The sequence below is a fragment of the Phyllobates terribilis genome, unplaced genomic scaffold (genome assembly GCF_046119375.1).
Source record: "Phyllobates terribilis strain yellow unplaced genomic scaffold, ASM4611937v1 Scaffold_388__1_contigs__length_1821495, whole genome shotgun sequence".
Classification (NCBI taxonomy): Eukaryota; Metazoa; Chordata; class Amphibia; order Anura; family Dendrobatidae; genus Phyllobates; species Phyllobates terribilis.
The window spans coordinates 675,401-818,140 of record NW_027363148.1 but is presented as its reverse complement, the minus strand read 5'-3'; positions in this window follow the sequence as shown (position 1 = coordinate 818,140).

Below are 142,740 nucleotides of genomic sequence, written 5' to 3'. Positions count from 1 at the left end.
GTTGTCCTGGCGCTAACCCTAGTTGTAATGGCGCTAACCCAAGTTGTCCTGGTGCTAACCCTAGTTGTCCTGGCACTAACCCTAGTTGTCCTGGCGCTAACCCTAGTTGTCCTGGCGCTAACCCTAGTTGTAATGGCGCTAACCCTAGTTGTAATGGCGCTAACCCTAGTTGTAATGGCGCTAACCCTAGTTGTCCTGGCGCTAACCTTAGATGTCCTGGCGCTAACCCTAGTTGTCCTGGCGCTAACCCTAGTTGTCCTGGCGCAAACCCTAGTTGTCCTGGCGCTAACCCTAGTTGTCCTGACGCTAACCCTAGTTGTCCTGACGCTAACCCTAGTTGTCGTGACGCTAACCCTAGTTGTTCTGACGCTAACCCTAGTTGTCCTGACGCTAACCCTAGTTGTCCTGATGCTAACCCTAGTTGTTCTGACGCTAACCCTAGTTGTCCTGACGCTAACCCTAGTTGTCCTGACGCTAACCCTAGTTGTCCTGGCGCTAACCCTAGTTGTCGTGACGCTAACCCTAGTTGTCCTGACGCTAACCCTAGTTGTCCTGACGCTAACCCTAGTTGTCCTGACGCTTACCCTAGTTGTCGTGACGCTAACCCTAGTTGTCCTGACGCTAACCCTAGTTGTGACGCTAACCCTAGTTGTCCTGACGCTAACCCTAGTTGTCCTGACGCTAACCCTAGTTGTCGTGATGCTAACCCTAGTTGTCCTGACGCTAACCCTAGTTGTCCTGACTCTAACCCTAGTTGTCCTGACGCTAACTCTAGTTGTCCTGAAGCTAACCCTAGTTGTCCTGACGCTAACCCTAGTTGTCCTGATGCTAACCCTAGTTGTCCTGACGCTAACCCTAGTTGTCCTGATGCTAACCCTAGTTGTCCTGGCGCTAACCCTAGTTGTCCTGGCGCTAACCCTAGTTGTCCTGACGCTAACCCTAGTTGTCCTGACGCTAACCCTAGTTGTCCTGACGCTAAACCTAGTTGTCCTGACGCTAACCCTAGTTGTCCTGACGCTAACCCTAGTTGTCCTGACTCTAACCCTAGTTGTCCTGACGCTAAACCTAGTTGTCCTGATGCTAACCCTAGTTGTCCTGACGCTAACCCTAGTTGTCCTGACGCTAACCCTAGTTGTCCTGACGCTAACCCTAGTTGTCCTGGCGCTAACCCTAGTTGTCCTGACGCTAACCCTAGTTGTCCTGACGCTAACCCTAGTTGTCCTGGCGCTAACCCTAGTTGTCGTGACGCTAACCCTAGTTGTCCTGACGCTAACCCTAGTTGTCCTGACGCTAACCCTAGTTGTCGTGACGCTAACCCTAGTTGTCCTGACGCTAACCCTAGTTGTGACGCTAACCCTAGTTGTCCTGACGCTAACCCTAGTTGTCCTGACGCTAACCCTAGTTGTCCTGACGCTAACCCTAGTTGTCGTGATGCTAACCCTAGTTGTCCTGACGCTAACCCTAGTTGTCCTGACGCTAACCCTAGTTGTCCTGAAGCTAACCCTAGTTGTCCTGACGCTAACCCTAGTTGTCCTGATGCTAACCCTAGTTGTCCTGACGCTAACCCTAGTTGTCCTGATGCTAACCCTAGTTGTCCTGGCGCTAACCCTAGTTGTCCTGGCGCTAACCCTAGTTGTCCTGGCGCTAACCCTAGTTGTCCTGGCGCTAACCCTAGTTGTCCTGCCGCTAACCCTAGTTGTCCTGGCGCTAACCCTAGTTGTCCTGGCGCTAACCCTAGTTGTAATGGCGCTAACCCAAGTTGTCCTGGTGCTAACCCTAGTTGTCCTGGCACTAACCCTAGTTGTCCTGGCGCTAACCCTAGTTGTCCTGGCGCTAACCCTAGTTGTCCTGGCGCTAACCCTAGTTGTAATGGCGCTAACCCTAGTTGTAATGGCGCTAACCCTAGTTGTCCTGGCGCTAACCTTAGTTGTCCTGGCGCTAACCCTAGTTGTCGTGGCGCTAACCCTGGTTGTCCTGGCGCAAACCCTAGTTGTCCTGGCGCTAACCCTAGTTGTCCTGAAGCTAACCCTAGTTGTCCTGACGCTAACCCTAGTTGTCGTGACGCTAACCCTAGTTGTCGTGACGCTAACCCTAGTTGTCCTGACGCTAACCCTAGTTGTCCTGATGCTAACCCTAGTTGTCCTGACGCTAACCCTAGTTGTCCTGACGCTAACCCTAGTTGTCCTGACGCTAACCCAAGTTGTCCTGACGCTAACCCTAGTTGTCCTGGCGCTAACCCTAGTTGTCCTGACGCTAACCCTAGTTGTCCTGACGCTAACCCTAGTTGTCCTGACGCTTACCCTAGTTGTCGTGACGCTAACCCTAGTTGTCCTGACGCTAACCCTAGTTGTGACGCTAACCCTAGTTGTCCTGACGCTAACCCTAGTTGTCCTGACGCTAACCCTAGTTGTCGTGATGCTAACCCTAGTTGTCCTGACGCTAACCCTAGTTGTCCTGACTCTAACCCTAGTTGTCCTGACGCTAACCCTAGTTGTCCTGAAGCTAACCCTAGTTGTCCTGACGCTAACCCTAGTTGTCCTGATGCTAACCCTAGTTGTCCTGACGCTAACCCTAGTTGTCCTGATGCTAACCCTAGTTGTCCTGGCGCTAACCCTAGTTGTCCTGGCGCTAACCCTAGTTGTCCTGGCGCTAACCCTAGTTGTCCTGGCGCTAACCCTAGTTGTCCTGGCGCTAACCCTAGTTGTAATGGCGCTAACCCTAGTTGTCCTGGTGCTAACCCTAGTTGTCCTGGCGCTAACCCTAGTTGTCCTGGCGCTAGCCCTAGTTGTAATGGCGCTAACCCTAGTTGTAATGGCGCTAACCCTAGTTGTCCTGGCGCTAACCTTAGTTGTCCTGGCCCTAACCCTAGTTGTCCTGATGCTAACCCTAGTTGTCCTGGCGCTAACCCTAGTTGTCCTGACGCTAACCCTAGTTGTCCTGACGCTAAACCTAGTTGTCCTGACGCTAACCCTAGTTGTCCTGACGCTAACCCTAGTTGTCCTGACTCTAACCCTAGTTGTCCTGACGCTAAACCTAGTTGTCCTGATGCTAACCCTAGTTGTCCTGACGCTAACCCTAGTTGTCCTGACGCTAACCCTAGTTGTCCTGACGCTAACCCTAGTTGTCCTGGCGCTAACCCTAGTTGTCCTGACGCTAACCCTAGTTGTCCTGACGCTAACCCTAGTTGTCCTGGCGCTAACCCTAGTTGTCGTGACGCTAACCCTAGTTGTCCTGACGCTAACCCTAGTTGTCCTGACGCTAACCCTAGTTGTCGTGACGCTAACCCTAGTTGTCCTGACGCTAACCCTAGTTGTGACGCTAACCCTAGTTGTCCTGACGCTAACCCTAGTTGTCCTGACGCTAACCCTAGTTGTCCTGACGCTAACCCTAGTTGTCGTGATGCTAACCCTAGTTGTCCTGACGCTAACCCTAGTTGTCCTGACGCTAACCCTAGTTGTCCTGAAGCTAACCCTAGTTGTCCTGACGCTAACCCTAGTTGTCCTGATGCTAACCCTAGTTGTCCTGACGCTAACCCTAGTTGTCCTGATGCTAACCCTAGTTGTCCTGGCGCTAACCCTAGTTGTCCTGGCGCTAACCCTAGTTGTCCTGGCGCTAACCCTAGTTTTCCTGGCGCTAACCCTAGTTGTCCTGCCGCTAACCCTAGTTGTCCTGGCGCTAACCCTAGTTGTCCTGGCGCTAACCCTAGTTGTAATGGCGCTAACCCAAGTTGTCCTGGTGCTAACCCTAGTTGTCCTGGCACTAACCCTAGATGTCCTGGCGCTAACCCTAGTTGTCCTGGCGCTAACCCTAGTTGTAATGGCGCTAACCCTAGTTGTAATGGCGCTAACCCTAGTTGTCCTGGCGCTAACCTTAGTTGTCCTGGCGCTAACCCTAGTTGTCGTGGCGCTAACCCTAGTTGTCCTGGCGCAAACCCTAGTTGTCCTGGCGCTAACCCTAGTTGTCCTGAAGCTAACCCTAGTTGTCCTGACGCTAACCCTAGTTGTCCTGACGCTAACCCTAGTTGTCCTGACGCTTACCCTAGTTGTCGTGACGCTAACCCTAGTTGTCCTGACGCTAACCCTAGTTGTGACGCTAACCCTAGTTGTCCTGACGCTAACCCTAGTTGTCCTGACGCTAACCCTAGTTGTCGTGATGCTAACCCTAGTTGTCCTGACGCTAACCCTAGTTGTCCTGACTCTAACCCTAGTTGTCCTGACGCTAACCCTAGTTGTCCTGAAGCTAACCCTAGTTGTCCTGACGCTAACCCTAGTTGTCCTGGCGCTAACCCTAGTTGTCCTGACGCTAACCCTAGTTGTCCTGACGCTAACCCTAGTTGTCGTGACGCTAACCCTAGTTGTCCTGACGCTAACCCTAGTTGTCCTGATGCTAACCCTAGTTGTCCTGACGCTAACCCTAGTTGTCCTGGCGCTAACCCTAGTTGTCGTGACGCTAACCCTAGTTGTCCTGACGCTAACCCTAGTTGTCCTGACGCTAACCCTAGTTGTCCTGACGCTTACCCTAGTTGTCGTGACGCTAACCCTAGTTGTCCTGACGCTAACCCTAGTTGTGACGCTAACTCTAGTTGTCCTGACGCTAACCCTAGTTGTCCTGACGCTAACCCTAGTTGTCGTGATGCTAACCCTAGTTGTCCTGACGCTAACCCTAGTTGTCCTGACTCTAACCCTAGTTGTCCTGAAGCAAACCCTAGTTGTCCTGACGCTAACCCTAGTTGTCCTGACGCTAACCCTAGTTGTCCTGACGCTAACCCTAGTTGTCCTGACTCTAACCCTAGTTGTCCTGACGCTAACCCTAGTTGTCCTGATGCTAACCCTAGTTGTCCTGACGCTAACCCTAGTTGTTCTGACGCTAACCCTAGATGTCCTGACGCTAACCCTACTTGTCCTGACGCTAACCCTACTTGTCCTGACGCTAACCCTAGTTGTAATGGCGCTAACCCTAGTTGTCCTGGCGCTAACCTTAGTTGTCCTGGCCCTAAACCTAATTGTCCTGGCGCTAACCCTAGTTGTCCTGGCGCTAACCCTAGTTGTCCTGGCGCTAACCCTAGTTGTCCTGACGCTAACCCTAGTTGTCCTGACGCTAACCCTAGTTGTCGTGACGCTAACCCTAGTTGTCCTGACGCTAACCCTAGTTGTCCTGACGCTAACCCTAGTTGTCCTGGCGCTAACCCTAGTTGTCGTGACGCTAACCCTAGTTGTCGTGACGCTAACCCTAGTTGTCCTGACGCTAACCCTAGTTGTCCTGACGCTAACCCTAGTTGTCGTGACGCTAACCCTAGTTGTCCTGACGCTAACCCTAGTTGTGACGCTAACCCTAGTTGTCCTGACGCTAACCCTAGTTGTCCTGACGCTAACCCTAGTTGTCCTGACGCTAACCCTAGTTGTCGTGATGCTAACCCTAGTTGTCCTGACGCTAACCCTAGTTGTCCTGACGCTAACCCTAGTTGTCCTGAAGTTAACCCTAGTTGTCCTGACGCTAACCCTAGTTGTCCTGATGCTAACCCTAGTTGTCCTGACGCTAACCCTAGTTGTCCTGATGCTAACCCTAGTTGTCCTGGCGCTAACCCTAGTTGTCCTGGCGCTAACCCTAGTTGTCCTGGCGCTAACCCTAGTTGTCCTGGCGCTAACCCTAGTTGTCCTGGCGCTAACCCCAGTTGTCCTGGCGCTAACCCTAGTTGTCCTGCCGCTAACCCTAGTTGTCCTGGCGCTAACCCTAGTTGTCCTGGCGCTAACCCTAGTTGTCCTGGCGCTAACCCTAGTTGTAATGGCGCTAACCCTAGTTGTCCTGGTGCTAACCCTAGTTGTCCTGGCGCTAACCCTAGTTGTCCTGGCGCTAACCCTAGTTGTACTGGCGCTAACCCTAGTTGTCCTGACGCTAACCCTAGTTGTCCTGACGCTAACCCTAGTTGTCGTGAAGCTAACCCTAGTTGTCCTGACGCTAACCCTAGTTGTCCTGACGCTAACCCTAGTTGTCCTGACGCTAACCCTAGTTGTCCTGACGCTAACCCTAGTTGTCCTGGCGCTAACCCTAGTTGTCGTGACGCTAACCCTAGTTATCCTGACGCTAACCCTAGTTGTCCTGACGCTAACCCTAGTTGTCCTGACGCTTACCCTAGTTGTCGTGACGCTAACCCTAGTTGTCCTGACGCTAACCCTAGTTGTGACGCTAACCCTAGTTGTCCTGACGCTAACCCTAGTTGTCCTGACGCTATCCCTAGTTGTCCTGGCGCTAACCCTAGTTGTCCTGACGCTAACCCTAGTTGTCCTGGTGCTAACCCTAGTTGTCGTGACGCTAACCCTAGTTGTCCTGACGCTAACCCTAGTTGTCCTGACGCTAACCCTAGTTGTGACGCTAACCCTAGTTGTCCTGACGCTAACCCTAGTTGTCCTGACGATAACCCTAGTTGTCGTGACGCTAACCCTAGTTGTCCTGACGCTAACCCTAGTTGTCCTGATGCTAACCCTAGTTGTCCTGGCGCTAACCCTAGTTGTCCTGGCGCTAACCCTAGTTGTCCTGGCGCTAACCCTAGTTGTAATGGCGCTAACCCTAGTTGTCCTGGCGCTAACCCTAGTTGTCCTGGCGCTAACCCTAGTTGTCCTGATGCTAACCCTAGTTGTCCTGACGCTAACCCTAGTTGTCCTGACGCTAACCCTAGTTGTCCTGACGCTAACCCTAGTTGTCCTGACGCTAACCCTAGTTGTCCTGACTCTAACCCTAGTTGTCCTGACGCTAAACCTAGTTGTCCTGATGCTAACCCTAGTTGTCCTGGCGCTAACCCTAGTTGTCCTGGCGCTAACCCTAGTTGTCCTGGCGCTAACCCTAGTTGTCCTGGCGCTAACCCTAGTTGTCCTGACGCTAACCCTAGTTGTCCTGACGCTAACCCTAGTTGTCGTGACGCTAACCCTAGTTGTCCTGACGCTAACCCTAGTTGTCCTGACGCTAACCCTAGTTGTCCTGACGCTAACCCTAGTTGTCCTGACGCTAACCCTAGTTGTCCTGGCGCTAACCCTAGTTGTCGTGACGCTAACCCTAGTTGTCCTGACGCTAACCCTAGTTGTCCTGACGCTAACCCTAGTTGTCCTGACGCTTACCCTAGTTGTCGTGACGCTAACCCTAGTTGTCCTGACGCTAACCCTAGTTGTGACGCTAACCCTAGTTGTCCTGACGCTAACCCTAGTTGTCCTGGCGCTAACCCTAGTTGTCCTGACGCTAACCCTAGTTGTCCTGGTGCTAACCCTAGTTGTCGTGACGCTAACCCTAGTTGTCCTGACGCTAACCCTAGTTGTCCTGACGCTAACCCTAGTTGTGACGCTAACCCTAGTTGTCCTGACGCTAACCCTAGTTGTCCTGACGCTAACCCTAGTTGTCGTGACGCTAACCCTAGTTGTCCTGATGCTAACCCTAGTTGTCCTGATGCTAACCCTAGTTGTCCTGGCGCTAACCCTAGTTGTCCTGGCGCTAACCCTAGTTGTCCTGGCGCTAACCCTAGTTGTAATGGCGCTAACCCTAGTTGTCCTGGCGCTAACCCTAGTTGTCCTGGCGCTAACCCTAGTTATCCTGGCGCTAACCCTAGTTGTCCTGATGCTAACCCTAGTTGTCCTGACGCTAACCCTAGTTGTCCTGACGCTAACCCTAGTTGTCCTGACGCTAACCCTAGTTGTCCTGACGCTAACCCTAGTTGTCGTGAAGCTAACCCTAGTTGTCCTGACGCTAACCCTAGTTGTCCTGACGCTAACCCTAGTTGTCCTGACGCTAACCCTAGTTGTCCTGACGCTAACCCTAGTTGTCCTGGCGCTAACCCTAGTTGTCGTGACGCTAACCCTAGTTGTCCTGACGCTAACCCTAGTTGTCCTGACGCTAACCCTAGTTGTCCTGACGCTTACCCTAGTTGTCGTGACGCTAACCCTAGTTGTCCTGACGCTAACCCTAGTTGTGACGCTAACCCTAGTTGTCCTGACGCTAACCCTAGTTGTCCTGACGCTAACCCTAGTTGTCCTGGCGCTAACCCTAGTTGTCCTGACGCTAACCCTAGTTGTCCTGGTGCTAACCCTAGTTGTCGTGACGCTAACCCTAGTTGTCCTGACGCTAACCCTAGTTGTCCTGACGCTAACCCTAGTTGTGACGCTAACCCTAGTTGTCCTGACGCTAACCCTAGTTGTCCTGACGCTAACCCTAGTTGTCGTGACGCTAACCCTAGTTGTCCTGACGCTAACCCTAGTTGTCCTGATGCTAACCCTAGTTGTCCTGGCGCTAACCCTAGTTGTCCTGGCGCTAACCCTAGTTGTCCTGGCGCTAACCCTAGTTGTAATGACGCTAACCCTAGTTGTCCTGGCGCTAACCCTAGTTGTCCTGGCGCTAACCCTAGTTGTCCTGATGCTAACCCTAGTTGTCCTGACGCTAACCCTAGTTGTCCTGACGCTAACCCTAGTTGTCCTGACGCTAACCCTAGTTGTCCTGACTCTAACCCTAGTTGTCCTGACGCTAAACCTAGTTGTCCTGATGCTAACCCTAGTTGTCCTGGCGCTAACCCTAGTTGTCCTGGCGCTAACCCTAGTTGTCCTGGCGCTAACCCTAGTTGTCCTGGCGCTAACCCTAGTTGTCCTGACGCTAACCCTAGTTGTCCTGACGCTAACCCTAGTTGTCATGACGCTAACCCTAGTTGTCCTGACGCTAACCCTAGTTGTCCTGACGCTAACCCTAGTTGTCCTGACGCTAACCCTAGTTGTCCTGACGCTAACCCTAGTTGTCCTGACGCTAACCCTAGTTGTCCTGGCGCTAACCCTAGTTGTCATGACGCTAACCCTAGTTGTCCTGACGCTAACCCTAGTTGTCCTGACGTTAACCCTAGTTGTCCTGACGCTTACCCTAGTTGTCGTGACGCTAACCCTAGTTGTCCTGACGCTAACCCTAGTTGTGACGCTAACCCTAGTTGTCCTGACGCTAACCCTAGTTGTCCTGACGCTAACCCTAGTTGTCCTGGCGCTAACCCTAGTTGTCCTGACGCTAACCCTAGTTGTCCTGGTGCTAACCCTAGTTGTCCTGCCGCTAACCCTAGTTGTCCTGGCGCTAACCCTAGTTGTCCTGGCGCTAACCCTAGTTGTAATGGCGCTAACCCAAGTTGTCCTGCCGCTAACCCTAGTTGTCCTGGCGCTAACCCTAGTTGTCCTGGCGCTAACCCTAGTTGTAATGGCGCTAACCCAAGTTGTCCTGGTGCTAACCCTAGTTGTCCTGGCACTAACCCTAGTTGTCCTGGCGCTAACCCTAGTTGTCCTGGCGCTAACCCTAGTTGTAATGGCGCTAACCCTAGTTGTAATGGCGCTAACCCTAGTTGTCCTGGCGCTAACCTTAGTTGTCCTGGCGCTAACCCTAGTTGTCCTGGCGCTAACCCTAGTTGTCCTGGCGCAAACCCTAGTTGTCCTGGCGCTAACCCTAGTTGTCCTGACGCTAACCCTAGTTGTCCTGACGCTAACCCTAGTTGTCGTGACGCTAACCCTAGTTGTCCTGACGCTAACCCTAGTTGTCCTGACGCTAACCCTAGTTGTCCTGATGCTAACCCTAGTTGTCCTGACGCTAACCCTAGTTGTCCTGACGCTAACCCTAGTTGTCCTGACGCTAACCCAAGTTGTCCTGACGCTAACCCTAGTTGTCCTGGCGCTAACCCTAGTTGTCGTGACGCTAACCCTAGTTGTCCTGACGCTAACCCTAGTTGTCCTGACGCTAACCCTAGTTGTCCTGACGCTTACCCTAGTTGTCGTGACGCTAACCCTAGTTGTCCTGACGCTAACCCTAGTTGTGACGCTAACCCTAGTTGTCCTGACGCTAACCCTAGTTGTCCTGACGCTAACCCTAGTTGTCGTGATGCTAACCCTAGTTGTCCTGACGCTAACCCTAGTTGTCCTGACTCTAACCCTAGTTGTCCTGACGCTAACCCTAGTTGTCCTGAAGCTAACCCTAGTTGTTATGACGCTAACCCTAGTTGTCCTGATGCTAACCCTAGTTGTCCTGACGCTAACCCTAGTTGTCCTGATGCTAACCCTAGTTGTCCTGGCGCTAACCCTAGTTGTCCTGGCGCTAACCCTAGTTGTCCTGGCGCTAACCCTAGTTGTCCTGGCGCTAACCCTAGTTGTCCTGGCGCTAACCCTAGTTGTAATGGCGCTAACCCTAGTTGTCCTGGTGCTAACCCTAGTTGTCCTGGCGCTAACCCTAGTTGTCCTGGCGCTAACCCTAGTTGTCCTGGCGCTAGCCCTAGTTGTAATGGCGCTAACCCTAGTTGTAATGGCGCTAACCCTAGTTGTCCTGGCGCTAACCTTAGTTGTCCTGGCCCTAACCCTAGTTGTCCTGGCGCTAACCCTAGTTGTCCTGATGCTAACCCTAGTTGTCCTGGCGCTAACCCTAGTTGTCCTGACGCTAACCCTAGTTGTCCTGACGCTAACCCTAGTTGTCGTGACGCTAACCCTAGTTGTCCTGACGCTAACCCTAGTTGTCCTGATGCTAACCCTAGTTGTCCTGACGCTAACCCTAGTTGTCCTGGCGCTAACCCTAGTTGTCGTGACGCTAACCCTAGTTGTCCTGACGCTAACCCTAGTTGTCCTGACGCTAACCCTAGTTGTCCTGACGCTTACCCTAGTTGTTGTGACGCTAACCCTAGTTGTCCTGACGCTAACCCTAGTTGTGACGCTAACTCTAGTTGTCCTGACGCTAACCCTAGTTGTCCTGACGCTAACCCTAGTTGTCGTGATGCTAACCCTAGTTGTCCTGACGCTAACCCTAGTTGTCCTGACTCTAACCCTAGTTGTCCTGAAGCAAACCCTAGTTGTCCTGGCGCTAACCCTAGTTGTCCTGGCGCTAACCCTAGTTGTAATGGCGCTAACCCAAGTTGTCCTGGTGCTAACCCTAGTTGTCCTGGCACTAACCCTAGTTGTCCTGGCGCTAACCCTAGTTGTCCTGGCGCTAACCCTAGTTGTAATGGCGCTAACCCTAGTTGTAATGGCGCTAACCCTAGTTGTCCTGGCGCTAACCTTAGTTGTCCTGGCGCTAACCCTAGTTGTCCTGGCGCTAACCCTAGTTGTCCTGGCGCAAACCCTAGTTGTCCTGGCGCTAACCCTAGTTGTCCTGACGCTAACCCTAGTTGTCCTGACGCTAACCCTAGTTGTCGTGACGCTAACCCTAGTTGTCCTGACGCTAACCCTAGTTGTCCTGACGCTAACCCTAGTTGTCCTGATGCTAACCCTAGTTGTCCTGACGCTAACCCTAGTTGTCCTGACGCTAACCCTAGTTGTCCTGACGCTAACCCAAGTTGTCCTGACGCTAACCCTAGTTGTCCTGGCGCTAACCCTAGTTGTCGTGACGCTAACCCTAGTTGTCCTGACGCTAACCCTAGTTGTCCTGACGCTAACCCTAGTTGTCCTGACGCTTACCCTAGTTGTCGTGACGCTAACCCTAGTTGTCCTGACGCTAACCCTAGTTGTGACGCTAACCCTAGTTGTCCTGACGCTAACCCTAGTTGTCCTGACGCTAACCCTAGTTGTCGTGATGCTAACCCTAGTTGTCCTGACGCTAACCCTAGTTGTCCTGACTCTAACCCTAGTTGTCCTGACGCTAACCCTAGTTGTCCTGAAGCTAACCCTAGTTGTCCTGACGCTAACCCTAGTTGTCCTGATGCTAACCCTAGTTGTCCTGACGCTAACCCTAGTTGTCCTGATGCTAACCCTAGTTGTCCTGGCGCTAACCCTAGTTGTCCTGGCGCTAACCCTAGTTGTCCTGGCGCTAACCCTAGTTGTCCTGGCGCTAACCCTAGTTGTCCTGGCGCTAACCCTAGTTGTAATGGCGCTAACCCTAGTTGTCCTGGTGCTAACCCTAGTTGTCCTGGCGCTAACCCTAGTTGTACTGGCGCTAACCCTAGTTGTCCTGGCGCTAGCCCTAGTTGTAATGGCGCTAACCATAGTTGTAATGGCGCTAACCCTAGTTGTCCTGGCGCTAGCCCTAGTTGTAATGGCGCTAACCCTAGTTGTAATGGCGCTAACCCTAGTTGTCCTGGCGCTAACCTTAGTTGTCCTGGCCCTAACCCTAGTTGTCCTGGCGCTAACCCTAGTTGTCCTGACGCTAACCCTAGTTGTCCTGACGCTAACCCTAGTTGTCCTGACGCTAACCCTAGTTGTCGTGACGCTAACCCTAGTTGTCCTGACGCTAACCCTAGTTGTCCTGAGGCTAACCCTAGTTGTCCTGACGCTAACCCTAGTTGTCCTGGCGCTAACCCTAGTTGTCGTGACGCTAACCCTAGTTGTCCTGACGCTAACCCTAGTTGTCCTGACGCTTACCCTAGTTGTCGTGACGCTAACCCTAGTTGTCCTGACGCTAACCCTAGTTGTGACGCTAACTCTAGTTGTCCTGACGCTAACCCTAGTTGTCCTGACGCTAACCCTAGTTGTCGTGATGCTAACCCTAGTTGTCCTGACGCTAACCCTAGTTGTCCTGACTCTAACCCTAGTTGTCCTGAAGCAAACCCTAGTTGTCCTGACGCTAACCCTAGTTGTCCTGACGCTAACCCTAGTTGTCCTGACGCTAACCCTAGTTGTCCTGACTCTAACCCTAGTTGTCCTGACGCTAACCGTAGTTGTCCTGATGCTAACCCTAGTTGTCCTGACGCTAACCCTAGTTGTTCTGACGCTAACCCTAGATGTCCTGACGCTAACCCTACTTGTCCTGACGCTAACCCTACTTGTCCTGACGCTAACCCTAGTTGTAATGGCGCTAACCCTAGTTGTCCTGGCGCTAACCTTAGTTGTCCTGGCCCTAACCCTAATTGTCCTGGCGCTAACCCTTGTTGTCCTGGCGCTAACCCTAGTTGTCCTGGCGCTAACCCTAGTTGTCCTGACGCTAACCCTAGTTGTCCTGACGCTAACCCTAGTTGTCGTGACGCTAACCCTAGTTGTCCTGACGCTAACCCTAGTTGTCCTGACGCTAACCCTAGTTGTCCTGGCGCTAACCCTAGTTGTCGTGACGCTAACCCTAGTTGTCGTGACGCTAACCCTAGTTGTCCTGACGCTAACCCTAGTTGTCCTGACGCTAACCCTAGTTGTCGTGACGCTAACCCTAGTTGTCCTGACGCTAACCCTAGTTGTGACGCTAACCCTAGTTGTCCTGACGCTAACCCTAGTTGTCCTGACGCTAACCCTAGTTGTCCTGACGCTAACCCTAGTTGTCGTGATGCTAACCCTAGTTGTCCTGACGCTAACCCTAGTTGTCCTGACGCTAACCCTAGTTGTCCTGAAGCTAACCCTAGTTGTCCTGACGCTAACCCTAGTTGTCCTGATGCTAACCCTAGTTGTCCTGACGCTAACCCTAGTTGTCCTGATGCTAACCCTAGTTGTCCTGGCGCTAACCCTAGTTGTCCTGGCGCTAACCCTAGTTGTCCTGGCGCTAACCCTAGTTGTCCTGGCGCTAACCCCAGTTGTCCTGGCGCTAACCCTAGTTGTCCTGCCGCTAACCCTAGTTGTCCTGGCGCTAACCCTAGTTGTCCTGGTGCTAACCCTAGTTGTCCTGGCGCTAACCCTAGTTGTAATGGCGCTAACCCTAGTTGTCCTGGTGCTAACCCTAGTTGTCCTGGCGCTAACCCTAGTTGTCCTGGCGCTAACCCTAGTTGTACTGGCGCTAACCCTAGTTGTCCTGGCGCTAACCCTAGTTGTACTGGCGCTAACCCTAGTTGTCCTGACGCTAACCCTAGTTGTCCTGATGCTAACCCTAGTTGTCGTGAAGCTAACCCTAGTTGTCCTGACGCTAACCCTAGTTGTCCTGACGCTAACCCTAGTTGTGACGCTAACCCTAGTTGTCCTGACGCTAACCCTAGTTGTCCTGACGCTAACCCTAGTTGTCGTGATGCTAACCCTAGTTGTCCTGACGCTAACCCTAGTTGTCCTGACTCTAACCCTAGTTGTCCTGACGCTAACCCTAGTTGTCCTGAAGCTAACCCTAGTTGTCCTGACGCTAACCCTAGTTGTCCTGATGCTAACCCTAGTTGTCCTGACGCTAACCCTAGTTGTCCTGATGCTAACCCTAGTTGTCCTGGCGCTAACCCTAGTTGTCCTGGCGCTAACCCTAGTTGTCCTGGCGCTAACCCTAGTTGTCCTGGCGCTAACCCTAGTTGTCCTGGCGCTAACCCTAGTTGTAATGGCGCTAACCCTAGTTGTCCTGGTGCTAACCCTAGTTGTCCTGGCGCTAACCCTAGTTGTACTGGCGCTAACCCTAGTTGTCCTGGCGCTAGCCCTAGTTGTAATGGCGCTAACCATAGTTGTAATGGCGCTAACCCTAGTTGTCCTGGCGCTAGCCCTAGTTGTAATGGCGCTAACCCTAGTTGTAATGGCGCTAACCCTAGTTGTCCTGGCGCTAACCTTAGTTGTCCTGGCCCTAACCCTAGTTGTCCTGGCGCTAACCCTAGTTGTCCTGACGCTAACCCTAGTTGTCCTGACGCTAACCCTAGTTGTCCTGACGCTAACCCTAGTTGTCGTGACGCTAACCCTAGTTGTCCTGACGCTAACCCTAGTTGTCCTGAGGCTAACCCTAGTTGTCCTGACGCTAACCCTAGTTGTCCTGGCGCTAACCCTAGTTGTCGTGACGCTAACCCTAGTTGTCCTGACGCTAACCCTAGTTGTCCTGACGCTTACCCTAGTTGTCGTGACGCTAACCCTAGTTGTCCTGACGCTAACCCTAGTTGTGACGCTAACTCTAGTTGTCCTGACGCTAACCCTAGTTGTCCTGACGCTAACCCTAGTTGTCGTGATGCTAACCCTAGTTGTCCTGACGCTAACCCTAGTTGTCCTGACTCTAACCCTAGTTGTCCTGAAGCAAACCCTAGTTGTCCTGACGCTAACCCTAGTTGTCCTGACGCTAACCCTAGCTGTCCTGACGCTAACCCTAGTTGTCCTGACTCTAACCCTAGTTGTCCTGACGCTAACCGTAGTTGTCCTGATGCTAACCCTAGTTGTCCTGACGCTAACCCTAGTTGTTCTGACGCTAACCCTAGATGTCCTGACGCTAACCCTACTTGTCCTGACGCTAACCCTACTTGTCCTGACGCTAACCCTAGTTGTAATGGCGCTAACCCTAGTTGTCCTGGCGCTAACCTTAGTTGTCCTGGCCCTAACCCTAATTGTCCTGGCGCTAACCCTTGTTGTCCTGGCGCTAACCCTAGTTGTCCTGGCGCTAACCCTAGTTGTCCTGACGCTAACCCTAGTTGTCCTGACGCTAACCCTAGTTGTCGTGACGCTAACCCTAGTTGTCCTGACGCTAACCCTAGTTGTCCTGACGCTAACCCTAGTTGTCCTGGCGCTAACCCTAGTTGTCGTGACGCTAACCCTAGTTGTCGTGACGCTAACCCTAGTTGTCCTGACGCTAACCCTAGTTGTCCTGACGCTAACCCTAGTTGTCGTGACGCTAACCCTAGTTGTCCTGACGCTAACCCTAGTTGTGACGCTAACCCTAGTTGTCCTGACGCTAACCCTAGTTGTCCTGACGCTAACCCTAGTTGTCCTGACGCTAACCCTAGTTGTCGTGATGCTAACCCTAGTTGTCCTGACGCTAACCCTAGTTGTCCTGACGCTAACCCTAGTTGTCCTGAAGCTAACCCTAGTTGTCCTGACGCTAACCCTAGTTGTCCTGATGCTAACCCTAGTTGTCCTGACGCTAACCCTAGTTGTCCTGATGCTAACCCTAGTTGTCCTGGCGCTAACCCTAGTTGTCCTGGCGCTAACCCTAGTTGTCCTGGCGCTAACCCTAGTTGTCCTGGCGCTAACCCCAGTTGTCCTGGCGCTAACCCTAGTTGTCCTGCCGCTAACCCTAGTTGTCCTGGCGCTAACCCTAGTTGTCCTGGCGCTAACCCTAGTTGTCCTGGCGCTAACCCTAGTTGTAATGGCGCTAACCCTAGTTGTCCTGGTGCTAACCCTAGTTGTCCTGGCGCTAACCCTAGTTGTCCTGGCGCTAACCCTAGTTGTACTGGCGCTAACCCTAGTTGTCCTGACGCTAACCCTAGTTGTCCTGATGCTAACCCTAGTTGTCGTGAAGCTAACCCTAGTTGTCCTGACGCTAACCCTAGTTGTCCTGACGCTAACCCTAGTTGTCCTGACGCTAACCCTAGTTGTCCTGACGCTAACCCTAGTTGTCCTGGCGCTAACCCTAGTTGTCGTGACGCTAACCCTAGTTGTCCTGACGCTAACCCTAGTTGTCCTGACGCTAACCCTAGTTGTCCTGACGCTTACCCTAGTTGTCGTGACGCTAACCCTAGTTGTCCTGACGCTAACCCTAGTTGTGACGCTAACCCTAGTTGTCCTGACGCTAACCCTAGTTGTCCTGACGCTATCCCTAGTTGTCCTGGCGCTAACCCTAGTTGTCCTGACGCTAACCCTAGTTGTCCTGGTGCTAACCCTAGTTGTCGTGACGCTAACCCTAGTTGTCCTGACGCTAACCCTAGTTGTCCTGACGCTAACCCTAGTTGTGACGCTAACCCTAGTTGTCCTGACGCTAACCCTAGTTGTCCTGACGATAACCCTAGTTGTCGTGACGCTAACCCTAGTTGTCCTGACGCTAACCCTAGTTGTCCTGATGCTAACCCTAGTTGTCCTGGCGCTAACCCTAGTTGTCCTGGTGCTAACCCTAGTTGTCCTGGCGCTAACCCTAGTTGTAATGGCGCTAACCCTAGTTGTCCTGGCGCTAACCCTAGTTGTCCTGGCGCTAACCCTAGTTGTCCTGATGCTAACCCTAGTTGTCCTGACGCTAACCCTAGTTGTCCTGACGCTAACCCTAGTTGTCCTGACGCTAACCCTAGTTGTCCTGACTCTAACCCTAGTTGTCCTGACGCTAAACCTAGTTGTCCTGATGCTAACCCTAGTTGTCCTGGCGCTAACCCTAGTTGTCCTGGCGCTAACCCTAGTTGTCCTGGCGCTAACCCTAGTTGTCCTGGCGCTAACTCTAGTTGTCCTGACGCTAACCCTAGTTGTCCTGACGCTAACCCTAGTTGTCGTGACGCTAACCCTAGTTGTCCTGACGCTAACCCTAGTTGTCCTGACGCTAACCCTAGTTGTCCTGACGCTAACCCTAGTTGTCCTGACGCTAACCCTAGTTGTCCTGGCGCTAACCCTAGTTGTCGTGACGCTAACCCTAGTTGTCCTGACGCTAACCCTAGTTGTCCTGACGCTAACCCTAGTTGTCCTGACGCTTACCCTAGTTGTCGTGACGCTAACCCTAGTTGTCCTTACGCTAACCCTAGTTGTGACGCTAACCCTAGTTGTCCTGACGCTAACCCTAGTTGTCCTGGCGCTAACCCTAGTTGTCCTGACGCTAACCCTAGTTGTCCTGGTGCTAACCCTAGTTGTCGTGACGCTAACCCTAGTTGTCCTGACGCTAACCCTAGTTGTCCTGACGCTAACCCTAGTTGTGACGCTAACCCTAGTTGTCCTGACGCTAACCCTAGTTGTCCTGACGCTAACCCTAGATGTCGTGACGCTAACCCTAGTTGTCCTGATGCTAACCCTAGTTGTCCTGATGCTAACCCTAGTTGTCCTGGCGCTAACCCTAGTTGTCCTGGCGCTAACCCTAGTTGTCCTGGCGCTAACCCTAGTTGTAATGGCGCTAACCCTAGTTGTCCTGGCGCTAACCCTAGTTGTCCTGGCGCTAACCCTAGTTATCCTGGCGCTAACCCTAGTTGTCCTGATGCTAACCCTAGTTGTCCTGACCCTAACCCTAGTTGTCCTGACGCTAACCCTAGTTGTCTTGACGCTAACCCTAGTTGTCCTGACGCTAACCCTAGTTGTCGTGAAGCTAACCCTAGTTGTCCTGACGCTAACCCTAGTTGTCCTGACGCTAACCCTAGTTGTCCTGACGCTAACCCTAGTTGTCCTGACGCTAACCCTAGTTGTCCTGGCGCTAACCCTAGTTGTCGTGACGCTAACCCTAGTTGTCCTGACGCTAACCCTAGTTGTCCTGACGCTAACCCTAGTTGTCCTGACGCTTACCCTAGTTGTCGTGACGCTAACCCTAGTTGTCCTGACGCTAACCCTAGTTGTGACGCTAACCCTAGTTGTCCTGACGCTAACCCTAGTTGTCCTGACGCTAACCCTAGTTGTCCTGGCGCTAACCCTAGTTGTCCTGACGCTAACCCTAGTTGTCCTGGTGCTAACCCTAGTTGTCGTGACGCTAACCCTAGTTGTCCTGACGCTAACCCTAGTTGTCCTGACGCTAACCCTAGTTGTCCTGACGCTAACCCTAGTTGTCCTGACGCTAACCCTAGTTGTCCTGTCTCTAACCCTAGTTGTCCTGACGCTAAACCTAGTTGTCCTGATGCTAACCCTAGTTGTCCTGGCGCTAACCCTAGTTGTCCTGGCGCTAACCCTAGTTGTCCTGGCACTAACCCTAGTTGTCCTGGCGCTAACCCTAGTTGTCCTGACGCTAACCCTAGTTGTCCTGACGCTAACCCTAGTTGTCGTGACGCTAACCATAGTTGTCCTGACGCTAACCCTAGTTGTCCTGACGCTAACCCTAGTTGTCCTGACGCTAACCCTAGTTGTCCTGACGCTAACCCTAGTTGTCCTGGCGCTAACCCTAGTTGTCATGACGCTAACCCTAGTTGTCCTGACGCTAACCCTAGTTGTCCTGACGCTAACCCTAGTTGTCCTGACGCTTACCCTAGTTGTCGTGACGCTAACCCTAGTTGTCCTGACGCTAACCCTAGTTGTGACGCTAACCCTAGTTGTCCTGACGCTAACCCTAGTTGTCCTGACGCTAACCCTAGTTGTCCTGGCGCTAACCCTAGTTGTCCTGACGCTAACCCTAGTTGTCCTGGTGCTAACCCTAGTTGTTGTGACGCTAACCCTAGTTGTCCTGACGCTAACCCTAGTTGTCCTGACGCTAACCCTAGTTGTGACGCTAACCCTAGTTGTCCTGACGCTAACCCTAGTTGTCCTGACGCTAACCCTAGTTGTCGTGACGCTAACCCTAGTTGTCCTGACGCTAACCCTAGTTGTCCTGATGCTAACCCTAGTTGTCCTGGCGCTAACCCTAGTTGTCCTGGCGCTAACCCTAGTTGTCCTGGCGCTAACCCTAGTTGTAATGGCGCTAACCCTAGTTGTCCTGGCGCTAACCCTAGTTGTCCTGGCGCTAACCCTAGTTATCCTGGCGCTAACCCTAGTTCTCCTGATGCTAACCCTAGTTGTCCTGACGCTAACCCTAGTTGTCCTGACGCTAACCCTAGTTGTCCTGACTCTAACCCTAGTTGTCCTGACGCTAAACCTAGTTGTCCTGATGCTAACCCTAGTTGTCCTGACGCTAACCCTAGTTGTCCTGACGCTAACCCTAGTTGTCCTGACGCTAACCCTAGTTGTCCTGGCGCTAACCCTAGTTGTCCTGACGCTAACCCTAGTTGTCCTGACGCTAACCCTAGTTGTACTGGTGCTAACCCTAGTTGTCGTGACGCTAACCCTAGTTGTCCTGACGCTAACCATAGTTGTCCTGACGCTAACCCTAGTTGTGACGCTAACCCTAGTTGTCCTGACGCTAACCCTAGTTGTCCTGACGCTAACCCTAGTTGTCGTGACGCTAACCCTAGTTGTCCTGACGCTAACCCTAGTTGTCCTGATGCTAACCCTAGTTGTCCTGACGCTAACCCTAGTTGTCCTGACGCTAACCCTAGTTGTCCTGACGCTAACCCTAGTTGTCCTGACGCTAAACCTAGTTGTCCTGACGCTAACCCTAGTTGTCCTGACGCTAACCCTAGTTGTCCTGACTCTAACCCTAGTTGTCCTGACGCTAAACCTAGTTGTCCTGATGCTAACCCTAGTTGTCCTGACGCTAACCCTAGTTGTCCTGAAGCTAACCCTAGTTGTCCTAACGCTAACCCTAGTTGTCCTGATGCTAACCCTAGTTGTCCTGACGCTAACCCTCGTTGTCCTGATGCTAACCCTAGTTGTCCTGGCGCTAACCCTAGTTGTCCTGGCGCTAACCCTAGTTGTCCTGGCGCTAACCCTAGTTGTCCTGGCGCTAACCCTAGTTGTCCTGGCGCTAACCCTAGTTGTCCTGCCGCTAACCCTAGTTGTCCTGGAGCTAACCCTAGTTGTCCTGGCGCTAACCCTAGTTGTCCTGGCGCTAACCCTAGTTGTAATGGCGCTAACCCTAGTTGTCCTGGTGCTAACCCTAGTTGTCATGGCGCTAACCCTAGTTGTCCTGGCGCTAACCCTAGTTGTCCTGGCGCTAACCCTAGTTGAAATGGCGCTAACCCTAGTTGTAATGGCGCTAACCCTAGTTTTCCTGGCGCTAACCTTAGTTGTCCTTGCGCTAACCCTAGTTGTCCTGGCGCTAACCCTAGTTGTCCTGGCGCAAACCCTAGTTGTCCTGGCGCTAACCCTAGTTGTCCTGACGCTAACCCTAGTTGTCCTGACGCTAAGCCTAGTTGTCGTGACGCTAACCCTAGTTGTCCTGACGCTAACCCTAGTTGTCCTGACGCTAACCCTAGTTGTCCTGATGCTAACCCTAGTTGTCCTGACGCTAACCCTAGTTGTCCTGACGCTAACCCTAGTTGTCCTGACGCTAACCCTAGTTGTCCTGGCGCTAACCCTAGTTGTCGTGACGCTAACCCTAGTTGTCCTGACGCTAACCCTAGTTGTCCTGACGCTAACCCTAGTTGTCCTGACGCTTACCCTAGTTGTCGTGACGCTAACCCTAGTTGTCCTGACGCTAACCCTAGTTGTGACGCTAACCCTAGTTGTACTGACGCTAACCCTAGTTGTCCTGACGCTAACCCTAGTTGTCGTGATGCTAACCCTAGTTGTCCTGACGCTAACCCTAGTTGTCCTGACGCTTACCCTAGTTGTCGTGACGCTAACCCTAGTTGTCCTGACGCTAACCCTAGTTGTGACGCTAACCCTAGTTGTCCTGACGCTAACCCTAGTTGTCCTGACGCTAACCCTAGTTGTCCTGGCGCTAACCCTAGTTGTCCTGACGCTAACCCTAGTTGTCCTGGTGCTAACCCTAGTTGTTGTGACGCTAACCCTAGTTGTCCTGACGCTAACCCTAGTTGTCCTGACGCTAACCCTAGTTGTGACGCTAACCCTAGTTGTCCTGACGCTAACCCTAGTTGTCCTGACGCTAACCCTAGTTGTCGTGACGCTAACCCTAGTTGTCCTGACGCTAACCCTAGTTGTCCTGATGCTAACCCTAGTTGTCCTGGCGCTAACCCTAGTTGTCCTGGCGCTAACCCTAGTTGTCCTGGCGCTAACCCTAGTTGTAATGGCGCTAACCCTAGTTGTCCTGGCGCTAACCCTAGTTGTCCTGGCGCTAACCCTAGTTATCCTGGCGCTAACCCTAGTTCTCCTGATGCTAACCCTAGTTGTCCTGACGCTAACCCTAGTTGTCCTGACGCTAACCCTAGTTGTCCTGACGCTAACCCTAGTTGTCCTGACTCTAACCCTAGTTGTCCTGACGCTAAACCTAGTTGTCCTGATGCTAACCCTAGTTGTCCTGACGCTAACCCTAGTTGTCCTGACGCTAACCCTAGTTGTCCTGACGCTAACCCTAGTTGTCCTGGCGCTAACCCTAGTTGTCCTGACGCTAACCCTAGTTGTCCTGACGCTAACCCTAGTTGTACTGGTGCTAACCCTAGTTGTCGTGACGCTAACCCTAGTTGTCCTGACGCTAACCATAGTTGTCCTGACGCTAACCCTAGTTGTGACGCTAACCCTAGTTGTCCTGACGCTAACCCTAGTTGTCCTGACGCTAACCCTAGTTGTCGTGACGCTAACCCTAGTTGTCCTGACGCTAACCCTAGTTGTCCTGATGCTAACCCTAGTTGTCCTGACGCTAACCCTAGTTGTCCTGACGCTAACCCTAGTTGTCCTGACGCTAACCCTAGTTGTCCTGACGCTAAACCTAGTTGTCCTGACGCTAACCCTAGTTGTCCTGACGCTAACCCTAGTTGTCCTGACTCTAACCCTAGTTGTCCTGACGCTAAACCTAGTTGTCCTGATGCTAACCCTAGTTGTCCTGACGCTAACCCTAGTTGTCCTGAAGCTAACCCTAGTTGTCCTAACGCTAACCCTAGTTGTCCTGATGCTAACCCTAGTTGTCCTGACGCTAACCCTCGTTGTCCTGATGCTAACCCTAGTTGTCCTGGCGCTAACCCTAGTTGTCCTGGCGCTAACCCTAGTTGTCCTGGCGCTAACCCTAGTTGTCCTGGCGCTAACCCTAGTTGTCCTGGCGCTAACCCTAGTTGTCCTGCCGCTAACCCTAGTTGTCCTGGAGCTAACCCTAGTTGTCCTGGCGCTAACCCTAGTTGTCCTGGCGCTAACCCTAGTTGTAATGGCGCTAACCCTAGTTGTCCTGGTGCTAACCCTAGTTGTCCTGGCGCTAACCCTAGTTGTCCTGGCGCTAACCCTAGTTGTCCTGGCGCTAACCCTAGTTGAAATGGCGCTAACCCTAGTTGTAATGGCGCTAACCCTAGTTTTCCTGGCGCTAACCTTAGTTGTCCTTGCGCTAACCCTAGTTGTCCTGGCGCTAACCCTAGTTGTCCTGGCGCAAACCCTAGTTGTCCTGGCGCTAACCCTAGTTGTCCTGACGCTAACCCTAGTTGTCCTGACGCTAAGCCTAGTTGTCGTGACGCTAACCCTAGTTGTCCTGACGCTAACCCTAGTTGTCCTGACGCTAACCCTAGTTGTCCTGATGCTAACCCTAGTTGTCCTGACGCTAACCCTAGTTGTCCTGACGCTAACCCTAGTTGTCCTGACGCTAACCCTAGTTGTCCTGGCGCTAACCCTAGTTGTCGTGACGCTAACCCTAGTTGTCCTGACGCTAACCCTAGTTGTCCTGACGCTAACCCTAGTTGTCCTGACGCTTACCCTAGTTGTCGTGACGCTAACCCTAGTTGTCCTGACGCTAACCCTAGTTGTGACGCTAACCCTAGTTGTACTGACGCTAACCCTAGTTGTCCTGACGCTAACCCTAGTTGTCGTGATGCTAACCCTAGTTGTCCTGACGCTAACCCTAGTTGTCCTGACTCTAACCCTAGTTGTCCTGACGCTAACCCTAGTTGTCCTGAAGCTAACCCTAGTTGTCCTGACGCTAACCCTAGTTGTCCTGATGCTAACCCTAGTTGTCCTGACGCTAACCCTAGTTGTCCTGATGCTAACCCTAGTTGTCCTGGCGCTAACCCTAGTTGTCCTGGCGATAACCCTAGTTGTCCTGGCGCTAACCCTAGTTGTCCTGGCGCTAACCCTAGTGGTAATGGCGCTAACCCTAGTTGTCCTGGTGCTAACCCTAGTTGTCCTGGCGCTAACCCTAGTTGTCCTGGCGCTAACCCTAGTTGTCCTGGCGCTAGCCCTAGTTGTAATGGCGCTAACCCTAGTTGTAATGGCGCTAACCCTAGTTGTCCTGGCGCTAACCTTAGTTGTCCTGGCGCTAACCCTAGTTGTCCTGGCGCTAACCCTAGTTGTCCTGGCGCTAACCCTAGTTGTCCTGACGCTAACCCTAGTTGTCCTGACGCTAACCCTAGTTGTCGTGACGCTAACCCTAGTTGTCCTGACGATAACCCTAGTTGTCCTGATGCTAACCCTAGTTGTCCTGACGCTAACCCTAGATGTCATGACGCTAACCCTAGTTGTCCTGACGCTAACCCTAGTTGTCCTGGCGCTAACCCTAGTTGTCGTGACGCTAACCCTAGTTGTCCTGACGCTAACCCTAGTTGTCCTGACGCTAACCCTAGTTGTCCTGACGCTTACCCTAGTTGTCGTGACGCTAACCCTAGTTGTCCTGACGCTAACCCTAGTTGTGACGCTAACCCTAGTTGTCCTGACGCTAACCCTAGTTGTCCTGACGCTAACCCTAGTTGTCGTGATGCTAACCCTAGTTGTCCTGACGCTAACCCTAGTTGTCCTGACTCTAACCCTAGTTGTCCTGAAGCTAACCCTAGTTGTCCTGACGCTAACCCTAGTTGTCCTGACGCTAACCCTAGTTGTCCTGACTCTAACCCTAGTTGTCCTGACGCTAACCCTAGTTGTCCTGATGCTAACCCTAGTTGTCCTGACGCTAACCCTAGTTGTTCTGACGCTAACCCTAGATGTCCTGACGCTAACCCTACTTGTCCTGACGCTAACCCTACTTGTCCTGACGCTAACCCTAGTTGTAATGGCGCTAACCCTAGTTGTCCTGGCGCTAACCTTAGTTGTCCTGGCGCTAACCCTAGTTGTCCTGGCGCTAACCCTAGTTGTCCTGACGCTAACCCGAGTTGTCCTGACGCTAACCCTAGTTGTCCTGGCGCTAACCCTAGTTGTCGTGACGCTAACCCTAGTTGTCCTGACGCTAACCCTAGTTGTCCTGACGCTAACCCTAGTTGTCCTGACGCTTACCCTAGTTGTCGTGACGCTAACCCTAGTTGTCCTGACGCTAACCCTAGTTGTGACGCTAACCCTAGTTGTACTGACGCTAACCCTAGTTGTCCTGACGCTAACCCTAGTTGTCGTGATGCTAACCCTAGTTGTCCTGACGCTAACCCTAGTTGTCCTGACTCTAACCCTAGTTGTCCTGACGCTAACCCTAGTTGTCCTGAAGCTAACCCTAGTTGTCCTGACGCTAACCCTAGTTGTCCTGATGCTAACCCTAGTTGTCCTGACGCTAACCCTAGTTGTCCTGATGCTAACCCTAGTTGTCCTGGCGCTAACCCTAGTTGTCCTGGCGATAACCCTAGTTGTCCTGGCGCTAACCCTAGTTGTCCTGGCGCTAACCCTAGTGGTAATGGCGCTAACCCTAGTTGTCCTGGTGCTAACCCTAGTTGTCCTGGCGCTAACCCTAGTTGTCCTGGCGCTAACCCTAGTTGTCCTGGCGCTAGCCCTAGTTGTAATGGCGCTAACCCTAGTTGTAATGGCGCTAACCCTAGTTGTCCTGGCGCTAACCTTAGTTGTCCTGGCGCTAACCCTAGTTGTCCTGGCGCTAACCCTAGTTGTCCTGGCGCTAACCCTAGTTGTCCTGACGCTAACCCTAGTTGTCCTGACGCTAACCCTAGTTGTCGTGACGCTAACCCTAGTTGTCCTGACGATAACCCTAGTTGTCCTGATGCTAACCCTAGTTGTCCTGACGCTAACCCTAGATGTCATGACGCTAACCCTAGTTGTCCTGACGCTAACCCTAGTTGTCCTGGCGCTAACCCTAGTTGTCGTGACGCTAACCCTAGTTGTCCTGACGCTAACCCTAGTTGTCCTGACGCTAACCCTAGTTGTCCTGACGCTTACCCTAGTTGTCGTGACGCTAACCCTAGTTGTCCTGACGCTAACCCTAGTTGTGACGCTAACCCTAGTTGTCCTGACGCTAACCCTAGTTGTCCTGACGCTAACCCTAGTTGTCGTGATGCTAACCCTAGTTGTCCTGACGCTAACCCTAGTTGTCCTGACTCTAACCCTAGTTGTCCTGAAGCTAACCCTAGTTGTCCTGACGCTAACCCTAGTTGTCCTGACGCTAACCCTAGTTGTCCTGACGCTAACCCTAGTTGTCCTGACTCTAACCCTAGTTGTCCTGACGCTAACCCTAGTTGTCCTGATGCTAACCCTAGTTGTCCTGACGCTAACCCTAGTTGTTCTGACGCTAACCCTAGATGTCCTGACGCTAACCCTACTTGTCCTGACGCTAACCCTACTTGTCCTGACGCTAACCCTAGTTGTAATGGCGCTAACCCTAGTTGTCCTGGCGCTAACCTTAGTTGTCCTGGCGCTAACCCTAGTTGTCCTGGCGCTAACCCTAGTTGTCCTGGCGCTAACCCTAGTTGTCCTGGCGCTAACCCTAGTTGTCCTGACGCTAACCCTAGTTGTCCTGACGCTAACCCTAGTTGTCGTGACGCTAACCCTAGTTGTCCTGACGCTAACCCTAGTTGTCCTGACGCTAACCCTAGTTGTCCTGGCGCTAACCCTAGTTGTCGTGACGCTAACCCTAGTTGTCGTGACGCTAACCCTAGTTGTCCTGACGCTAACCCTAGTTGTCCTGACGCTAACCCTAGTTGTCGTGACGCTAACCCTAGTTGTCCTGACGCTAACCCTAGTTGTCCTGACGCTAACCCTAGTTGTGCTGACGCTAACCCTAGTTGTCCTGACGCTAACCCTAGTTGTCCTGGCGCTAACCCTAGTTGTCGTGACGCTAACCCTAGTTGTCCTGACGCTAACCCTAGTTGTCCTGACGCTAACCCTAGTTGTCCTGACGCTTACCCTAGTTGTCGTGACGCTAACCCTAGTTGTCCTGACGCTAACCCTAGTTGTGACGCTAACCCTAGTTGTCCTGACGCTAACCCTAGTTGTCCTGACGCTATCCCTAGTTGTCGTGATGCTAACCCTAGTTGTCCTGACGCTAACCCTAGTTGTCCTGACTCTAACCCTAGTTGTCCTGACGCTAACCCTAGTTGTCCTGAAGCTAACCCTAGTTGTCCTGACGCTAACCCTAGTTGTCCTGATGCTAACCCTAGTTGTCCTGACGCTAACCCTAGTTGTCCTGGCGCTAACCCTAGTTGTCCTGGCGCTAACCCTAGTTGTCCTGGCGCTAACCCTAGTTGTCCTGCCGCTAACCCTAGTTGTCCTGCCGCTAACCCTAGTTGTCCTGGCGCTAAACCTAGTTGTCCTGGCGCTAACCCTAGTTGTCCTGGCGCTAACCCTAGTTGTAATGGCGCTAACCCTAGTTGTCCTGGTGCTAACCCTAGTTGTCCTGGCGCTAACCCTAGTTGTCCTGGCGCTAACCCTAGTTGTCCTGGCGCTAACCCTAGTTGTAATGGCGCTAACCCTAGTTGTAATGGCGCTAACCCTAGTTGTCCTGGCGCTAACCCTAGTTGTCCTGGCGCTAACCCTAATTGTCCTGGCGCTAACCCTAGTTGTAATGGCGCTAACCCTAGTTGTAATGGCGCTAACCCTAGTTGTCCTGGCGCTAACCTTAGTTGTCCTGGCGCTAACCCTAGTTGTCCTGGCGCTAACCCTAGTTGTCCTGGCTCTAACCCTAGTTGTCCTGACGCTAACCCTAGTTGTCCTGACGCTAACCCTAGTTGTCGTGACGCTAACACTAGTTGTCCTGACGCTAACCCTAGTTGTCCTGACGCTAACCCTAGTTGTCCTGACGCTAACCCTAGTTGTCCTGGCGCTAACCCTAGTTGTCGTGACGCTAACCCTAGTTGTCCTGACGCTAACCCTAGTTGTCCTGACGCTAACCCTAGTTGTCCTGACGCTTACCCTAGTTGTCGTGACGCTAACCCTAGTTGTCCTGACGCTAACCCTAGTTGTCGTGATGCTAACCCTAGTTGTCCTGACGCTAACCCTAGTTGTCCTGACGCTAACCCTAGTTGTCCTGAAGCTAACCCTAGTTGTCCTGACGCTAACCCTAGTTGTCCTGATGCTAACCCTAGTTGTCCTGACGCTAACCCTAGTTGTCCTGATGCTAACCCTAGTTGTCCTGGCGCTAACCCTAGTTGTCCTGGCGCTAACCCTAGTTGTCCTGGCGCTAACCCTAGTTGTCCTGGCGCTAACCCTAGTTGTCCTGGCGCTAACCCTAGTTGTCCTGCCGCTAACCCTAGTTGTCCTGGCGCTAACCCTAGTTGTCCTGGCGCTAACCCTAGTTGTAATGGCGCTAATTCTAGTTGTCCTGGTGCTAACCCTAGTTGTCCTGGTGCTAACCCTAGTTGTCCTGGCGCTAACCCTAGTTGTCCTGGCGCTAACCCTAGTTGTAATGGCGCTAACCCTAGTTGTAATGGCGCTAACCCTAGTTGTCCTGGTGCTAACCCTAGTTGTCCTGGCGCTAACCCTAGTTGTCCTGGCGCTAACCCTAGTTGTCCTGACGCTAACCCTAGTTGTCCTGGCGCTAACCCTAGTTGTCGTGACGCTAACCCTAGTTGTCCTGACGCTAACCCTAGTTGTCCTGACGCTAACCCTAGTTGTCCTGACGCTTACCCTAGTTGTCGTGACACTAACCCTAGTTGTCCTGACGCTAACCCTAGTTGTGACGCTAACCCTAGTTGTCCTGACGCTAACCCTAGTTGTCCTGACGCTAACCCTAGTTGTCCTGGCGCTAACCCTAGTTGTCCTGACGCTAACCCTAGTTGTCCTGGTGCTAACCCTAGTTGTCGTGACGCTAACCCTAGTTGTCCTGACGCTAACCCTAGTTGTCCTGGCGCTAACCCTAGTTGTCGTGACGCTAACCCTAGTTGTCCTGACGCTAACCCTAGTTGTCCTGACGCTAACCCTAGTTGTCCTGACGCTTACCCTAGTTGTCGTGACGCTAACCCTAGTTGTCCTGACGCTAACCCTAGTTGTGACGCTAACCCTAGTTGTCCTGACGCTAACCCTAGTTGTCCTGACGCTAACCCTAGTTGTCCTGGCGCTAACCCTAGTTGTCCTGACGCTAACCCTAGTTGTCCTGGTGCTAACCCTAGTTGTCGTGACGCTAACCCTAGTTGTCCTGACGCTAACCCTAGTTGTCCTGACGCTAACCCTAGTTGTGACGCTAACCCTAGTTGTCCTGACGCTAACCCTAGTTGTCCTGACGCTAACCCTAGTTGTCGTGACGCTAACCCTAGTTGTCCTGACGCTAACCCTAGTTGTCCTGATGCTAACCCTAGTTGTCCTGGCGCTAACCCTAGTTGTCCTGGCGCTAACCCTAGTTGTCCTGGCGCTAACCCTAGTTGTAATGACGCTAACCCTAGTTGTCCTGGCGCTAACCCTAGTTGTCCTGGCGCTAACCCTAGTTGTCCTGATGCTAACCCTAGTTGTCCTGACGCTAACCCTAGTTGTCCTGACGCTAACCCTAGTTGTCCTGACTCTAACCCTAGTTGTCCTGACGCTAAACCTTGTTGTCCTGATGCTAACCCTAGTTGTCCTGGCGCTAACCCTAGTTGTCCTGGCGCTAACCCTAGTTGTCCTGGCGCTAACCCTAGTTGTCCTGGCGCTAACCCTAGTTGTCCTGACGCTAACCCTAGTTGTCCTGACGCTAACCCTAGTTGTCGTGACGCTAACCCTAGTTGTCCTGACGCTAACCCTAGTTGTCCTGACGCTAACCCTAGTTGTCCTGACGCTAACCCTAGTTGTCCTGACGCTAACCCTAGTTGTCCTGGCGCTAACCCTAGTTGTCATGACGCTAACCCTAGTTGTCCTGACGCTAACCCTAGTTGTCCTGACGCTAACCCTAGTTGTCCTGACGCTTACCCTAGTTGTCGTGACGCTAACCCTAGTTGTCCTGACGCTAACCCTAGTTGTGACGCTAACCCTAGTTGTCCTGACGCTAACCCTAGTTGTCCTGGCGCTAACCCTAGTTGTCCTGACGCTAACCCTAGTTGTCCTGACGCTAACCCTAGTTGTCCTGGCGCTAACCCTAGTTGTCCTGACGCTAACCCTAGTTGTCCTGGTGCTAACCCTAGTTGTCGTGACGCTAACCCTAGTTGTCCTGACGCTAACCCTAGTTGTCCTGACGCTAACCCTAGTTGTCCTGACGCTAACCCTAGTTGTCCTGGTGCTAACCCTAGTTGTCGTGACGCTAACCCTAGTTGTCCTGACGCTAACCCTAGTTGTCCTGGCGCTAACCCTAGTTGTCCTGACGCTAACCCTAGTTGTCCTGGTGCTAACCCTAGTTGTCGTGACGCTAACCCTAGTTGTCCTGACGCTAACCCTAGTTGTCCTGACGCTAACCCTAGTTGTGACGCTAACCCTAGTTGTCCTGACGCTAACCCTAGTTGTCCTGACGCTAACCCTAGTTGTCGTGACGCTAACCCTAGTTGTCCTGACGCTAACCCTAGTTGTCCTGATGCTAACCCTAGTTGTCCTGGCGCTAACCCTAGTTGTCCTGGCGCTAACCCTAGTTGTCCTGGCGCTAACCCTAGTTGTAATGACGCTAACCCTAGTTGTCCTGGCGCTAACCCTAGTTGTCCTGGCGCTAACCCTAGTTGTCCTGATGCTAACCCTAGTTGTCCTGACGCTAACCCTAGTTGTCCTGACGCTAACCCTAGTTGTCCTGACGCTAACCCTAGTTGTCCTGACTCTAACCCTAGTTGTCCTGACGCTAAACCTAGTTGTCCTGATGCTAACCCTAGTTGTCCTGGCGCTAACCCTAGTTGTCCTGGCGCTAACCCTAGTTGTCCTGGCGCTAACCCTAGTTGTCCTGACGCTAACCCTAGTTGTCCTGACGCTAACCCTAGTTGTCGTGACGCTAACCCTAGTTGTCCTGACGCTAACCCTAGTTGTCCTGACGCTAACCCTAGTTGTCCTGACGCTAACCCTAGTTGTCCTGACGCTAACCCTAGTTGTCCTGGCGGTAACCCTAGTTGTCATGACGCTAACCCTAGTTGTCCTGACGCTAACCCTAGTTGTCCTGACGCTAACCCTAGTTGTCCTGACGCTTACCCTAGTTGTCGTGACGCTAACCCTAGTTGTCCTGACGCTAACCCTAGTTGTGACGCTAACCCTAGTTGTCCTGACGCTAACCCTAGTTGTCCTGACGCTAACCCTAGTTGTCCTGGCGCTAACCCTAGTTGTCCTGACGCTAACCCTAGTTGTCCTGGTGCTAACCCTAGTTGTCGTGACGCTAACCCTAGTTGTCCTGACGCTAACCCTAGTTGTCCTGACGCTAACCCTAGTTGTGACGCTAACCCTAGTTGTCCTGACGCTAACCCTAGTTGTCCTGACGCTAACCCTAGTTGTCGTGACGCTAACCCTAGTTGTCCTGACGCTAACCCTAGTTGTCCTGATGCTAACCCTAGTTGTCCTGGCGCTAACCCTAGTTGTCCTGGCGCTAACCCTAGTTGTCCTGGCGCTAACCCTAGTTGTAATGGCGCTAACCCTAGTTGTCCTGGCGCTAACCCTAGTTGTCCTGGCGCTAACCCTAGTTATCCTGGCGCTAACCCTAGTTCTCCTGATGCTAACCCTAGTTGTCCTGACGCTAACCCTAGTTGTCCTGACGCTAACCCTAGTTGTCCTGACGCTAACCCTAGTTGTCCTGACGCTAACCCTAGTTGTCCTGACTCTAACCCTAGTTGTCCTGACGCTAAACCTAGTTGTCCTGATGCTTACCCTAGTTGTCCTGACGCTAACCCTAGTTGTCCTGACGCTAACCCTAGTTGTCCTGACGCTAACCCTAGTTGTCCTGGCGCTAACCCTAGTTGTCCTGACGCTAACCCTAGTTGTCCTGACGCTAACCCTAGTTGTACTGGTGCTAACCCTAGTTGTCGTGACGCTAACCCTAGTTGTCCTGACGCTAACCCTAGTTGTCCTGACGCTAACCCTAGTTGTGACGCTAACCCTAGTTGTCCTGACGCTAACCCTAGTTGTCCTGACGCTAACCCTAGTTGTCGTGACGCTAACCCTAGTTGTCCTGACGCTAACCCTAGTTGTCCTGATGCTAACCCTAGTTGTCCTGACGCTAACCCTAGTTGTCCTGACGCTAACCCTAGTTGTCCTGACGCTAAAGCTAGTTGTCCTGACGCTAACCCTAGTTGTCCTGACGCTAACCCTAGTTGTCCTGACTCTAACCCTAGTTGTCCTGACGCTAAACCTAGTTGTCCTGATGCTAACCCTAGTTGTCCTGACGCTAACCCTAGTTGTCCTGAAGCTAACCCTAGTTGTCCTAACGCTAACCCTAGTTGTCCTGATGCTAACCCTAGTTGTCCTGACGCTAACCCTAGTTGTCCTGATGCTAACCCTAGTTGTCCTGGCGCTAACCCTAGTTGTCCTGGCGCTAACCCTAGTTGTCCTGGCGCTAACCCTAGTTGTCCTGGCGCTAACCCTAGTTGTCCTGCCGCTAACCCTAGTTGTCCTGGCGCAAACCCTAGTTGTCCTGGCGCTAACCCTAGTTGTCCTGGCGCTAACCCTAGTTGTAATGGCGCTAACCCTAGTTGTCCTGGTGCTAACCCTAGTTGTCCTGGCGCTAACCCTAGTTGTCCTGGCGCTAACCCTAGTTGTCCTGGCGCTAACCCTAGTTGAAATGGCGCTAACCCTAGTTGTAATGGCGCTAACCCTAGTTGTCCTGGCGCTAACCTTAGTTGTCCTTGCGCTAACCCTAGTTGTCCTGGCGCTAACCCTAGTTGTCCTGGCGCAAACCCTAGTTGTCCTGGCGCTAACCTTAGTTGTCCTGACGCTAACCCTAGTTGTCCTGACGCTAACCCTAGTTGTCGTGACGCTAACCCTAGTTGTCCTGACGCTAACCCTAGTTGTCCTGACGCTAACCCTAGTTGTCCTGATGCTAACCCTAGTTGTCCTGACGCTAACCCTAGTTGTCCTGACGCTAACCCTAGTTGTCCTGACGCTAACCCTAGTTGTCCTGGCGCTAACCCTAGTTGTCGTGACGCTAACCCTAGTTGTCCTGACGCTAACCCTAGTTGTCCTGACGCTAACCCTAGTTGTCCTGACGCTTACCCTAGTTGTCGTGACGCTAACCCTAGTTGTCCTGACGCTAACCCTAGTTGTGACGCTAACCCTAGTTGTACTGACGCTAACCCTAGTTGTCCTGACGCTAACCCTAGTTGTCGTGATGCTAACCCTAGTTGTCCTGACGCTAACCCTAGTTGTCCTGACTCTAACCCTAGTTGTCCTGACGCTAACCCTAGTTGTCCTGAAGCTAACCCTAGTTGTCCTGACGCTAACCCTAGTTGTCCTGATGCTAACCCTAGTTGTCCTGACGCTAACCCTAGTTGTCCTGATGCTAACCCTAGTTGTCCTGGCGCTAACCCTAGTTGTCCTGGCGATAACCCTAGTTGTCCTGGCGCTAACCCTAGTTGTCCTGGCGCTAACCCTAGTGGTAATGGCGCTAACCCTAGTTGTCCTGGTGCTAACCCTAGTTGTCCTGGCGCTAACCCTAGTTGTCCTGGCGCTAACCCTAGTTGTCCTGGCGCTAGCCCTAGTTGTAATGGCGCTAACCCTAGTTGTAATGGCGCTAAACCTAGTTGTCCTGGCGCTAACCTTAGTTGTCCTGGCGCTAACCCTAGTTGTCCTGGCGCTAACCCTAGTTGTCCTGGCGCTAACCCTAGTTGTCCTGACGCTAACCCTAGTTGTCCTGGCGCTAACCCTAGTTGTCGTGACGCTAACCCTAGTTGTCCTGACGCTAACCCTAGTTGTCCTGATGCTAACCCTAGTTGTCCTGACGCTAACCCTAGATGTCATGACGCTAACCCTAGTTGTCCTGACGCTAACCCTAGTTGTCCTGGCGCTAACCCTAGTTGTCGTGACGCTAACCCTAGTTGTCCTGACGCTAACCCTAGTTGTCCTGACGCTAACCCTAGTTGTCCTGACGCTTACCCTAGATGTCGTGACGCTAACCCTAGTTTTCCTGACGCTAACCCTAGTTGTGACGCTAACCCTAATTGTCCTGACGCTAACCCTAGTTGTCCTGACGCTAACCCTAGTTGTCGTGATGCTAACCCTAGTTGTCCTGACGCTAACCCTAGTTGTCCTGACTCTAACCCTAGTTGTCCTGAAGCTAACCCTAGTTGTCCTGACGCTAACCCTAGTTGTCCTGACGCTAACCCTAGTTGTCCTGACGCTAACCCTAGTTGTCCTGACTCTAACCCTAGTTGTCCTGACGCTAACCCTAGTTGTCCTGATGCTAACCCTAGTTGTCCTGACGCTAACCCTAGTTGTTCTGACGCTAACCCTAGATGTCCTGACGCTAACCCTACTTGTCCCGACGCTAACCCTACTTGTCCTGACGCTAACCCTAGTTGTAATGGCGCTAACCCTAGTTGTCCTGGCGCTAACCTTAGTTGTCCTGGCGCTAACCCTAGTTGTCCTGGCGCTAACCCTAGTTGTCCTGGCGCTAACCCTAGTTGTCCTGGCGCTAACCCTAGTTGTCCTGACGCTAACCCTAGTTGTCCTGACGCTAACCCTAGTTGTCGTGACGCTAACCCTAGTTGTCCTGACGCTAACCCTAGTTGTCCTGACGCTAACCCTAGTTGTCCTGGCGCTAACCCTAGTTGTCGTGACGCTAACCCTAGTTGTCGTGACGCTAACCCTAGTTGTCCTGACGCTAACCCTAGTTGTCCTGACGCTAACCCTAGTTGTCGTGACGCTAACCCTAGTTGTCCTGACGCTAACCCTAGTTGTGACGCTAACCCTAGTTGTCCTGACGCTAACCCTAGTTGTCCTGATGCTAACCCTAGTTGTCCTGACGCTAACCCTAGTTGTCGTGATGCTAACCCTAGTTGTCCTGATGCTAACCCTAGTTGTCCTGACGCTAACCCTAGTTGTCCTGAAGCTAACCCTAGTTGTCCTGACGCTAACCCTAGTTGTCCTGATGCTAACCCTAGTTGTCCTGACGCTAACCCTAGTTGTCCTGATGCTAACCCTAGTTGTCCTGGCGCTAACCCTAGTTGTCCTGGCGCTAACCCTAGTTGTCCTGGCGCTAACCCTAGTTGTCCTGGCGCTAACCCTAGTTGTCCTGGCGCTAACCCTAGTTGTCCTGCCGCTAACCCTAGTTGTCCTGGCGCTAACCCTAGTTGTCCTGGCGCCAACCCTAGTTGTCCTGGCGCTAACCCTAGTTGTAATGGCGCTAACCCTAGTTGTCCTGGTGCTAACCCTAGTTGTCCTGGCGCTAACCCTAGTTGTCCTGGCGCTAACCCTAGTTGTCCTGGCGCTAACCCTAGTTGTAATGGCGCTAACCCTAGTTGTAATGGTGCTAACCCTAGTTGTCCTGGCGCTAACCTTAGTTGTCCTGGCGCTAACCCTAGTTGTCCTGGCGCTAACCCTAGTTGTCCTGGCGCTAACCCTAGTTGTCCTGACGCTAACCCTAGTTGTCCTGACGCTAACCCTAGTTGTCGTGACGCTAACCCTAGTTGTCCTGACGCTAACCCTAGTTGTCCTGACGCTAACCCTAGTTGTCCTGACGCTAACCCTAGTTGTCCTGACGCTAACCCTAGTTGTCCTGGCGCTAACCCTAGTTGTCGTGACGCTAACCCTAGTTGTCCTGACGCTAACCCTAGTTGTCCTGACGCTAACCCTAGTTGTCCTGACGCTTACCCTAGTTGTCGTGACGCTAACCCTAGTTGTCCTGACGCTAACCCTAGTTGTGACGCTAACCCTAGTTGTCCTGACGCTAACCCTAGTTGTCCTGACGCTAACCCTAGTTGTCGTGATGCTAACCCTAGTTGTCCTGACGCTAACCCTAGTTGTCCTGACTCTAACCCTAGTTGTCCTGACGCTAACCCTAGTTGTCCTGAAGCTAACCCTAGTTGTCCTGACGCTAACCCTAGTTGTCCTGATGCTAACCCTAGTTGTCCTGACGCTAACCCTAGTTGTCCTGGCGCTAACCCTAGTTGTCCTGGCGCTAACCCTAGTTGTCCTGGCGCTAACCCTAGTTGTCCTGGCGCTAACCCTAGTTGTCCTGCCGCTAACCCTATTTGTCCTGCCGCTAACCCTAGTTGTCCTGGCGCTAAACCTAGTTGTCCTGGCGCTAACCCTAGTTGTCCTGGCGCTAACCCTAGTTGTAATGGCGCTAACCCTAGTTGTCCTGGTGCTAACCCTAGTTGTCCTGGCGCTAACCCTAGTTGTCCTGGCGCTAACCCTAGTTGTCCTGGCGCTAACCCTAGTTGTAATGGCGCTAACCCTAGTTGTAATGGCGCTAACCCTAGTTGTCCTGGCGCTAACCCTAGTTGTCCTGGCGCTAACCCTAATTGTCCTGGCGCTAACCCTAGTTGTAATGGCGCTAACCCTAGTTGTAATGGCGCTAACCCTAGTTGTCCTGGCGCTAACCTTAGTTGTCCTGGCGCTAACCCTAGTTGTCCTGGCGCTAACCCTAGTTGTCCTGGCTCTAACCCTAGTTGTCCTGGCGCTAACCCTAGTTGTCCTGACGCTAACCCTAGTTGTCCTGACGCTAACCCTAGTTGTCGTGACGCTAACCCTAGTTGTCCTGACGCTAACCCTAGTTGTGCTGACGCTAACCCTAGTTGTCCTGACGCTAACCCTAGTTGTCCTGGCGCTAACCCTAGTTGTCGTGACGCTAACCCTAGTTGTCCTGACGCTAACCCTAGTTGTCCTGACGCTAACCCTAGTTGTCCTGACGCTTACCCTAGTTGTCGTGACGCTAACCCTAGTTGTCCTGACGCTAACCCTAGTTGTCGTGATGCTAACCCTAGTTGTCCTGACGCTAACCCTAGTTGTCCTGACGCTAACCCTAGTTGTCCTGAAGCTAACCCTAGTTGTCCTGACGCTAACCCTAGTTGTCCTGATGCTCACCCTAGGTGTCCTGACGCTAACCCTAGTTGTCCTGATGCTAACCCTAGTTGTCCTGGCGCTAACCCTAGTTGTCCTGGCGCTAACCCTAGTTGTCCTGGCGCTAACCCTAGTTGTCCTGGCGCTAACCCTAGTTGTCCTGCCGCTAACCCTAGTTGTCCTGGCGCTAACCCTAGTTGTCCTGGCGCTAACCCTAGTTGTAATGGCGCTAATTCTAGTTGTCCTGGTGCTAACCCTAGTTGTCCTGGTGCTAACCCTAGTTGTCCTGGCGCTAACCCTAGTTGTAATGGCGCTAACCCTAGTTGTAATGGCGCTAACCCTAGTTGTCCTGGCGCTAACCCTAGTTGTCCTGGCGCTAACCCTAGTTGTCCTGGCGCTAACCCTAGTTGTCCTGGCGCTAACCCTAGTTGTCCTGACGCTAACCCTAGTTGTCCTGACGCTAACCCTAGTTGTCGTGACGCTAACCCTAGTTGTCCTGACGCTAACCCTAGTTGTCCTGACGCTAACCCTAGTTGTCCTGATGCTAACCCTAGTTGTCCTGACGCTAACCCTAGTTGTCCTGACGCTAACCCTAGTTGTCCTGACGCTAACCCTAGTTGTCCTGGCGCTAACCCTAGTTGTCGTGACGCTAACCCTAGTTGTCCTGACGCTAACCCTAGTTGTCCTGACGCTAACCCTAGCTGTCCTGACGCTTACCCTAGTTGTCGTGACGCTAACCCTAGTTGTCCTGACGCTAACCCTAGTTGTGACGCTAACCCTAGTTGTCCTGACGCTAACCCTAGTTGTCCTGACGCTAACCCTAGTTGTCGTGATGCTAACCCTAGTTGTCCTGACGCTAACCCTAGTTGTCCTGACGCTAACACTAGTTGTCGTGACGCTAACCCTAGTTGTCCTGACGCTAACCCTAGTTGTCGTGACGCTAACCCTAGTTGTCGTGACGCTAACCCTAGTTGTCCTGACGCTAACCCTAGTTGTCCTGACGCTAACCCTAGTTGTCCTGATGCTAACCCTAGTTGTCCTGACGCTAACCCTAGTTGTCCTGACACTAACCCTAGTTGTCCTGACACTAACCCTAGTTGTCCTGACGCTAACCCTAGTTGTCCTGACGCTAACCCTAGTTGTCCTGACTCTAACCCTAGTTGTCCTGACGCTAACCCTAGTTGTCCTGATGCTAACCCTAGTTGTCCTGACGCTAACCCTAGTTGTTCTGACGCTAACCCTAGTTGTCCTGACGCTAACCCTAGTTGTCCTGGCGCTAACCCTAGTTGTCCTGACGCTAACCCTAGTTGTCCTGACGCTAACCCTAGTTGACCTGGTGCTAACCCTAGTTGTCCTGACTCTAACCCTAGTTGTCCTGACGCTAACTGTAGTTGTCCTGACGCTAACCCTAGTTGTCGTGACGCTAACCCTAGTTGTCCTGACGCTAACCCTAGTTGTCCTGATGCTAACCCTAGTTGTCCTGACGCTAACCCTAGTTGTCCTGAAGCTAACCCTAGTTGTCCTGACGCTAACCCTAGTTGTCCTGATGCTAACCCTAGTTGTCCTGACTCTAACCCTAGTTGTCCTGATGCTAACCCTAGTTGTCCTGGCGCTAACCCTAGTTGTCCTGGCGCTAACCCTAGTTGTCCTGGCGCTAACCCTAGTTGTCCTGCCGCTAACCCTAGTTGTCCTGGCACTAACCCTAGTTGTCCTGATGCTAACCCTAGTTGTCCTGACACTAACCCTAGTTGTCCTGACGCTAACCCTAGTTGTCCTGACGCTAACCCTAGTTGTCCTGACTCTAACCCTAGTTGTCCTGACGCTAAACCTAGTTGTCCTGATGCTAACCCTAGTTGTCCTGACGCTAACCCTAGTTGTTCTGACGCTAACCCTAGTTGTCCTGACGCTAACCCTAGTTGTCCTGACGCTAACCCTAGTTGTCCTGGCGCTAACCCTAGTTGTCCTGACGCTAACCCTAGTTGTCCTGACGCTAACCCTAGTTGTCCTGGTGCTAACCCTAGTTGTCCTGACTCTAACCCTAGTTGTCCTGACGCTAACCCTAGTTGTCCTGACTCTAACCCTAGTTGTCCTGACGCTAACCCTAGTTGTCCTGACGCTAACCCTAGTTGTCCTGACTCTAACCCTAGTTGTCCTGGCGCTAACCCTAGTTGTCCTGGCGCTAACCCTAGTTGTCCTGCCGCTAACCCTAGTTGTCCTGGCGCTAACCCTAGTTGTCCTGGCACTAACCCTAGTTGTCCTGGCGCTAACCCTAGTTGTAATGGTGCTAACCCTAGTTGTCCTGGTGCTAACCCTAGTTGTCCTGGCGCTAACCCTAGTTGTCCTGGCGCTAACCCTAGTTGTCCTCGCGCTAACCATAGTTGTCCTGGCGCTAACCCTAGTTGTCCTGGCGCTAACCCTAGTTGTCCTGGCGCTAACCCTAGTTGTCCTGGCGCTAACCCTAGTTGTCCTGACGCTAACCCTAGTTGTCCTGACTCTAACCCTAGTTGTCCTGACGCTAAACCTAGTTGTCCTGATGCTAACCCAAGTTGTCCTGACGCTAACCCTAGTTGTCCTGACGCTAACCCTAGTTGTCCTGGCGCTAACCCTAGTTGTCCTGACGCTAACCCTAGTTGTCCTGACGCTAACCCTAGTTGTCCTGGCGCTAACCCTAGTTGTCGTGACGCTAACCCTAGTTGTCCTGACGCTAACCCTAGTTGTCCTGACGCTAACCCTAGTTGTCCTGACGCTAACCCTAGTTGTCGTGACGCTAACCCTAGTTGTCCTGACGCTAACCCTAGTTGTGACGCTAACCCTAGTTGTCCTGACGCTAACCCTAGTTGTCCTGACGCTAACCCTAGTTGTCCTGACGCTAACCCTAGTTGTCGTGATGCTAACCCTAGTTGTCCTGACGCTAACCCTAGTTGTCCTGACGCTAACCCTAGTTGTCCTGAAGCTAACCCTAGTTGTCCTGACGCTAACCCTAGTTGTCCTGATGCTAACCCTAGTTGTCCTGACTCTAACCCTAGTTGTCCTGATGCTAACCCTAGTTGTCCTGGCGCTAACCCTAGTTGTCCTGGCGCTAACCCTAGTTGTCCTGGCGCTAACCCTAGTTGTCCTGCCGCTAACCCTAGTTGTCCTGGCACTAACCCTAGTTGTCCTGATGCTAACCCTAGTTGTCCTGACGCTAACCCTAGTTGTCCTGACGCTAACCCTAGTTGTCCTGACGCTAACCCTAGTTGTCCTGACTCTAACCCTAGTTGTCCTGACGCTAAACCTAGTTGTCCTGATGCTAACCCTAGTTGTCCTGACGCTAACCCTAGTTGTTCTGACGCTAACCCTAGTTGTCCTGACGCTAACCCTAGTTGTCCTGACGCTAACCCTAGTTGTCCTGGCGCTAACCCTAGTTGTCCTGACGCTAACCCTAGTTGTCCTGACGCTAACCCTAGTTGTCCTGGTGCTAACCCTATTTGTCCTGACTCTAACCCTAGTTGTCCTGACGCTAACCCTAGTTGTCCTGACTCTAACCCTAGTTGTCCTGACGCTAACCCTAGTTGTCCTGACGCTAACCCTAGTTGTCCTGATGCTAACCCTAGTTGTCCTGACGCTAACCCTAGTTGTCCTGACGCTAAACCTAGTTGTCCTGACGCTAACCCTAGTTGTCCTGACGCTAAACCTAGTTGTCCTGACGCTAACCCTAGTTGTCCTGACGCTAACCCTAGTTGTCCTGACTCTAACCCTAGTTGTCCTGACGCTAACCCTAGTTGTCCTGACGCTAACCCTAGTTGTCCTGACTCTAACCCTAGTTGTCCTGGCGCTAACCCTAGTTGTCCTGGCGCTAACCCTAGTTGTCCTGCCGCTAACCCTAGTTGTCCTGGCGCTAACCCTAGTTGTCCTGGCACTAACCCTAGTTGTCCTGGCGCTAACCCTAGTTGTAATGGCGCTAACCCTAGTTGTCCTGGTGCTAACCCTAGTTGTCCTGGCGCTAACCCTAGTTGTCCTGGCGCTAACCCTAGTTGTCCTGGCGCTAACCCTAGTTGTAATGGCGCTAACCCTAGTTGTCCTGACGCTTACCCTAGTTGTCGTGACGCTAACCCTAGTTGTCCTGACGCTAACCCTAGTTGTGACGCTAACCCTAGTTGTCCTGACGCTAACCCTAGTTGTCCTGACGCTAACCCTAGTTGTCGTGATGCTAACCCTAGTTGTCCTGACGCTAACCCTAGTTGTCCTGACTCTAACCCTAGTTGTCCTGAAGTTAACCCTAGTTGTCCTGATGCTAACCCTAGTTGTCCTGACGCTAACCCTAGTTGTCCTGACGCTAACCCTAGTTGTCCTGGCGCTAACCCTAGTTGTCCTGACACTAACCCTAGTTGTCCTGACGCTAACCCTAGTTGTCCTGGAGCTAACCCTAGTTGTCGTGACGCTAACCCTAGTTGTCCTGACGCTAACCCTAGTTGTCCTGACGCTAACCCTAGTTGTCCTGACGCTAACCCTAGTTGTCGTGACGCTAACCCTAGTTGTCCTGACGCTAACCCTAGTTGTGACGCTAACCCTAGTTGTCCTGACGCTAACCCTAGTTGTCCTGACGCTAACCCTAGTTGTCCTGACGCTAACCCTAGTTGTCGTGATGCTAACCCTAGTTGTCCTGACGCTAACCCTAGTTGTCCTGACGCTAACCCTAGTTGTCCTGAAGCTAACCCTAGTTGTCCTGACGCTAACCCTAGTTGTCCTGATGCTAACCCTAGTTGTCCTGACTCTAACCCTAGTTGTCCTGATGCTAACCCTAGTTGTCCTGGCGCTAACCCTAGTTGTCCTGGAGCTAACCCTAGTTGTCCTGGCGCTAACCCTAGTTGTCCTGGCGCTAACCCTAGTTGTCCTGCCGCTAACCCTAGTTGTCCTGGCGCTAACCCTAGTTGTCCTGGCACTAACCCTAGTTGTCCTGGCGCTAACCCTAGTTGTAATGGCGCTAACCCTAGTTGTCCTGGTGCTAACCCTAGTTGTCCTGGCGCTAACCCTAGTTGTCCTGGCGCTAACCCTAGTTGTCCTGGCGCTAACCCTAGTTGTAATGGCGCTAACCCTAGTTGTCCTGACGCTAACCCTAGTTGTCCTGACGCTTACCCTAGTTGTCGTGACGCTAACCCTAGTTGTCCTGACGCTAACCCTAGTTGTGACGCTAACCCTAGTTGTCCTGACGCTAACCCTAGTTGTCCTGACGCTAACCCTAGTTGTCCTGGTGCTAACCCTAGTTGTCCTGCCGCTAACCCTAGTTGTCCTGGCGCTAACCCTAGTTGTCCTGGCGCTAACCCTAGTTGTAATGGCGCTAATTCTAGTTGTCCTGGTGCTAACCCTAGTTGTCCTGGCGCTAACCCTAGTTGTCCTGGCGCTAACCCTAGTTGTAATGGCGCTAACCCTAGTTGTAATGGCGCTAACCCTAGTTGTCCTGGTGCTAACCCTAGTTGTCCTGGCGCTAACCCTAGTTGTCCTGGCGCTAACCCTAGTTGTCCTGGCGCTAACCCTAGTTGTCCTGGCGCTAACCCTAGTTGTCCTGACGCTAACCCTAGTTGTCCTGACGCTAACCCTAGTTGTCGTGACGCTAACCCTAGTTGTCCTGGCGCTAACCCTAGTTGTCCTGGCGCTAACCCTAGTTGTAATGGCGCTAACCCTAGTTGTAATGGCGCTAACCCTAGTTGTCCTGGTGCTAACCCTAGTTGTCCTGGCGCTAACCCTAGTTGTCCTGGCGCTAACCCTAGTTGTCCTGGCGCTAACCCTAGTTGTCCTGGCGCTAACCCTAGTTGTCCTGACGCTAACCCTAGTTGTCCTGACGCTAACCCTAGTTGTCGTGACGCTAACCCTAGTTGTCCTGACGCTAACCCTAGTTGTCCTGACGCTAACCCTAGTTGTCCTGATGCTAACCCTAGTTGTCCTGACGCTAACCCTAGTTGTCCTGACGCTAACCCTAGTTGTCCTGACGCTAACCCTAGTTGTCCTGGCGCTAACCCTAGTTGTCGTGACGCTAACCCTAGTTGTCCTGACGCTAACCCTAGTTGTCCTGACGCTAACCCTAGCTGTCCTGACGCTTACCCTAGTTGTCGTGACGCTAACCCTAGTTGTCCTGACGCTAACCCTAGTTGTGACGCTAACCCTAGTTGTCCTGACGCTAACCCTAGTTGTCCTGACGCTAACCCTAGTTGTCGTGATGCTAACCCTAGTTGTCCTGACGCTAACCCTAGTTGTCCTGACTCTAACCCTAGTTGTCCTGAAGCTAACCCTAGTTGTCCTGACGCTAACCCTAGTTGTCCTGACGCTAACACTAGTTGTCGTGATGCTAACCCTAGTTGTCCTGACGCTAACCCTAGTTGTCGTGACGCTAACCCTAGTTGTCGTGACGCTAACCCTAGTTGTCCTGACGCTAACCCTAGTTGTCCTGACGCTAACCCTAGTTGTCCTGATGCTAACCCTAGTTGTCCTGACGCTAACCCTAGTTGTCCTGACACTAACCCTAGTTGTCCTGACACTAACCCTAGTTGTCCTGACGCTAACCCTAGTTGTCCTGACGCTAACCCTAGTTGTCCTGACTCTAACCCTAGTTGTCCTGACGCTAAACCTAGTTGTCCTGATGCTAACCCTAGTTGTCCTGACGCTAACCCTAGTTGTTCTGACGCTAACCCTAGTTGTCCTGACGCTAACCCTAGTTGTCCTGACGCTAACCCTAGTTGTCTTGGCGCTAACCCTAGTTGTCCTGACGCTAACCCTAGTTGTCCTGACGCTAACCCTAGTTGTCCTGGTGCTAACCCTAGTTGTCCTGACTCTAACCCTAGTTGTCCTGACGCTAACTGTAGTTGTCCTGACGCTAACCCTAGTTGTCGTGACGCTAACCCTAGTTGTCCTGACGCTAACCCTAGTTGTCCTGATGCTAACCCTAGTTGTCCTGACGCTAACCCTAGTTGTCCTGACGCTAAACCTAGTTGTCCTGACGCTAACCCTAGTTGTCCTGACGCTAACCCTAGTTGTCCTGACTCTAACCCTAGTTGTCCTGACGCTAAACCTAGTTGTCCTGATGCTAACCCTAGTTGTCCTGACGCTAACCCTAGTTGTCCTGACGCTAACCCTAGTTGTCCTGGCGCTAACCCTAGTTGTCCTGACGCTAACCCTAGTTGTCCTGACGCTAACCCTAGTTGTCCTGGCGCTAACCCTAGTTGTCGTGACGCTAACCCTAGTTGTCCTGACGCTAACCCTAGTTGTCCTGACGCTAACCCTAGTTGTCGTGACGCTAACCCTAGTTGTCGTGACGCTAACCCTAGTTGTCCTGACGCTAACCCTAGTTGTGACGCTAACCCTAGTTGTCCTGACGCTAACCCTAGTTGTCCTGACGCTAACCCTAGTTGTCCTGACGCTAACCCTAGTTGTCGTGATGCTAACCCTAGTTGTCCTGACGCTAACCCTAGTTGTCCTGACGCTAACCCTAGTTGTCCTGAAGCTAACCCTAGTTGTCCTGACGCTAACCCTAGTTGTCCTGATGCTAACCCTAGTTGTCCTGACTCTAACCCTAGTTGTCCTGATGCTAACCCTAGTTGTCCTGGCGCTAACCCTAGTTGTCCTGGCGCTAACCCTAGTTGTCCTGGCGCTAACCCTAGTTGTCCTGCCGCTAACCCTAGTTGTCCTGGCACTAACCCTAGTTGTCCTGATGCTAACCCTAGTTGTCCTGACACTAACCCTAGTTGTCCTGACGCTAACCCTAGTTGTCCTGACGCTAACCCTAGTTGTCCTGACTCTAACCCTAGTTGTCCTGACGCTAAACCTAGTTGTCCTGATGCTAACCCTAGTTGTCCTGACGCTAACCCTAGTTGTTCTGACGCTAACCCTAGTTGTCCTGACGCTAACCCTAGTTGTCCTGACGCTAACCCTAGTTGTCCTGGCGCTAACCCTAGTTGTCCTGACGCTAACCCTAGTTGTCCTGACGCTAACCCTAGTTGTCCTGGTGCTAACCCTAGTTGTCCTGACTCTAACCCTAGTTGTCCTGACGCTAACTGTAGTTGTCCTGACGCTAACCCTAGTTGTCGTGACGCTAACCCTAGTTGTCCTGACGCTAACCCTAGTTGTCCTGATGCTAACCCTAGTTGTCCTGACGCTAACCCTAGTTGTCCTGACGCTAACCCTAGTTGTCCTGACGCTAAACCTAGTTGTCCTGACGCTAACCCTAGTTGTCCTGACGCTATCCCTAGTTGTCCTGACTCTAACCCTAGTTGTCCTGACGCTAACCCTAGTTGTCCTGACGCTAACCCTAGTTGTCCTGACTCTAACCCTAGTTGTCCTGGCGCTAACCCTAGTTGTCCTGGCGCTAACCCTAGTTGTCCTGCCACTAACCCTAGTTGTCCTGGCGCTAACCCTAGTTGTCCTGGCACTAACCCTAGTTGTCCTGGCGCTAACCCTAGTTGTAATGGCGCTAACCCTAGTTGTCCTGGTGCTAACCCTAGTTGTCCTGGCGCTAACCCTAGTTGTCCTGGCGCTAACCCTAGTTGTCCTGGCGCTAACCCTAGTTGTAATGGCGCTAACCCTAGTTGTCCTGACGCTAACCCTAGTTGTCCTGACGCTTACCCTAGTTGTCGTGACGCTAACCCTAGTTGTCCTGACGCTAACCCTAGTTGTGACGCTAACCCTAGTTGTCCTGACGCTAACCCTAGTTGTCCTGACGCTAACCCTAGTTGTCGTGATGCTAACCCTAGTTGTCCTGACGCTAACCCTAGTTGTGACGCTAACCCTAGTTGTCCTGACTCTAACCCTAGTTGTCCTGAAGTTAACTCTAGTTGTCCTGACGCTAACCCTAGTTGTCCTGACGCTAACCCTAGTTGTGACGCTAACCCTAGTTGTCCTGACGCTAACCCTAGTTGTCCTGACGCTAACCCTAGTTGTCGTGATGCTAACCCTAGTTGTCCTGACGCTAACCCTAGTTGTCCTGACTCTAACCCTAGTTGTCCTGAAGTTAACTCTAGTTGTCCTGACGCTAACCCTAGTTGTCCTGACGCTAACCCTAGTTGTCCTGACGCTAACCCTAGTTGTCCTGACTCTAACCCTAGTTGTCCTGACGCTAACCCTAGTTGTCCTGATGCTAACCCTAGTTGTCCTGACGCTAACCCTAGTTGTCCTGATGCTAACCCTATTTGTCCTGACGCTAACCCTAGTTGTCCTGACGCTAACCCTAGTTGTCCTGACGCTAAACCTAGTTGTCCTGACGCTAACCCTAGTTGTCCTGACGCTAACCCTAGTTGTCCTGACTCTAACCCTAGTTGTCCTGACGCTAAACCTAGTTGTCCTGATGCTAACCCTAGTTGTCCTGACGCTAACCCTAGTTGTCCTGACGCTAACCCTAGTTGTCCTGGCGCTAACCCTAGTTGTCCTGACGCTAACCCTAGTTGTCCTGACGCTAACCCTAGTTGTCCTGGAGCTAACCCTAGTTGTCGTGACGCTAACCCTAGTTGTCCTGACGCTAACCCTAGTTGTCCTGACGCTAACCCTAGTTGTCCTGACGCTAACCCTAGTTGTCGTGACGCTAACCCTAGTTGTCCTGACGCTAACCCTAGTTGTGACGCTAACCCTAGTTGTCCTGACGCTAACCCTAGTTGTCCTGACGCTAACCCTAGTTGTCCTGACTCTAACCCTAGTTGTCCTGAAGTTAACTCTAGTTGTCCTGACACTAACCCTAGTTGTCCTGACGCTAACCCTAGTTGTCCTGACGCTAACCCTAGTTGTCCTGACTCTAACCCTAGTTGTCCTGACGCTAACCCTAGTTGTCCTGATGCTAACCCTAGTTGTCCTGATGCTAACCCTAGTTGTTCTGACGCTAACCCTAGTTGTCCTGACGCTAACCCTAGTTGTCCTGATGCTAACCCTATTTGTCCTGACGCTAACCCTAGTTGTCCTGACGCTAACCCTAGTTGTCCTGACGCTAAACCTAGTTGTCCTGACGCTAACCCTAGTTGTCCTGACGCTAACCCTAGTTGTCCTGACTCTAACCCTAGTTGTCCTGACGCTAAACCTAGTTGTCCTGATGCTAACCCTAGTTGTCCTGACGCTAACCCTAGTTGTCCTGACGCTAACCCTAGTTGTCCTGGCGCTAACCCTAGTTGTCCTGACGCTAACCCTAGTTGTCCTGACGCTAACCCTAGTTGTCCTGGAGCTAACCCTAGTTGTCGTGACGCTAACCCTAGTTGTCCTGACGCTAACCCTAGTTGTCCTGACGCTAACCCTAGTTGTCCTGACGCTAACCCTAGTTGTCGTGACGCTAACCCTAGTTGTCCTGACGCTAACCCTAGTTGTGACGCTAACCCTAGTTGTCCTGACGCTAACCCTAGTTGTCCTGACGCTAACCCTAGTTGTCCTGACGCTAACCCTAGTTGTCGTGATGCTAACCCTAGTTGTCCTGACGCTAACCCTAGTTGTCCTGACGCTAACCCTAGTTGTCCTGAAGCTAACCCTAGTTGTCCTGACGCTAACCCTAGTTGTCCTGATGCTAACCCTAGTTGTCCTGACTCTAACCCTAGTTGTCCTGATGCTAACCCTAGTTGTCCTGGCGCTAACCCTAGTTGTCCTGGAGCTAACCCTAGTTGTCCTGGCGCTAACCCTAGTTGTCCTGGCGCTAACCCTAGTTGTCCTGCCGCTAACCCTAGTTGTCCTGGCGCTAACCCTAGTTGTCCTGGCACTAACCCTAGTTGTCCTGGCGCTAACCCTAGTTGTAATGGCTCTAACCCTAGTTGTCCTGGTGCTAACCCTAGTTGTCCTGGCGCTAACCCTAGTTGTCCTGGCGCTAACCCTAGTTGTAATGGCGCTAACCCTAGTTGTCCTGACGCTAACCCTAGTTGTCCTGACGCTTACCCTAGTTGTCGTGACGCTAACCCTAGTTGTCCTGACGCTAACCCTAGTTGTGACGCTAACCCTAGTTGTCCTGACGCTAACCCTAGTTGTCCTGACGCTAACCCTAGTTGTCGTGATGCTAACCCTAGTTGTCCTGACGCTAACCCTAGTTGTCCTGACTCTAACCCTAGTTGTCCTGAAGCTAACCCTAGTTGTCCTGACGCTAACCCTAGTTGTCCTGACGCTAACCCTAGTTGTCCTGACGCTAACCCTAGTTGTCCTGACTCTAACCCTAGTTGTCCTGGCGCTAACCCTAGTTGTCCTGGCGCTAACCCTAGTTGTCCTGGCGCTAACCCTAGTTGTAATGGCGCTAACGCTAGTTGTCCTGACGCTAACCCTAGTTGTCCTGACGCTTACCCTAGTTGTCGTGACGCTAACCCTAGTTGTCCTGACGCTAACCCTAGTTGTGACGCTAACCCTAGTTGTCCTGACGCTAACCCTAGTTGTCCTGACGCTAACCCTAGTTGTCGTGATGCTAACCCTAGTTGTCCTGACGCTAACCCTAGTTGTCCTGACTCTAACCCTAGTTGTCCTGAAGTTAACCCTAGTTGTCCTGACGCTAACCCTAGTTGTCCTGACGCTAACCCTAGTTGTCCTGACGCTAACCCTAGTTGTCCTGACTCTAACCCTAGTTGTCCTGACGCTAACCCTAGTTGTCCTGATGCTAACCCTAGTTGTCCTGATGCTAACCCTAGTTGTTCTGACGCTAACCCTAGTTGTCCTGACGCTAACCCTAGTTGTCCTGATGCTAACCCTATTTGTCCTGACGCTAACCCTAGTTGTCCTGACGCTAACCCTAGTTGTCCTGACGCTAAACCTAGTTGTCCTGACGCTAACCCTAGTTGTCCTGACGCTAACCCTAGTTGTCCTGACTCTAACGCTAGTTGTCCTGACGCTAAACCTAGTTGTCCTGATGCTAACCCTAGTTGTCCTGACGCTAACCCTAGTTGTCCTGACGCTAACCCTAGTTGTCCTGGCGCTAACCCTAGTTGTCCTGACGCTAACCCTAGTTGTCCTGACGCTAACCCTAGTTGTCCTGGAGCTAACCCTAGTTGTCGTGACGCTAACCCTAGTTGTCCTGACGCTAACCCTAGTTGTCCTGACGCTAACCCTACTTGTCCTGGCGCTAACCCTAGTTGTAATGGCGCTAACCCTAGTTGTCCTGGCGCTAACCCTAGTTGTCCTGGCGCTAACCCTAGTTGTCCTGGCGCTAACCCTAGTTGTCCTGACGCTAGCCCTAGTTGTAGTGATGCTAACCCTAGTTGTCCTGACGCTAACCCTAGTTGTCCTGACGCTAACCCTAGTTGTCCTGAAGCTAACCCTAGTTGTCCTGACGCTAACCCTAGTTGTCCTGATGCTAACCCTAATTGTCCTGACGCTAACCCTAGTTGTCCTGATGCTAACCCTAGTTGTCCTGGCGCTAACCCTAGTTGTCCTGGCGCTAACCCTAGTTGTCCTGGCGCTAACCCTAGTTGTCCTGGCGCTAACCCTAGTTGTCCTGGCGGTAACCCTAGTTGTCCTGGCGCTAACCCTAGTTGTCCTGGCGCTAACCCTAGTTGTCCTGGCGCTAACCCTAGTTTTCCTGGTGCTAACCCTAGTTGTCCTGGCGCTAACCCTAGTTGTAATGGCGCTAACCCTAGTTGTCCTGGCGCTAACCCTAGTTGTCCTGGCGCTAACCCTAGTTGTCCTGGCGGTAACCCTAGTTGTCCTGGCGCTAACCCTAGTTGTCCTGGCGCTAACCCTAGTTGTAATGGAGCTAACCCTAGTTGTCCTGGCGCTAACCCTAGTTGTAATGGCGCTAACCCTAGTTGTCCTGGCGCTAACCCTAGTTGTCCTGGCGCTAACCCTAGTTGTCCTGGCGCTAACCATAGTTGTCCTGACGCTAACCCTAGTTGTCCTGACGCTAACCCTAGTTGTCCTGACGCTAACCCTAGTTGTCCTGACGCTAACCCTAGTTGTCCTGACGCTAACCCTAGTTGTCGTGACGCTAACCCTAGTTGTCCTGACGCTAACCCTAGTTGTCGTGACGCTAACCCTAGTTGTCCTGACGCTAACCCTAGTTGTCCTGACGCTAACCCTAGTTGTCGTGACGCTAACCCTAGTTGTCCTGACGCTAACCCTAGTTGTCCTGACGCTAACCCTAGTTGTCGTGACGCTAACCCTAGTTGTCCTGACGGTAACCCTAGTTGTCGTGACGCTAACCTTAGTTGTCCTGACGCTAACCCTAGTTGTCGTGACGCTAACCCTAGTTGTCCTGACGCTAACCCTAGTTGTCCTGACGCTAACCCTAGTTGTCCTGACGCTAACCCTAGTTGTCCTGACTCTAACCCTAGTTGTACTGACGCTAAACCTAGTTCTCCTGACGCTAACCCTGGTTGTCCTGACGCTAACCCTAGTTGTTCTGACGCTAACACTAGTTGTCCTGACGCTAACCCTAGTTGTCCTGACGCTAACCCTAGTTGTCCTGGCGCTAACCCTAGTTGTAATGACGCTAACCCTAGTTGTCCTGACGCTAACCCTAGTTGTCCTGGTGCTAACCCTAGTTGTCGTGACGCTAACCCTAGTTGTCCTGACGCTATTCCTAGTTGTGACGCTAACCCTAGTTGTCCTGACGATAACCCTAGTTGTCCTGACGCTAACCCTAGTTGTTCTGACGCTAACCCTAGTTGTCGTGATGCTAACCCTAGTTGTCCTGATGCTAACCCTAGTTGTCCTGACGCTAACCCTAGTTGTCCTGACGCTAACCCTAGTTGTCCTGACGCTAAACCTAGTTGTCCTGATGCTAACCCTAGTTGTCCTGACGCTAACCCTAGTTGTTCTGACGCTAACCCTAGTTGTCCTGACGCTAACCCTAGTTGTCCTGACACTAACCCTAGTTGTCCTGGCGCTAACCCTAGTTGTCCTGGCGCTAACCCTAGTTGTCGTGACGCTAACCCTAGTTGTCCTGACGCTAACCCTAGTTGTCCTGACGCTAACCCTAGTTGTCCTGACGCTAACCCTAGTTGTCGTGACGCTAACCCTAGTTGTCATGACGCTAACCCTAGTTGTGACGCTAACCCTAGTTGTCCTGACGCTAACCCTAGTTGTCCTGACGCTATCCCTAGTTGTCCTGATGCTAACCCTAGTTGTCGTGTTGCTAACCCTAGTTGTCCTGACGCTAACCCTAGTTGTCCTGACGCTAACCCTAGTTGTCCTGAAGCTAACCCTAGTTGTTCTGACGCTAACCCTAGTTGTTCTGACTCTAACCCTAGTTGTCCTGACGCTAACCCTAGTTGTCCTGACGCTAACCCTAGTTGTTCTGATGCTAACCCTAGTTGTTCTGACGCTAACCCTAGTTGTCCTGGCGCTAACCCTAGTTGTCCTGGCGCTAACCCTAGTTGTCCTGGCGCTAACCCTAGTAGTCCTGGCGCTAACCCTAGTTGTCCTGGCGCTAACCCTAGTTTCCTGGCGCTAACCCTAGTTGTCCTGCCGCTAACCCTAGTTGTCCTGGCGCTAACCCGAGTTGTCCTGGCGCTAACCCTAGTTGTCCTGGCGCTAACCCTAGTTGTAATGGCGCTAACCCTAGTTGTCCTGTTGCTAACCCTAGTTGTCTTGGTGCTAACCCTAGTTGTCCTGGCGCTAACCCTAGTTGTCCTGGTGCTAATCCTAGTTGTAATGGCGCTAACCCTAGTTGTCCTGACGCTAACCCTAGTTGTCCTGATGCCAACCCTAGTTGTCCTGGCGCTAACCCTAGTTGTCCTGACGCTAACCCTAGTTGTCCTGACGCTAACCCTAGTTGTCCTGACGCTAACCCTAGTTGTCCTGACGCTAACCCTAGTTGTCCTGATGCCAACCCTAGTTGTCCTGGCGCTAACCCTAGTTGTCCTGACGCTAACCCTAGTTGTCCTGACGCTAACCCAAGTTGTCCTGACTCTAACCCTAGTTGTCCTGACGCTAACCCTAGTTGTCCTGATGCTAACCCTAGTTGTCCTGACGCTAACCCTAGTTGTTCTGACGCTAACCCTAGTTGTTCTGACGCTAACCCTAGTTGTCCTGGCGCTAACCCTAGTTGTCCTGGCGCTAACCCTAGTTGTCCTGGTGCTAACCCTAGTTGTCCTGGCGCTAACCCTAGTTGTCCTGACGCTAACCCTAGTTGTCCTGACGCCAACCCTAGTTGTCGTGACGCTAACACTAGTTGTCCTGACGCTAACCCTAGTTGTCCTGACGCTAACCCTAGTTGTCGTGACGCTAACCCTAGTTGTCCTGACGCTAACCCTAGTTGTCGTGACGCTAACCCTAGTTGTCCTGGCGCTAACCCTAGTTGTCCTGGCGCTAACCCTAGTTGTCCTGGCGCTAACCCTAGTTGTAATGGCGCTAACCCTAGTTGTCCTGTTGCTAACCCTAGTTGTCTTGGTGCTAACCCTAGTTGTCCTGGCGCTAACCCTAGTTGTCCTGGCGCTAACCCTAGTTGTCCTGGCGCTAACCCTAGTTGTAATGGCGCTAACCCTAGTTGTAATGGCGCTAACCCTAGTTGTCCTGGCGCTAACCCTAGTTGTCCTGGCGCTAACCCTAGTTGTCCTGGCGCTAACCCTAGTTGTCCTGACGCTAACCCTAGTTGTCGTGACGCTAACCCTAGTTGTCCTGACGCTAATCCTAGTTGTCCTGACGCTAACCCTAGTTGTCGTGACGCTAACCCTAGTTGTCCTGACGCTAACCCTAGTTGTCCTGACGCTAACCCTAGTTGTCGTGACGCTAACCCTAGTTGTCCTGACGCTAACCCTAGTTGTCGTGACGCTAACCTTAGTTGTCCTGACGCTAACCCTAGTTGTCGTGACGCTAACCCTAGTTGTCCTGACGCTAACCCTAGTTGTCCTGACGCTAACCCTAGTTGTCCTGACGCTAACCCTAGTTGTCCTGACTCTAACCCTAGTTGTACTGACGCTAAACCTAGTTCTCCTGACGCTAACCCTGGTTGTCCTGACGCTAACCCTAGTTGTTCTGACGCTAACACTAGTTGTCCTGACGCTAACCCTAGTTGTCCTGACGCTAACCCTAGTTGTCCTGGCGCTAACCCTAGTTGTAATGACGCTAACCCTAGTTGTCCTGACGCTAACCCTAGTTGTCCTGGTGCTAACCCTAGTTGTCGTGACGCTAACCCTAGTTGTCCTGACGCTATTCCTAGTTGTGACGCTAACCCTAGTTGTCCTGACGATAACCCTAGTTGTCCTGACGCTAACCCTAGTTGTTCTGACGCTAACCCTAGTTGTCGTGATGCTAACCCTAGTTGTCCTGATGCTAACCCTAGTTGTCCTGACGCTAACCCTAGTTGTCCTGACGCTAACCCTAGTTGTCCTGACGCTAAACCTAGTTGTCCTGATGCTAACCCTAGTTGTCCTGACGCTAACCCTAGTTGTTCTGACGCTAACCCTAGTTGTCCTGACGCTAACCCTAGTTGTCCTGACACTAACCCTAGTTGTCCTGGCGCTAACCCTAGTTGTCCTGGCGCTAACCCTAGTTGTCGTGACGCTAACCCTAGTTGTCCTGACGCTAACCCTAGTTGTCCTGACGCTAACCCTAGTTGTCGTGACGCTAACCCTAGTTGTCCTGACGCTAACCCTAGTTGTGACGCTAACCCTAGTTGTCCTGTTGCTAACCCTAGTTGTCTTGGTGCTAACCCTAGTTGTCCTGGCGCTAACCCTAGTTGTCCTGGTGCTAATCCTAGTTGTAATGGCGCTAACCCTAGTTGTCCTGACGCTAACCCTAGTTGTCCTGATGCCAACCCTAGTTGTCCTGGCGCTAACCCTAGTTGTCCTGACGCTAACCCTAGTTGTCCTGACGCTAACCCTAGTTGTCCTGACGCTAACCCTAGTTGTCCTGACGCTAACCCTAGTTGTCCTGATGCCAACCCTAGTTGTCCTGGCGCTAACCCTAGTTGTCCTGACGCTAACCCTAGTTGTCCTGACGCTAACCCAAGTTGTCCTGACTCTAACCCTAGTTGTCCTGACGCTAACCCTAGTTGTCCTGATGCTAACCCTAGTTGTCCTGACGCTAACCCTAGTTGTTCTGACGCTAACCCTAGTTGTTCTGACGCTAACCCTAGTTGTCCTGGCGCTAACCCTAGTTGTCCTGGCGCTAACCCTAGTTGTCCTGGTGCTAACCCTAGTTGTCCTGGCGCTAACCCTAGTTGTCCTGACGCTAACCCTAGTTGTCCTGACGCCAACCCTAGTTGTCGTGACGCTAACACTAGTTGTCCTGACGCTAACCCTAGTTGTCCTGACGCTAACCCTAGTTGTCGTGACGCTAACCCTAGTTGTCCTGACGCTAACCCTAGTTGTCGTGACGCTAACCCTAGTTGTCCTGGCGCTAACCCTAGTTGTCCTGGCGCTAACCCTAGTTGTCCTGGCGCTAACCCTAGTTGTAATGGCGCTAACCCTAGTTGTCCTGTTGCTAACCCTAGTTGTCTTGGTGCTAACCCTAGTTGTCCTGGCGCTAACCCTAGTTGTCCTGGCGCTAACCCTAGTTGTCCTGGCGCTAACCCTAGTTGTAATGGCGCTAACCCTAGTTGTAATGGCGCTAACCCTAGTTGTCCTGGCGCTAACCCTAGTTGTCCTGGCGCTAACCCTAGTTGTCCTGGCGCTAACCCTAGTTGTCCTGACGCTAACCCTAGTTGTCGTGACGCTAACCCTAGTTGTCCTGACGCTAATCCTAGTTGTCCTGACGCTAACCCTAGTTGTCGTGACGCTAACCCTAGTTGTCCTGACGCTAACCCTAGTTGTCCTGACGCTAACCCTAGTTGTCGTGACGCTAACCCTAGTTGTCCTGACGCTAACCCTAGTTGTCGTGACGCTAACCTTAGTTGTCCTGACGCTAACCCTAGTTGTCGTGACGCTAACCCTAGTTGTCCTGACGCTAACCCTAGTTGTCCTGACGCTAACCCTAGTTGTCCTGACGCTAACCCTAGTTGTCCTGACTCTAACCCTAGTTGTACTGACGCTAAACCTAGTTCTCCTGACGCTAACCCTGGTTGTCCTGACGCTAACCCTAGTTGTTCTGACGCTAACACTAGTTGTCCTGACGCTAACCCTAGTTGTCCTGACGCTAACCCTAGTTGTCCTGGCGCTAACCCTAGTTGTAATGACGCTAACCCTAGTTGTCCTGACGCTAACCCTAGTTGTCCTGGTGCTAACCCTAGTTGTCGTGACGCTAACCCTAGTTGTCCTGACGCTATTCCTAGTTGTGACGCTAACCCTAGTTGTCCTGACGAAAACCCTAGTTGTCCTGACGCTAACCCTAGTTGTTCTGACGCTAACCCTAGTTGTCGTGATGCTAACCCTAGTTGTCCTGATGCTAACCCTAGTTGTCCTGACGCTAACCCTAGTTGTCCTGACGCTAACCCTAGTTGTCCTGACGCTAAACCTAGTTGTCCTGATGCTAACCCTAGTTGTCCTGACGCTAACCCTAGTTGTTCTGACGCTAACCCTAGTTGTCCTGACGCTAACCCTAGTTGTCCTGACACTAACCCTAGTTGTCCTGGCGCTAACCCTAGTTGTCCTGGCGCTAACCCTAGTTGTCGTGACGCTAACCCTAGTTGTCCTGACGCTAACCCTAGTTGTCCTGACGCTAACCCTAGTTGTCCTGACGCTAACCCTAGTTGTCGTGACGCTAACCCTAGTTGTCCTGACGCTAACCCTAGTTGTGACGCTAACCCTAGTTGTCCTGACGCTAACCCTAGTTGTCCTGACGCTATCCCTAGTTGTCCTGATGCTAACCCTAGTTGTCGTGTTGCTAACCCTAGTTGTCCTGACGCTAACCCTAGTTGTCCTGACGCTAACCCTAGTTGTCCTGAAGCTAACCCTAGTTGTTCTGACGCTAACCCTAGTTGTTCTGACTCTAACCCTAGTTGTCCTGACGCTAACCCTAGTTGTCCTGACGCTAACCCTAGTTGTTCTGATGCTAACCCTAGTTGTTCTGACGCTAACCCTAGTTGTCCTGGCGCTAACCCTAGTTGTCCTGGCGCTAACCCTAGTTGTCCTGGCGCTAACCCTAGTAGTCCTGGCGCTAACCCTAGTTGTCCTGGCGCTAACCCTAGTTTCCTGGCGCTAACCCTAGTTGTCCTGCCGCTAACCCTAGTTGTCCTGGCGCTAACCCGAGTTGTCCTGGCGCTAACCCTAGTTGTCCTGGCGCTAACCCTAGTTGTAATGGCGCTAACCCTAGTTGTCCTGTTGCTAACCCTAGTTGTCTTGGTGCTAACCCTAGTTGTCCTGGCGCTAACCCTAGTTGTCCTGGTGCTAATCCTAGTTGTAATGGCGCTAACCCTAGTTGTAATGGCGCTAACCCTAGTTGTCCTGGCGCTAACCCTAGTTGTCCTGGCGCTAACCCTAGTTGTCCTGGCGCTAACCCTAGTTGTCCTGACGCTAACCCTAGTTGTCCTGACGCTAACCCTAGTTGTCCTGACGCTAACCCTAGTTGTCCTGATGCCAACCCTAGTTGTCCTGGCGCTAACCCTAGTTGTCCTGACGCTAACCCTAGTTGTCCTGACGCTAACCCAAGTTGTCCTGACTCTATCCCTAGTTGTCCTGACGCTAACCCTAGTTGTCCTGATGCTAACCCTAGTTGTCCTGACGCTAACCCTAGTTGTTCTGACGCTAACCCTAGTTGTTCTGACGCTAACCCTAGTTGTCCTGGCGCTAACCCTAGTTGTCCTGGCGCTAACCCTAGTTGTCCTGGTGCTAACCCTAGTTGTCCTGGCGCTAACCCTAGTTGTCCTGACGCTAACCCTAGTTGTCCTGACGCTAACCCTAGTTGTCGTGACGCTAACACTAGTTGTCCTGGCGCTAACCCTAGTTGTCCTGGCGCTAACCCTAGTTGTCCTGGCGCTAACCCTAGTTGTAATGGCGCTAACCCTAGTTGTCCTGGCGCTAACCCTAGTTGTCCTGGCGCTAACCCTAGTTGTCCTGGCGCTAACCCTAGTTGTCCTGGCGCTAACCCTAGTTGTCCTGACGCTAACCCTAGTTGTCCTGACGCTAACCCTAGTTGTCCTGATGCCAACCCTAGTTGTCCTGGCGCTAACCCTAGTTGTCCTGACGCTAACCCTAGTTGTCGTGACGCTAACCCTAGTTGTCCTGACGCTAACCCTAGTTGTCGTGACGCTAACCCTAGTTGTCCTGGCGCTAACCCTAGTTGTCCTGGCGCTAACCCTAGTTGTCCTGACGCTAACCCTAGTTGTCCTGACGCTAACCCTAGTTGTCCTGGCGCTAACCCTAGTTGTCCTGGCGCTAACCCTAGTTGTCCTGCCGCTAACCCTAGTTGTAATGGCGCTAACCCTAGTTGTAATGGCGCTAACCCTAGTTGTCCTGGCGCTAACCCTAGTTGTCCTGGCGCTAACCCTAGTTGTCCTGGCGCTAACCCTAGTTGTCCTGACGCTAACCCTAGTTGTCCTGACGCTAACCCTAGTTGTCCTGACGCTAACCCTAGTTGTCCTGACGCTAACCCTAGTTGTCGTGACGCTAACCCTAGTTGTCCTGACGCTAACCCTAGTTGTCCTGACGCTAACCCTAGTTGTCGTGACGCTAACCCTAGTTGTCCTGACGCTAACCATAGTTGTGACGCTAACCCTAGTTGTCCTGACGCTAACCCTAGTTGTCCTGACGCTAACCCTAGTTGTCGTGACGCAAACCCTAGTTGTCCTGACGCTAACCCTAGTTGTCCTGGCGCTAACCCTAGTTGTCCTGGCGCTAACCCTAGTTGTCCTGGCGCTAACCCTAGTTGTCCTGACGCTAACCCTAGTTGTCCTGACGCTAACCCTAGTTGTCCTGACGCTAACCCTAGTTGTCCTGATGCCAACCCTAGTTGTCCTGGCGCTAACCCTAGTTGTCCTGACGCTAACCCTAGTTGTCGTGACGCTAACCCTAGTTGTCCTGACGCTAACCCTAGTTGTCGTGACGCTAACCCTAGTTGTCCTGGCGCTAACCCTAGTTGTCCTGGCGCTAACCCTAGTTGTCCTGACGCTAACCCTAGTTGTCCTGACGCTAACCCTAGTTGTCCTGGCGCTAACCCTAGTTGTCCTGGCGCTAACCCTAGTTGTCCTGCCGCTAACCCTAGTTGTAATGGCGCTAACCCTAGTTGTAATGGCGCTAACCCTAGTTGTCCTGGCGCTAACCCTAGTTGTCCTGGCGCTAACCCTAGTTGTCCTGGCGCTAACCCTAGTTGTCCTGACGCTAACCCTAGTTGTCCTGACGCTAACCCTAGTTGTCCTGACGCTAACCCTAGTTGTCCTGACGCTAACCCTAGTTGTCGTGACGCTAACCCTAGTTGTCCTGACGCTAACCCTAGTTGTCCTGACGCTAACCCTAGTTGTCGTGACGCTAACCCTAGTTGTCCTGACGCTAACCATAGTTGTGACGCTAACCCTAGTTGTCCTGACGCTAACCCTAGTTGTCCTGACGCTAACCCTAGTTGTCGTGACGCAAACCCTAGTTGTCCTGACGCTAACCCTAGTTGTCCTGACGCTAACCCTAGTTGTCCTGACGCTAAACCTAGTTGTCCTGATGCTAACCCTAGTTGTACTGACGCTAACCCTAGTTGTCCTGACTCTAACCCTAGTTGTCCTGACGCTAACCCTAGTTGTCCTGACGCTAACCCTAGTTGTTCTGACGATAACCCTAGTTGTCCTGACGCTAACCCTAGTTGTCCTGGCGCTAACCCTAGTTGTAATGGCGCTAACCCTAGTTGTCCTGGCCCTAACCCTAGTTGTCCTGGCGCTAACCCTAGTTGTCCTGACGCTAACCCTGGTTGTCCTGACTCTAACCCTAGTTGTCCTGACGCTAACCCTAGTTGTCCTGATGCTAACCCTAGTTGTCCTGACGCTAACCCTAGTTGTTCTGACGCTAACCCTAGTTGTCCTGACGCTAACCCTAGTTGTCCTGATGCTAACCCTAGTTGTCCTGGCGCTAACCCTAGTTGTCCTGGCGCTAACCCTAGTTGTCCTGGCGCTAACCCTAGTCGTCCTGACGCTAACCCTAGTTGTCCTGGCGCTAACCCTAGTTGTCCTGGCGCTAACCCTAGTTGTCCTGGCGCTAACCCTAGTTGTCCTGACGCTAACCCTAGTTGTCCTGACGCTAACCCTAGTTGTCCTGACGCTAAACCTAGTTGTCCTGATGCTAACCCTAGTTGTCCTGACGCTAACCCTAGTTGTCCTGACTCTAACCCTAGTTGTCCTGACGCTAACCCTAGTTGTCCTGACGCTAACCCTAGTTGTTCTGACGCTAACCCTAGTTGTCCTGACGCTAACCCTAGTTGTCCTGGCGCTAACCCTAGTTGTCCTGACGCTAACCCTAGTTGTCCTGACGCTAACCCTAGTTGTCGTGACGCTAACCCTAGTTGTCCTGACGCTAACCCTAGTTGTCCTGACGCTAACCCTAGTTGTCCTGACGCTAACCCTAGTTGTCGTCACCCTAACCCTAGTTGTCCTGACGCTAACCCTAGTTGTGACGCTAACCCTAGTTGTCCTGACGCTAACCCTAGTTGTCCTGACGCTAACCCTAGTTGTCGTGACGCTAACCCTAGTTGTCCTGACGCTAACCCTAGTTGTCCTGACGCTAACCCTAGTTGTCCTGAAGCTAACCCTAGTTGTCCTGACGCTAACCCTAGTTGTCACGACGCTAACTCTAGTTGTCCTGACGCTAACCCTAGTTGTCCTGACGCTAACCCTAGTTGTCCTGACGCTAACCCTAGTTGTCCTGACGCTAACCCTGGTTGTCCTGACTCTAACCCTAGTTGTCCTGACGCTAACCCTAGTTGTCCTGATGCTAACCCTAGTTGTCCTGACGCTAACCCTAGTTGTTCTGACGCTAACCCTAGTTGTCCTGGCGCTAACCCTAGTTGTCCTGGCGCTAACCCTAGTTGTCCTGGCGCTAACCCTAGTTGTCCTGGCGCTAACCCTAGTTGTCCTGGCGCTAACCCTAGTTGTCCTGGCGCTAACCCTAGTTGTAATGGCGCTAACCCTAGTTGTCCTGGCGCTAACCCTAGTTGTCCTGGCGCTAACCCTAGTTGTCCTGGCGCTAACCCTAGTTGTCCTGACGCTAACCCTAGTTGTCCTGGCGCTAACCCTAGTTGTCCTGGCGCTAACCCTAGTTGTCCTGGTGCTAACCCTAGTTGTCCTGGCGCTAACCCTAGTTGTCCTGGCGCTAACCCTAGTTGTCCTGGCGCTAACCCTAGTTGTCCTGGCGCTAACCCTAGTTGTAATGGCGCTAACCCTAGTTGTCCTGGCGCTAACCCTAGTTGTCCTGGCGCTAACCCTAGTTGTCGTGACGCTAACCCTAGTTGTCCTGACGCTAACCCTAGTTGTCCTGGCGCTAACCCTAGTTGTAATGGCGCTAACCCTAGTTGTCCTGGCCCTAAACCCAGTTGTCCTGGCGCTAACCCTAGTTGTCCTGACGCTAACCCTGGTTGTCCTGAGTCTAACCCTAGTTGTCCTGACGCTAACCCTAGTTGTCCTGATGCTAACCCTAGTTGTCCTGACGCTAACCCTAGTTGTTCTGACGCTAACCCTAGTTGTCCTGACGCTAACCCTAGTTGTCCTGATGCTAACCCTAGTTGTCCTGGCGCTCACCCTAGTTGTCCTGGCGCTAACCCTAGTTGTCCTGGCGCTAACCCTAGTTGTCCTGGCCCTAACCCTAGTTGTCCTGGCGCTAACCCTAGTTGTCCTGACGCTAACCCTGGTTGTCCTGACTCTAACCCTAGTTGTCCTGACGCTAACCCTAGTTGTCCTGATGCTAACGCTAGTTGTCCTGACGCTAACCCTAGTTGTTCTGACGCTAACCCTAGTTGTCCTGACGCTAACCCTAGTTGTCCTGATGCTAACCCTAGTTGTCCTGGCGCTAACCCTAGTTGTCCTGGCGCTAACCCTAGTTGTCCTGGCGCTAACCCTAGTTGTCCTGGTGCTAACCCTAGTTGTCCTGGCGCTAACCCTAGTTGTCCTGGCGCTAACCCTATTTGTCCTGGCGCTAACCCTAGTTGTCCTGGCGCTAACCCTAGTTGTAATGGCGCTAACCCTAGTTGTCCTGGCGCTAACCCTAGTTGTCCTGGCCCTAACCCTAGTTGTCCTGGCGCTAACCCTAGTTGTCCTGACGCTAACCCTGGTTGTCCTGACTCTAACCCTAGTTGTCCTGACGCTAACCCTAGTTGTCCTGATGCTAACCCTAGTTGTCCTGACGCTAACCCTAGTTGTTCTGACGCTAACCCTAGTTGTCCTGACGCTAACCCTAGTTGTCCTGATGCTAACCCTAGTTGTCCTGGCGCTAACCCTAGTTGTCCTGGCGCTAACCCTAGTTGTCCTGGCGCTAACCCTAGTTGTCCTAGCGCTAACCCTAGTTGTCCTGGCGCTAACCCTAGTTGTCCTGGCGCTAACCCTAGTTGTCCTGGCGCTAACCCTAGTTGTCCTGGCGCTAACCCTAGTTGTAATGGCGCTAACCCTAGTTGTCCTGGCGCTAACCCTGGTTGTCCTGGCGCTAACCCTAGTTGTCCTGGCGCTAACCCTAGTTGTCGTGACGCTAACCCTAGTTGTCCTGACGCTAACCCTAGTTGTCCTGACGCTAACCCTAGTTGTCCTGACGCTAATCCTAGTTGTCCTGACGCTAACCCTAGTTGTCCTGACGCTAACCCTAGTTGTCGTGACGCTAACCCTAGTTGTCGTGACGTTAACCCTAGTTGTCCTGACGCTAACCCTAGTTGTCCTGACGCTAACCCTAGTTGTCCTGACTCTAACCCTAGTTGTCCTGACGCTAACCCTAGTTGTCCTGACGCTAACCCTAGTTGTTCTGACGCTAACCCTAGTTGTCCTGACGCTAACCCTAGTTGTCCTGACGCTAACCCTAGTTGTCCTGGCGCTAACCCTAGTTGTCCTGGCGCTAACCCTAGTCGTCCTGACGCTAACCCTAGTTGTCCTGGCGCTAACCCTAGTTGTCCTGGCGCTAACCCTAGTTGTCCTGGAGCTAACCCTAGTTGTCCTGGCGCTAACCCTAGTTGACCTGGTGCTAACCCTAGTTGTCCTGGTGCTAACCCTAGTTGTAATGGCGCTAACCCTAGTTGTCCTGGCGCTAACCCTAGTTGTCCTGGCGCTAACCCTAGTTGTCCTGGCGCTAACCCTAGTTGTCGTGACGCTAACCCTAGTTGTCCTGACGCTAACCCTAGTTGTCCTGACGCTAACCCTAGTTGTCCTGACGCTAACCCTAGTTGTCCTGACTCTAACCCTAGTTGTCCTGACGCTAAACCTAGTTGTCCTGATGCTAACCCTAGTTGTCCTGACGCTAACCCTAGTTGTTCTGACGCTAACCCTAGTTGTACTGACGCTAACCCTAGTTGTCCTGACGCTAACCCTAGTTGTCCTGGGTCTAACCCTAGTTGTCCTGGCGCCAACCCTAGTTGTCCTGGCGCTAACCCTAGTTGTCCTGGTGCTAACCCTAGTTGTAATGGCGCTAACCCTAGTTGTACTGGTGCTAACCCTAGTTGTCCTGGCGCTAACCCTAGTTGTCCTGGCGCTAACCATAGTTGTAATGGCGCTAACCCTAGTTGTCCTGGCGCTAACCCTAGTTGTCCTGGTGCTAACCCTAGTTGTCCTGGCGCTAACCCTAGTTGTCCTGGCGCTAACCCTAGTTGTCCTGACGCTAACCCTAGTTGTCCTGACGCTAACCTTAGTTGTCCTGACGCTAACCCTAGTTGTCCTGACGCTTACCCTAGTTGTCCTGACGCTAACCCTAGTTGTCCTGACGCTAACCCTAGTTGTCCTGACGCTAACCCTAGTTGTCCTGACGCTAACCCTAGTTGTCCTGGCGGTAACCCTAGTTGTCCTGGCGCTAACCCTAGTTGTCCTGGCGCTAACCCTAGTTGTCCTGACGCTAACCCTAGTTGTCCTGACGCTAACCCTAGTTGTCCTGACGCTAACCCTAGTTGTCCTGGCGGTAACCCTAGTTGTCCTGGCGCTAACCCTAGTTGTCCTGGCGCTAACCCTAGTTGTCCTGGCGCTAACCCTATTTGTCCTGGCGCTAACCCTAGTTGTCCTGGCGCTAACCCTAGTTGTAATGGCGCTAACCCTAGTTGTCCTGGCGCTAACCCTAGTTGTCCTGGCCCTAACCCTAGTTGTCCTGGCGCTAACCCTAGTTGTCCTGACGCTAACCCTGGTTGTCCTGACTCTAACCCTAGTTGTCCTGACGCTAACCCTAGTTGTCCTGATGCTAACCCTAGTTGTCCTGACGCTAACCCTAGTTGTTCTGACGCTAACCCTAGTTGTCCTGACGCTAACCCTAGTTGTCCTGATGCTAACCCTAGTTGTCCTGGCGCTAACCCTAGTTGTCCTGGCGCTAACCCTAGTTGTCCTGGCGCTAACCCTAGTTGTCCTAGCGCTAACCCTAGTTGTCCTGGCGCTAACCCTAGTTGTCCTGGCGCTAACCCTAGTTGTCCTGGCGCTAACCCTAGTTGTCCTGGCGCTAACCCTAGTTGTAATGGCGCTAACCCTAGTTGTCCTGGCGCTAACCCTGGTTGTCCTGGCGCTAACCCTAGTTGTCCTGGCGCTAACCCTAGTTGTCGTGACGCTAACCCTAGTTGTCCTGACGCTAACCCTAGTTGTCCTGACGCTAACCCTAGTTGTCCTGACGCTAATCCTAGTTGTCCTGACGCTAACCCTAGTTGTCCTGACGCTAACCCTAGTTGTCGTGACGCTAACCCTAGTTGTCGTGACGTTAACCCTAGTTGTCCTGACGCTAACCCTAGTTGTCCTGACGCTAACCCTAGTTGTCCTGACTCTAACCCTAGTTGTCCTGACGCTAACCCTAGTTGTCCTGATGCTAACCCTAGTTGTTCTGACGCTAACCCTAGTTGTCCTGACGCTAACCCTAGTTGTCCTGACGCTAACCCTAGTTGTCCTGGCGCTAACCCTAGTTGTCCTGGCGCTAACCCTAGTCGTCCTGACGCTAACCCTAGTTGTCCTGGCGCTAACCCTAGTTGTCCTGGCGCTAACCCTAGTTGTCCTGGAACTAACCCTAGTTGTCCTGGCGCTAACCCTAGTTGACCTGGTGCTAACCCTAGTTGTCCTGGCGCTAACCCTAGTTGTCCTGGCGCTAACCCTAGTTGTCCTGGTGCTAACCCTAGTTGTAATGGCGCTAACCCTAGTTGTCCTGGCGCTAACCCTAGTTGTCCTGGCGCTAACCCTAGTTGTCCTGGCGCTAACCCTAGTTGTCGTGACGCTAACCCTAGTTGTCCTGACGCTAACCCTAGTTGTCCTGACGCTAACCCTAGTTGTCCTGACTCTAACCCTAGTTGTCCTGACGCTAAACCTAGTTGTCCTGATGCTAACCCTAGTTGTCCTGACGCTAACCCTAGTTGTTCTGACGCTAACCCTAGTTGTACTGACGCTAACCCTAGTTGTCCTGACGCTAACCCTAGTTGTCCTGGGTCTAACCCTAGTTGTCCTGGCGCCAACCCTAGTTGTCCTGGCGCTAACCCTAGTTGTCCTGGTGCTAACCCTAGTTGTAATGGCGCTAACCCTAGTTGTACTGGCGCTAACCCTAGTTGTCCTGGCGCTAACCCTAGTTGTCCTGGCGCTAACCCTAGTTGTCGTGACGCTAACCCTAGTTGTCGTGACGCTAACCCTAGTTGTCCTGACGCTAACCCTAGTTGTCCTGACGCTAACCCTAGTTGTCGTGACGCTAACCCTAGTTGTCGTGACGCTAACCCTAGTTGTCCTGACGCTAACCGTAGTTGTCCTGACGCTAACCCTAGTTGTCCTGACGCTAACCCTAGTTGTCCTGACGCTAACCCTAGTTGTCCTGATGCTAACCCTAGTTGTCCTGACGCTAACCCTAGTTGTTCTGATGCTAACCCTAGTTGTCCTGACGCTAACCCTAGTTGTCCTGACGCTAACCCTAGTTGTCCTGACTCTAAACCTAGTTGTCCTGACGCTAACCCTAGTTGTCCTGACTCTAACCCTAGTTGTCCTGACGCTAACCCTAGTTGTTCTGACGCTAACCCTAGTTGTCCTGACGCTAACCCTAGTTGTCCTGACGCTAACCCTAGTTGTCCTGGCGCTAACCCTAGTTGTTCTGATGCTAACCCTAGTTGTCCTGGCGCTAACCCTAGTTGTCCTGGCGCTAACCCTAGTTGTCCTGGCGCTAACCCTAGTTGTCCTGGCGCTAACCATAGTTGTAATGGCGCTAACCCTAGTTGTCCTGGCGCTAACCCTAGTTGTCCTGGCGCTAACCCTAGTTGTCCTGGCGCTAACCCTAGTTGTCCTGGCGCTAACCCTAGTTGTCCTGACGCTAACCCTAGTTGTCCTGACGCTAACCTTAGTTGTCCTGACGCTAACCCTAGTTGTCCTGACGCTTACCCTAGTTGTCCTGACGCTAACCCTAGTTGTCCTGACGCTAACCCTAGTTGTCCTGACGCTAACCCTAGTTGTCCTGACGCTAACCCTAGTTGTCCTGGCGGTAACCCTAGTTGTCCTGGCGCTAACCCTAGTTGTCCTGGCGCTAACCCTAGTTGTCCTGACGCTAACCCTAGTTGTCCTGACGCTAACCCTAGTTGTCCTGACGCTAACCCTAGTTGTCCTGGCGGTAACCCTAGTTGTCCTGGCGCTAACCCTAGTTGTCCTGGCGCTAACCCTAGTTGTCCTGGCGCTAACCCTAGTTGTCCTTGCGCTAACCCTTGTTGTCCTGGCGCTAACCCTAGTTGTCCTGGCGCTAACCCTAGTTGTCCTGGCGCTAACCCTAGTTGTCCTGGCGCTAACCCTAGTTGTCCTGGGGCTAACCCTAGTTGTAATGGTGCTAACCCTAGTTGTCCTGGCGCTAACCCTAGTTGTCCTGGCGCTAACCCTAGTTGTCCTGGCGCTAACCCTAGTTGTCCTGGTGCTTACCCTAGTTGTCCTGACGCTAACCCTAGTTGTCCTGACGCTAACCCTAGTTGTCCTGACGCTAACCCTAGTTGCCCTGACGCTAACCCTAGTTGTCCTGACGCTAACCCTAGTTGTCCTGACGCTAACCCTAGTTGTCCTGATGCTAACCCTAGTTGTCCTGGCGCTAACCCTAGTTGTCCTGACGCTAACCCTAGTTGTCCTGACGCTAACCTTAGTTGTCCTGACGCTAACCCTAGTTGTCCTGACGCTTACCCTAGTTGTCCTGACGCTAACCCTAGTTGTCCTGACGCTAACCCTAGTTGTCCTGACGCTAACCCTAGTTGTCCTGGCGCTAACCCTAGTTGTCCTGGCGCTAACCCTAGTTGTCCTGACGCTAACCCTAGTTGTCCTGGCGCTAACCCTAGTTGTCCTGGCGGTAACCCTAGTTGTCCTGGCGCTAACCCTAGTTGTCCTGGCGCTAACCCTAGTTGTCCTGGTGCTAACCCTAGTTGTCCTGGCGCTAACCCTAGTTGTCCTGGCGCTAACCCTAGTTGTCCTGACGCTAACCCTAGTTGTCCTGACGCTAAACCTAGTTGTCCTGACGCTAACCTTAGCTGTCCTGATGCTAACCCTAGTTGTCCTGACGCTAACCCTAGTTGTCCTGACGCTAACCCTAGTTGTCGTGACGCTAACCCTAGTTGTCCTGACGCTAACCCTAGTTGTCCTGACGCTAACCCTAGTTGTCCTGACGCTAACCCTAGTTGTCCTGGCGCTAACCCTAGTTGTCCTGACGCTAACCCTAGTTGTCCTGACGGTAACCCTAGTTGTCCTGACGCTAACCTTAGTTGTCCTGACGCTAACCCTAGTTGTCCTGACGCTTACCCTAGTTGTCCTGACGCTAACCCTAGTTGTCCTGGCGCTAACCCTAGTTGTCCTGGCGCTAACCCTAGTTGTAATGGCGCTAACCCTAGTTGTCCTGGCCCTAACCCTAGTTGTCCTGGCGCTAACCCTAGTTGTCCTGGCGCTAACCCTAGTTATCCTGGCGCTAACCCTAGTTGTCCTGGCGCTAACCCTAGTTGTCCTGACGCTAACCCTATTTGTCCTGACGCTAACCCTAGTTGTCCTGGCGCTAACCCTAGTTGTCCTGACGCTAACCCTAGTTGTCCTGACGCTAACCCTAGTTGTCCTGACGCTAACACTAGTTGTCCTGACGCTAACCTTAGTTGTCCTGACGCTAACCCTAGTTGTCCTGACGCTTACCCTAGTTGTCCTGACGCTAACCCTAGTTGTCCTGACGCTAACCCTAGTTGTCCTGACGCTAACCCTAGTTGTCCTGACGCTAACCCTAGTTGTCCTGGCGCTAACCCTAGTTGTCCTGGCGCTAACCCTAGTTGTCCTGACGCTAACCCTAGTTGTCCTGGCGGTAACCCTAGTTGTCCTGGCGCTAACCCTAGTTGTCCTGGCGCTAACCCTAGTTGTCCTGGCGCTAACCCTAGTTGTCCTGGCGCTAACCCTAGTTGTCCTGGCACTAACCCTAGTTGTCCTGGCGCTAACCCTAGTTGTCCTGGGGCTAACCCTAGTTGTAATGGCGCTAACCCTAGTTGTCCTGACGCTAACCCTAGTTGACCTGGCGCTAACCCTAGTTGTCCTGACGCTAACCCTAGTTGTCCTGACGCTAACCCTAGTTGTACTGACGCTAACCCTAGTTGTCCTGGCGCTAACCCTAGTTGTCCTGACGCTAACCCTAGTTGTCCTGACGCTAACCCTAGTTGTCCTGGCGCTAACCCTAGTTGTCCTGGGGCTAACCCTAGTTGTAATGGCGCTAACCCTAGTTGTCCTGACGCTAACCCTAGTTGACCTGGCGCTAACCCTAGTTGTCCTGACTCTAACCCTAGTTGTCCTGACACTAACCCTAGTTGTCCTGACGCTAACCCTAGTTGTCCTGGCGCTAACCCTAGTTGTCCTGACGCTAACCCTAGTTGTCCTGGCGCTAACCCTAGTTGTCCTGGCGCTAACCCTAGTTGTCCTGGCTCTAACCCTAGTTGTCCTGACGCTAACCCTAGTTGTCCTGACGCTAACCCTAGTTGTCCTGATGCTAACCCTAGTTGTCCTGACGCTAACCCTAGTTATCCTGATGCTTACCCTAGTTGTCCTGGCGCTAACCTTAGTTGTCCTGACGCTAACCCTAGTTGTCCTGACGCTAACCCTAGTTGTCCTGACTCTAACCCTAGTTGTCCTGACGCTAACCCTAGTTGTCCTGACGCTAACCCTAGTTGTTCTGACGCTAACCCTAGTTGTCCTGACGCTATCCCTAGTTGTCCTGACGCTAACCCTAGTTGTCTTGGCGCTAACCCTAGTTGTCCTGGCGCTAACCCTAGTTGTCCTGACGCTAACCCTAGATGTCCTGGTGCTAACCCTAGTTGTCCTGACGCTAACCCTAGTTGTTCTGACGCTAACCCTAGTTATCCTGACGCTAACCCTAGTTGTCCTGACGCTAACCCTAGTTGTCCTGGCGCTAACCCTAGTTGTCCTGGCGCTAACCCTAGTTGTCCTGGCGCTAACCCTAGTTGTCCTGGCGCTAACCCTAGTTGTCCTGGCGCTAACCCTAGTTGTCCTGACGCTAACCCTAGTTGTCCTGACGCTAACCCTAGTTGTCCTGACGCTAACCCTAGTTGTCCTGACGCTAACCCTAGTTGTCCTGGCGCTAACCCTAGTTGTCCTGACGCTAACCCTAGTTGTCCTGAAGCTAACCCTAGTTGTCCTGACGCTAACCCTAGTTGTCCTGATGCTAATCCTAGTTGTCCTGACGCTAACCCTAGTTGTCCTGACTCTAACCCTAGTTGTTCTGACGCTAACCCTAGTTGTCCTGATGCTAACCCTAGTTGTCCTGACGCTAACCCTAGTTGTTCTAACGCTAACCCTAGTTGTCCTGACGCTAACCCTAGTTGTCCTGACGCTAACCCTAGTTGTCCTGGCGCTAACCCTAGTTGTCCTGGCGCTAACCCTAGATGTCCTGACGCTAACCCTAGTTGTCCTGGTGCTAACCCTATTTGTCCTGATGCTAACCCTAGTTGTTCTGACGCTAACCCTAGTTGTCCTGACGCTAACCCTAGTTGTCCTGGCGCTAACCCTAGTTGTCCTGACGCTAACCCTAGTTGTCCTGGCGCTAACCCTAGTTGTCCTGGCGCTAACCCTAGTTGTCCTGGCGCTAACCCTAGTTGTCCTGGCGCTAACCCTAGTTGTCCTGGCGCTAACCCTAGTTGTCCTGACGCTAACCCTAGTTGTCCTGACGCTAACCCTAGTTGTCCTGACGCTAACCCTAGTTATCCTGATGCTAACCCTAGTTGTCCTGGCGCTAACCCTAGTTGTCCTGACGCTAACCCTAGTTGTCCTGACGCTAACCCTAGTTGTCCTGACTCTAACCCTAGTTGTCCTGACGCTAACCCTAGTTGTCCTGACGCTAACCCTAGTTGTTCTGACGCTAACCCTAGTTGTCCTGACGCTATCCCTAGTTGTCCTGACGCTAACCCTAGTTGTCTTGGCGCTAACCCTAGTTGTCCTGGCGCTAACCCTAGTTGTCCTGACGCTAACCCTAGTTGTCCTGGTGCTAACCCTAGTTGTCCTGACGCTAACCCTAGTTGTTCTGACGCTAACCCTAGTTATCCTGATGCTAACCCAAGTTGTCCTGACACTAACCCTAGTAGTCCTGGCGCTAACCCTAGTTGTCCTGGCGCTAACCCTAGTTGTCCTGGCGCTAACCCTAGTTGTCCTGGCGCTAACCCTAGTTGTCCTGGCGCTAACCCTAGTTGTCCTGACGCTAACCCTAGTTGTCCTGACGCTAACCCTAGTTGTCCTGACGCTAACCCTAGTTGTCCTGACGCTAACCCTAGTTGTCCTGGCGCTAACCCTAGTTGTCCTGACGCTAACCCTAGTTGTCCTGAAGCTAACCCTAGTTGTCCTGACGCTAACCCTAGTTGTCCTGACTCTAACCCTAGTTGTCCTGACGCTAACCCTAGTTGTCCTGACGCTAACCCTAGTTGTCCTGACGCTAACCCTAGTTGTTCTGACGCTAACCCTAGTTGTCCTGGCGCTAACCCTAGTTGTCCTGGCGCTAACCCTAGTTGTCCTGACGCTAACCCTAGTTGTCCTGGCGCTAACCCTAGTTGTCCTGGTGCTAACCCTAGTTGTCCTGGCGCTAACCCTAGTTGTCCTGACGCTAACCCTAGTTGTCCTGACGCTAACCCTAGTTGTCCTGACGCTAACCCTAGTTATCCTGATGCTAACCCTAGTTGTCCTGGCGCTAACCCTAGTTGTCCTGACGCTAACCCTAGTTGTCCTGACGCTAACCCTAGTTGTCCTGACTCTAACCCTAGTTGTCCTGACGCTAACCCTAGTTGTCCTGACGCTAACCCTAGTTGTTCTGACGCTAACCCTAGTTGTCCTGACGCTATCCCTAGTTGTCCTGACGCTAACCCTAGTTGTCTTGGCGCTAACCCTAGTTGTCCTGGCGCTAACCCTAGTTGTCCTGACGCTAACCCTAGTTGTCCTGGTGCTAACCCTAGTTGTCCTGACGCTAACCCTAGTTGTTCTGACGCTAACCCTAGTTATCCTGATGCTAACCCAAGTTGTCCTGACACTAACCCTAGTAGTCCTGGCGCTAACCCTAGTTGTCCTGGCGCTAACCCTAGTTGTCCTGGCGCTAACCCTAGTTGTCCTGGCGCTAACCCTAGTTGTCCTGACGCTAACCCTAGTTGTCCTGACGCTAACCCTAGTTGTCCTGACGCTAACCCTAGTTGTCCTGACGCTAACCCTAGTTGTCCTGGCGCTAACCCTAGTTGTCCTGACGCTAACCCTAGTTGTCCTGAAGCTAACCCTAGTTGTCCTGACGCTAACCCTAGTTGTCCTGACTCTAACCCTAGTTGTCCTGACGCTAACCCTAGTTGTCCTGACGCTAACCCTAGTTGTCCTGACGCTAACCCTAGTTGTTCTGACGCTAACCCTAGTTGTCCTGGCGCTAACCCTAGTTGTCCTGGCGCTAACCCTAGTTGTCCTGACGCTAACCCTAGTTGTCCTGGCGCTAACCCTAGTTGTCCTGGTGCTAACCCTAGTTGTCCTGGCGCTAACCCTAGTTGTCCTGGCGCTAACCCTAGTTTTCCTGACGCTAACCGTAGTTGTCCTGACGCTAACCCTAGTTGTCCTGACGCTAACCCTAGCTGTCCTGACGCTAACCCTAGCTGTCCTGACGCTAACTCTAGCTGTCCTGGCGATAACCCTAGTTGTCCTGGCGCTAACCCTAGTTGTCCTGACGCTAACCCTAGTTGTCCTGACGCTAACCCTAGTTGTCCTGGCGCTAACCCTAGTTGTCCTGACGCTAACCCTAGTTGTCCTGGCGCTAACCCTAGTTGTCCTGACGCTAACCCTAGTTGTCCTGGCGCTAACCCTAGTTGTCCTGGCGCTAACCCAAGTTGTCCTGGCGCTAACCCTAGTTGTCCTGGCGCTAACCGTAGTTGTCCTGACGCTACCCCTAGTTGTCCTGGCGCTAACCCTAGTTGTCCTGACGCTAACCCTAGTTGTCCTGACGCTAACCCTAGTTGTCCTGGCGCTAACCCTAGTTGTCCTGATGCTAACCCTAGTTGTCCTGACGCTAACCCTAGTTGTCCTGGCGCTAACCCTAGTTGTCCTGACGCTAACCCTAGTTGTCCTGGCGCTAACCCTAGTTGTCCTGGCGCTAACCCTGGTTATCCTGGCGCTAACCCTAGTTGTCCTGGTGCTAACCCTAGTTGTCCTGGCGCTAACCCTAGTTGTCCTGTTGCTAACCCTAGTTGTCCTGACGCTAACCCTAGTTGTCCTGGCGCTAACCCTAGTTGTCCTGACGCTAACCCTAGTTGTCCTGACGATAACCCTAGTTGTCCTAACGCTAACCCTAGTTGTCCTGACGCTAACCCTAGTTGTCCTGACGCTAAACTTTGTTGTCCTGACGCTAACCCTAGTTGTCCTGACGCTAACCCTAGTTGTCCTGACGCTAACCCTAGTTGTCCTGGCGCTAACCCTAGTTGTCCTGGCGCTAACCCTAGTTGTCCTGACGCTAACCCTAGTTGTCCTGGCGCTAACCCTAGTTTTCCTGGCGCTAACCCTAGTTGTCCTGGCGATAAAACTAGTTGTCCTGGGGCTAACCCTAGTTGTCCTGGCGCTAACCCTAGTTGTCCTGACGCTAACCCTAGTTGTCCTGACGCTAACCCTAGTTGTCCTGATGCTAACCCTAGTTGTCCTGACGCTAACCCTAGTTGTCCTGATGCTAACCCTAGTTGTCCTGGCGCTAACCCTAGTTGTCCTGACGCTACCCCTAGTTGTCCTGGCGCTAACCCTAGTTGTCCTGACGCTAACCCTAGTTGTCCTGACGCTAACCCTAGTTGTCCTGACGCTAACCCTAGTTGTCCTGGCGCTAACCCTAGTTGTCCTGATGCTAACCCTAGTTGTCCTGACGCTAACCCTAGTTGTCCTGGCGCTTACCCTAGTTGTCCTGACGCTAACCCTAGTTGTCCTGGCGCTAACCCTAGTTGTCCTGGCGCTAACCCTAGTTGTCCTGGCGCTAACCCTAGTTATCCTGGCGCTAACCCTAGTTGTCCTGGCGCTAACCCTAGTTGTCCTGGCGCTAACCCTAGTTGTCCTGTTGCTAACCCTAGTTGTCCTGACGCTAACCCTAGTTGTCCTGGCGCTAACCCTAGTTGTCCTGACGCTAACCCTAGTTGTCCTGACGATAACCCTAGTTGTCCTAACGCTAACCCTAGTTGTCCTGACGCTAACCCTAGTTGTCCTGACGCTAAACTTTGTTGTCCTGACGCTAACCCTAGTTGTCCTGACGCTAACCCTAGTTGTCCTGACGCTAACCCTAGTTGTCCTGACGCTAACCCTAGTTGTCCTGGCGCTAACCCTAGTTGTCCTGGCGCTAACCCTAGTTGTCCTGGCGATAAAACTAGTTGTCCTGGGGCTAACCCTAGTTGTCCTGGCGCTAACCCTAGTTGTCCTGACGCTAACCCTAGTTGTCCTGACGCTAACCCTAGTTGTCCTGATGCTAACCCTAGTTGTCCTGACGCTAACCCTAGTTGTCCTGGCGCTAACCCTAGTTGTCCTGACGCTAACCCTAGTTGTCCTGACGCTAACCCTAGTTGTCCTGACGCTAACCCTAGTTGTCCTGATGCTAACGCTAGTTGTCCTGACGCTAACCCTAGTTGTCCTGACGCTAACCCTAGTTGTCCTGACGCTAACCCTAGTTGTCCTGGCGCTAACCCTAGTTGTCCTGACGCTAACCCTAGTTGTCCTGACGCTAACCCTAGTTGTCCTGATGCTAACCCTAGTTGTCCTGACGCTAACCCTAGTTATCCTGATGCTAACCCTAGTTGTCCTGGCGCTAACCTTAGTTGTCCTGACGCTAACCCTAGTTGTCCTGACGCTAACCCTAGTTGTCCTGACTCTAACCCTAGTTGTCCTGACGCTAACCCTAGTTGTCCTGACGCTAACCCTAGTTGTTCTGACGCTAACCCTAGTTGTCCTGACGCTATCCCTAGTTGTCCTGACGCTAACCCTAGTTGTCTTGGCGCTAACCCTAGTTGTCCTGGCGCTAACCCTAGTTGTCCTGACGCTAACCCTAGATGTCCTGGTGCTAACCCTAGTTGTCCTGACGCTAACCCTAGTTGTTCTGACGCTAACCCTAGTTATCCTGACGCTAACCCTAGTTGTCCTGACGCTAACCCTAGTTGTCCTGGCGCTAACCCTAGTTGTCCTGGCGCTAACCCTAGTTGTCCTGGCGCTAACCCTAGTTGTCCTGGCGCTAACCCTAGTTGTCCTGGCGCTAACCCTAGTTGTCCTGACGCTAATCCTAGTTGTCCTGACGCTAACCCTAGTTGTCCTGACGCTAACCCTAGTTGTCCTGAAGCTAACCCTAGTTGTCCTGACGCTAACCCTAGTTGTCCTGATGCTAATCCTAGTTGTCCTGACGCTAACCCTAGTTGTCCTGACTCTAACCCTAGTTGTCCTGACGCTAACCCTAGTTGTCCTGACGCTAACCCTAGTTGTCCTGACGCTAACCCTAGTTGTTCTAACGCTAACCCTAGTTGTCCTGACGCTAACCCTAGTTGTCCTGACGCTAACCCTAGTTGTCCTGGCGCTAACCCTAGTTGTCCTGGCGCTAACCCTAGATGTCCTGACGCTAACCCTAGTTGTCATGGTGCTAACCCTAGTTGTCCTGATGCTAACCCTAGTTGTTCTGACGCTAACCCTAGTTGTCCTGACGCTAACCCTAGTTGTCCTGGCGCTAACCCTAGTTGTCCTGGCGCTAACCCTAGTTGTCCTGACGCTAACCCTAGTTGTCCTGGCGCTAACCCTAGTTGTCCTGGCGCTAACCCTAGTTGTCCTGGCGCTAACCCTAGTTGTCCTGGCGCTAACCCTAGTTGTCCTGGCGCTAACCCTAGTTGTCCTGACGCTAACCCTAGTTGTCCTGACGCTAACCCTAGTTGTCCTGACGCTAACCCTAGTTATCCTGATGCTAACCCTAGTTGTCCTGGCGCTAACCCTAGTTGTCCTGACGCTAACCCTAGTTGTCCTGACGCTAACCCTAGTTGTCCTGACTCTAACCCTAGTTGTCCTGACGCTAACCCTAGTTGTCCTGACGCTAACCCTAGTTGTTCTGACGCTAACCCTAGTTGTCCTGACGCTATCCCTAGTTGTCCTGACGCTAACCCTAGTTGTCTTGGCGCTAACCCTAGTTGTCCTGGCGCTAACCCTAGTTGTCCTGACGCTAACCCTTGTTGTCCTGGTGCTAACCCTAGTTGTCCTGACGCTAACCCTAGTTGTTCTGACGCTAACCCTAGTTATCCTGACGCTAACCCTAGTTGTCCTGACGCTAACCCTAGTTGTCCTGGCGCTAACCCTAGTTGTCCTGGCGCTAACCCTAGTTGTCCTGACGCTAACCCTAGTTGTCCTGGCGCTAACCCTAGTTGTCCTGGCGCTAACCCTAGTTGTCCTGGCGCTAACCCTAGTTGTCCTGACGCTAACCCTAGTTGTCCTGACGCTAACCCTAGTTGTCCTGACGCTAACCCTAGTTGTCCTGACGCTAACCCTAGTTGTCCTGGCGCTAACCCTAGTTGTCCTGACGCTAACCCTAGTTGTCCTGAAGCTAACCCTAGTTGTCCTGACGCTAACCCTAGTTGTCCTGACTCTAACCCTAGTTGTCCTGACGCTAACCCTAGTTGTCCTGACGCTAACCCTAGTTGTCCTGACGCTAACCCTAGTTGTTCTGACGCTAACCCTAGTTGTCCTGGCGCTAACCCTAGTTGTCCTGGCGCTAACCCTAGTTGTCCTGACGCTAACCCTAGTTGTCCTGGCGCTAACCCTAGTTGTCCTGGTGCTAACCCTAGTTGTCCTGGCGCTAACCCTAGTTGTCCTGGCGCTAACCCTAGTTGTCCTGACGCTAACCGTAGTTGTCCTGACGCTAACCCTAGTTGTCCTGACGCTAACCCTAGCTGTCCTGACGCTAACCCTAGCTGTCCTGACGCTAACTCTAGCTGTCCTGGCGCTAACCCTAGTTGTCCTGGCGCTAACCCTAGTTGTCCTGACGCTAACCCTAGTTGTCCTGACGCTAACCCTAGTTGTCCTGGCGCTAACCCTAGTTGTCCTGACGCTAACCCTAGTTGTCCTGGCGCTAACCCTAGTTGTCCTGACGCTAACCCTAGTTGTCCTGGCGCTAACCCTAGTTGTCCTGGCGCTAACCCAAGTTGTCCTGGCGCTAACCCTAGTTGTCCTGGCGCTAACCCTAGTTGTCCTGACGCTACCCCTAGTTGTCCTGGCGCTAACCCTAGTTGTCCTGACGCTAACCCTAGTTGTCCTGACGCTAACCCTAGTTGTCCTGACGCTAACCCTAGTTGTCCTGGCGCTAACCCTAGTTGTCCTGACGCTAACCCTAGTTGTCCTGACGCTAACCCTAGTTGTCCTGGCGCTAACCCTAGTTGTCCTGACGCTAACCCTAGTTGTCCTGGCGCTAACCCTAGTTGTCCTGGCGCTAACCCTAGTTGTCCTGGCGCTAACCCTAGTTATCCTGGCGCTAACCCTAGTTGTCCTGGCGCTAACCCTAGTTGTCCTGGCGCTAACCCTAGTTGTCCTGGCGCTAACCCTAGTTGTCCTGACGCTAACCCTAGTTGTCCTGGCGCTAACCCTAGTTGTCCTGACGCTAACCCTAGTTGTCCTGACGATAACCCTAGTTGTCCTAACGCTAACCCTAGTTGTCCTGACGCTAACCCTAGTTGTCCTGACGCTAAACATTGTTGTCCTGACGCTAACCCTAGTTGTCCTGACGCTAACCCTAGTTGTCCTGACGCTAACCCTAGTTGTCCTGACGCTAACCCTAGTTGTCCTGGCGCTAACCCTAGTTGTCCTGGCGCTAACCCTAGTTGTCCTGACGCTAACCCTAGTTGTCCTGGCGCTAACCCTAGTTGTCCTGGCGCTAACCCTAGTTGTCCTGGCGATAAAACTAGTTGTCCTGGGGCTAACCCTAGTTGTCCTGGCGCTAACCCTAGTTGTCCTGACGCTAACCCTAGTTGTCCTGACGCTAACCCTAGTTGTCCTGATGCTAACCCTAGTTGTCCTGACGCTAACCCTAGTTGTCCTGGCGCTAACCCTAGTTGTCCTGACGCTAACCCTAGTTGTCCTGACGCTAACCCTAGTTGTCCTGACGCTAACCCTAGTTGTCCTGATGCTAACCCTAGTTGTCCTGATGCTAACCCTAGTTGTCCTGACGCTAACCCTAGTTATCCTGATGCTAACCCTAGTTGTCCTGGCGCTAACCTTAGTTGTCCTGACGCTAACCCTAGTTGTCCTGACGCTAACCCTAGTTGTCCTGACTCTAACCCTAGTTGTCCTGACGCTAACCCTAGTTGTCCTGACGCTAACCCTAGTTGTTCTGACGCTAACCCTAGTTGTCCTGACGCTATCCCTAGTTGTCCTGACGCTAACCCTAGTTGTCTTGGCGCTAACCCTAGTTGTCCTGGCGCTAACCCTAGTTGTCCTGACGCTAACCCTAGATGTCCTGGTGCTAACCCTAGTTGTCCTGACGCTAACCCTAGTTGTTCTGACGCTAACCCTAGTTATCCTGACGCTAACCCTAGTTGTCCTGACGCTAACCCTAGTTGTCCTGGCGCTAACCCTAGTTGTCCTGGCGCTAACCCTAGTTGTCCTGGCGCTAACCCTAGTTGTCCTGGCGCTAACCCTAGTTGTCCTGGCGCTAACCCTAGTTGTCCTGGCGCTAACCCTAGTTGTCCTGACGCTAACCCTAGTTGTCCTGACGCTAACCCTAGTTGTCCTGGCGCTAACCCTAGTTGTCCTGACGCTAACCCTAGTTGTCCTGAAGCTAACCCTAGTTGTCCTGACGCTAACCCTAGTTGTCCTGATGCTAATCCTAGTTGTCCTGACGCTAACCCTAGTTGTCCTGACTCTAACCCTAGTTGTCCTGACGCTAACCCTAGTTGTCCTGATGCTAACCCTAGTTGTCCTGACGCTAACCCTAGTTGTTCTAACGCTAACCCTAGTTGTCCTGACGCTAACCCTAGTTGTCCTGACGCTAACCCTAGTTGTCCTGGCGCTAACCCTAGTTGTCCTGGCGCTAACCCTAGATGTCCTGACGCTAACCCTAGTTGTCCTGGTGCTAACCCTAGTTGTCCTGATGCTAACCCTAGTTGTTCTGACGCTAACCCTAGTTGTCCTGACGCTAACCCTAGTTGTCCTGGCGCTAACCCTAGTTGTCCTGGCGCTAACCCTAGTTGTCCTGACGCTAACCCTAGTTGTCCTGGCGCTAACCCTAGTTGTCCTGGCGCTAACCCTAGTTGTCCTGGCGCTAACCCTAGTTGTCCTGGCGCTAACCCTAGTTGTCCTGACGCTAACCCTAGTTGTCCTGACGCTAACCCTAGTTATCCTGATGCTAACCCTAGTTGTCCTGGCGCTAACCCTAGTTGTCCTGACGCTAACCCTAGTTGTCCTGACGCTAACCCTAGTTGTCCTGACTCTAACCCTAGTTGTCCTGACGCTAACCCTAGTTGTCCTGACGCTAACCCTAGTTGTTCTGACGCTAACCCTAGTTGTCCTGACGCTATCCCTAGTTGTCCTGACGCTAACCCTAGTTGTCTTGGCGCTAACCCTAGTTGTCCTGGCGCTAACCCTAGTTGTCCTGACGCTAACCCTTGTTGTCCTGGTGCTAACCCTAGTTGTCCTGACGCTAACCCTAGTTGTTCTGACGCTAACCCTAGTTATCCTGACGCTAACCCTAGTTGTCCTGACGCTAACCCTAGTTGTCCTGGCGCTAACCCTAGTTGTCCTGGCGCTAACCCTAGTTGTCCTGACGCTAACCCTAGTTGTCCTGGCGCTAACCCTAGTTGTCCTGGCGCTAACCCTAGTTGTCCTGGCGCTAACCCTAGTTGTCCTGACGCTAACCCTAGTTGTCCTGACGCTAACCCTAGTTGTCCTGACGCTAACCCTAGTTGTCCTGACGCTAACCCTAGTTGTCCTGGCGCTAACCCTAGTTGTCCTGACGCTAACCCTAGTTGTCCTGAAGCTAACCCTAGTTGTCCTGACGCTAACCCTAGTTGTCCTGACTCTAACCCTAGTTGTCCTGACGCTAACCCTAGTTGTCCTGACGCTAACCCTAGTTGTCCTGACGCTAACCCTAGTTGTTCTGACGCTAACCCTAGTTGTCCTGGCGCTAACCCTAGTTGTCCTGGCGCTAACCCTAGTTGTCCTGACGCTAACCCTAGTTGTCCTGGCGCTAACCCTAGTTGTCCTGGTGCTAACCCTAGTTGTCCTGGCGCTAACCCTAGTTGTCCTGGCGCTAACCCTAGTTGTCCTGACGCTAACCGTAGTTGTCCTGACGCTAACCCTAGTTGTCCTGACGCTAACCCTAGCTGTCCTGACGCTAACCCTAGCTGTCCTGACGCTAACTCTAGCTGTCCTGGCGCTAACCCTAGTTGTCCTGGCGCTAACCCTAGTTGTCCTGACGCTAACCCTAGTTGTCCTGACGCTAACCCTAGTTGTCCTGGCGCTAACCCTAGTTGTCCTGACGCTAACCCTAGTTGTCCTGGCGCTAACCCTAGTTGTCCTGACGCTAACCCTAGTTGTCCTGGCGCTAACCCTAGTTGTCCTGGCGCTAACCCAAGTTGTCCTGGCGCTAACCCTAGTTGTCCTGGCGCTAACCCTAGTTGTCCTGACGCTACCCCTAGTTGTCCTGGCGCTAACCCTAGTTGTCCTGATGCTAACCCTAGTTGTCCTGACGCTAACCCTAGTTGTCCTGACGCTAACCCTAGTTGTCCTGGCGCTAACCCTAGTTGTCCTGACGCTAACCCTAGTTGTCCTGACGCTAACCCTAGTTGTCCTGGCGCTAACCCTAGTTGTCCTGACGCTAACCCTAGTTGTCCTGGCGCTAACCCTAGTTGTCCTGGCGCTAACCCTAGTTGTCCTGGCGCTAACCCTAGTTATCCTGGCGCTAACCCTAGTTGTCCTGGCGCTAACCCTAGTTGTCCTGACGCTAACCCTAGTTGTCCTGGCGCTATCCCTAGTTGTCCTGACGCTAACCCTAGTTGTCCTGGCGCTAACCCTAGTTGTCCTGACGCTAACCCTAGTTGTCCTGACGATAACCCTAGTTGTCCTAACGCTAACCCTAGTTGTCCTGACGCTAACCCTAGTTGTCCTGACGCTAAACATTGTTGTCCTGACGCTAACCCTAGTTGTCCTGACGCTAACCCTAGTTGTCCTGACGCTAACCCTAGTTGTCCTGACGCTAACCCTAGTTGTCCTGACGCTAACCCTAGTTGTCCTGGCGCTAACCCTAGTTGTCCTGGCGCTAACCCTAGTTGTCCTGACGCTAACCCTAGTTGTCCTGGCGCTAACCCTAGTTGTCCTGGCGCTAACCCTAGTTGTCCTGGCGATAAAACTAGTTGTCCTGGGGCTAACCCTAGTTGTCCTGGCGCTAACCCTAGTTGTCCTGACGCTAACCCTAGTTGTCCTGACGCTAACCCTAGTTGTCCTGATGCTAACCCTAGTTGTCCTGACGCTAACCCTAGTTGTCCTGGCGCTAACCCTAGTTGTCCTGACGCTAACCCTAGTTGTCCTGACGCTAACCCTAGTTGTCCTGACGCTAACCCTAGTTGTCCTGATGCTAACCCTAGTTGTCCTGACGCTAACCCTAGTTGTCCTGACGCTATCCCTAGTTGTCCTGACGCTAACCCTAGTTGTCTTGGCGCTAACCCTAGTTGTCTTGGCGCTAACCCTAGTTGTCCTGGCGCTAACCCTAGTTGTCCTGACGCTAACCCTTGTTGTCCTGGTGCTAACCCTAGTTGTCCTGACGCTAACCCTAGTTGTTCTGACGCTAACCCTAGTTATCCTGACGCTAACCCTAGTTGTCCTGACGCTAACCCTAGTTGTCCTGGCGCTAACCCTAGTTGTCCTGGCGCTAACCCTAGTTGTCCTGACGCTAACCCTAGTTGTCCTGGCGCTAACCCTAGTTGTCCTGGCGCTAACCCTAGTTGTCCTGGCGCTAACCCTAGTTGTCCTGACGCTAACCCTAGTTGTCCTGACGCTAACCCTAGTTGTCCTGACGCTAACCCTAGTTGTCCTGACGCTAACCCTAGTTGTCCTGGCGCTAACCCTAGTTGTCCTGACGCTAACCCTAGTTGTCCTGAAGCTAACCCTAGTTGTCCTGACGCTAACCCTAGTTGTCCTGACTCTAACCCTAGTTGTCCTGACGCTAACCCTAGTTGTCCTGACGCTAACCCTAGTTGTCCTGACGCTAACCCTAGTTGTTCTGACGCTAACCCTAGTTGTCCTGGCGCTAACCCTAGTTGTCCTGGCGCTAACCCTAGTTGTCCTGACGCTAACCCTAGTTGTCCTGGCGCTAACCCTAGTTGTCCTGGTGCTAACCCTAGTTGTCCTGGCGCTAACCCTAGTTGTCCTGGCGCTAACCCTAGTTGTCCTGACGCTAACCGTAGTTGTCCTGACGCTAACCCTAGTTGTCCTGACGCTAACCCTAGCTGTCCTGACGCTAACCCTAGCTGTCCTGACGCTAACTCTAGCTGTCCTGGCGCTAACCCTAGTTGTCCTGGCGCTAACCCTAGTTGTCCTGACGCTAACCCTAGTTGTCCTGACGCTAACCCTAGTTGTCCTGGCGCTAACCCTAGTTGTCCTGACGCTAACCCTAGTTGTCCTGGCGCTAACCCTAGTTGTCCTGACGCTAACCCTAGTTGTCCTGGCGCTAACCCTAGTTGTCCTGGCGCTAACCCAAGTTGTCCTGGCGCTAACCCTAGTTGTCCTGGCGCTAACCCTAGTTGTCCTGACGCTACCCCTAGTTGTCCTGGCACTAACCCTAGTTGTCCTGACGCTAACCCTAGTTGTCCTGACGCTAACCCTAGTTGTCCTGACGCTAACCCTAGTTGTCCTGGCGCTAACCCTAGTTGTCCTGACGCTAACCCTAGTTGTCCTGACGCTAACCCTAGTTGTCCTGGCGCTAACCCTAGTTGTCCTGACGCTAACCCTAGTTGTCCTGGCGCTAACCCTAGTTGTCCTGGCGCTAACCCTAGTTGTCCTGGCGCTAACCCTAGTTATCCTGGCGCTAACCCTAGTTGTCCTGGCGCTAACCCTAGTTGTCCTGGCGCTATCCCTAGTTGTCCTGGCGCTAACCCTAGTTGTCCTGACGCTAACCCTAGTTGTCCTGGCGCTAACCCTAGTTGTCCTGACGCTAACCCTAGTTGTCCTGACGATAACCCTAGTTGTCCTAACGCTAACCCTAGTTGTCCTGACGCTAACCCTAGTTGTCCTGACGCTAAACATTGTTGTCCTGACGCTAACCCTAGTTGTCCTGACGCTAACCCTAGTTGTCCTGACGCTAACCCTAGTTGTCCTGACGCTAACCCAAGTTGTCCTGGCGCTAACCCTAGTTGTCCTGGCGCTAACCCTAGTTGTCCTGACGCTAACCCTAGTTGTCCTGGCGCTAACCCTAGTTGTCCTGGCGCTAACCCTAGTTGTCCTGGCGATAAAACTAGTTGTCCTGGGGCTAACCCTAGTTGTCCTGGCGCTAACCCTAGTTGTCCTGACGCTAACCCTAGTTGTCCTGACGCTAACCCTAGTTGTCCTGATGCTAACCCTAGTTGTCCTGACGCTAACCCTAGTTGTCCTGGCGCTAACCCTAGTTGTCCTGACGCTAACCCTAGTTGTCCTGACGCTAACCCTAGTTGTCCTGACGCTAACCCTAGTTGTCCTGATGCTAACCCTAGTTGTCCTGACGCTAACCCTAGTTGTCCTGGCGCTAACCCTAGTTGTCCTGACGCTAACCCTAGTTGTCCTGACGCTAACCGTAGTTGTCCTGACGCTAACCCTAGTTGTCCTGACGCTAACCCTAGTTGTCCTGACGCTAACCCTAGTTGTCCTGATGCTAACCCTAGTTGTCCTGTCGCTAACCCTAGTTGTCCTGGCGCTAACCCTAGTTGTCCTGGCGCTAACCTAGTTGTCCTGGCGCTAACCCTAGTTGTCCTGGCGCTAACCCTAGTTGTCCTGGCGCTAACCCTAGTTGTCCTGACGCTAACTCTAGTTGTCCTGACGATAACCCTAGTTGTCCTAACGCTAACCCTAGTTGTCCTGACGCTAACCCTAGTTGTCCTGACGCTAAACTTAGTTGTCCTGACGCTAACCCTAGTTGTCCTGACGCTTACCCTAGTTGTCCTGACGCTAACCCTAGTTGTCCTGACGCTAACCCTAGTTGTCCTGACGCTAACCCTAGTTGTCCTGACGCTAACCCTAGTTGTCCTGGCGCTAACCCTAGTTGTCCTGACGCTAACCCTAGTTGTCCTGGCGGTAACCCTAGTTGTCCTGGCGGTAACCCTAGTTGTCCTGGCACTAACCCTAGTTGTCCTGGCGCTAACCCTAGTTGTCCTGGCGCTAACCCTAGTTGTCCTGGCGCTAACCCTAGTTTCCTGGGGCTAACCCTAGTTGTCCTGGCGCTAACCCTAGTTGTCCTGACGCTAACCCTAGTTGTCCTGACGCTAACCCTAGTGGTCCTGACGCTAACCCTAGTTGTCCTGGCGCTAACCCTAGTTGTCCTGGCGCTAACCCTAGTTGTCCTGACGCTAACCCTAGTTGTCCTGACGCTAACCGTAGTTGTCCTGGCGCTAACCCTAGTTGTCCTGGCGCTAACCCTAGTTGTCCTGGCGCAAACCCTAGTTGTCCTGGCGCTAACCCTAGTTGTCCTGGCGCTAACCCTAGTTGTCCTGACGCTAACTCTAGTTGTCCTGACGCTAACCCTAGTTGTCCTGACGATAACCCTAGTTGTCCTGACGCTAACCCTAGTTGTCCTGACGCTAACCCTAGTTGTCCTGACGCTAAACTTAGTTGTCCTGACGCTAACCCTAGTTGTCCTGACGCTTACCCTAGTTGTCCTGACGCTAACCCTAGTTGTCCTGACGCTAACCCTAGTTGTCCTGACGCTAACCCTAGTTGTCCTGACGCTAACCCTAGTTGTCCTGACGCTAACCCTAGTTGTCCTGACGCTAACCCTAGTTGTCCTGACGCTAACCCTAGTTGTCCTGATGCTAACCCTAGTTGTCCTGGCGCTAACCCTAGTTGTCCTGGCGCCAACCCTAGTTGTCCTGGCGCTAACCCTAGTTGTCCTGGCGGTAACCCTAGTTGTCCTGGCGCTAACCCTAGTTGTCCTGGCGCTAACCCTAGTTGTCCTGGCGCTAACCCTAGTTGTCCTGGGGCTAACCCTAGTTGTCCTGGCGCTAACCCTAGTTGTCCTGGCGCTAACCCTATTTGTCCTGGCGCTAACCCTAGTTGTCCTGACGCTAACCCTAGTTGTCCTGACGCTAACCCTAGTTGTCCTGGCGCTAACCCTAGTTGTCCTGACGCTAACCCTAGTTGTTCTGACGCTAACCCTAGTTGTCCTGACGCTAACCGTAGTTGTCCTGACGCTAACCCTAGTTGTCCTAACGCTAACCCTAGTTGTCCTGACGCTAACCCTAGTTGTCCTGACGCTAACCCTAGTTGTCCTGACGCTAACCTTAGCTGTCCTGATGCTAACCCTAGTTGTCCTGACGCAAACCCTAGTTGTCCTGACGCAAACCCTAGTTGTCCTGACGCTAACCCTAGCTGTCCTGACGCTAACCCTAGTTGTCCTGACGCTAACCCTAGCTGTCCTGGCGCTAACCCTAGTTGTCCTGGCGCTAACCCTAGTTGTCCTGACGCTAACCCTAGTTGTCCTGGCGCTAACCCTAGTTGTCCTGGCGCTAACCCTAGTTGTCCTGGTGCTAACCCTAGTTGTCCTGACGCTAACCCTAGTTGTCCTGGCGCTAACCCTAGTTGTCCTGACGCTAACCCTGGTTGTCCTGGCGCTAAACCTAGTTGTCCTGGCGCTAACCCTAGTTGTCCTGGCGCTAACCCTAGTTGTCCTGGCGCTAACCCTAGTTGTCCTGGCGCTAACCCTAGTTGTCCTGACGCTAACCCTAGTTGTCCTGACGCTAACCCTAGTTGTCCTGGCGCTAACCCTAGTTGTCCTGGCGCTAACCCTAGTTGTCCTGGCGCTAACCCTCGTTGTCCTGACTAGTGTTGAGCATTCCGATACTGAAATATCGGGTATCGGCCGATATTCGCGGTATCGGAATTCCGATACTTAATTCCGATACTTTTACAATATCGAATACCGGAATCGGAAGTTCCCATAATGCCTGAGCTCTGCATTGTCTCTGAAAGATGACAAGTTGGATGGCAGCGCGATCCAGCCTGTCATCAGAATGCCATCCCAGCGGGGGAGAATTCTCCTGATAGTTTAAAAGAAGGCGCGCGGAAAAAAGCCGCCTGCTTTTAAACAATCACACAGCCCCATACTGCTTCCCCGCAGCCTCCCACCCCAATCCTCCGCTCCCCTCGCCACCTCCAATCCCAATCGTAAATTAGGACTGGGCGGGGAGCGCAGCACCAAGGAGCGACAGACCCGGGCGGGGAAGCCGGCAGTGAAAAGACTTCACCGCCGGCTTTCCCATTCTGTGCTGCGCTTTCCCGCCGGTTATTTCAAATGAACAGCTGAGGTATCAGGTGATGCTGATCAGCTGTTCATTTGAAGTCGCCGCGGTGTCCTCAGAGGGTTCATGTGAGTTCATGCTTGACTGCATGAACTCACATGAACTTTCCCACGGCCGCACAGGTCAGCCTCACCTCCCAGACCCGTCATGATTGGTGTGTGCGGGTGTCTGTGCGTGTGTCTGCGAGTGTGTGCGGTGTCTGTGAGATGTCTGCGAGTGTGTGCGGTGTCTGTGAGATGTCTGCGTGTGTGTGCGGGGTGTCTGTGCGATGTTTGTGCGGGTGTGCGCGGTGTCTGTGCGTGCAGGCAGACATAGGCCGATGTGACACTACTACTCCCATCGGCCTATGTCTGTCCCCTGTCCACTCGTGCCAGCAGGATCAGCTCGATGGGAGCAGAAGTTCCCATCAGCCTGATCCTGCTATATAAATTGCCCTACTGTGTCCCCAATAAATGTTAAATACATGTCATTGGTGGCCAGTGGTTACCTACAATAAATTTGTTCATACATTACCTGTCCCCGCCGATTGCCACCTAAAATAAAGTAAAAAATAAAAAACTACAACTATACTCACCTAGACACCTAATTCCCCGAAGCCATCGATCTCCTGTAATAAGATATAAAATAATAAACCACAACCTTATCCTTACCCCTCCATAGTAGTCCACGAGTGTCCCACGAAGATCTCCAGTTCAGAGCAGCCACATAGCATGTGACCGCTCTGAACCGCTGCCGCCGCTAGAATGACGGGGCCATAAGGGTTCGCCGGAGTTCAGGCAGCGCTGCTCCGGTTAGCTCCTTTACGGCCCTGCTGTATCGTGAGAAATTCCCATGGTACAGCACTGCCGTAAAGGAGGTCTCCAGAGCTGCGCTGCCTGAATGCACTCCGGAGACCTCAGTCAGGGGCTCCCGCTGCCGGGAGCGGACGTGTTCCCGGCAGTGTGAGCTTACCGCAGCCATGCACAGCTGTCACCATCTCCAGATGTGACAGCTGTGCATGGGAGATCAGCGCAGGAACGTGGACAGGTAACTATTATTTTTAGTAAACTAAGAATTAAATAAAATTGTGTGTTTTATTTCAAATAAATTATTTTTTTCTGTGTGTAGTGTGTTTTTTCTTTTTAACACTTTGTAGGTCAGTAATGGGGGTGTCTTATAGACGCACATCATTACTAACCTGGGCTTCATGGCAGCTGGCGCTGACATGAACCCCACCACTATTACCCCCTGCCACCGCACCAGGGCAGCGTGGAAGAGCGAGGCTAAGTGCCAGAATTGGCGCATCATATGGATGCGCCATTTCTGGGGCGGCTGACGGCTGGTGTTTCTAGCCTGGGAGGGGGCCATTATTCATGGCACCCTTCCTGGGCTATTAATATCAGCCCCCAGCTGTCTGCCTAGCCTTTGCTAGCTATTAAAATAGGGGGGACCCCACGTCATTTTTTGGGGGGTCCCCCATTTTAATAGCTAGTAAAGGCTAGGTATTCAGCTGGGGGCTGATATTAGTAGCCTGGGAAGCTCCGTGGGTTTTACCCCCTTCCCAGGCTTCAAACATCTGCCCCAGCCGTCTGCTTAACCTCCGCTAGAGACTAAAATTCTGGGGGATCCCACGCCATTTTTTTTTTAAATTAATCCTTTATTTTAACACTAAATGACATTTGAGGAGTTAATAAAGATGCAGTCCCTAAATTATTATTCATTTTTTAATTAATTTTTCCCAAAACTTTTGACGTGGGCTTCGCCATATTTTTGTATGCCAGCCAGGTACAGCATCCAGCTTCTATGAACGCGCCATTTTCCGGGGCGGCTGCAGACTGCAATTTTCAGCGGGGGGGGGCAGAAAGCTTGGGCCTCCCTGCTCTGCAGATTCCATCCCCCAGCTGCCTAGTTGTACCTGGCTGGACACAAAAATAGGGAGAAGCTCCACGTTTTTTTTTTTTAATTATTTCATGAAATTCATTGAATAATTAAGAAAAAAAGGGCTTCCCTATATTGTTGTGTCCAACCAGGTACAAATAGGCTGCTGGTGGTTGGGGGCAGCCCGTTCCTGCCTGCTGTACCTGACTGGACACAAATATAGGGCGAAGCCCCACATAATTTTTTTTTAATTATTTCATGAACTTCCTGAAATAATTAAAAAAAAATTGACGTGGGGCTTTGCACTATATTTGTGTCCAGCCAGGTACAGCAGGCAGGAACGGGCTGCCCCCAACCACCAGCTGCCTATTTGTACCTAGCCGGACACAACAATATAGGGAAGCCCTTTTTTTCTTAATTATTCCATGAATTTCATGAAATAATTTAAAAAAAAAATACGTGGGGCTTCGCCCTATTTTTGTGTCCAGCCAGGTACAACTAGACAGCTGGGGGCAGGAATCTGCAGCGCAGGGAGGCCCAAGCTTTCTGGGCCCCACCCGCTGCAAATTGCAGTCCGCAGCCGCCCAGGAAAATGGCGCGTTCATAGAAGCGCCATCTTCTGGCGCTGTACCCAACTCATCCAGGGCCCTGGTGCGGTGGCTCACTGGGTAATAAAGGGGTTAAGGCCAGCTTGGCATTATCAGCTGGCCCTACGCCCGAAATTCATGGGGTCACGCCAATATTAGACATGACCGCCATGAATTTCTAGTAAAGTATTTAAAAAAAACACAAACACCCAGAAAAAATTTCTTTAATTGAAATAAAGACACAATTCTTTATTGTTCTAAATTAAACCATACTTACAGTCACGCCCATTCCAGCTGAAGCCAACGATCTCCTTCAATAAAAGAAAAATAATAAAGCAACATCATCCTTACCTTTCTATGGTTCCCACGACAGCTTCAGCTCTGCTACATCGAGATGACAGGCTGGACCGCAGCAGAACGCTGCCATCCAGCCTGTCATCCCGCAGACACTGAGAAGCGCAGGCATGCTTGCGCTCCTCAGTGTCAGGCTGTGCCGGCATAAAGATGAGCCGAGGTCATGTCCAATGAACTCAGCTCACCTCATGCACGTCACTGACACCGTGGGAAAATTCTCCTGCACTCAGCGCTTCAGCGTGAGAATTCTCCCACGCTGTCAGTAACATACATGAGGTGAGGTCATGTCCAATGAACTCAGCTCACCTCATGCACGTCACTGACAGCGTAGGAAAATTCTCCTGCACTCAGCGCTTCAGCGTGAGAATTCTCCCACACTGTCAGTGACGTACATGAAGTGAGCTGAGTTCATTGGACATGACCTCGGCTCATCTTTATGCCGTCACAGCCAGACACTGAGGAGCGCAAGCATGCCTGCGCTTCTCAGTGTCTGAGGGATGACAGGCTGGATGGCAGCGTTCTGCTGCGGTCCAGCCTGTCATCTCGATGTAGCAGAGCTGAAGCTGTCGTGGGAACCATGGAAAGGTAAGGATGATGTTGCTTTATTATTTTACTTTTATTGCAGGAGATCGTTGGCTTCAGCTGGAATGGGCGTGACGGTAAGTATGGTTTAATTTAGAACAATAAAGAATTGTGTGTTTATTTCAATTAAAGGACTTTTTTCTGGGTGTTTGTGTTTTTTTTAAATACTTTACTAGAAATTCATGGTGGTCATGTCTAATATTGGCGTGACCCCATGAATTTCGGGCTTAGGGCCAGCTGATAATGCCAAGCTGGCCTTAACCCCTTTATTACCCAGTGAGCCACCGCACCAGGGCCCTGGATGAGTTGGGTACAGCGCCAGAAGATGGCGCTTCTATGAACGCGCCATTTTCCGGGGCGGCTGCGGACTGCAATTTGCAGCGGGTGGGGCCCAGAAAGCTTGGGCCTCCCTGCGCTGCAGATTCCAGCCCCCAGCTGCCTAGTGGTACCTGGCTGGACACAAAAATAGGGTGAAGCTCCACGTATTTTTTTTTTAAATTCATGAAATTAATGGAATAATTAAGAAAAAAAGGGTTTCCCTATATTGTTGTGTCCGGCTAGGTACAAATAGGCTGCTGGTGGTTGGGGGCAGCCCGTTCCTGCCTGTTGTACCTGACTGGACACAAATATAGGGCGAAGCCCCACATCAATTTTTTTTAATTATTTCATGAATTTCCTGAAATAATTTAAAAAAAATTGACGTGGGGCTTCGCACTATATTTGTGTCCAGCCAGGTACAGCAGGCAGGAACGGGCTGCCCCCAACCACCAGCTGCCTATTTGTACCTGGTTGGACACAACAATATAGGGAAGCCCTTTTTTTCTTAATTATTCCATGAATTTCATGAAATAATTAAAAAAAAAAATGCGTGGGGCTTCGCCCTATTTTTGTGCCCAGCCAGGTACAACTAGGCGGCTGGGGGCTGGAATCCGCAGCGCAGGGAGACCCAAGCTTTCTGGGCCACCCCCGCTGCAAATTGCAGTCCGCAGCCGCCCCAGAAACTGGCGCGTCCATAGAAGCGCCATCTTCTGGCGCTGTACCCAACTCATCCAGGGCCCTGGTGCGGTGGCTCACTGGGTAATAAAGGGGTTAAGGCCAGCTTGGCATTATCAGCTGGCCCTAAGTCCGAAATTCATGGGGTCACGCCAATATCAGACATGACCACCATGAATTTCTAGTAAAGTATTTAAAAAAACACAACACCCAGAATAAAGTCCTTTAATTGAAATAAACACACAATTCTTTATTGTTCTAAATTAAACCATACTTACCATCACGCCCATTCCAGCTGAAGCCAACGATCTCCTGCAATAAAAGTAAAATAATAAAGCAACCTCATCCTTACCTTTCCATGGCTCCCACGACAGCTTCAGCTCTGCTACATCGAGATGACAGGCTGGACCGCAGCAGAACGCTGCCATCCAGCCTGTCATCCCGCAGACACTGAGAAGCGCAGGCATACTTGCACTCCTCAGTGTCTGGCTGTGACGGCATAAAGATGAGCCGAGGTCATGTCCAATGAACTCAGCCCACCTCATGCACGTCACTGACAGCGTGGGAAAATTCTCACGCAGAAGCGCTGAGTGCAGGAGAATTTTCCCACGCTGTCAGTGACGTGCATGAGGTGAGGTCATGTCCAATAAACTCAGCTCACCTCATGCACGTCACTGACAGCGTGGGAAAATTCTCCTGCACTCAGCGCTTCAGCGTGAGAATTTTCCCACGCTGTCAGTGACGTGCATGAGGTGAGCTGAGTTCATTGGACATGACCTCACCTCATGTATGTCACTGACAGCGTTGGAGAATTCTCCTGCACTCAGCGCTTCAGCGTGAGAATTTTCCCACGCTGTCAGTGACGTGCATGAGGTGAGCTGAGTTCATTAGACATGACCTCGGCTCATCTTTATGCCGTCACAGCCAGACACTGAGGAGCGCAAGCATGCCTGCGCTTCTCAGTGTCCGCGGGATGACAGGCTGGATGGCAGCGTTCTGCTGCGGTCCAGCCTGTCATCTCGATGTAGCAGAGCTGAAGCTGTCGTGGGAACCATGGAAAGGTAAGGATGATGTTGCTTTATTATTTTTCTTTTATTGCAGGAGATCGTTGGCTTCAGCTGGAATGGGCGTGACTGTAATTATGGTTTAATTTAGAACAATAAAGAGTTGTGTGTTTATTTCAATTAAAGGACTTTATTCTGGGTGTTTGTGTTTTTCTTTAACTTTGACTATGGGGTTAGTAATGGGGGTGTCTTATAGACGCCTCTCCATTACTAATCTGGGCTTGATGTCAGCTGGCATTATAAGCTGACATCAACCCCAGCCCTATTACCCCACTGCCACCCCTACAGGGCAGTGGGAAGAGCGAGGCTAAGTGCCAGAATTGGCGCATCCTATGGATGCGCCATTTCTGGGGCGGCTGACGGCTGGTGTTTCTAGCCTGGGAGGGGGCCAATATTCATGGCACCCTTCCTGGGCTATTAAAATCAGCCCCCAGCTGTCTGCCTAGCCTTTGCTAGCTATTAAATTAGGGGGGACCCCACGTTATTTTTTTGGGGGGGTTCCCCCATTTTAATAGCTAGTAAAGGCTAGGTATTCAGCTGGGGGCTGATATTAGTAGCCTGGGAAGCTCCGTGGGTATTACCCCCTTCCCAGGCTTCAAACATTTGCCCCAGCTGTCTGCTTAACCTCCGCTAGAGCCTAAAATTAAGGGGAACCCCACGCCAATCTTTTTTTAAATAAATCCTTTATTTTAACACTACATGACAAGTACAGTAACCAACACTATCACTGTACTTCATATATATGTGACTGGCATGTTTCTATGTATCTAATCTATGTGTGAAGCTCTATTCTGTCTGTTATAAATTGTCGGGTACCGCTGCTGAATTGCCGGCCGGCTTTCTTAAAGAGACGGTGCATGAAAACACTAATATTTTTTTAAATAAATCCTTTACACTAAATGACAAGTACAGTAAGCAACACTGTCACTGTACTTCATAGATATGTGACTGACATGTTTCTATCTATCTAATCTATGTGTGAAGCTCTATTCTGTCTGTTATAAATTGTCGGGTACAGATGCTGAATTGCCGGCCGGCTTTTTTAAAGAGACGGTGCATGAAAACACTAATATTTTTTTAAATAAATCCTTTACACTAAATGACAAGTTCTGTAAGCAACACTGTCACTGTACTTCATATATATGTGACTGACATGGTTCTATCTATCTAATCTATGTGTGAAGCTCTATTCTTTCTGTTGTAAATTGTCGGGTACCGGTGTATGCCACTGCTGAATTGCCGGCTTTTCATGTCATTCTACATTATTCTTAGTTGTTTTACTTCATGTAGAATTAACCTACAAGGAAAGAAAGGGTTTATTTTCATTCCGATATTTGTGTCCCATTGACTTGCATTGGTTTCCGGTATCGGAATCGGCGATATCCGATACTTTTTGGATATCGGCCCGATCCAATCCGATACGATATTTCCTGATATCGGAAGGTATCGCTCAACACTAGTCCTGACGCTAACCCTAGTTGTCCTGACGCTAACCCTAGTTGTCCTGACGCTAACCCTAGTTGTCCTGACGCTAACCCTAGTTGTCCTGACTAGTGTTGAGCCACCCCCGTAGTGTTCGAGTTCGGTTCGGTTCGTCGAACACCCGTGTGTTCGCCGAACTGTTCGTCGAACTGTTCGTCGAACACCTTCGAACACCGTTAAAACCAATGGCAGGCAAACAAAAACACATAGAAACACATAGAAAACACCTTCAAAGGTGTCCAAAAGCTGACAAACTGCTCAGAAGACATAACTAACACATGGAAAAGTGACAAGTACATATAGTCATGCGAAAAGAAAAGAGGTGGAGGAGTAAAAGGAGGGGGAGACACAGATATAGGCATGTCATGCCCTTCTAAAATCCAAAAAGTGAGAAGCCGACACGGCCAGTCCGCTCCTGCCCGTGCCACCTCCGTGTCGCCGGGTTTGTGCCAGAGCCGCGGTGAACCCTGATGGCCAGGCCCCCTCTCCCAATACTGGTGCCTGTCCGCTGGTGGGTCGAGCGAGCCCCCCTGTGGTGGAGGCAGCTCTAAGCTTTTTAATTTAAATTGTCTCTCTAATTTGAATGAATACACTTTAAATCCATTTACAAGGATCTATTGGAGGGCAAGTCTCATGCCAGCAGCCGCGTAATTCCAGCTCCAGTAGCGTCCACTAAAGCTGCTGCAGTTAAAAAGCTTTTATAAGGATCGAGCTCGGCTGTCCACCGCAAGGCATCCTACTGCCAGTCCCAGCCCCTATGCCTTGGGGTGCCTCCTGATGCTCTTCACTAAGTATCCCATGGACCCGAAGCATTTCCTTTGAAAAAATTAAGTGTCTAAACTACAGGTGGTGTAGCTTGCTTAACAGCCGGGATAATCCGCTGACTAGCAGACACTGCTACTAGGCACAAAGTATTTCCTGGGCTAGATGCAGATAAAAATTTGTAATTAGATACTCTCGTTGGATGCTGAGAAAGCTTTCCATAGAGTCTCCTGGCACGCCAGATATGATTCTCTTAAAAAGCTTGGGGTAGGGGTCTAGGGGACCCTTTTATAGCCAAAATCACGGCCCTGTATCACAATATGTCACCTAGGCTGAAGATAAATGGAACTGTAGCACCCTGAGGGCTCGGTTGCTACAGAGGTATTGCACCTCACCCAGAGGTGTGATATCTCACTCTCAGGTAAGGATGGAGTGTGGATCAGGACCCGACACCTGCATGCATTACACCACATTGCCGTGGGGCAGGGCGACCAATATGCCCCTGAGATGGGCACGACAGTCCCTGTCCCTGGCTGGAGTGGGGGGAGGGAACAATGAGGATGGGGAACCCTGTAGTGCAGGAGCAGGGAGGAAGCAGTTCCTGGGTGCATTGAGAAGGGAGTATAAAAGGTGGGCACCATCTTAGTTCAGTGCAGAGAAGTCTGAGCAGAAGTGGCAGGGAGCAGGGGCTCTGCATGAGCTCTGCTCCGGAGGCGGGCCTAGTAACAGAGGCCCAGGCCTGGAAGAGGGAGAAGGAAGGAAGAGGAGCGGAGAAGGCTCCAGGAACGAGGAATGAAGGGATCCCAGGGGTGCGGACGGGCGAGTCGCCACCGCACGCCCGAATCCACCTGCGTGGAGGGGTCAGGCCAAAGGGGGAGACCGGTCCCCGAACTAGTGGAGGCAGGAAACGACCCTCAGCTAGAAACCGGAGGCTCTGACATTTTATGTGGCGCAGCCCCTCGCTACACCCGCTAGGAAGGCACCACATAGGGTCAGGGAAACTGGCGCCAAGTTTACCAAGAGGAGGCCCGAGGCAGCCGGACAGAAGAGTTGGTAAGAAAGGCCAGACAAAGGACACACAAAGGGGGTCCTGTGAAGTGCTCCAAAGTTATCTGGGAGTTGTCTGAGCCCCTCACCTGGTGAGCACAGTACGACGTGGGCAGCCGTTACCTGCAGACGTGGTCTGGATAATAAGAACTGTGAGTAAAGGCCCTGAACTGCATCATTGACTTCGTGTCGTTACTGCTGCTGCCCTGCACCATCACCCCCATCCTCCGCATACACTGCACTGAGGCTATACTCCTCCCGTAGGGAGTTATGCTACGCTCTGCTGCACCCACAACACCAGCCTCAGCGGTCTGCCCTGTAGCGGCGGTTCACTCTGACCGCAATCCACGGGTGGCATAGTCGGACATTTAAACATCAAAACCACATAAATAGTTCCGCCACTGGTTTGACCGCCCTGAGCCACGGAACCGGGTCGCCGCCACGAAGACTACAACCACCAGCATCCACCAAAAAGGGTCCGGCTCCGGGTGTCCCAAGGCCCAGGGGGTGCGTCAGAACATTTTCATCACCTTTCACAATCACCAATGGGACAAGGCAGGGATGTCCTCTGTCCCCTCTCTTATACATCCTAGTGACGGAGCACCTGCTCTCATCAATTCGCCATAACCCCAATATTAGGTGGATTGAGGTGGGAGGCACCGAGTACAAGTGCTCTCTATTTGCTGATGATGTCCTAGTATATATCACTCAATCACATATATCCATCCATGCTGTTATGGCTGAAATAGATCACTTTGTTACATGGTAAAATTTTAAAATCAATGCAGCGAAGTCTGAGGCCCTCGATGTCTCCCTCCCTAAATCCATATAGGATTCCATCCAGTCCAACTTTCCCTTTGCCTGGCCCTCACAGGGTATCAAATACTTAGGAATTCCTATTCATAGAGACCTCTCCCATCTATGTTATCTTAATTTTGGGCCCTTTATTGAACAACTCCATACAGACCACGGTTGGCAAGTTAGAACTGTAAGATTCACTACGTGAACCACTGGTGTTTTGTGGAAAAGCACATGTACACTGCGTTCCAAATTATTATGCAAAAAGTGTTTAGGAGTGATAAGGGAAGAATTTGTTTGTTTGTCAGTTAAACTCATTGATGGTGATGTGTGTCAGGGCTCTTTATATCACTGTAAGCAATTGCAGACACCTGTGCTAATTAGTTTGGCAGGTGTGTCCAATGAAAGGCAAGACTACTTAAGAAGGCTCTCTCACATTATTAAGCAGCCTACATTTTCTGCCAAAATGGGAAAGAAAAAGGATGTGTCGGCTGCTGAGAAGCAACAAATTGTGGAGTGTTTAGGTCAAGGCATGACTACAATCAACATTGTGCGATGATCAGGATGAAGTGTCTTGGCAATCAAGAAGTATGTAGCTGATTCACAGTACACACGTGTGCGTGCTGATAAGGGCAAATTGAGGACTCTTTCCTACAGGCAATTACGTCAGGTTGAAAGAGCAGCGGCAAAAAAGCCTTGTCATAGCAGCAGACAAGTTTTTGAAGCTGCTTGTGCCTCCAACGTCCCCCGAACAACAAGATGCAGGGTCCTTCAGAGGTTTGCAGCTGTGCATACGCCATCCTGTCGACCTCCTCTATCCACTTCACACAAGCAGAAACGGCTCCAGTGGGCCAAACATTACATGAAGACTGATTTCAAAACTGTTTTGTTCACGGATGAGTGCCGTGCAGCGCTCGATGGTCCAGATGGATGGAGTGGAGGATGGCTGGTTGATGGACACCCCACGCAAACACGGCTACAGCGCCAACAAGGAGGAGGTGGAGTAATGTTTTGGGCTGGAATCATGGGGAGAGAGATTGTCGGCCCCTTTAGGATCCCTGAAGGCGCTAAAGATGAACTCCATAATATATGTGGATTTTCTCAAACAGCACTTCCTGCCATGGTTCAAGAAGAAGAACCGTGTATTTCACAGCAAGATCATTTTTCTGCATGATAATGCACCATCTCATGCTGCACATAAAACATCTGCATCTCTGGCTGATATGGGCATAAAAGGGGACAAACTTATGGTGTGACCCCCATGCTCCCCTGACCTCTACCCCATTCAGAACCTTTGGAGCATCATTAAAAGGAGTGTCTATGATGGCGGGAGGCAGTTCACATCTAAGCAACAGCTCTGGGAGGGTATTCTGTCCTCATGCAAAACAATTGAAGCAGAAACCATCCAAAACCTGACAAATTCAATGGACGAGAGAGTTCAGAAGCTCCTTTCGAACAAGGGGTCCTATGTGAAAATGTAACATCACCTAGAACAAAGTTTTGAGTTGAAAACTGTTTGATTTCAGTTTCTAACAACCTGCTAATGCTTATAATTTCAAAAATGACCATTTTTTTGGTCTTTATTAAAATGAAAAGGTTGATCGAAAAGTTTGGGGGATCTAAGAGTGTGGCAACCTAGTAGTCATGATTACTTCGAATTCTGACAATATGAGGGTCATGCTGCAGGTAGTGCAGCAAGAAGGCACTTATGTGTCTTGCGCATCTCGGAGCCCCAAAATTATTTTCCGGGCTAGATGCAGCTAAAAATTATTTTTAATTTTAAATCTGGTGAAGCTTTAGTATAGATGGCCTAATAGGATCAGTGCTGCACACTGCTACAAAGCCCAAATTATTTTCCAGTCAAGATACAGATAAACATGATTAGTAATTTGAAAGCTTAAAACGGTTGGTAGGGTGATTTTAACCAATCATCATGCTTTTACTCTCCCCAGGATGACACAGGGGTAGAAAAGTCGTTTCGGATCCATGATTTGTTCATCTTTATGAACGTGAGTCTGTCTACATTATCAGTGGAGAGCCGTGTGCGCTTATCTGTCAGCACACCACCAGCAGCGCTGAACACACGTTCAGAAAGAATGCTGGCTGCGGGGCATGACAAGATCTCCAAGGCATAAGTGGCTAGCTCCGGCCATTTATCCAGATTGGAAGCCCAAAAAGAGCAAGGGTCCAGTGACACAGTCGTGGCTTCAATGTTTACTTGGAGATACTCCTGTACCATCGTCTCTAGGCGTTGACTATGTGTCAGACTTCTTGTCTCCTGTGGCCTTGCAAAGGATGGGCTAAAAAAGTGGTGAAATGATTCCGCAAAATTGATGTTACCAGCAGATACTGTGGTTCTGTTACGGTTTGAGTGCTGAACACTTGACGGTCCCACGGTTGGCAAGTTGGAACTGTGAGATTCACTACGTGCACCACGGGTATTTTGTGGAAAAGCACATGTAAGATTCTGCAACAGTCTCTGCTGATACTCCTGCATGCGTGCATCCCTTTCTATGGCAGGAATAATTTCTGCAAATTTACTTTTGTACCGGGGATCTAACAGTGTGGCAACCCAGTAGTCAGGATTATTTCTAATTCTCACAATTCGAGGGTCATGTTGCAGGTAGTGCAGCAAGAAGGCACTCATGTGTGTTGCGCATCCAGGAGCACCAAGACCCTGTTGTGTTGGTGGCGAGGTAACAATCATGCTTCCTTCCTCTGTCCTCTCCCCCCAACCTCGCACAACAGAAATGTGATCAAGGTCTCCCTCATCTGATGAGTCTTCCATCAGTTCGTCCTCCACTTCTTCCTGGGCTCCTGCACCTTCCTCACTAGTTTGGCTGCTACCATGCGCCCTGGTAAAACCATCTCCCCCACCCTCACATGCCTGCCGCCTTGGTGCTGCCGACCGTCTGGACCTTGCAGATGTTAGCCCTTCCACATACAACTCCTCCTCCTCTACTTCCTCCACCTCCTCTTGTGCCACCACCTGACTCCGAATTCTGTTTAACATGTGCTCCAGCATGTAAATCACCGGAATAGTCATGCTGATAATGGCATCATCAGCACTAAACATCTTCGTCGCCATTTCAAAACTGTGCAGAAGGGTGCATAGGTCCCTGATCTTCGACCACTCCTCCAGCGTGATTTGCCCCACCTCTGAATCTCGTTGGCCCAGGCTATACGTCAGAACGTATTGCACCAGGGCTTGTCGGTGCTGCCACAGTCGCTGCAACATGTGCAGAGTTGAATTCCACCGGGTAGGCACATCGCATTTTAGCCGGTGAAGTGGCAGGCCCAACGACTTCTGTAGAGATGTAAGTCGCTGAGCTGCGGGATGCGAACGGCGGAAGTGAGCACACAGCGACCGTGCCCTCTGCAGAAGGCCATCTAGTCTGGGATAGTGGGCTAAAAATTGCTGGACAACCAGGTTCAACACGTGAGCCATACAAGGCACGTGTGTGACATTGCCCCGGCAAAGGGCCGCACCCAGGTTTGCAGCATTGTCGCACACGGCCTTCCCTGGTTTCAGGTCCAGTGGAGACAACCATTCATGAAATTGGTTCTCCAGAGCTGACCACAACTCCTCAGCTGTGTGACTCACATTTCCCAGACATTTCAATGTAAAAACCGCCTGATGACGTTGAGCCCTACTGCCAGCATAGTAAGGAGGTGTGCAGGATCCCTTCTGCGCAGTTAGAAAGCTTGTGGCATGACCAGACAGGCTTTGGGTGCAGGTGGAAGACCGAGAGGAGGTTGAGGAGGCAGAAGCAGTGGAGGAACTTTGACATAAAGAGGATTGACGCACAACTCGTGGGGACGGCAAGACTTGGACAGCAGCCCCTTGTCCTGCTGTCACCATAGTTACCCAGTGCCCAGTCAGCGACATGTAACGCCCCTGTCCATGCCTACTCGTCCAAGTGTCTGTGGTGAAATGCACCCTGTCACACACAGAGTTTCTCAAAGAAGCGGTGATGTTGTGTGCGACATGCTGGTGGAGTGCAGGCACACGTTTCTTTGAGAAGTAGTGCCGACTGGGCATCTGGTACTGGGGCACTGCGACGGACATAAGGTCTCGAAAATCCTCTGTGTCCACCAGGTGGAAAGGCAGCATTTCTGTAGCCAAGAGCTTGCAGATGGTGAAATTCAACCTCTTAGCTTTCTCATGGCTAGGAGGAAATGGTCTTTTACTTGTCCACATCTGAGGGACCGAGGGCTGGCTATTGTGCTTAGACGGGGTTGATAAGGGTGTCCCCGGCAAACTGCCGGTCTGTGAGGAAGATGCAGGCGGACATGTTAGGTTGCCTTGATCCAAAGGTGGTGCTATCGATGTCGGACAGCGCTCTACACCAGCTGGTGTTACCACCTCCAAAGAAAATGATGACCTGCCAATCACGTTGGCTGTTGCGGGTAAAGAGGTGGCAGGTCTGCGCCCCAAAACAGGTGTGACTGCTGTCCCCCCAGTCACAGAGGATGAAGAGGCCGCGGATGCACAAGATATGTCAGATGGAGGTCGGCCCGGCCGGCTAGGCCGCATTGTAGCACACTGAGCTTCCCACTGCAACTTATGCTTCATGTCCATGTGCCGGTTCATGCATGAAGTACTCAAACTATGTATTTTTTGGCCTTTACTTAGCTTTTGCTGACAAATGTTACAGATAACACGAGTTGGGTCATCTTTATCGATCTGAAAAAATGCCCAGGCTATGCAAGGCTTAGCACCCATGCGACCTGAAGAGCCACCACGACTTGTGGTGAGAGGCAGAGTTGTGTTTGAGGATGCAGTTGTTGACGTGCTTCCAGTACTACGTCTCTGTCCAGGAAGGCGCAACCTGACCTCGTCGTCACTAGCATCTTCCTCCACCTCCTCTGCTGACCTCATCTCTTGGCTGACTGTGGGTTGACAGTAAGTGGGATCTCCAACCTCATCATCATCACCCTGTGCGTTATCACACCCGTCGTCCTCAGAGCCAACCTGTTCCTGCCCTGACAAAAAACTAAAGTTGTCGCTCCAATCAGGTATTTGAGCCTTATCATCGTCTTCCTCATTGTCTCCACCAACAGGAGTTACAGTTTGGGAATGAGGGTCTACATTATGGTCAGAACCTTCTGCGTCTGGTCCTGGATCCGACTCATAAAGATTCTGGGCATCAGTGCAGATCATTTCCTCATCTGGATTCACAGAAGCGCTGGAGTCGACCTCTGATTCCCAGGCTATAGTATGAGTAAACAGCTCTGCAGACTCAACCATCTGTTCTACCTCATACTCAGACGGGCAGCTGGAGATTTGGGAGCTGTGAGGAAGCAAGTGCGATTGGGGTGACACCTTTGAGGACTGGAGTATTTGTGATGTTGAAGTTGATGTGGAGGAGAGCCCACTTAAAGGAGCACTTGATATCCGTTGAAGCACCTGCTGTTTTTGTGCCTCATCTGGAATTTGTAGCGATTGGCGTGGCCGTAAGAAAGGGATCTTATCACATTGTCCGCTAAAAGAAGTAGACATTTTAGTTTGGCTGGAAGATGGTCTTTCTTCTGCAGATGTTACTGTTGCTTTAACACCTACCCCACGGACACAACCTTTTTTCCCCTTCCCAACACGCCTATTCCCCTTCCCACCAGCAGCAGGCCTTTTTCCACTCATTTTGGTGGTTAACTAATTCACAACTCTGGAGTAGTTTGCACAAAAAAACAATGGATGGTAACCGAGCAGAGCTGAGTGGCCAAACTGTGGTATTAGGCCAAAACTATTGGCTGGGTTAGATGCAGAAAAAAATTATATTCAATTTGCAACCTGATGGAGGTCAGTATAGATGGACTAATACAACAAGTCCCACACACAGCTAGAAGCCCAAATATTTTTTCAGTGGTACTGTAGATGCAGATTAAAATTATTTTTAATTTGCAACCTGATGGAGGTCAGTATAGATGGACTAATAGAGAAAGTCCGACACACTGCTAGAAGGCCAAATATTTTTTCAGAGCTAGATGCAGAAAAAAATTATATTCAGTTTGCAACCTGATGGAGGTCAGTATAGATGGACTAACAGAGAAAGTCCCACACACTACTAGAAGGCCAAATATTTTTTCAGAGCTAGATGCATGCAAAAAATTATTTTGAATTTGCAACCTGATGGAGGTCAGTATAGGTGGACTAATAGAACAAGTCCCACACACTGCTAGAAGGCCAAATATTTTTTCAGAGCTAGATGCAGAAAAAAATTATATTCAGTTTGCAACCTGATGGAGGTCTGTATAGATGGATTAATAGAACAAGACCCACACACAGCTAGAAGCCCAATATTTTTTCAGAGGTAGATGCAGAAAAAAATATATTCAGTTTGCAACCTGATGGAGGTCAGTATAGATGGACTAATACAACAAGTCCCACACACAGCTAGAAGCCCAATATTTTTTCAGAGGTAGATGCAGAAAAAAATATATTCAGTTTGCAACCTGATGGAGGTCAGTATAGATGGACTAATACAACAAGTCCCACACACAGCTAGAAGCCCAATATTTTTTCAGAGGTAGATGCAGAAAAAAATATATTCAGTTTGCAACCTGATGGAGGTCAGTATAGATGGACTAATACAACAAGTCCCACACACAGCTAGAAGCCCAAATATTTTTTCAGAGGTACTGTAGATGCAGATAAAAATTATTTTTAATTTGCAACATGATGGAGGTCAGTATAGATGGGCTAAAAGAGAAAGTCCGACACACTGCTAGAAGGCCAAATATTTTTTCAGAGCTAGATGCAGAAAAAAATTATATTCAGTTTGCAACCTGATGGAGGTCAGTATAGATGGACTAACAGAGAAAGTCCCACACACTACTAGAAGGCCAAATATTTTTTCAGAGCTAGATGCATACAAAAAATTATTTTGAATTTGCAACCTGATGGAGGTCAGTATAGGTGGACTAATAGAACAAGTCCCACACACTGCTAGAAGGCCAAATATTTTTTCAGAGCTAGATGCAGAAAAAAATTATATTCAGTTTGTAACCTAATGGAGGTCTGTATAGATGGATTAATAGAACAAGATCCACACACAGCTAGAAGCCCAATATTTTTTCAGAGGTAGATGCAGAAAAAAATATATTCAGTTTGCAACCTGATGGAGGTCAGTATAGATGGACTAATAGAATGATGCTATGCCCAAAAGATTTTCCTTCACTAGGTGCACTAAAAAAATTGGTATTCTATACACAGATAGGCTACTCCACTGACTAACACACTCTGCAATAGGCCAAAAAGGATTAGCTTTGCTAGATTCAGCCAAATGCTGTGAAAAAAACTTGCACAGCACTGGCACAGACCTGCCTGGCAAAAACTGATAGGAACTGATGTAACCTAGTCCTGAAAAGGACTCCAATTACAATTAGTCTTTACTCCCACAACCTATCTATTTAAGAGCACAGACCTCCCTGATAAAAGTCGTAGGAAATGCTGTAACCTAGTCCTTAAAAGGACTGCAATCACAACTATTCCCTACTCCCAAGCTATCTGTATATTTGTGCGAAAATTGGCTTGAAATTAACAAGGTATAGCGCACACAGCAACAGCGGTGCCATCTAACACGCAGCTGCAGCAGTGAGAAAATGGTGGCGACGGGGAAAATGGCTTGGTCTTATAGGGCAAGGACATGTGACATACACTGCCAATGACACATGCCCTTGCTTGTGTGAAAAAAAGCACTTCGCTCCGTGTGTGCGCTGCTGATAGGCTGACAGATTGCACCTCTCCACTGCAAATGCGGGAAAGAGAAAAAAAAATGGAGATCTTCATTGTTCCTGCAGAGATCCATCCCCTGCCCCTCCCCCCACCCCGCTGTACACTCAAACTGCGTATTAACATTAATTTTCATCATTACTGAGAAAAAATCCAGTTATGATTTTGGTGCAAGAACAGTTATCGAACATAACCTTGAACAGCCGAAGTTTTCTCAAATTGTTCGTGTTCGCCGAACGGCTCGAACACCGCCCAAAACAGCTCGAATTTGAGATTGGTGAACAGTTCGAGTAGAACAACGCTCATCTCTAGTCCTGACGCTAACCCTAGTTGTCCTGATGCTAACCCTAGTTGTCCTGACGCTAACCCTAGTTGTCCTGACGCTAACCCTAGTTGTCCTGACGCTAACCCTAGTTGTTTCTGACGCTAACCCTAGTTGTCTTGACGCTAACCCTAGTTGTCCTGAAGCTAACCCTAGTTGTCCTGACGCTAACCCTAGTTGTCCTGACGCTAACCCTAGCTGTCCTGACGCTAACCCTAGTTGTAATGACGCTAACCCTAGTTGTCCTGACGCTAACCCTAGTTGTCCTGACTCTAACCCTAGTTGTCCTGACGCTAACCCAAGTTGTCCTGACGCTAACCCTAGTTGTCCTGACGCTAACCCTAGTTGTCCTGACGCTAACCCTAGTTGTCCTGACGCTAACCCAAGTTGTCCTGACGCTAACCCTACTTGTCCAGACGCTAACCCTAGTTGTCCTGACGCTAACCCTAGTTGTCCTGACGCTAACCCTACTTGTCCTGACGCTAACCCTAGTTGTCCTGACGCTAACCCTAGTTGTCCTGACGCTAACCCTACTTGTCCTGACGCTAACCCTACTTGTCCTGACGCTAACCCTAGTTGTCCTGACGCTAACCCTAGCTGTCCTGACGCTAACCCTACTTGTCCTGACGCTAACCCTAGTTGTCCTGACGCTAACCCTAGTTGTCCTGACGCTAACCCTACTTGTCCTGACGCTAACCCTACTTGTCCTGACGCTAACCCTAGTTGTCCTGACGCTAACCCTAGTTGTCCTGACGCTAACCCTACTTGTCCTGACGCTAACCCTACTTGTCCTGACGCTAACCCTACTTGTCCTGACGCTAACCCTACTTGTCCTGACGCTAACCCTACTTGTCCTGATGCTAACCCTACTTGTCCTGACGCTAACCCTACTTGTCCTGACGCTAACCCTAGTTGTCCTGACGCTAACCATAGTTGTCCTGACGCTAACCCTACTTGTCCTGATGCTAACCCTAGTTGTCCTGACGCTAACCCTAGTTGTCCTGACGCTAACCCTAGTTGTCCTGACGCTAACCCTAGTTGTCCTGACGCTAACCCTAGTTGTCCTGACGCTAACCCTACTTGTCCTGACGCTAACCTTAGTTGTCCTGACGCTAACCCTACTTGTCCTGACGCTAACCCTACTTGTCCTGACGCTAAACCTACTTGTCCTGACGCTAACCCTAGTTGTCCTGACGCTAAACCTAGTTGTCCTGACGCTAACCCTAGTTGTCCTGACGCTAACCCTAGTTGTCCTGACGCTAACCCTAGTAGTCCTGACTCTAACCCTAGTTGTTCTGACGCTAACCCTAGTTGTCCTGACGCTAACCCTAGTTGTCCTGACGCTAACCCTAGTTGTCCTGACGCTAACCCTAGTTGTCTTGACGCTAACCCTAGTTGTCCTGACGCTAACCCTACTTGTCCTGACGCTAACCTTAGTTGTCCTGACGCTAACCCTACTTGTCCTGACGCTAACCCTACTTGTACTGACGCTAAACCTACTTGTCCTGACGCTAACCCTAGTTGTCCTGACGCTAAACCTAGTTGTCCTGACGCTAACCCTAGTTGTCCTGACGCTAACCCTAGTTGTCCTGACGCTAACCCTAGTAGTCCTGACGCTAACCCTAGTTGTTCTGACGCTAACCCTACTTGTCCTGACGCTAACCTTACTTGTCCTGACGCTAACCCTACTTGTCATGACGCTAACACTAGTTGTCCTGACGCTAACCCTAGTTGTCCTGACGCTAACCCTACTTGTCCTGACGCTAACCCTAGTTGTCCTGACGCTAACCCTAGTTGTCCTGACTCTAACCCTAGTTGTCCTGACGCTAACCCTAGTTGTCCTGACGCTAACCCTAGTTGTCCTCACGCTAACCCTAGTTGTCCTGACGCTAACCCTACTTGTCCTGACGCTAACACTACTTGTCCTGACGCTAACCCTACTTGTCCTGACGCTAACCCTAGTTGTCCTGACGCTAACCCTAGTTGTCCTGACGCTAAACCTAGTTGTCCTGACGCTAACCCTAGTTGTCCTGACGCTAACCCTAGTTGTCCTGACGCTAACCCTAGTTGTTTCTGACGCTAACCCTAGTTGTCTTGACGCTAACCCTAGTTGTCCTGAAGCTAACCCTAGTTGTCCTGACGCTAACCCTAGTTGTCCTGACGCTAACCCTAGTTGTCCTGACGCTAACCCTAGCTGTCCTGACGCTAACCCTAGTTGTAATGACGCTAACCCTAGTTGTCCTGACGCTAACCCTAGTTGTCCTGACGCTAACCCTAGTTGTCCTGACTCTAACCCTAGTTGTCCTGACGCTAACCCAAGTTGTCCTGACGCTAACCCTAGTTGTCCTGACGCTAACCCTAGTTGTCCTGACGCTAACCCTAGTTGTCCTGACGCTAACCCAAGTTGTCCTGACGCTAACCCTACTTGTCCTGACGCTAACCCTAGTTGTCCTGACGCTAACCCTAGTTGTCCTGACGCTAACCCTACTTGTCCTGACGCTAACCCTACTTGTCCTGACGCTAACCCTAGTTGTCCTGACGCTAACCCTACATGTCCTGACGCTAACCCTACTTGTCCTGACGCTAACCCTAGTTGTCCTGACGCTAACCCTAGCTGTCCTGACGCTAACCCTACTTGTCCTGACGCTAACCCTAGTTGTCCTGACGCTAACCCTAGTTGTCCTGACACTAACCCTACTTGTCCTGACGCTAACCCTACTTGTCCTGACGCTAACCCTAGTTGTCCTGACGCTAACCCTAGTTCTCCTGACGCTAACCCTAGTTGTCCTGACGCTAACCCTACTTGTCCTGACGCTAACCCTACTTGTCCTGACGCTAACCCTACTTGTCCTGACGCTAACCCTACTTGTCCTGATGCTAACCCTACTTGTCCTGACGCTAACCCTACTTGTCCTGACGCTAACCCTAGTTGTCCTGACGCTAACCCTAGTTGTCCTGACGCTAACCCTACTTGTCCTGACGCTAACCCTAGTTGTCCTGACGCTAACCATAGTTGTCCTGACGCTAACCCTACTTGTCCTGATGCTAACCCTAGTTGTCCTGACGCTAACCCTAGTTGTCCTGACGCTAACCCTAGTTGTCCTGACGCTAACCCTAGTTGTCCTGGCGCTAACCCTAGTTGTCCTGACGCTAACCCTACTTGTCCTGACGCTAACCTTAGTTGTCCTGACGCTAACCCTACTTGTCCTGACGCTAACCCTACTTGTACTGACGCTAAACCTACTTGTCCTGACGCTAACCCTAGTTGTCCTGACTCTAACCCTAGTTGTCCTGACGCTAACCCTAGTTGTCCTGACGCTAACCCTAGTTGTCCTCACGCTAACCCTACTTGTCCTGACGCTAACACTACTTGTCCTGACGCTAACCCTACTTGTCCTGACGCTAACCCTAGTTGTCCTGACGCTAACACTAGTTGTCGTGACGCTAAACCTAGTTGTCCTGACGCTAACCCTAGTTGTCCTGACGCTTACCCTAGTAGTCCTGATGCTAACCCTAGTTGTAATGACGCTAAACCTAGTTGTCCTGACGCTAACCCTAGTTGTCTTGACGCTAACCCAAGTTGTCCTGACGCTAACCCTAGTTGTCCTGACGCTAACCCTAGTTGTCCTGACGCTAACCCTAGTTGTCCTGATGCTAACCCTAGTTGTCCTGACAGTAACCCTAGTTGTCCTGACGCTAACCCTAGTTGTCCTGACGCTAACCCTAGTTGTCCTGACGCTAACCCTACTTGTCCTGACGCTAACCCTAGTTGTCCTGACGCTAACCCTAGTTGTCCTGACTCTAACCCTAGTTGTCCTGACGCTAACCCTAGTTGTCCTGACGCTAACCCTACTTGTCCTGACGCTAACCCTACTTGTCCTTACGCTAACCCTACTTGTCCTGACGCTAACCCTAGTTGTCCTGACGTTAACCCTAGTTGTCCTGACGCTAACCCTAGTTGTCCTGATGCTAACCCTAGTTGTAATGACGCTAAACCTAGTTGTCCTGATGCTAACGCTAGTTGTCCTGACGCTAACCCTAGTTGTCCTGACGCTAACCCTAGTTGTCCTGACGCTAACCCTAGTTGTCCTGATGCTAACCCTAGTTGTCCTGACGCTAACCCTAGTTGTCCTGACTTTAACCCTAGTTGTCCTGACGCTAACCCTAGTTGTCCTGACGCTAACCCTAGTTGTCCTGACGCTAACCCTAATTGTCCTGACGCTAACCCTAGTTGTCCTGACTTTAACCCTAGTTGTCCTGACGCTAACCCTAGTTGTCCTGACGCTAACCCTAGTTGTCCTGACGGTAACCCTAGTTGTCCTGACGCTAACCCTAGTTGTCCTGACGCTAACCCTAGTTGTCCTGATGCTAACCCTAGTTGTCCTGACGCTAACCCTAGTTGTCCTGACTTTAACCCTAGTTGTCCTGACGCTAACCCTAGTTGTCCTGACGCTAACCCTAGTTGTCCTGACGCTAACCCTAGTTTTCCTGACGCTAACCCTACTTGTCCTGACGCTAACCCTAGTTGTCCTGACGCTAACCCTAGTTGTCCTGACGCTAACCCTAGTTGTCCTGATGCTAAACCTACTTGTCCTGACGCTAACCCTAGTTGTCCTGACGCTAACCCTACTTGTACTGACGCTAACCCTAGTTGTCCTGACGCTAACCCTACTTGTCCTGACGCTAACCCTAGTTGTCCTGACGCTAACCCTAGTTGTCCTGACGCTAACCCTAGTTGTCCTGACGCTAACCCTAGTTGTCCTGACGCTAACCCTACTTGTCCTGACGCTAACCCTACTTGTCCTGACGCTAACCCTAGTTGTCCTGACGCTAACCCTAGTTGTCCTGACGCTAACCCTAGTTGTCCTGACGCTAACCCTAGCTGTCCTAACGCTAACCCTAGTTGTCCTGACGCTAACCCTAGTTGTCCTGACGCTAGCCCTAGTTGTCCTGACACTAACCCTACTTGTCCTGACGCTAACGCTACTTGTCCTGACGCTAACACTAGTTGTCCTGACGCTAACCCTAGTTGTCCTGACGCTAACCCTACTTGTCCTGACGCTAACCCTACTTGTCCTGACGCTAACCCTAGTTGTCCTGACGCTAACCCTAGTTGTCCTGACGCTAACCCTAGTTGTCCTGACGCTAACCCTACTTGTCCTGACGCTAACCCTACTTGTCCTGACGCTAACCCTAGTTGTCCTGACGCTAACCCTAGTTGTCCTTACGCTAACCCTACTTGTCCTGACGCTAACCCTAGTTGTCCTGACGTTAACCCTAGTTGTCCTGACGCTAACCCTAGTTGTCCTGATGCTAACCCTAGTTGTAATGACGCTAAACCTAGTTGTCCTGATGCTAACGCTAGTTGTCCTGACGCTAACCCTAGTTGTCCTGACGCTAACCCTAGTTGTCCTGACGCTAACCCTAGTTGTCCTGATGCTAACCCTAGTTGTCCTGACGCTAACCCTAGTTGTCCTGACTTTAACCCTAGTTGTCCTGACGCTAACCCTAGTTGTCCTGACGCTAACCCTAGTTGTCCTGACGCTAACCCTAATTGTCCTGACGCTAACCCTAGTTGTCCTGACTTTAACCCTAGCTGTCCTGACGCTAACCCTAGTTGTCCTGACGCTAACCCTAGTTGTCCTGACGGTAACCCTAGTTGTCCTGACGCTAACCCTAGTTGTCCTGATGCTAACCCTAGTTGTCCTGACGCTAACCCTAGTTGTCCTGACTTTAACCCTAGTTGTCCTGACGCTAACCCTAGTTGTCCTGACGCTAACCCTAGTTGTCCTGACGCTAACCCTAGTTTTCCTGACGCTAACCCTACTTGTCCTGACGCTAACCCTAGTTGTCCTGACGCTAACCCTAGTTGTCCTGACGCTAACCCTAGTTGTCCTGATGCTAAACCTTCTTGTCCTGATGCTAACCCTAGTTGTCCTGACGCTAACCCTACTTGTACTGACGCTAACCCTAGTTGTCCTGACGCTAACCCTACTTGTCCTGACGCTAACCCTAGTTGTCCTGACGCTAACCCTAGTTGTCCTGACGCTAACCCTAGTTGTCCTGACGCTAACCCTACTTGTCCTGACGCTAACCCTACTTGTCCTGACGCTAACCCTAGTTGTCCTGACGCTAACCCTAGTTGTCCTGACGCTAACCCTAGTTGTCCTGACGCTAACCCTAGCTGTCCTAACGCTAACCCTAGTTGTCCTGACGCTAACCCTAGTTGTCCTGACGCTAGCCCTAGTTGTCCTGACACTAACCCTACTTGTCCTGACGCTAACGCTACTTGTCCTGACGCTAACACTAGTTGTCCTGACGCTAACCCTAGTTGTCCTGACGCTAACCCTACTTGTCCTGACGCTAACCCTACTTGTCCTGACGCTAACCCTAGTTGTCCTGACGCTAACCCTAGTTGTCCTGACGCTAACCCTAGTTGTCCTGACTCTAACCCTAGTTGTCCTGACGCTAACCCTAGTTGTCCTGACGCTAACCCTAGTTGTCCTGACTTTAACCCTAGTTGTCCTGACGCTAACCCTAGTTGTCCTGACGCTAACCCTAGTAGTCCTGACGCTAACCCTAGTTGTTCTGACGATAACCCTAGTTGTCCTGACGCTAACCCTACTTGTCCTGACGCTAACGCTACTTGTCCTGACGCTAACCCTAGTTGTCCTGCCGCTAACCCTAGTTGTCCTGACGCTAACCCTACTTTTCCTGACGCTAACCCTACTTGTCCTGACGCTAACCCTAGTTGTCCTGACGCTAACCCTAGTTGTCCTGACTCTAAACCTAGTTGTCCTGACGCTAACCCTAGTTGTCCAGACGCTAACCCTAGTTGTCCTGACGCTAACCCTACTTGTCCTGACGCTAACCCTACTTGTCCTTACGCTAACCCTACTTGTCCTGACGCTAACCCTAGTTGTCCTGACGCTAACCCTAGTTGTCCTGACGCTAACCCTAGTTGTCCTGACGCTAACCCTAGTTGTCCTGACGCTAACCCTAGTTGTCCTGACGCTAACCCTAGTTGTCCTGATGCTAACCCTAGTTGTAATGATGCTAAACCTAGTTGTCCTGACGCTAACCCTAGTTGTCCTGATGCTAACCCTAGTTGTCCTGACGCTAACCCTAGTTGTCCTGATGCTAACCCTAGTTGTCCTGACAGTAACCCTAGTTGTCCTGACGCTAACCCTAGTTGTCCTGACGCTAACCCTAGTTGTCCTGACGCTAACCCTAGTTGTCCTGACGCTAACCCTAGTTGTCCTGACTTTAACCCTAGTTGTCCTGACGCTAACCCTAGTTGTCCTGACGCTAACCCTAGTTGTCCTGACGCTAACCCTAATTGTCCTGACGCTAACCCTAGTTGTCCTGACGCTAACCCTACTTGTCCTGACGCTAACCCTAGTTGTCCTGACGCTAACCCTAGTTGTCCTGGCGGTAACCCTAGTTGTCCTGACGCTAACCCTAGTTGTCCTGACGCTAACCCTACTTGTCCTGACGCTAACCCTAGTTGTCCTGACGCTAACCCTAGTTGTCTTGACGCTAACCCTAGTTGTCCTTACGCTAACCCTACTTGTCCTGACGCTAACCCTAGTTGTCCTGACGCTAACCCTAGTTGTCCTGACGCTAACCCTAGTTGTCCTGACGCTAAACCTACTTGTCCTGACGCTAACCCTACTTGTCCTGACGCTAACCCTACTTGACCTGACGCTAACCCTAGTTGTCCTGACGCTAACCCTAGTTGTCCTGACGCTAACCCTAGCTGTCCTAACGCTAACCCTAGTTGTCCTGACGCTAACCCTAGTTGTCCTGACGCTAGCCCTAGTTGTCCTGACGCTAACCCTACTTGTCCTATCGCTAACCCTACTTGTCCTGACGCTAACACTAGTTGTCCTGACGCTAACCCTAGTTGTCCTGACGCTAACCCTACTTGTCCTGACGCTAACCCTACTTGTCCTGACGCTAACCCTACTTGTCCTGACGCTAACACTAGTTGTCCTGACGCTAACCCTAGTTGTCCTGACGCTAACCCTACTTGTCCTGACGCTAACCCTACTTGTCCTGACGCTAACCCTACTTGTCCTGACGCTAACCCTAGTTGTCCTGATGCTAACCCTAGTTGTCCTGACGCTAACCCTAGTTGTCCTGACTCTAACCCTAGTTGTCCTGACGCTAACCCCAGTTGTCCTGACGCTAACCCTAGTTGTCCTGACTTTAACCGTAGTTGTCCTGACGCTAACCCTAGTTGTCCTGACGCTAACCCTAGTTGTCCTGACGCTAACCCTAGTAGTCCTGACGCTAACCCTAGTTGTTCTGACGATAACCCTAGTTGTCCTGACGCTAACCCTACTTGTCCTGACGCTAACCCTACTTGTCCTGACGCTAACCCTAGTTGTCCTGACGCTAACCCTAGTTGTCCTGACGCTAACCCTACTTGTCCTGACGCTAACCCTACTTGTCCTGACGCTAACCCTAGTTGTCCTGACGCTTACCCTAGTTGTCCTGACTCTAACCCTAGTTGTCCTGACGCTAACCCTAGTTGTCCAGACGCTAACCCTAGTTGTCCTGACGCTAACCCTACTTGTCCTGACGCTAACCCTACTTGTCCTTACGCTAACCCTAGTAGTCCTGACGCTAACCCTAGTTGTTCTGACGATAACCCTAGTTGTCCTGACGCTAACCCTAGTTGTCCTGACGCTAACCCTAGTTGTCCTGACGCTAACCCTAGTAGTCCTGACGCTAACCCTAGTTGTTCTGACGATAACCCTAGTTGTCCTGACGCTAACCCTACTTGTCCTGACGCTAACCCTACTTGTCCTGACGCTAACCCTAGTTGTCCTGACGCTAACCCTAGTTGTCCTGACGCTAACCCTACTTGTCCTGACGCTAACCCTACTTGTCCTGACGCTAACCCTAGTTGTCCTGACGCTTACCCTAGTTGTCCTGACTCTAACCCTAGTTGTCCTGACGCTAACCCTAGTTGTCCAGACGCTAACCCTAGTTGTCCTGACGCTAACCCTACTTGTCCTGACGCTAACCCTACTTGTCCTTACGCTAACCCTACTTGTCCTGACGCTAACCCTAGTTGTCCTGACGCTAACCCTAGTTGTCCTGACGCTAACCCTAGTTGTCCTGATGCTAACCCTAGTTGTCCTGATGCTAACCCTAGTTGTAATGACGCTAAACCTAGTTGTCCTGACGCAAACCCTAGTTGTCCTGACGCTAAACCTAGTTGTCCTGACACTAACCCTAGTTGTCCTGACAGTAACCCTAGTTGTCCTGACGCTAACCCTAGTTGTCCTGACGCTAACCCTAGTTGTCCTGACGCTAACCCTAGTTGTCCTGACTTTAACCCTAGTTGTCCTGACGCTAACCCTAGTTGTCCTGACGCTAACCCTAGTTGTCCTGACGGTAACCCTAGTTGTCCTGACGCTAACCCTAGTTGTCCTGACGCTAACCCTAGTTGTCCTGATGCTAACCCTAGTTGTCCTGACGCTAACCCTAGTTGTCCTGACTTTAACCCTAGTTGTCCTGACGCTAACCCTAGTTGTCCTGACGCTAACCCTAGTTGTCCTGACGCTAACCCTAGTATTCCTGACGCTAACCCTACTTGTCCTGACGCTAACCCTAGTTGTCCTGACGCTAACCCTAGTTGTCCTGACGCTAACCCTAGTTGTCCTGATGCTAAACCTACTTGTCCTGACGCTAACCCTAGTTGTCCTGACGCTAACCCTACTTGTACTGACGCTAACCCTAGTTGTCCTGACGCTAACCCTACTTGTCCTGACGCTAACCCTAGTTGTCCTGACGCTAACCCTAGTTGTCCTGACGCTAAACCTAGTTGTCCTAACGCTAACCCTAGTTGTCCTGACGCTAACCCTACTTGTCCTGACGCTAACCCTACTTGTCCTGACGCTAACCCTAGTTGTCCTGACGCTAACCCTAGTTGTCCTGACGCTAACCCTAGTTGTCCTGACGCTAACCCTAGCTGTCCTAACGCTAACCCTAGTTGTCCTGACGCTAACCCTAGTTGTCCTGACGCTAGCCCTAGTTGTCCTGACGCTAACCCTACTTGTCCTATCGCTAACCCTACTTGTCCTGACGCTAACACTAGTTGTCCTGACGCTAACCCTAGTTGTCCTGACGCTAACCCTACTTGTCCTGACGCTAACCCTACTTGTCCTGACGCTAACCCTACTTGTCCTGACGCTAACACTAGTTGTCCTGACGCTAACCCTAGTTGTCCTGACGCTAACCCTACTTGTCCTGACGCTAACCCTACTTGTCCTGACGCTAACCCTACTTGTCCTGACGCTAACCCTAGTTGTCCTGATGCTAACCCTAGTTGTCCTGACGCTAACCCTAGTTGTCCTGACTCTAACCCTAGTTGTCCTGACGCTAACCCCAGTTGTCCTGACGCTAACCCTAGTTGTCCTGACTTTAACCGTAGTTGTCCTGACGCTAACCCTAGTTGTCCTGACGCTAACCCTAGTTGTCCTGACGCTAACCCTAGTAGTCCTGACGCTAACCCTAGTTGTTCTGACGATAACCCTAGTTGTCCTGACGCTAACCCTACTTGTCCTGACGCTAACCCTACTTGTCCTGACGCTAACCCTAGTTGTCCTGACGCTAACCCTAGTTGTCCTGACGCTAACCCTACTTGTCCTGACGCTAACCCTACTTGTCCTGACGCTAACCCTAGTTGTCCTGACGCTTACCCTAGTTGTCCTGACTCTAACCCTAGTTGTCCTGACGCTAACCCTAGTTGTCCAGACGCTAACCCTAGTTGTCCTGACGCTAACCCTACTTGTCCTGACGCTAACCCTACTTGTCCTTACGCTAACCCTAGTAGTCCTGACGCTAACCCTAGTTGTTCTGACGATAACCCTAGTTGTCCTGACGCTAACCCTAGTTGTCCTGACGCTAACCCTAGTTGTCCTGACGCTAACCCTAGTAGTCCTGACGCTAACCCTAGTTGTTCTGACGATAACCCTAGTTGTCCTGACGCTAACCCTACTTGTCCTGACGCTAACCCTACTTGTCCTGACGCTAACCCTAGTTGTCCTGACGCTAACCCTAGTTGTCCTGACGCTAACCCTACTTGTCCTGACGCTAACCCTACTTGTCCTGACGCTAACCCTAGTTGTCCTGACGCTTACCCTAGTTGTCCTGACTCTAACCCTAGTTGTCCTGACGCTAACCCTAGTTGTCCAGACGCTAACCCTAGTTGTCCTGACGCTAACCCTACTTGTCCTGACGCTAACCCTACTTGTCCTTACGCTAACCCTACTTGTCCTGACGCTAACCCTAGTTGTCCTGACGCTAACCCTAGTTGTCCTGACGCTAACCCTAGTTGTCCTGATGCTAACCCTAGTTGTCCTGATGCTAACCCTAGTTGTAATGACGCTAAACCTAGTTGTCCTGACGCAAACCCTAGTTGTCCTGACGCTAAACCTAGTTGTCCTGACACTAACCCTAGTTGTCCTGACAGTAACCCTAGTTGTCCTGACGCTAACCCTAGTTGTCCTGACGCTAACCCTAGTTGTCCTGACGCTAACCCTAGTTGTCCTGACTTTAACCCTAGTTGTCCTGACGCTAACCCTAGTTGTCCTGACGCTAACCCTAGTTGTCCTGACGGTAACCCTAGTTGTCCTGACGCTAACCCTAGTTGTCCTGACGCTAACCCTAGTTGTCCTGATGCTAACCCTAGTTGTCCTGACGCTAACCCTAGTTGTCCTGACTTTAACCCTAGTTGTCCTGACGCTAACCCTAGTTGTCCTGACGCTAACCCTAGTTGTCCTGACGCTAACCCTAGTATTCCTGACGCTAACCCTACTTGTCCTGACGCTAACCCTAGTTGTCCTGACGCTAACCCTAGTTGTCCTGACGCTAACCCTAGTTGTCCTGATGCTAAACCTACTTGTCCTGACGCTAACCCTAGTTGTCCTGACGCTAACCCTACTTGTACTGACGCTAACCCTAGTTGTCCTGACGCTAACCCTACTTGTCCTGACGCTAACCCTAGTTGTCCTGACGCTAACCCTAGTTGTCCTGACGCTAAACCCAGTTGTCCTGACGCTAACCCTAGTTGTCCTGACGCTAACCCTACTTGTCCTGACGCTAACCCTACTTGTCCTGACGCTAACCCTAGTTGTCCTGACGCTAACCCTAGTTGTCCTGACGCTAACCCTAGTTGTCCTGACGCTAACCCTAGCTGTCCTAACGCTAACCCTAGTTGTCCTGACGCTAACCCTAGTTGTCGTGACGCTAGCCCTAGTTGTCCTGACACTAACCCTACTTGTCCTGACGCTAACGCTACTTGTCCTGACGCTAACACTAGTTGTCCTGACGCTAACCCTAGTTGTCCTGACGCTAACCCTACTTGTCCTGACGCTAACCCTACTTGTCCTGACGCTAACCCTAGTTGTCCTGACGCTAACCCTAGTTGTCCTGACGCTAACCCTTGTTGTCCTGACTCTAACCCTAGTTGTCCTGACGCTAACCCTAGTTGTCCTGACGCTAACCCTAGTTGTCCTGACTTTAACCCTAGTTGTCCTGACGCTAACCCTAGTTGTCCTGACGCTAACCCTAGTAGTCCTGACGCTAACCCTAGTTGTTCTGACGATAACCCTAGTTGTCCTGACGCTAACCCTACTTGTCCTGACGCTAACGCTACTTTTCCTGACGCTAACCCTAGTTGTCCTGCCGCTAACCCTAGTTGTCCTGACGCTAACCCTACTTTTCCTGACGCTAACCCTACTTGTCCTGACGCTAACCCTAGTTGTCCTGACGCTAACCCTAGTTGTCCTGACTCTAAACCTAGTTGTCCTGACGCTAACCCTAGTTGTCCAGACGCTAACCCTAGTTGTCCTGACGCTAACCCTACTTGTCCTGACGCTAACCCTACTTGTCCTTACGCTAACCCTACTTGTCCTGACGCTAACCCTAGTTGTCCTGACGCTAACCCTAGTTGTCCTGACGCTAACCCTAGTTGTCCTGACGCTAACCCTAGTTGTCCTGACGCTAACCCTAGTTGTCCTGATGCTAACCCTAGTTGTAATGATGCTAAACCTAGTTGTCCTGACGCTAACCCTAGTTGTCCTGATGCTAACCCTAGTTGTCCTGACGCTAACCCTAGTTGTCCTGACGCTAACCCTACTTGACCTGACGCTAACCCTAGTTGTCCTGACGCTAACCCTAGTTGTCCTGACGCTAACCCTAGCTGTCCTAACGCTAACCCTAGTTGTCCTGACGCTAACCCTAGTTGTCCTGACGCTAGCCCTAGTTGTCCTGACGCTAACCCTACTTGTCCTATCGCTAACCCTACTTGTCCTGACGCTAACACTAGTTGTCCTGACGCTAACCCTAGTTGTCCTGACGCTAACCCTACTTGTCCTGACGCTAACCCTACTTGTCCTGACGCTAACCCTACTTGTCCTGACGCTAACACTAGTTGTCCTGACGCTAACCCTAGTTGTCCTGACGCTAACCCTACTTGTCCTGACGCTAACCCTACTTGTCCTGACGCTAACCCTACTTGTCCTGACGCTAACCCTAGTTGTCCTGATGCTAACCCTAGTTGTCCTGACGCTAACCCTAGTTGTCCTGACTCTAACCCTAGTTGTCCTGACGCTAACCCCAGTTGTCCTGACGCTAACCCTAGTTGTCCTGACTTTAACCGTAGTTGTCCTGACGCTAACCCTAGTTGTCCTGACGCTAACCCTAGTTGTCCTGACGCTAACCCTAGTAGTCCTGACGCTAACCCTAGTTGTTCTGACGATAACCCTAGTTGTCCTGACGCTAACCCTACTTGTCCTGACGCTAACCCTACTTGTCCTGACGCTAACCCTAGTTGTCCTGACGCTAACCGTAGTTGTCCTGACGCTAACCCTACTTGTCCTGACGCTAACCCTACTTGTCCTGACGCTAACCCTAGTTGTCCTGACGCTTACCCTAGTTGTCCTGACTCTAACCCTAGTTGTCCTGACGCTAACCCTAGTTGTCCAGACGCTAACCCTAGTTGTCCTGACGCTAACCCTACTTGTCCTGACGCTAACCCTACTTGTCCTTACGCTAACCCTAGTAGTCCTGACGCTAACCCTAGTTGTTCTGACGATAACCCTAGTTGTCCTGACGCTAACCCTAGTTGTCCTGACGCTAACCCTAGTTGTCCTGACGCTAACCCTAGTAGTCCTGACGCTAACCCTAGTTGTTCTGACGATAACCCTAGTTGTCCTGACGCTAACCCTACTTGTCCTGACGCTAACCCTACTTGTCCTGACGCTAACCCTAGTTGTCCTGACGCTAACCCTAGTTGTCCTGACGCTAACCCTACTTGTCCTGACGCTAACCCTACTTGTCCTGACGCTAACCCTAGTTGTCCTGACGCTTACCCTAGTTGTCCTGACTCTAACCCTAGTTGTCCTGACGCTAACCCTAGTTGTCCAGACGCTAACCCTAGTTGTCCTGACGCTAACCCTACTTGTCCTGACGCTAACCCTACTTGTCCTTACGCTAACCCTACTTGTCCTGACGCTAACCCTAGTTGTCCTGACGCTAACCCTAGTTGTCCTGACGCTAACCCTAGTTGTCCTGATGCTAACCCTAGTTGTCCTGATGCTAACCCTAGTTGTAATGACGCTAAACCTAGTTGTCCTGACGCAAACCCTAGTTGTCCTGACGCTAAACCTAGTTGTCCTGACACTAACCCTAGTTGTCCTGACAGTAACCCTAGTTGTCCTGACGCTAACCCTAGTTGTCCTGACGCTAACCCTAGTTGTCCTGACGCTAACCCTAGTTGTCCTGACTTTAACCCTAGTTGTCCTGACGCTAACCCTAGTTGTCCTGACGCTAACCCTAGTTGTCCTGACGGTAACCCTAGTTGTCCTGACGCTAACCCTAGTTGTCCTGACGCTAACCCTAGTTGTCCTGATGCTAACCCTAGTTGTCCTGACGCTAACCCTAGTTGTCCTGACTTTAACCCTAGTTGTCCTGACGCTAACCCTAGTTGTCCTGACGCTAACCCTAGTTGTCCTGACGCTAACCCTAGTATTCCTGACGCTAACCCTACTTGTCCTGACGCTAACCCTAGTTGTCCTGACGCTAACCCTAGTTGTCCTGACGCTAACCCTAGTTGTCCTGATGCTAAACCTACTTGTCCTGACGCTAACCCTAGTTGTCCTGACGCTAACCCTACTTGTACTGACGCTAACCCTAGTTGTCCTGACGCTAACCCTACTTGTCCTGACGCTAACCCTAGTTGTCCTGACGCTAACCCTAGTTGTCCTGACGCTAAACCTAGTTGTCCTGACGCTAACCCTAGTTGTCCTGACGCTAACCCTACTTGTCCTGACGCTAACCCTACTTGTCCTGACGCTAACCCTACTTGTCCTGACGCTAACCCTAGTTGTCCTGACGCTAACCCTAGCTGTCCTAACGCTAACCCTAGTTGTCCTGACGCTAACCCTAGTTGTCGTGACGCTAGCCCTAGTTGTCCTGACACTAACCCTACTTGTCCTGACGCTAACGCTACTTGTCCTGACGCTAACACTAGTTGTCCTGACGCTAACCCTAGTTGTCCTGACGCTAACCCTACTTGTCCTGACGCTAACCCTACTTGTCCTGACGCTAACCCTAGTTGTCCTGACGCTAACCCTAGTTGTCCTGACGCTAACCCTTGTTGTCCTGACTCTAACCCTAGTTGTCCTGACGCTAACCCTAGTTGTCCTGACGCTAACCCTAGTTGTCCTGACGCTAACCCTAGTTGTCCTGACTTTAACCCTAGTTGTCCTGACGCTAACCCTAGTTGTCCTGACGCTAACCCTAGTAGTCCTGACGCTAACCCTAGTTGTTCTGACGATAACCCTTGTTGTCCTGACGCTAACCCTACTTGTCCTGACGCTAACGCTACTTTTCCTGACGCTAACCCTAGTTGTCCTGCCGCTAACCCTAGTTGTCCTGACGCTAACCCTACTTTTCCTGACGCTAACCCTACTTGTCCTGACGCTAACCCTAGTTGTCCTGACGCTAACCCTAGTTGTCCTGACTCTAAACCTAGTTGTCCTGACGCTAACCCTAGTTGTCCAGACGCTAACCCTAGTTGTCCTGACGCTAACCCTACTTGTCCTGACGCTAACCCTACTTGTCCTTACGCTAACCCTACTTGTCCTGACGCTAACCCTAGTTGTCCTGACGCTAACCCTAGTTGTCCTGACGCTAACCCTAGTTGTCCTGACGCTAACCCTAGTTGTCCTGACGCTAACCCTAGTTGTCCTGACGCTAACCCTAGTTGTCCTGATGCTAACCCTAGTTGTAATGATGCTAAACCTAGTTGTCCTGACGCTAACCCTAGTTGTCCTGATGCTAACCCTAGTTGTCCTGACGCTAACCCTAGTTGTCCTGACGCTAACCCTAGTTGTCCTGACAGTAACCCTAGTTGTCCTGACGCTAACCCTAGTTGTCCTGACGCTAACCCTAGTTGTCCTGACGCTAACCCTAGTTGTCCTGACGCTAACCCTAGTTGTCCTGACTTTAACCCTAGTTGTCCTGACGCTAACCCTAGTTGTCCTGACGCTAACCCTAGTTGTCCTGACGCTAACCCTAATTGTCCTGACGCTAACCCTAGTTGTCCTGACGCTAACCCTACTTGTCCTGACGCTAACCCTAGTTGTCCTGACGCTAACCCTAGTTGTCCTGACGGTAACCCTAGTTGTCCTGACGCTAACCCTAGTTGTCCTGACGCTAACCCTACTTGTCCTGACGCTAACCCTAGTTGTCCTGACGCTAACCCTAGTTGTCTTGACGCTAACCCTAGTTGTCCTTACGCTAACCCTACTTGTCCTGACGCTAACCCTAGTTGTCCTGACGCTAACCCTAGTTGTCCTGACGCTAACCCTAGTTGTCCTGACGCTAAACCTACTTGTCCTGACGCTAACCCTACTTGTCCTGACGCTAACCCTACTTGACCTGACGCTAACCCTAGTTGTCCTGACGCTAACCCTAGTTGTCCTGACGCTAACCCTAGCTGTCCTAACGCTAACCCTAGTTGTCCTGACGCTAACCCTAGTTGTCCTGACGCTAGCCCTAGTTGTCCTGACGCTAACCCTACTTGTCCTGACGCTAACCCTACTTGTCCTGACGCTAACACTAGTTGTCCTGACGCTAACCCTAGTTGTCCTGACGCTAACCCTAGTTGTCCTGACGCTAACCCTACTTGTCCTGACGCTAACCCTACTTGTCCTGACGCTAACACTAGTTGTCCTGACGCTAACCCTAGTTGTCCTGACGCTAACCCTACTTGTCCTGACGCTAACCCTACTTGTCCTGACGCTAACCCTAGTTGTCCTGACGCTAACCCTAGTTGTCCTGATGCTAACCCTAGTTGTCCTGACGCTAACCCTAGTTGTCCTGACTCTAACCCTAGTTGTCCTGACGCTAACCCCAGTTGTCCTGACGCTAACCCTAGTTGTCCTGACTTTAACTGTAGTTGTCCTGACGCTAACCCTAGTTGTCCTGACGCTAACCCTAGTTGTCCTGACGCTAACCCTAGTTGTCCTGACGCTAACCCTAGTAGTCCTGACGCTAACCCTAGTTGTTCTGACGATAACCCTAGTTGTCCTGACGCTAACCCTACTTGTCCTGACGCTAACCCTACTTGTCCTGACGCTAACCCTAGTTGTCCTGACGCTAACCCTAGTTGTCCTGACGCTAACCCTACTTGTCCTGACGCTAACCCTAGTTGTCCTGACGCTTACCCTAGTTGTCCTGACTCTAAACCTAGTTGTCCTGACGCTAACCCTAGTTGTCCAGACGCTAACCCTAGTTGTCCTGACGCTAACCCTACTTGTCCTGACGCTAACCCTACTTGTCCTTACGCTAACACTACTTGTCCTGACGCTAACCCTAGTTGTCCTGACGCTAACCCTAGTTGTCCTGACGCTAACCCTAGTTGTCCTGATGCTAACCCTAGTTGTCCTGATGCTAACCCTAGTTGTAATGACGCTAAACCTAGTTGTCCTGACGCAAACCCTAGTTGTCCTGACGCTAAACCTAGTTGTCCTGACAATAACCCTAGTTGTCCTGACAGTAACCCTAGTTGTCCTGACGCTAACCCTAGTTGTCCTGACGCTAACCCTAGTTGTCCTGACGCTAACCCTAGTTGTCCTGACTTTAACCCTAGTTGTCCTGACGCTAACCCTAGTTGTCCTGACGCTAACCCTAGTTGTCCTGACGCTAACCCTAATTGTCCTGACGCTAACCCTAGTTGTCCTGACGCTAACCCTACTTGTACTGACGCTAACCCTAGTTGTCCTGACGCTAACCCTAGTTGTCCTGACGCTAACCCTTAGTTGTCCTGACGGTAACCCTAGTTGTCCTGACGCTAACCCTAGTTGTCCTGACGCTAACCCTAGTTGTCCTGATGCTAACCCTAGTTGTCCTGACGCTAACCCTAGTTGTCCTGACTTTAACCCTAGTTGTCCTGACGCTAACCCTACTTGTCCTGACGCTAACCCTAGTTGTCCTGACGCTAACCCTAGTTGTCCTGACGCTAAACCTACTTGTCCTGACGCTAACCCTAGTTGTCCTGACGCTAACCCTACTTGTACTGACGCTAACCCTAGTTGTCCTGACGCTAACCCTAGTTGTCCTGACACTAACCCTACTTGTCCTGACGCTAACCCTAGTTGTCCTGACGCTAACCCTACTTGTCCTGACGCTAACCCTAGTTGTCCTGACGCTAACCATAGTTGTCCTGACGCTAACCCTAGTTGTCCTGACGCTAACCCTACTTGTCCTGACGCTAACCCTAGTTGTCCTGACGCTAACCCTAGTTGTCCTGACGCTAACCCTAGCTGTCCTAACGCTAACCCTAGTTGTCCTGACGCTAACCCTAGTTGTCCTGACGCTAACCCTACTTGTCCTGACGCTAACGCTACTTGTCCTGACGCTAACCCTACTTGTCCTGACGCTAACACTAGTTGTCCTGACGCTAACCCTAGTTGTCCTGACGCTAACCCTACTTGTCCTGACGCTAACCCTACTTGTCCTGACGCTAACCCTACTTGTCCTGACGCTAACCCTAGTTGTCCTGACTCTAACCCTAGTTGTCCTGACGCTAACCCTAGTTGTCCTGACGCTAACCCTAGTTGTCCTGACGCTAACCCTACTTGTCCTGACGCTAACACTACTTGTCCTGACGCTAACCCTACTTGTCCTGTCGCTAACCCTAGTTGTCCTGACGCTAACCGTAGTTGTCCTGACGCTAACCCTAGTTGTCCTGAAGCTAACCCTAGTTGTCCTGATGCTAACCCTAGTTGTAATGACGCTAAACCTAGTTGTCCTGACGCTAACCCTAGTTGTCCTGACGCTAACCCTAGTTGTCCTGACGCTAAACCTAGTTGTCCTGACGCTAACCCTAGTTGTCCTGACGCTAACCCTAGTTGTCCTGATGCTAACCCTAGTTGTAATGACGCTAAACCTAGTTGTCCTGACGCTAACCCTAGTTGTCTTGACGCTAACCCTAGTTGTCCTGACGCTAACCCTAGTTGTCCTGACGCTAACCCTAGTTGTCCTGATGCTAACCCTAGTTGTCCTGACGTAACCCTAGTTGTCCTGTCGCTAACCCTAGTTGTCCTGACGCTAACCCTAGTTGTCCTGACTTTAACCCTAGTTGTCCTGACGCTAACCCTAGTTGTCCTGACGCTAACACTAGTTGTCCTGACTCTAACCCTAGTTGTCCTGACGCTAACCCTAGTAGTCCTGACGCTAACCCTAGTTGTTCTGACGATAACCCTAGTTGTCCTGACGCTAACCCTACTTGTCCTGATGCTAACCCTACTTGTCCTGACGCTAACCCTAGTTGTCCTGACGCTAACCCTAGTTGTCCTGACGCTAACCCTACTTGTCCTGACGCTAACCCTAGTTGTCCTGACTCTAACCCTAGTTGTCCTGACGCTAACCCTAGTTGTCCTGACGCTAACCCTAGTTGTCCTGACGCTAAACCTACTTGTCCTGACGCTAACCCTACTTGTCCTGACGCTAACCCTACTTGTCCTGACGCTAACCCTAGTTGTCCTGACGCTAACCCTAGCTGTCCTAACGCTAACCCTAGCTGTCCTGACGCTAACCCTAGTTGTCCTGACGCTAGCCCTAGTTGTCCTGACGCTAACCCTACTTGTCCTGACGCTAACGCTACTTGTCCTGACGCTAACCCTACTTGTCCTGACGCTAACACTAGTTGTCCTGACGCTAACCCTAGTTGTCCTGACGCTAACCCTACTTGTCCTGACGCTAACCCTACTTGTCCTGACGCTAACCCTACTTGTCCTGACGCTAACCCTAGTTGTCCTGATGCTAACCCTAGTTGTCCTGACGCTAACCCTAGTTGTCCTGACTCTAACCCTAGTTGTCCTGACGCTAACCCTAGTTGTCCTGACGCTAACCCTAGTTGTCCTGACGCTAACCCTAGTTGTCCTGACTTTAACCGTAGTTGTCCTGACGCTAACCCTAGTTGTCCTGACGCTAACCCTAGTTGTCCTGACGCTAACCCTAGTTGTCCTGACGCTAACCCTAGTAGTCCTGACGCTAACCCTAGTTGTTCTGACGATAACCCTAGTTGTCCTGACGCTAACCCTACTTGTCCTGACGCTAACCCTACTTGTCCTGACGCTAACCCTAGTTGTCCTGACGCTAACCCTAGTTGTCCTGACGCTAACCCTAGTTGTCCTGACGCTAACCCTAGTTGTCCAGACGCTAACCCTAGTTGTCCTGACGCTAACCCTACTTGTCCTGACGCTAACCCTACTTGTCCTTACGCTAACCCTACTTGTCCTGACGCTAACCCTAGTTGTCCTGACGCTAACCCTAGTTGTCCTGACGCTAACCCTAGTTGTCCTGATGCTAACCCTAGTTGTAATGACGCTAAACCTAGTTGTCCTGACTTTAACCCTAGTTGTCCTGACGCTAACCCTAGTTGTCCTGACGCTAACCCTAGTTGTCCTGACGCTAACCCTACTTGTCCTGACGCTAACCCTAGTTGTCCTGACGCTAACCCTACTTGTCCTGACGCTTACCCTAGTTGTCCTGACGCTAACCCTAGTTGTCCTGACAGTAACCCTAGTTGTCCTGACGCTAACCCTAGTTGTCCTGACGCTAACCCTAGTTGTCCTGACGCTAATCCTAGTAGTCCTGACGCTAACCCTAGTTGTTCTGACGATAACCCTAGTTGTCCTGACGCTAACCCTACTTGTCCTGATGCTAACCCTACTTGTCCTGACGCTAACCCTAGTTGTCCTGACGCTAACCCTACTTGTCCTGACGCTAACCCTACTTGTCCTGACGCTAACCCTAGTTGTCCTGACGCTAACCCTAGTTGTCCTGACTCTAACCCTAGTTGTCCTGACGCTAACCCTAGTTGTCCTGACGCTAACCCTAGTTGTCCAGACGCTAACCCTAGTTGTCCTGACTTTAACCGTAGTTGTCCTGACGCTAACCCTAGTTGTCCTGACGCTAACCCTAGTTGTCCTAACGCTAACCCTAGTTGTCCTGACGCTAACCCTAGTTGTCCTGACGCTAACCCTAGTTGTCCTGACTTTAACCCTAGTTGTCCTGACGCTAACCCTAGTTGTCCTGACGCTAACCCTAGTTGTCCTGACGCTAACCCTAATTGTCCTGACGCTAACCCTAGTTGTCCTGACGCTAACCCTACTTGTACTGACGCTAACCCTAGTTGTCCTGACGCTAACCCTAGTTGTCCTGACGCTAACCCTTAGTTGTCCTGACGGTAACCCTAGTTGTCCTGACGCTAACCCTAGTTGTCCTGACGCTAACCCTAGTTGTCCTGATGCTAACCCTAGTTGTCCTGACGCTAACCCTAGTTGTCCTGACTTTAACCCTAGTTGTCCTGACGCTAACCCTACTTGTCCTGACGCTAACCCTAGTTGTCCTGACGCTAACCCTAGTTGTCCTGACGCTAAACCTACTTGTCCTGACGCTAACCCTAGTTGTCCTGACGCTAACCCTACTTGTACTGACGCTAACCCTAGTTGTCCTGACGCTAACCCTAGTTGTCCTGACACTAACCCTACTTGTCCTGACGCTAACCCTAGTTGTCCTGACGCTAACCCTACTTGTCCTGACGCTAACCCTAGTTGTCCTGACGCTAACCCTAGTTGTCCTGACGCTAACCCTAGTTGTCCTGACGCTAACCCTACTTGTCCTGACGCTAACCCTAGTTGTCCTGACGCTAACCCTAGTTGTCCTGACGCTAACCCTAGCTGTCCTAACGCTAACCCTAGTTGTCCTGATGCTAACCCTAGTTGTCCTGACGCTAACCCTACTTGTCCTGACGCTAACGCTACTTGTCCTGACGCTAACCCTACTTGTCCTGACGCTAACACTAGTTGTCCTGACGCTAACCCTAGTTGTCCTGACGCTAACCCTACTTGTCCTGACGCTAACCCTACTTGTCCTGACGCTAACCCTACTTGTCCTGACGCTAACCCTAGTTGTCCTGACTCTAACCCTAGTTGTCCTGACGCTAACCCTAGTTGTCCTGACGCTAACCCTAGTTGTACTGACGCTAACCCTACTTGTCCTGACGCTAACACTACTTGTCCTGACGCTAACCCTACTTGTCCTGTCGCTAACCCTAGTTGTCCTGACGCTAACCGTAGTTGTCCTGACGCTAACCCTAGTTGTCCTGAAGCTAACCCTAGTTGTCCTGATGCTAACCCTAGTTGTAATGACGCTAAACCTAGTTGTCCTGACGCTAACCCTAGTTGTCCTGACGCTAACCCTAGTTGTCCTGACGCTAAACCTAGTTGTCCTGACGCTAACCCTAGTTGTCCTGACGCTAACCCTAGTTGTCCTGATGCTAACCCTAGTTGTAATGACGCTAAACCTAGTTGTCCTGACGCTAACCCTAGTTGTCTTGACGCTAAGCCTAGTTGTCCTGACGCTAACCCTAGTTGTCCTGACACTAACCCTAGTTGTCCTGATGCTAACCCTAGTTGTCCTGACGTAACCCTAGTTGTCCTGTCGCTAACCCTAGTTGTCCTGACGCTAACCCTAGTTGTCCTGACTTTAACCCTAGTTGTCCTGACGCTAACCCTAGTTGTCCTGACGCTAACACTAGTTGTCCTGACTCTAACCCTAGTTGTCCTGACGCTAACCCTAGTAGTCCTGACGCTAACCCTAGTTGTTCTGACGATAACCCTAGTTGTCCTGACGCTAACCCTACTTGTCCTGATGCTAACCCTACTTGTCCTGACGCTAACCCTAGTTGTCCTGACGCTAACCCTAGTTGTCCTGACGCTAACCCTACTTGTCCTGACGCTAACCCTAGTTGTCCTGACTCTAACCCTAGTTGTCCTGACGCTAACCCTAGTTGTCCTGACGCTAACCCTAGTTGTCCTGACGCTAACCCTACTTGTCCTGACGCTAACCCTACTTGTCCTTACGCTAACCCTACTTGTCCTGACGCTAACCCTACTTGTCCTGACGCTAACACTAGTTGTCCTGACGCTAACCCTAGTTGTCCTGACGCTAACCCTACTTGTCCTGACGCTAACCCTACTTGTCCTGACGCTAACCCTACTTGTCCTGACGCTAACCCTAGTTGTCCTGACTCTAACCCTAGTTGTCCTGACGCTAACCCTAGTTGTCCTGACGCTAACCCTAGTTGTCCTGACGCTAACCCTACTTGTCCTGACGCTAACACTACTTGTCCTGACGCTAACCCTACTTGTCCTGTCGCTAACCCTAGTTGTCCTGACGCTAACCGTAGTTGTCCTGACGCTAACCCTAGTTGTCCTGAAGCTAACCCTAGTTGTCCTGATGCTAACCCTAGTTGTAATGACGCTAAACCTAGTTGTCCTGACGCTAACCCTAGTTGTCCTGACGCTAACCCTAGTTGTCCTGACGCTAAACCTAGTTGTCCTGACGCTAACCCTAGTTGTCCTGACGCTAACCCTAGTTGTCCTGATGCTAACCCTAGTTGTAATGACGCTAAACCTAGTTGTCCTGACGCTAACCCTAGTTGTCTTGACGCTAAGCCTAGTTGTCCTGACGCTAACCCTAGTTGTCCTGACACTAACCCTAGTTGTCCTGATGCTAACCCTAGTTGTCCTGACGTAACCCTAGTTGTCCTGTCGCTAACCCTAGTTGTCCTGACGCTAACCCTAGTTGTCCTGACTTTAACCCTAGTTGTCCTGACGCTAACCCTAGTTGTCCTGACGCTAACACTAGTTGTCCTGACTCTAACCCTAGTTGTCCTGACGCTAACCCTAGTAGTCCTGACGCTAACCCTAGTTGTTCTGACGATAACCCTAGTTGTCCTGACGCTAACCCTACTTGTCCTGATGCTAACCCTACTTGTCCTGACGCTAACCCTAGTTGTCCTGACGCTAACCCTAGTTGTCCTGACGCTAACCCTACTTGTCCTGACGCTAACCCTAGTTGTCCTGACTCTAACCCTAGTTGTCCTGACGCTAACCCTAGTTGTCCTGACGCTAACCCTAGTTGTCCTGACGCTAACCCTACTTGTCCTGACGCTAACCCTACTTGTCCTTACGCTAACCCTACTTGTCCTGACGCTAACCCTAGTTGTCCTGACGCTAACCCTAGTTGTCCTGACGCTAACCCTAGTTGTCCTGACGCTAACCCTAGTTGTCCTGATGCTAACCCTAGTTGTAATGACGCTAAACCTAGTTGTCCTGACGCTAACCCTAGTTGTCCTGACTTTAACCCTAGTTGTCCTGACGCTAACCCTAGTTGTCCTGACGCTAACCCTAGTTGTCCTGACGCAAACCCTAGTTGTCCTGACGCTAACCCTACTTGTCCTGACGCTAACCCTAGTTGTCCTGACGCTAACCCTAGTTGTCCTGACGCTAACCCTAGTTGTCCTGACGCTAACCCTACTTGTCCTGACGCTAACCCTACTTGTCCTGACGCTAACCCTAGTTGTCCTGACGCTAACCCTAGTTGTCCTGACGCTAACCCTAGCTGTCCTAACGCTAACCCTAGCTGTCCTGACGCTAACCCTAGTTGTCCTGACGCTAGCCCTAGTTGTCCTGACGCTAACCCTACTTGTCCTGACGCTAACGCTACTTGTCCTGACGCTAACCCTACTTGTCCTGACGCTAACACTAGTTGTCCTGACGCTAACCCTAGTTGTCCTGACGCTAACCCTACTTGTCCTGACGCTAACCCTACTTGTCCTGACGCTAACCCTAGTTGTCCTGATGCTAACCCTAGTTGTCCTGACGCTAACCCTAGTTGTCCTGACTCTAACCCTAGTTGTCCTGACGCTAACCCTAGTTGTCCTGACGCTAACCCTAGTTGTCCTGACGCTAACCCTAGTTGTCCTGACTTTAACCGTAGTTGTCCTGACGCTAACCCTAGTTGTCCTGACGCTAACCCTAGTTGTCCTGACGCTAACCCTAGTTGTCCTGACGCTAACCCTAGTAGTCCTGACGCTAACCCTAGTTGTTCTGACGATAACCCTAGTTGTCCTGACGCTAACCCTACTTGTCCTGACGCTAACCCTACTTGTCCTGACGCTAACCCTAGTTGTCCTGACGCTAACCCTAGTTGTCCTGACGCTAACCCTAGTTGTCCTGACGCTAACCCTAGTTGTCCAGACGCTAACCCTAGTTGTCCTGACGCTAACCCTACTTGTCCTGACGCTAACCCTACTTGTCCTTACGCTAACCCTACTTGTCCTGACGCTAACCCTAGTTGTCCTGACGCTAACCCTAGTTGTCCTGACGCTAACCCTAGTTTTCCTGATGCTAACCCTAGTTGTAATGACGCTAAACCTAGTTGTCCTGACTTTAACCCTAGTTGTCCTGACGCTAACCCTAGTTGTCCTGACGCTAACCCTAGTTGTCCTGACGCTAACCCTACTTGTCCTGACGCTAACCCTAGTTGTCCTGACGCTAACCCTACTTGTCCTGACGCTAACCCTAGTTGTCCTGACGCTAACCCTAGTTGTCCTGACAGTAACCCTAGTTGTCCTGACGCTAACCCTAGTTGTCCTGACGCTAACCCTAGTTGTCCTGACGCTAATCCTAGTAGTCCTGACGCTAACCCTAGTTGTTCTGACGATAACCCTAGTTGTCCTGACGCTAACCCTACTTGTCCTGATGCTAACCCTACTTGTCCTGACGCTAACCCTAGTTGTCCTGACGCTAACCCTACTTGTCCTGACGCTAACCCTACTTGTCCTGACGCTAACCCTAGTTGTCCTGACGCTAACCCTAGTTGTCCTGACTCTAACCCTAGTTGTCCTGACGCTAACCCTAGTTGTCCTGACGCTAACCCTAGTTGTCCAGACGCTAACCCTAGTTGTCCTGACGCTAACCCTACTTGTCCTTACGCTAACCCTACTTGTCCTGACGCTAACCCTAGTTGTCCTGACGCTAACCCTAGTTGTCCTGACGCTAACCCTAGTTGTCCTGACGCTAACCCTATTTGTCCTGATGCTAACCCTAGTTGTAATGACGCTAAACCTAGTTGTCCTGACTTTAACCCTAGTTGTCCTGACGCTAACGCTAGTTGTCCTGACGCTAACCCTAGTTGTCCTGACGCTAACCCTACTTGTCCTGACGCTAACCCTAGTTGTCCTGACGCTAACCCTAGTTGTCCTGACGCTAACCCTAGTTGTCCTGACGCTAACCCTAGTTGTCCTGACGCTAACCCTAGTTGTCCTGACGCTAACCCTAGTTGTCCTGACGCTAAACCTAGTTGTCCTGACGCTAACCCTAGTTGTCCTGACTTTAACCCTAGTTGTCCTGACGCTAACCCTAGTTGTCCTGACGCTAACCCTAGTTGTCCTGACGCTAACCCTAATTGTCCTGACGCTAACCCTAGTTGTCCTAACGCTAACCCTAATTGTCCTGACGCTAACCCTAGTTGTCCTGACGCTAACCCTAGTTGTCCTGACGCTAACCCTAGTTGTCCTGACGGTAACCCTAGTTGTCCTGACGCTAACCCTAGTTGTAATGACGCTAACCCTAGTTGTCCTGATGCTAACCCTAGTTGTCCTGACGCTAACCCTAGTTGTCCTGACTTTAACCCTAGTTGTCCTGACGCTAACCCTAGTTGTCCTGACGCTAACCCTAGTTGTCCTGACGCTAACCCTAGTTGTCCTGACGCTAACCCTACTTGTCCTGACGCTAACCCTAGTTGTCCTGACGCTAACCCTAGTTGTCCTGACACTAACCCTAGTTGTCCTGACGCTAAACCTACTTGTCCTGACGCTAACCCTAGTTGTCCTGACGCTAACCCTAGTTGTCCTGACGCTAACCCTACTTGTACTGACGCTAACCCTAGTTGTCCTGACGCTAACCCTAGTTGTCCTGACGCTAACCCTACTTGTCCTGACGCTAACCCTAGTTGTCCTGACGCTAACCCTAGTTGTCCTGACGCTAACCCTACTTGTCCTGATGCTAACCCTAGTTGTCCTGACGCTAACCCTAGTTGTCCTGACGCTAACCCTAGTTGTCCTGACGCTAACCCTACTTGTCCTGACGCTAACCCTAGTTGTCCTGATGCTAACCCTAGTTGTCCTGACGCTAACCCTAGTTGTCCTGACGCTAACCCTAGCTGTCCTAACGCTAAACCTAGTTGTCCTGACGCTAACCCTAGTTGTCCTGACGCTAGCCCTAGTTGTCCTGACGCTAACCCTACTTGTCCTGACGCTAACGCTACTTGTCCTGACGCTAACCCTACTTGTCCTGACGCTAACACTAGTTGTCCTGACGCTAACCCTAGTTGTCCTGACGCTAACCCTACTTGTACTGACGCTAACCCTACTTGTCCTGACACTAACCCTACTTGTCCTGACGCTAACCCTAGTTGTCCTGACGCTAACCCTACTTGTCCTGACTCTAACCCTAGTTGTCCTGACGCTAACCCTAGTTGTCCTGACGCTAACCCTAGTTGTCCTGACGCTAACCCTAGTTGTCCTGACTTTAACCCTAGTTGTCCTGACGCTAACCCTAGTTGTCCTGACGGTAACCCTAGTTGTCCTGACGCTAACCCTAGTTGTCCTGACGCTAATCCTAGTAGTCCTGACGCTAACCCTAGTTGTTCTGACGATAACCCTAGTTGTCCTGACGCTAACCCTACTTGTCCTGATGCTAACCCTACTTGTCCTGATGCTAACCCTAGTTGTCCTGACGCTAACCCTAGTTGTCCTGACGCTAACCCTACTTGTCCTGACGCTAACCCTACTTGTCCCGACGCTAACCCTAGTTGTCCTGACGCTAACCCTAGTTGTCCTGACTCTAACCCTAGTTGTCCTGACGCTAACCCTAGTTGTCCTGACGCTAACCCTAGTTGTAATGACGCTAACCCTAGTTGTCCTGACGCTAACCCTAGTTGTCCTGACAGTAACCCTAGTTGTCCTGACGCTAACCCTAGTTGTCCTGACGCTAACCCTGGTTGTCCTGACGCTAACCCTGGTTGTCCTGACGCTAACCCTAGTTGTCCTGACTTTAACCCTAGTTGTCCTGACGCTAACCCTAGTTGTCCTGATGCTAACCCTAGTTGTCCTGACGCTAACCCTAATTGTCCTGACGCTAACCCTACTTGTCCTGACGCTAACCCTACTTGTCCTGACGCTAACCCTAGTTGTCCTGACGCTAACACTAGTTGTCCTGACGCTAACCCTAGTTGTCCTGACAGTAACCCTAGTTGTCCTGACGCTAACCCTAGTTGTCCTGACGCTAACCCTAGTTGTCCTGATGCTAACCCTAGTTGTCCTCACGCTAACCCTAGTTGTCCTGACTTTAATCCTAGTTGTCCTGACGCTAACCCTAGTTGTCCTGACGCTAACCCTAGTTGTCCTGACGCTAACCCTAGTTGTCCTGACGCTAACCCTAGTTGTCCTGATGCTAACCCTAGTTGTCCTCAAGCTAACCCTAGTTGTCCTGACTTTAACCCTAGTTGTCCTCACGCTAACCCTAGTTGTCCTCACGCTAACCCTAGTTGTCCTGACGCTAACCCTACTTGTCCTGACGCTAACCCTAGTTGTCCTGACGCTAACTCTAGTTGTCCTGACGCTAACTCTAGTTGTCCTGACGCTAACCCTAGTTGTCCTGACGCTAACCCTAGTTGTCCTGACGCTAACCCTAGTTGTCCTGACGCTAACCCTACTTGTCCTGACGCTAACCCTAGTTGTCCTGATGCTAACCCTAGCTGTCCTAACGCTAACCCTAGTTGTCCTGACGCTAACCCTAGTTGTCCTGACGCTAACCCTAGTTGTCCTGACGCTAACGCTACTTGTCTTGACGCTAACCCTACTTGTCCTGACGCTAACACTAGTTGTCCTGACGCTAACCCTAGTTGTCCTGACGCTAACCCTACTTGTCCTGACGCTAACCCTACTTGTTCTGACGCTAACCCTACTTGTCCTGACGCTTACCCTAGTTGTCCTGATGCTAACCCTAGTTGTCCTGACGCTAACCCTAGTTATCCTGACTCTAACCCTAGTTGTCCTGACGCTAACCCTAGTTGTCCTGACGCTAACCCTAGTTGTCCTGACGCTAACACTACTTGTCCTGACGCTAACCCTACTTGTCCTGACGCTAACCCTAGTTGTCCTGACGCTAAACCTAGTTGTCCTGACGCTAACCCTAGTTGTCCTGAAGCTAACCCTAGTTGTCCTGATGCTAACCCTAGTTGTAATGACACTAAACCTAGTTGTCCTGACGCTAACCCTAGTTGTCCTGACGCTAACCCTAGTTGTCCCGACGCTAACCCTAGCTGTCCTGATGCTAACCCTAGTTGTCCTGACGCTAACCCTAGTTGTCCTGACAGTAACTCTAGTTGTCCTGACGCTAACCCTAGTTGTCCTGACGTAACCCTAGTTGTCCTGACGCTAACCCTAGTTGTCCTGACGCTAACCCTAGTTGTCCTGACTTTAACCTTAGTTGTCCTGACGCTAACCCTAGTTGTCCTGACGCTAACCCTAGTTGTCCTGACGCTAACCCTAGTAGTCCTGACGCTAACCCTAGTTGTTCTGACGCTAACCCTAGTTGTCCTGACGCTAACCCTACTTGTCCTGACGCTAACCCTACTTGTCCTGACGCTACCCCTACTTGTCGTGACGATAACCCTAGTTGTCCTGACGCTAACCCTAGTTGTCCTGACGCTAACCCTACTTGTCCTGACGCTAACCCTACTTGTCCTGACGCTAACCCTAGTTGTCCTGACGCTAATCCTAGTTGTCCTGATGCTAACCCTAGTTGTCCTGACTCTAACCCTAGTTGTCCTGACGCTAACCCTAGTTGTACTGACGCTAACCCTAGTTGTCCTGACACTAACCCTAGTTGTCCTGACGCTAACCCTAGTTGTCCTGACGCTAACCCTACTTGTCCTGACGCTAACCCTACTTGTCCTTACGCTAACCCTACTTGTCCTAACGCTAACCCTAGTTGTCCTGACGCTAACCCTAGTTGTCCTGACGCTAACCCTAGTTGTCCTGATGCTAACCCTAGTTGTCCTGACAGTAACCTAGTTGTCCTGACGCTAACCCTAGTTGTCCTGACGCTAACCCTAGTTGTCCTGACGCTAACCCTAGTTGTCCTGACGCTAACCCTACTTGTCCTGACGCTAACCCTAGTTGTCCTGACGCTAACCCTAGTTGTCGTGATGCTAACCCTAGTTGTCCTGACTCTAACCCTAGTTGTCCTGACGCTAACCCTAGTTGTCCTGACGCTAACCCTACTTGTCCTGACGCTAACTCTACTTGTCCTGACGCTAACTCTACTTGTCCTGACGCTAACCCTAGTTTTCCTGACGCTAACCCTAGTTGTCCTGACGCTAACCCTACTTGTCCTGACGCTAACCCTAATTGTCCTGACGCTAACCCTAGTTGTCCTGACGCTAACCCTAGTTGTCCTGACGCTAACCCTACTTGTTCTGACGCTAACCCTACTTGTCCTGACGCTAACCCTAGTTGTCCTGATGCTAACCCTAGTTGTCCTGACGCTAACCCTACTTTTCCTGATGCTAACCCTAGTTGTCCTGACGCTAACCCTAGTTGTCCTGACGCTAACCCTACTTGTCCTGACGCTCACCCTAGTTGCCCTGACGCTAACCCTAGTTGTCCTGACGCTAACCCTAGTTGTCATGACGCTAACCCTACTTGTCCTGACGCTAACCCTAGTTGTCCTGACGCTAACCCTAGTTGTCCTGACGCTAACCCTAGTTGTCCTGACGCTAACCTAGTTGTCCTAACGCTAACCCTAGTTGTCCTGACGCTAAACCTAGTTGTCCTGATGCTAACCCTAGTTGTCCTGACGCTAACCCTTGTTGTCCTGACGCTAACCCTAGTTGTCCTGATGCTAACCCTACTTGTCCTGACGCTAACCCTACTTGTCCTGACGCTAACCCTAGTTGTCCTGACGCTAACCCTAGTTGTCCTGACGCTAACCCTAGTTGTCCTGACGATAACCCTAGTTATCCTGACGCTAACCCTAGTTGTCCTGACGCTAACCCTAGTTGTCCTGACGCTAACACTAGTTGTCCTGATGCTAACCCTAGTTGTCCTGACTCTAACCCTAGTTGTCCTGACGCTAACCCTAGTTGTCCTGACGCTAACCCTACTTGTCCTGATGCTAACTCTACTTGTCCTGAGGCTAACTCTACTTGTCCTGACGCTAACCCTAGTTTTCCTGACGCTAACCCTAGTTGTCCTGACGCTAACCCTACTTGTCCTGACGCTAATCCTACTTGTCCGGACGCTAACCCTAGTTATCCTGACGCTAACCCTGATTGTCCTGACGCTAACCCTAGTTGTCCTGACGCTAACCCTACTTGTTCTGACGCTAACCCTACTTGTCCTGACGCTAACCCTAGTTGTCCTGATGCTAACCCTACTTGTCCTGACGCTAACCCTAGTTGCCCTGATGCTAACCCTAGTTGTCCTGACGCTAACCCTAGTTGTCCTGACGCTAACCCTACTTGTCCTGACGCTAACCCTAGTTGTCCTGATGCTAACCCTAGTTGTCTTGACGCTAACCCTACTTGTCCTGATGCTAACCCTAGTTGTCCTAACGCTAACCCTAGTTGTCCTGACGCTAAACCTAGTTGTCCTGACGCTAACCCTAGTTGTCTTGACGCTAACCCTTGTTGTCCTGACGCTAACCCTAGTTGTCCTGACGCTAACCCTATTTGTCCTGACGCTAACCCTAGTTGTCCTGACGCTAACCCTAGTTGTCCTGACGCTAACCCTAGTTGTCCTGACGCTAACCCTACTTGTCCTGACGCTAACCCTAGTTGTCCTGACGCTAACCCTACTTATCCTGACGCTAACCCTAGTTGTCCTGACGCTAACCCTAGTTGTCCTGAGGCTAACCCTAGTTGTCCTGAGGCTAACCCTAGTTGTCCTGACGCTAACCCTAGTTGTCCTGACGCTAACCCTAGTTGTCCTGACGCTAACCCTAGTTGTCCTGACGCTAACCGTAGTTATCCTGACGCTAACCCTAGTTGTCTTGACACTAACCCTAGTTGTCCTGACGCTAACCCTAGTTGTCCTGACGCTAACCCTAGTTGTCTTGACGCTAACCCTAGATGTCCTGACGCTAACCCTACTTGTCCTGACGCTAACCCTGGTTGTCCTGATGCTAACCCTACTTGTCCTAATGCTAACCCTAGTTGTCCTGACGCTAACCCTAGTTGTCCTGACGCTAACCCTAGTTGTCCTGATGCTAACCCTAGTTGTCCTGACGCTAACCCTAGTTGTCCTGACGCTAACCCTAGTTGTCCTGACGCTAAACCTACTTGTCCTGACGCTAACCCTAGTTGTCCTGATGCTAACCCTAGTTGTCCTGACGCTAACCCTACTTGTCCTGACGCCAACCCTAGTTGTCCTGACGCTAACCCTAGTTGTCCTGACGCTAACCCTAGTTGTCCTGACGCTAACCCTAGTTGTCCTGACGCTAACCCTAGTTGTCCTGACGCTAACCCTACTTGTCCTGACGCTAACCCTACTTGTCCTGACGCTAACCCTAGTTGTTCTGACGCTAACCCTAGTTGTCCTGACGCTAACCCTAGTTGTCCTGACGCCAACCCTAGTTGTCCTGACGATAACACTACTTGTCCTGACGCTAACCCTAGTTGTCCTGACGCTAACCCTAGTTGTCCTGATGCTAACCCTACTTGTCCTGACGCTAACCCTACTTGTCCTGACGCTAACCCTACTTGTCCTGACGCTAACCCTAGTTGTCCTGACGCTAACCCTAATTGTCCTGACGCTAACCCTAGTTGTCCTGACGCTAACCCTAGTTGTCCTGACGCTAACCCTAGTTATCCTGACGCTAACCCTAGTTGTCCTGACGCTAACCCTAGTTGTCCTGACGCTAACCCTGGTCGTCCTGACGCTAACCCTAGTTGTCCTGACGCTAACCCTAGTTGTCCTGACGCTAACCCTACTTGACCTGACGCTAACCCTACTTGTCCTGACGCAAACCCTACTTGTCCTGACGCTAACCCTAGTTGTCCTGACGCTAACCCTAGTTGTACTGACGCTAACCCTAGTTGTCCAGACGCTAACCCTAGTTGTCCTGACCCTAACTCTAGTTGTCCTGACGCTAACCCTATGTGTCCTGACGCTAACCCTAGTTGTCCTGACGCTAACCCTAGTTGTCCTAACGCTAACCCTAGTTGTCCTGACGCTAACCCTAGTTGTCCTGACGCTAACCCTAATTGTCCTGACGCTAACCCTACTTGTCCTGACGCTAACTCTACTTGTCCTGACGCTAACTCTACTTGTCCTGACGCTAACCCTAGTTTTCCTGACGCTAACCCTAGTTGTCCTGACGCTAACCCTACTTGTCCTGACGCTAACCCTACTTGTCCTGACGCTATCCCTAGTTGTCCTGACGATAACCCTAGTTGTCCTGACGCTAACCCTACTTGTCCTGACGCTAACCCTAGTTGCCCTGACGCTAACCCTAGTTGTCCTGACGCTAACCCTAGTTGTCCTCACGCTAACCCTACTTGTCCTGACGCTAACCCTAGTTGTCCTGATGCTAACCCTAGCTGTCTTGACGCTAACCCTACTTGTCCTTACGCTAACCCTAGTTATCCTGACGCTAACCCTAGTTGTCCTGACGCTAACCCTAGTTGTCCTGACGCTAACCCTGGTCGTCCTGACGCTAACCCTAGTTGTCCTGACGCTAACCCTAGTTGTCCTGACGCTAACCCTACTTGACCTGACGCTAACCCTACTTGTCCTGACGCAAACCCTACTTGTCCTGACGCTAACCCTACTTGTCCTGACGCTAACCCTAGTTGTCCTGACGCTAACCCTAGTTGTCCTGACGCTAACTCTAGTTGTCCTGACGCTAACCCTAGTTGTCCTGACGCTAACCCTAGTTGTCCTGACGCTAACCCTAGTTGTCCTGACGCTAACCCTAGTTGTCCTGACGCTAACCCTAGTTGTACTGACGCTAACCCTAGTTGTCCTGACACTAACCCTATGTGTCCTGACGCTAACCCTAGTTGTCCTGACGCTAACCCTAGTTGTCCTAACGCTAACCCTAGTTGTCCTGACGCTAACCCTAGTTGTCCTGACGCTAACCCTAGTTGTCCTGACGCTAACCCTACTTGTCCTGACGCTAACTCTACTTGTCCTGACGCTAACTCTACTTGTCCTGACGCTAACCCTAGTTTTCCTGACGCTAACCCTAGTTGTCCTGACCCTAACCCTACTTGTCCTGACGCTAACCCTACTTGTCCTGACGCTATCCCTAGTTGTCCTGACGATAACCCTAGTTGTCCTGACGCTAACCCTACTTGTCCTGACGCTAACCCTAGTTGCCCTGACGCTAACCCTAGTTGTCCTGACGCTAACCCTAGTTGTCCTGACGCTAACCCTACTTGTCCTGACGCTAACCCTAGTTGTCCTGATGCTAACCCTAGTTGTCTTGACGCTAACCCTACTTGTCCTGACGCTAACCCTAGTTGTCCTAACGCTAACCCTAGTTGTCCTGACGCTAAACCTAGTTGTCCTGACGCTAACCCTAGTTGTCTTGACGCTAACCCTTGTTGTCCTGACGCTAACCCTAGTTGTCCTGATGCTAACCCTACTTGTCCTGACGCTAACCCTACTTGTCATGACGCTAACCCTACTTGTCCTGACGCGAACCCTAGTTGTCCTGACGCCAACCCTATTTGTCCTGACGCTAACCCTAGTTGTCTTGACGCTAACCCTAGTTGTCCTGACGCTAACCCTAGTTGTCCTGACGCTAACCCTACTTGTCCTGACGCTAACCCTAGTTGTCCTGACGCTAACCCTACTTATCCTGACGCTAACCCTAGTTGTCCTGACGCTAACCCTAGTTGTCCTGAGGCTAACCCTACTTGTCCTGACGCTAACCCTAGTTGTCCTGACGTTAACCCTAGTTGTCCTGACGCTAACCCTAGTTGTCCTGACGCTAACCCTAGTTGTCCTGACGCTAACCGTAGTTATCCTGACGCTAACCCTAGTTGTCCTAACGCTAACCCTAGTTGTCCTGACGCTAACCCTAGTTGTCCTGACGCTAACCCTAGTTGTCTTGACGCTAACCCTAGATGTCCTGACGCTAACCCTACTTGTCCTGACGCTAACCCTGGTTGTCCTGATGCTAACCCTACTTGTCCTGATGCTAACCCTAGTTGTCCTGACGCTAACCCTAGTTGTCCTGACGCTAACCCTAGTTGTCCTGATGCTAACCCTAGTTGTCCTGACGCTAACCCTAGTTGTCTTGACGCTAACCCTAGATGTCCTGACGCTAACCCTACTTGTCCTGACGCTAACCCTGGTTGTCCTGATGCTAACCCTACTTGTCCTGATGCTAACCCTAGTTGTCCTGACGCTAACCCTAGTTGTCCTGACGCTAACCCTAGTTGTCCTGATGCTAACCCTAGTTGTCCTGACGCTAACCCTAGTTGTCATGACGCTAACCCTAGTTGTCCTGACGCTAACCCTAGTTGTCCTGACGCTAAACCTACTTGTCCTGACGCTAACCCTAGTTGTCCTGATGCTAACCCTAGTTGTCCTGACGCTAACCCTACTTGTCCTGACGCCAACCCTAGTTGTCCTGACGCTAACCCTAGTTGTCCTGACGCTAACCCTAGTTGTCCTGACGCTAACCCTACTTGTCCTGACGCTAACCCTACTTGTCCTGACGCTAACCCTAGTTGTCCTGACGCTAACCCTAGTTGTCCTGACGCCAACCCTAGTTGTCCTGACGCTAACACTACTTGTCCTGACGCTAACCCTAGTTGTCCTGACGCTAACCCTAGTTGTCCTGATGCTAACCCTACTTGTCCTGACGCTAACCCTACTTGTCCTGACGCTAACCCTAGTTGTCCTGACGCTAACCCTAGTTGTCCTGACGCTAACCCTAATTGTCCTGACGCTAACCCTCGTTGTCCTGACGCTAACCCTAGTTGTCCTGACGCTAACCCTAGTTGTCCTGACGCTAACCCTAGTTATCCTGACGCTAACCCTAGTTGTCCTGACGCTAACCCTAGTTGTCCTGACGCTAACCCTGGTCGTCCTGACGCTAACCCTAGTTGTCCTGACGCTAACCCTAGTTGTCCTGACTCTAACCCTACTTGACCTGACGCTAACCCTACTTGTCCTGACGCAAACCCTACTTGTCCTGACGCTAACCCTACTTGTCCTGACGCTAACCCTAGTTGTCCTGACGCTAACCCTAGTTGTCCTGACGCTAACTCTAGTTGTCCTGACGCTAACCCTAGTTGTCCTGACGCTAACCCTAGTTGTCCTGACGCTAACCCTAGTTGTACTGACGCTAACCCTAGTTGTCCTGACGCTAACCCTAGTTGTCCTGACCCTAACTCTAGTTGTCCTGACGCTAACCCTATGTGTCCTGACGCTAACCCTAGTTGTCCTGACGCTAACCCTAGTTGTCCTAACGCTAACCCTAGTTGTCCTGACGCTAACCCTAGTTGTCCTGACGCTAACCCTAGTTGTCCTGACGCTAACCCTACTTGTCCTGACGCTAACTCTACTTGTCCTGACGCTAACTCTACTTGTCCTGACGCTAACCCTAGTTTTCCTGACGCTAACCCTAGTTGTCCTGACGCTAACCCTACTTGTCCTGACGCTAACCCTACTTGTACTGACGCTATCCCTAGTTGTCCTGACGATAACCCTAGTTGTCCTGACGCTAACCCTACTTGTCCTGACGCTAACCGTAGTTGCCCTGACGCTAACCCTAGTTGTCCTGACGCTAACCCTAGTTGTCCTGACGCTAACCCTACTTGTCCTGACGCTAACCCTAGTTGTCCTGATGCTAACCCTAGTTGTCTTGACGCTAACCCTACTTGTCCTGACGCTAACCCTTGTTGTCCTGATGCTAACCCTAGTTGTCCTGATGCTAACCCTACTTGTCCTGACGCTAACCCTACTTGTCATGACGCTAACCCTACTTGTCCTGACGCTAACCCTAGTTGTCCTGACGCTAACCCTATTTGTCCTGACGCTAACCCTAGTTGTCTTGACGCTAACCCTAGTTGTCCTGACGCTAACCCTAGTTGTCCTGACGCTAACCCTACTTGTCCTGACGCTAACCCTAGTTGTCCTGACGCTAACCCTACTTATCCTGACGCTAACCCTAGTTGTCCTGACGCTAACCCTAGTTGTCCTGAGGCTAACCCTACTTGTCCTGACGCTAACCCTAGTTGTCCTGACGCTAACCCTAGTTGTCCTGACGCTAACCCTAGTTGTCCTGACGCTAACCGTAGTTATCCTGACGCTAACCCTAGTTGTCCTAACGCTAACCCTAGTTGTCCTGACGCTAACCCTAGTTGTCCTGACGCTAACCCTAGTTGTCTTGACGCTAACCCTAGATGTCCTGACGCTAACCCTACTTGTCCTGACGCTAACCCTGGTTGTCCTGATGCTAGCCCTACTTGTCCTGATGCTAACCCTAGTTGTCCTGACGCTAACCCTAGTTGTCCTGACGCTAACCCTAGTTGTCCTGATGCTAACCCTAGTTGTCCTGACGCTAACCCTAGTTGTCCTGACGCTAACCCTAGTTATCCTGACGCTAACCCTAGTTGTCCTGACGCTAAACCTACTTGTCCTGACGCTAACCCTAGTTGTCCTGATGCTAACCCTAGTTGTCCTGACGCTAACCCTACTTGTCCTGACGCTAACCCTACTTGTCCTGACGCTAACCCTAGTTGTCCTGACGCTAACCCTAGTTGTCCTGACGCTAACCCTAGTTGTCCTGACGCTAACACTACTTGTCCTGACGCTAACCCTAGTTGTCCTGACGCTAACCCTAGTTGTCCTGATGCTAACCCTACTTGTCCTGACGCTAACCCTACTTGTCCTGACGCTAACCCTAGTTGTCCTGACGCTAACCCTAGTTGTCCTGACGATAACCCTAATTGTCCTGACGCTAACCCTAGTTGTCCTGACGCTAACCCTAGTTGTCCTGACGCTAACCCTAGTTGTCCTGACGCTAACCCTAGTTATCCTGACGCTAACCCTAGTTGTCCTGACGCTAACCCTAGTTGTCCTGACGCTAACCCTGGTCGTCCTGACGCTAACCCTAGTTGTCCTGACGCTAACCCTAGTTGTCCTGACGTTAACCCTAGTTGTCCTGACGCTAACCCTAGTTGTCCTGACGCTAACCCTAGTTGTCCTGACGCTAACCGTAGTTATCCTGACGCTAACCCTAGTTGTCCTAACGCTAACCCTAGTTGTCCTGACGCTAACCCTAGTTGTCCTGACGCTAACCCTAGTTGTCTTGACGCTAACCCTAGATGTCCTGACGCTAACCCTACTTGTCCTGACGCTAACCCTGGTTGTCCTGATGCTAACCCTACTTGTCCTGATGCTAACCCTAGTTGTCCTGACGCTAACCCTAGTTGTCCTGACGCTAACCCTAGTTGTCCTGATGCTAACCCTAGTTGTCCTGACGCTAACCCTAGTTGTCTTGACGCTAACCCTAGATGTCCTGACGCTAACCCTACTTGTCCTGACGCTAACCCTGGTTGTCCTGATGCTAACCCTACTTGTCCTGATGCTAACCCTAGTTGTCCTGACGCTAACCCTAGTTGTCCTGACGCTAACCCTAGTTGTCCTGATGCTAACCCTAGTTGTCCTGACGCTAACCCTAGTTGTCATGACGCTAACCCTAGTTGTCCTGACGCTAACCCTAGTTGTCCTGACGCTAAACCTACTTGTCCTGACGCTAACCCTAGTTGTCCTGATGCTAACCCTAGTTGTCCTGACGCTAACCCTACTTGTCCTGACGCCAACCCTAGTTGTCCTGACGCTAACCCTAGTTGTCCTGACGCTAACCCTAGTTGTCCTGACGCTAACCCTACTTGTCCTGACGCTAACCCTACTTGTCCTGACGCTAACCCTAGTTGTCCTGACGCTAACCCTAGTTGTCCTGACGCCAACCCTAGTTGTCCTGACGCTAACACTACTTGTCCTGACGCTAACCCTAGTTGTCCTGACGCTAACCCTAGTTGTCCTGATGCTAACCCTACTTGTCCTGACGCTAACCCTACTTGTCCTGACGCTAACCCTAGTTGTCCTGACGCTAACCCTAGTTGTCCTGACGCTAACCCTAATTGTCCTGACGCTAACCCTCGTTGTCCTGACGCTAACCCTAGTTGTCCTGACGCTAACCCTAGTTGTCCTGACGCTAACCCTAGTTATCCTGACGCTAACCCTAGTTGTCCTGACGCTAACCCTAGTTGTCCTGACGCTAACCCTGGTCGTCCTGACGCTAACCCTAGTTGTCCTGACGCTAACCCTAGTTGTCCTGACTCTAACCCTACTTGACCTGACGCTAACCCTACTTGTCCTGACGCAAACCCTACTTGTCCTGACGCTAACCCTACTTGTCCTGACGCTAACCCTAGTTGTCCTGACGCTAACCCTAGTTGTCCTGACGCTAACTCTAGTTGTCCTGACGCTAACCCTAGTTGTCCTGACGCTAACCCTAGTTGTCCTGACGCTAACCCTAGTTGTACTGACGCTAACCCTAGTTGTCCTGACGCTAACCCTAGTTGTCCTGACCCTAACTCTAGTTGTCCTGACGCTAACCCTATGTGTCCTGACGCTAACCCTAGTTGTCCTGACGCTAACCCTAGTTGTCCTAACGCTAACCCTAGTTGTCCTGACGCTAACCCTAGTTGTCCTGACGCTAACCCTAGTTGTCCTGACGCTAACCCTACTTGTCCTGACGCTAACTCTACTTGTCCTGACGCTAACTCTACTTGTCCTGACGCTAACCCTAGTTTTCCTGACGCTAACCCTAGTTGTCCTGACGCTAACCCTACTTGTCCTGACGCTAACCCTACTTGTACTGACGCTATCCCTAGTTGTCCTGACGATAACCCTAGTTGTCCTGACGCTAACCCTACTTGTCCTGACGCTAACCGTAGTTGCCCTGACGCTAACCCTAGTTGTCCTGACGCTAACCCTAGTTGTCCTGACGCTAACCCTACTTGTCCTGACGCTAACCCTAGTTGTCCTGATGCTAACCCTAGTTGTCTTGACGCTAACCCTACTTGTCCTGACGCTAACCCTTGTTGTCCTGACGCTAACCCTAGTTGTCCTGATGCTAACCCTACTTGTCATGACGCTAACCCTACTTGTCCTGACGCTAACCCTAGTTGTCCTGACGCTAACCCTATTTGTCCTGACGCTAACCCTAGTTGTCTTGACGCTAACCCTACTTGTCCTGACGCTAACCCTTGTTGTCCTGACGCTAACCCTTGTTGTCCTGACGCTAACCCTACTTGTCATGACGCTAACCCTACTTGTCCTGACGCTAACCCTAGTTGTCCTGACGCTAACCCTATTTGTCCTGACGCTAACCCTAGTTGTCTTGACGCTAACCCTAGTTGTCCTGACGCTAACCCTAGTTGTCCTGACGCTAACCCTACTTGTCCTGACGCTAACCCTAGTTGTCCTGACGCTAACCCTACTTATCCTGACGCTAACCCTAGTTGTCCTGACGCTAACCCTAGTTGTCCTGAGGCTAACCCTACTTGTCCTGACGCTAACCCTAGTTGTCCTGACGCTAACCCTAGTTGTCCTGACGCTAACCCTAGTTGT